At 41.1% G+C, this 144,179-nt stretch overlaps 2 long non-coding RNA genes across 2 annotated transcripts; one reads left to right on the top strand and one right to left on the bottom strand.

Annotated features, from left to right (window-relative positions):
* The first annotated feature begins 35,294 nt into the window (after window positions 1-35,294).
* On the top strand, window positions 35,295-94,734 carry LOC144587858 (uncharacterized). Its single transcript, XR_013543043.1, has 3 exons — window positions 35,295-35,673; window positions 90,927-91,077; window positions 93,456-94,734. It is a non-coding gene; the product is annotated as an uncharacterized LOC144587858 (long non-coding RNA).
* Window positions 53,600-61,194, bottom strand: LOC144588113 (uncharacterized). Its single transcript, XR_013543462.1, has 2 exons — window positions 57,751-61,194; window positions 53,600-55,157 (listed from the first exon to the last, which is right to left on the bottom strand). It is a non-coding gene; the product is annotated as an uncharacterized LOC144588113 (long non-coding RNA).
* Window positions 94,735-144,179: the final 49,445 nt, after the last annotated feature.

Raw genomic sequence — 144,179 nt, 5'->3', positions numbered from 1 at the left:
CTTATAATATGATCTAATTTGTTTTAAAAAACATATGGTACTTATACAAGAAATAAAATGCAAAAAACTGTTTTGGGTCAATTAATTATATTACACTCACAGATACATGCTCTGATACAGATACATGTTAATCTCTTATCCAGCTTCATTAAAACAAAAGCTGGTGACCAAAGGCCTCCCTTTAAATGTGGTGGGCTAAATCTGTGTCTGCTGGTAGCAGAATGAGTTGCACATTCATCTGTGTTGGGTATCAATCTGATCTCTTGGATCTCCTACAAATCTGATGTCTATGGTTTCCTATGATGGTGACATACAAAACTCTAACTCCAAATGTGACATGTTTTAATTCCATTTTCATGATTAGTGACCCTCAATGTGTAAAACAGATAGGAATTCTGTAGTAGGGATTTCTAGGTTGGAACTAATGCTTTCGCCTGTAGGGCCTCTGAACTCCCTTATGGTGATGGACCAGACTGTTGCTCCATCCAATCTACTGATGTTTTCTTTGGTGGGTAGCAACTCTCTGTGGTTTTAAGCAGATATCCTTTTTAGTATCTATGATTTCAAATGCTTATGCCAAAGATGCATGGGGACGGACAACAACAACAACAACAACCATCTTAGAACTGCAGAGCTGGAAGGGACCCTATGGATCATCAGCCCCTGTCAAGGAGGCACAGTCAGGAACTGAACTCCCAACCTCTGGCTCTCAAGCCAGAGACCTAAACCATTGAGCTATCCTTAGAAGAAGCACTTTTTGTGGCATACTCCAACTCCCTGAATCCTCCAACCAGGTGGGCAGTCAAAGTCTCCAGAAATAACTTTTCCAAGTTCTGCTGAGAACTGAACCTGGCGCCTTTTGCATGCAAAGCATACACTCCACTTTATCTTTGCCCATATATATCTACCTATTTCCCAAACACCATCACACATTTGTCAAAATCGGCTTCACCTCAAGAAGGTTGTGCCACAATTCACAAGCTTCTGTCAATGGCGTCGCCAGCCACTTTCCCGCTTTGCAATTGATGGGAAGACCTTGACACAGACACAGCCTGAGCATAAAGCCTGTGGCGCCTTGCTGAAGCAGGACAGAAGAAAGAAGGCACACACATTTTTTAAAAAGAGAAAAAAAAAACCTACAGTGTGATCTTTTCATTATTTTTCCCATCTAAAGGAGTAACCATGAGTGCCTGTTTCAGCTAAAATCAGCAAAGAATCTTGTAGCATCTTAAAGCCTGACAAGTTTTATTATACCAATTGATCACCAGGTACATTAGCTGAACTCATTCCTGCTTGTAATTCTTTGGAAAGGAGCATTGTGCTTCTTCAGTGGGAGGGAAAAAAGGTAAAGATGGTTTGAAAAGATAGGATTATGCCTTTGTCTTACTCTTAAACATTGATTAGTACATGGCACTAATCATCAATGAGCCAGCAAGACTGTAGATGAAGCACCATAAAAAGTGGGTCAGTCTTGTAAACTTGTGAATTTAAAAGAAACTCTTGGGTAAAGGTGCATGAAATGATGTTACTAACTATTCTAGCTTGAAGTAGAAGGAATTCAGGGCTGGCTGAATGACACCTGGCTGTTGGTTTTGTACTGTCATTCTTAAGCAGAATGCTCTCATTCCATTCCTTAGATGACTTTCTGTCTTTTCATAGCCCCAAATACAGAGGAAATTGTGACGATTGTCTTTGAGACTGTGGCGTGCTGCTATTGACCATGCTGCCCCCCTTACTACAATCTTAATCCTCATTAGCACACCTCAGTCCTAGTGAGAAAAAAAATGAAATGAATGAATAGAAAGGTAATGTGATGGAAAGAGAAGAGTCAAAGTGAGCACACGCATTGAGAATTAACACCACAGAGTCAGAAACTGCTTAGAACAATGGTTCCCAACCTTGGATCCCAAATATTGTTGAACTTTAACTATAGCCAGTAGTTAAGGATTCTGGAAGACCCAGCTGTTTCCCTGGTTTATGAAGTTATATTCTCTGAAGAAAAAGAAGATAATCAGGCAAGATATGGGAGATGACATCATGAAGACACCCTGTAAAAAGTGGGTGAGTAATTTTGCTCCCTGCTTCCTGTATACACACCTTAATGTGGTGAAAGGGTTTGAGAGTGGAGCTGAGAGGAATGCCATCAGGAGGCCAGACTCTATTATGAGCCTGAGATCCAACAGGGTCACCTATGGCAGAATGGTCATAGCTGAGACACTAGACTAAAATGCACCCACCCTATTCAGTGCAGCTACAGGGCAGCAACAGTTGCTGAAGGTGATATTGATGGAGTAGGCACTCAAGCTAATTTTTATTAGTACTACACAGAGGTGGCAGTTGTAAACCCTTGCTGAACTTTCCTTCCCCATGAAAACTCTATAATGAGACAGTCTAGAATGAAACAAAAGATAATGCTGGAAGATGAGACTCCCAAGTCAGAAAGTACTCAGTCAGCTACTGGGGAAAAGCAAAGCACAAATATGAATAGCTCTGTCACTAATGATGCAACTAGATTAAAGCTAAAATGACTTATAGTGCTGATGTGCACAGAAGTGAAAGGAAAGTTTGATGCTGCACAACACATACAACTGGAATATGGAACATTAAAAATATGAATCTAGGTAGATGGGAAACTAAAAGCAAGACATGGAATATATAAACATTGCCGTGTTTGGTGTATATTACCAGATAATCAATATAGAAATTAAATAGACTATGTAATTGGAAGCAGGAGATGGAGAAGCTATATCCTTTCTGCCAAAACAAGACCAGGAATGGATTGTGGTACGGATCATGAACTGTTAATATACAATGTTAGAGTAACCGTGAACAAGAACACAAAAAGAAATGCCTGTTGTTTAAGCTGAATTTCAAAAAGGAAGAGACACTCAAGATTATATTACAAATAGACACTGACTATTAGAGAGGACCAAAGACTTTCAGAAAAAGATCAGTCTATGCTTTATAGACTACAACAAAGCCTTGACTGTGTAGATCATGAAAAACTATGACTTGTTCTGAAAGAGATGGGTGTGCCTCGGCACTTGATTGTTCTGATGCGTAACTTGTACTGTGGACAAGCTACTTTTAGGATAGAATTTGGAGATAGAATAGTTTCCAATAGGCAAAAATGTCAGACAGTGGTGCATTTTATGTCCTATATGTTCAATTTATCTGCAGGACATATCATATGGAAAGGTGGACTAGAAGAAATACCAGTAGTCAAAAATATGCAGATGACAGCATCTTACTCACAGAAAGCAGGAATGACTTAAAACAACTGTTGGTGAACGTGAAAGAAGAAACTGCCAAAGCAGGATTGCAGTTGAACATTAAGAAGACCAAAATCATGATTATGGAATAACTACACAACTTTAAAAGTTTACAATGAAGGAAGTGAAACTATTAAAGAATTTGTATATCTTGGTTGAGTCATCAGTATAAATGATGACAACATCCAAGAAATCAGAAAACTGAGACTCAGAAGGGCAGCAATGAAGAAACTAGAAAAGATCAACAAATGCAAGGAGGTGTCACTGGAGACCAAGACCTAGATCATCAATACTCCTATATCTCTGATCACCATGTATGGGTGAGAAAGCTGGAGAGTAAAGAATGCTGAGAGGGGAAAAATTGGTTCAGTTAAAATTTGTTGCTGGAGGAAAGCTTTGCAATTACCCTAGACTGCCAGAAAGACAAAAAAAGTGGGTTCTAGATCAAATGAAGCCTGAACTATCTCTAGAGGTAAAAGGGATGAAACTGAAGCTGCCCTACTTTGGGCACATCATGAGAAGACAGGATTCTCTGGAAGACAATAATGATGGGAAATGTGGAAGGCAGCTGGAAAAGAGGAAGATCAAAGATGAGATGGATTGACTTCCTTAAGGAACGACAAGCTTGAAGAGTTGAGCAGGGTAGCTGAGGACAGGACATCTTGGAGATTCCTCATTTATAGGTTTGTAATAAGTTGGAGGTGACTTTATGGCATCTAACAACAGCATTGATTGATTGATTGATTTTATTTAATTTAAAATATTTCTACTCTGCCTTTATCCATAAAAGGATGGCTTATAACAATTAAAAGACAATATTTAAAAGCTAAAAACAGTGAGTATACAAATATTTAAAAATAAAATAAAAGTATAAATAAAGAAAGAAACAAAGTATTATACAAATGGTCAATAAAATCAATACTAAAAAAAACACATTTAAAAGCAACACAGCACAATAATCCATTCAAACAACAACAACAACAACAAACTTCTTAGGCTGCCAGTTACTGAGGAAAAGCCTGCCTAAAGAGAAAGGTCTTTGACTGCTTGTGGAAGGCTAGCAAAATGGGGCCAGCCTAGCTTCTGGTGGAGGGAAGTTCCGATGTCCGGGAGCAGCAACAGAGAAAGCTAACTAGTGGGGTATATTGTAGAAGTGGCAGAGGTTACGATAATGCTGGGGGAAAATAATATGTTCTAAATGAACAGAGATTAGGAGAATGTAAACTGGCAAAAAGCTGGGGGATAATAAAAGAAGATGTAAGAGCTTAGAAGCCGAGAGGATATCTAGTTATACCAAAGTAAACAATGACATTTTAAACAAAGGGTAAGAGTTAGTAGGAACTGACACCACAGAGATGCATAGTAACTGAGCATCAGAAAATGGCATTCAGACTTCAATCTGAATGTGGATTTTCAATGATACAATGTACTTACTGAGGTCAAACTTAATTGAGATTCAGCTTATTGTGCATGCTGCAAGCAGTACTGAGACATGAGAGCAATGTGCTAGATGATTATTAGGGGGGAAAATCCAACAAAAATATCAACAACAACAAAAAAAACAACCCCAGTACACTTGCTAAAATATAAAGAGAACAACAATTGAGACATGCATCATTACCACAGCATATCATACTCTCAATATGAGAGCATCCTATTTTGATGGCTTCTGGCATAGCTTTTTGGCAGGGCTAGAGTGGGTTAGTGAGGAAGCCATCATCATGTTCATTCGTTCTCTTCCTTGACTGTGCCAACAGAGTAATGCCAGAGTGGGTAGATGTTTTTCTTCTTTGTTTAATAGTGTGGTCTTGCTGCTGATGTACCCCACATGATTGGATGCTCTGCAAGTGATCAGGAGTGACTGAGGGCCGAGGACATCCTGTAGTGGTCTGGAACTTTCAAAACTGTATCTTCCCCTAATGTAATCTTATTTGTTCCCATATTAGGACTGACCTGTAGTTTTGTGGCTTCTCTCTCTCTCTCTCTCTCTCTCTCTCTCTCTCTCTCTCTCTCTCAGTGTTTTTTTTAAACTGCAACATATCACCATGTATTAGCAACTTTGTAGAAGTAGCTATTTTTACAGTGTTCTTGACTTGCTTGTAAAGAAAGCTGGCTTTTAAAAACTGGTTTTTAAAAGCTGTCTGAAATTTGTTGCTGTTGTATATTGCTTTGGCACCTCTCACTGGGCTGATAAATAAATAATTTTATAACTAAATACCTGATTTAAGCTGTAATGCAGTCAATGAGATTTATTTACCACTAACTTTGTCTGGGCTGGAACTATGATGTTACTTAATTTGGGGCTAGAATATTCTGAGGATATGTTCTTGTGCCCACAAAGTTTGAGAGGGCCTGGAAATGGAAATGTTCACTGTTTCGGACCTCTTTAAATGCAATTTTAAAGATTTGCCATTTAAAACAAATTTGGCAAATCAGAGAGTATAAAAGAATGCAGGATGTTCCATCTGATACAATAATTTATATTTTATTTGTTTTTAAAGAGATTATGGACAGTACCATGATGTTAGCCCCAAGTTGAGTTGGCCTATTCAATCAATACTCTAAAGTAAAACTGTAGAGTCATACCAGTTAGCCTTTGTACATGATGGGGAGAAGGCAGAAACATTTTCCCCTCAGGCAGCAAAAATCTGGCACCCACCCTGTTGATTATTTATCGACACAGTTCTACCTTCTATAATTTGCATGAAAAAAAATTACTTAAATTAATATTAGATAGATCTGAAATTCTACAACTTTAAATTCCATAGTCTCTTTGCCTCAGTAAAATTATTATTTAGGCAGATATATTATATACATATCACTTAATGAGGCCCTCTCAAAAAAATGTTTTTTAAAGGAGAAAGACCTGCCCTCAGATCTGTTAACCTGTTTTGAAAATCAATAATCAATGAGCATCTAATTTGTTGTCCTGACATTTGTGTGGATTTCATCCAGATGAATCAATTGGTGCCACAACCAGGACTCAGAGATCAGGGTGGGAGGGTTTCTGCAGCTAGATACATTTTGACCTCTGTTGTGAAAACATTTTGATGAGGTTAAGCCTCAAATCTTACAGATCGAAGAAGCAATGTCTGCTCTGACATATCTGATTGGCTCACTGAATACATTATTTCTGGCCTGGAGATGAGTATCTATCTCAAGACCACACTCTTGGTCAAGGGACTGCCTGAGGAAGGAGAAAGCACAGTAAATGCTGTACTGTGCAGGAGGACAAGATTGCAAAACAGAGAAAACAGCTATATTTTGGATCTTCTCCTGTTGTCTGAAGGTTTCCCTCTGCCTTAATCTACACAGCTGCAGCTTGTGCAGGAGTCCTGCACTCTGTTAATTGAAGTGCAGCTGGATCAAGGCTTTGTCAGTGCAAAGTGCAGCTTCCCTTTATGAGGCACCATCTCAAATGCACCTAGTTTTGATTCCAGGGCTTGATAACAAGGCAGTGAAAAGAGGAGAAAAGAAATATTATCAAGGTATGGCGCAAAGGTACAACACTCCCTTTAATTGCTTCTGGAACTCTTCACCTGGTGGGCCTTATCAATGGGACTAATTCTCTAAGAAAGGAGAACAGGGAACTTTTGATTGGGAAAATGCGCTCAATTCATTTTCCACAAGAGATAATTGGGATGTGTGTTTTCTCTTATTATTAAGATTGATAATAGCAAATGAGCAAAGCTCGGGCTTCCACTTAGCCATCTCCTCCATCTTTCAGCTTAGAAAAGGCCTGATAACAAGAAGAATGCCTGAGGCCACACTGTGCTTGGAAAATGTGGAGATTTCTGAAAATGGCAACAGCTGAGCTCACCACTTGTTGGTTATTGCATCCGTTGTAACCTTCTTTGTTCCTTTGGATCCATTATTCTGGATGATGGCTAGACTAGTAGAAAATAGGCATCAATGAGCAAAAAGGGATGGAGATCTAAGAACAATAACATTAGCTGCTTATTGAATTTTACAATAATTGTGAAAATGTTATGATTTACAGTGAGAGAAGAATAGCTTATTTTTAGAAATGGGTCAAAGTTTCAATAAAAATGGTGAAAAATGCCTATAGCTCTGTATTTCACAAATGTCTCCAAAAGATTTTTAACCTTTTTGGTCCAACATGTTCTTACATTTAAATCTTGGGACCAAGAGGTGGAGTGGTACCAAAGATAGGAAAACAGAAAAGAACCTTTCCTGGACTACTTAGAAATATCTCTACAGAGGCTGAGCCCAGTGTGTTTCAAATATAGTTCTATGGTGGTGCTGATCACAGTCCCTTTCTGTTTGCTGACTCTGTTGCAAACTGATTCTAGAACGTGCAGACTAAAGATGGAAATATGTTTCGCTTTCAAATGTACCTAAAGAAAAACTTGACAAAAAAGTAACTGAATATACAGCTCTGTATACTTCCTTCTTTTCCTAACTCCTGATTTTTAATGTGAAATGTTCACAATTGGAAAAAATTGATGATTTTTCTTATTGTCATGTGACCATAACCTTGTTAATGCAATGAATGTCTGTATAAACATAAAGTTCTAGGGTATCACCTCTGTATCCCTTTGTTTTCTTTCTCAATAAAATCAGAGATCACTGTTCACGTCTATTGAACAACGTACTAGGCAGAGCCAATAGATAGGTAGGGGTGAGACAACAGCAAACATCTTTTACCTTTAAGACCAGGACTGTGCCTGGACAGATGTACATGGATCAGGGACTATAACACTGGCCTCTTATTCACAAGATATTTTTCTCATAGTTTATTTTCTAATAAAAACTTTTGACCAGAGGTTGAAGTCATGCTTCTTGGTACCCTCTTGTATCAGCCTCTGGATATGCTAAAGCTACACTCTGGAGAAGAACATAGATTAGACACATTGCGGTACATCACAATATATTTTAAAGTTGTTAGCAATCATATTTAAAAATTTATGCGTGATAGCCATTTTTGTTATTGGTCTCTTCTTGCTTACTTGCATAACATAAGAAAACAAGATGTCAGTGGTGATCAAGTATAGTATGCAACAATCATATTATGATTATGTAATCTTTGATAATACCTCTTAATGCACCTGCTATCTTCTCCTCTGCTTGCTGGCCTTTAGCCTTTCTGTGCATGTACAGTGATATGAACAAATGTCATGATGTTAATATACAGACGTTGACAGTGCTGTTTGCATACACAGATATTTCAGTACTAGCAGTAGCTCATCTTTCCTCGGGAGCTCCTAGTATGTAAATGCCACTTAGATCTGATTAGATTTTCTCAAACCATGCCAGTGTAGGAAGCAGTGAATTAATGGGTTCAATGTCACATTGTCCAATGTGACCCTGAATAATATAAAATTGCATCCTGGTTTTCGGATTGTTCCATCTCCTGCCTTCTTTGCTTATTATTTATATTGCTCAATTCCCAGATGAACATGAGTCCAAGGAGACACTCGCCCAGTCTGTTCCTCTTGATCGCAAAATTGGGTGGTGAGTGCCAGGTGGATTAAACCCAAAATAAGTAAAGGACAGATAGAGAAGGGAAAGCGGAGATGTCAGTCTGCCTGGACGAGCCATAAGGTTTATAAATCCTCCAAAGAACATTTTTTTCTAAATCCACCCCACCTAATAAGCAAATTACCCCATGACTAACCCAATGAAGACAATAGTTGCTCAGTGGCCATGATGTATTTGATATATTGAATGTGAATTGCAGAAGAAAACTAGGGTAGGTGGAACACTCTGCTGGAAAGAAGATATGCTGCAGTTTTCTAGTGGTGCTCTGCCATATGCACAGGTTGGAGAAGTTACTTTTTTTGAATTGCAGTTGTCATACTTTTTTGGACCACAATTGACCATCCTATCTGAGGGATTTGGGGGGTGTGTGTCCTCAACTTCTGGTGAAAGGTGTTCTATAAGGAAAAATAAATGCTGAACAGAAGTTTTTTCTGAAAGATGAAAAACGCAGGGCCTAAATCTTAGGCAATGCTTTTGCTGGCCGAGTTAATGCCTTATGGGCCCCCGAGCACCATGCTTTCTAGATGGGGGAGTTAATTCTGATTTTAGATCGTCAAAGTCATACAGAAGTTGCTTCCCACCTAGAACAAGGGACTGATGAGAATAGTAATAACAATCTACTTTATAGGATTGTTTCAAGTGTTACTGAGCGAATGTGAAGTCCTTAGAAAACTTCCAAACTCTGCCATGCGAGAACAAGATCTACACTGCTTCAATAACATGCATGCAGGTCTGGAACTGATGAGCTGTGTCTACATTAGGACACAATGCAGCTGAAGCCCATGCTTTCAGGAAATGTATATGTCTGGATCCAAAATGTGGGGAAATCATTTTTTGGTGGATAGCAGAGGAGTGAGGGGGAAGTTCACAAGAGGCATTTGTGTAACCCTAAACTATAGTTCAGTGTTATGTCTGAAGGCATCTAGTGCAGTGCATGGAACAAATAATTCAGGTGATATATTCGCGAAGGCTTTCACGGCCGGGATCTAATGGTTGTTCTGGGTTTTTCGGGCTCTTTGGCCGTGTTCTGAAGGTTGTTCTTCCTGACGTTTTGCCAGTCTCTGTGGCCAGCATCTTCAGAGCACAGGTTGCATCTTCAGAGCACAGGCCAAAGAGCCCGAAAAACCCAGAACAACCAATTCAGGTGATGTTGATGGGACCAACCGAGATGTTGGTAGGTTGGTGGTCCAATGTTACAGCAGTGGATTGAGAACTTTGATATTGGCAGTAAATCAACAACAGTGAAAGATTTCAGTCATCACCATGATCATTATAAAAAAATCAAGGAAAGAATCCAAAATAGAGTAGAAGTGAAAAACAGCTTCAAAAGGTTTGTGAATCCACTGAAGAAAACTGACTTGTAGTTCCAGATAGCAGTTAATAAACTATATGTGGGAAGGCACTGATAAAAATCTAGAAAACGTATTTGCTGAGGAATTACTTGTAATTTGTTTATAAAGGTTGTACCTTTTCTGAGCCACTGTTTTTGAAAAGTTTGTATCTGCTTAGTGGCAGCCAAGAAGAGTAAGAAAAATACCACCACATGAAGATCATCTCATTGCTGATTTATGGCATCTCCTCACAGAAACACAGGAAGGGCAAGACCTGGATTAGCCTGGCTGCCAGATCGCTGTCCATGCTAAGAAGTCAATTTCTCAAACTGACGCAGCATTCTTGCCCATTTTCTCAATACACTGGAATCACTTACTTAATAGTCACTAGGGCTCTCAGATTATTTCACAGGAAGAGCTTGACGAAGTTCTTTTGTGGACCACTGCCTAGGAAGAATGCATAGCCAAATGGGCTCTGGTCATTTTGTCTGGATGATTGTGGAAGCTAACCTACAACTTTTCCCAGCTCTGCCTGGAATTTACCCTAAAGATTCCTTTCCAAGCACTTTAAAAAATAGCCTCAGATTTGGTAACCTGAGACTCTTAGCCACCCATGCTTCTAGAAGCATCCTTTGCATCTTCTTGGGACACATGCATAATTTGTTCTTCAGGTATGCCTCCCCAATCAGTTGAGATCAAAAGCATAACAGGTTGTGATTACAGCAAGCCTGGGCTAGCATGGGTCAGTGGAGGAAACCTCACAGACTCACCTTTCCTTATTGATAAACTCATATCATCAGATCACTCTTTCAGTCTAAGATGATCCTGCATAGGGCAGGGAGCAAATATATTTGTAAAACCCAAATGGGGCTGTTGCATTATTCCACTATTTCTCTCCCCCCCCCCCCCTTCTGTGCTTGGCTCTGTAATGTTCTCCCCTTACAAATTTCATCTTGCTACACTGTGCATCCAAACGATTCCGTGATGGAGCGCACAGGGAAAAAAATTATAATGCCATTAAAAGTTATCATAAATTTCAGATCAGCATCACTTCTAATCCGATACACAATTTTACTGCCTCTATAAAGCAGGTGATTTGCAGTGGTCTGAGGCGTCTCCAGGAGCGTTTTACTTCTTTTTAAATTAAACACACCAACTTTGTGCTGAATTCAGAGTGTGGACATAAAAAAGGGGGTAAAAAGGAGAGGGAAGGGACATCAGATGGGAATTGCAATTGAATCTTTATATATGCCATCTTGGCACTGTGGTACTAAATATAGTGCCAGGTAAATAGATGTGCTGAAATATTCAGAATAAAAAACAAATGTTCCAATAGCAGAAGTATGGAGACATGGAAATGCTTCTCAGAGTCTTAACGCTTTAAAGGACAAGATCCAGTTAAATGTAGCAAATGCTTCGGGGATTGTTAGGTATGTGGCAATGTGCATCATGTGCATTAAATTATAATGTCACACTCAACTTAAGGGTTTATTTGGGCAGTGTATCATGATGCTTTTAAAACACGTGCACTAAATGAGTCATCAATAGAGGATATACAATTAGTGTGTAGAAACAGACATCATATAATATCTGCTATGACATTTTTACAATCGGACACATATAATAAACAACAGTTTATGAAGCCATATTTGAAATTCAAATATTAGGAACAGTGATTATGCAAATAATGTAACATGGAATGAAGTCTAACTTGCAACAGAGGCTCACCTAGATGTCAAAAGCAGAAGACCAATCAAGAACATCTCATCTGATCTTCTGCACACTACACATTCCAGGAGAATATACCAGTTGCCCCAGTCTGAGAAAGGAAATCTGTGTGAAGAAACCTCTTTTCCAGGACATATTATTTGTATATTTAACTAAAGATGTTTTGTTCAGGGAAAAAGAAACACACCTCTGAATAACAGGCTCTTTTTCATACACTGCATGTGTAGCACTATTGAGTCCTGGATATATATTTTTGAAAGCTCTTGGGTGAGCAGCCCAAAAAAGTTGACAGCAGTGCAAACAATTTCTCTGATGTGTTGTGGGAGGGAGAGAGGGAATTTTTGATTTCAAAAGCATATGTGAAGGTTCCTGATATATGCAAGGACACTTACATTGCAATCCATATTTTTCAACAGTAAACAAGACCATCAAAACATTAACACCCTGAAGGTTTATGACTGCTTTGTTTCTAATAATGTCCTCCTGACTGTTTTTGTGGTGGAGGGGAATGGGGGGGGGTGAGAGGATGGGGACCTTGGAACTGAGTCAAAGTGGGAATGAAGGAAACTAGGCTTCCTTTGGGAGACATCTGTTTTTGTTCAAAACATTTGCATTCTATCGTTCCCAAAACTATTTTTAAATTAAAGTTATCACTTCTAAGTCACCAATAAACCACTATAAACATTAGAACAACAGAAATCACTAATGGTAAAAGTAGGATCTGACACACCTACATGAAAATAGAGCCCAAGATGGTTAAAATCAGTCAAACAATTGATGGCAACTTCAAGACCTCTAAGAACCTCTCCCTTCTTACTTATGGAGCTTTATCTCTGGACTGTATGATTTTCAAACACAGAGGACTGTTTTCTGATGATTCTGCAAAGAGAGGACTGTCCTTTGTAAAGGAGGACACACAACCACCCTACTTCATGTGCAAAGGCACCACACCTTGACACCCATCTATCTCAAACTCACTTTTGTTTCTGCTATGCTATGATTTCCAAAGGAAATCTCACTTTCAGACGTTTGCACTGTGTTATGCCTTGCTGGAGGGCTGACTATATCAGATAGTTTCTCCTTGCAGGTATCTATCAAATGCAGCTGAGAATTCTGCTGAAAAGGAATAGAACAGAAGCTTTTCAGATCTTTCTGCTAACACACTGCCAACTGAGATACTTCAGGTATTTCTGTTCATTGTTTTTGGTAATTCAATTAAGAAATGAATGGTAAGTGATGGCTTCTTCACTGTTTTGCTCTGAATTTATCAGGCAGAATAGAAATCCTCCCTTCAAGGATGTCAGTTAGACTCTAGGAGTGTTAAATTCAGAGGTGTTTCGCAATAAAGCATTCATTGTGCAACTGCCCTGCCTTCTATTTCTGCCTGTAGGCCTGAACTATACAAGAGGTTAATTTCACCTTTGAACAACTGCGCTCTGCAATTTTGCAGAAGACCTGCAGTTTAGTAACACTGCAAAGCCAGAGGACTTCACAGAGGACAGGGAAATGGAGGCAATTTGCCCCAAGCCCCTGGAAAGCAAGGGGCCTCTTTTCTCAGTTCCTGTGTGTATCATTGGCTCCTGCCTTGATCCCATCACACTGCTCAACAGAATTCTTAACAGAGCTTTAAAAATGGTAGGGCAGCTAAGGCTTTGCCCCAAAGCACCAAAATCTCGAAGGCACCAAAGTTATAGGTGAACTGTTGGCTGGATACTTCAGTGCTTTTGGTATCTGATTGTGGCGCCAGAGGTAGGGAGTTCAATTCTTCTCTGTTAGTGATGGGGGTATTCATATTCAAATATCCCCGCACAGGTCGAAATAACGAGGGTCCAGCCCTGTGGAGCCAGATTTTCCACTCATGATTTTGCCACTGCCGCCAGCTCTGTGGAGTCTTCCTATCACGCCTTTCTCCACAATGGATTAGCCACTCTCCATCTTACAGAGAGGCTTGTCATCCCGCCTCTTGCCAGGACTGTATAATCAATTGTGGACAACAGCATGATAGGAAGGTCCAACAAGCTCATGTCAGTGGCAAAATTGTGAGTGGACAGTCTGGCCCCATGTTATTCCCACCCTCATTATTTCCACCTGTGCAGGGATATTCATGTTCGTATACGAATACCCCCATCTCTGTTCTCTCTGCTTCCTGAAAATAGAGCCAGCCTATGTGGCCTTGGGCAAGTTTCAGAATCCCAGGATGCCCCAAGAAGAAGGAAATGGCAAGCACTTCTGAGTATTCTCTACCTGGAAAATCCTGACGAGGGTTGCCATATGTCAGAACTGACTTGAAAGCACATGATTAGTTATTGTTATTGACCAGATCATATCAAGAGAATAAACAAGGTGTTCTCAGAGTTGCTCACTTTCAGGGGAGTTCCCTGGAGGGCTTTGCTGTTCTGCTAATTGAAGAAGGAAACAAAATGATTCTGTCCTAACATTGTGCTACTGGAGCATCACCCCAATGAAAGGAAAGGTCCATACTTCCAAAGCAAGAAAAGAAGACATCATGGCACCATGTCAGTCTCTTGCCCTACAAGACAATGGTAAGGACTAGCACAACTGTGCTGAACAAACCCTGCATTCCATCTCCAAGGGGGAGATGACGACTGAAGCACCAGGGGTGTTGTGGGATTGGAAGTGGAGCCTCAAGACTGAGTGGAGGAGATGCCTCAAGATAGGAGTCAATGCTGCACCAAAATGGCTAAATACAACTCGGATTCTTAATATTTTATTTTGCGCTTTCATTTAAAAAGGAAATTGTATATTAAATAATAATATATAAAAGAGGTATATAACACTGAACCTTAATATGTAACTTGGATATAAGGATACTTTTGGTTGGTCATGATAAACTAAATACTTAATTGTGTGTGAAGCAGAATAGATATTAATCTGAAGCATACATGATTGTTTAAAGCACTGGTTCTTAACCTTGGGTTACTCAGGAGTTTTGGACTGCAACTCCCAGAAGCCTTCACCACCAGCTGTCCTGACTGGGGTTTCTGGGAGTTGCAGTTCAGAAGCATCCGAGTAACAAAGGTTAAGAACCACTGGTTTAAAGCATTGGTGTGCATCCATCCTTGTAAAAAATAGGCTAAATGATTCTGCCCTAGAGATGGGCATGAACCACTTGTGTGGTGGATTGTGCCGGTTTCTGCTTTGGATGAACAGGTGTTCAGCACTTCCCAGCCACACTGAGTACCTGAAGTATCTTTATTATCTCCAAATTGAACTCTATATTGTATATTATGGTAAATGTGTACATCCCACCCTGGAACTACGATTGCAATAATATTTGGGAAGGTCTTTTAGACTACTTATTTGATTTGATGACCCAATTCCCTGAAGGACATTTAATTATAATGGGTGACTTTAATCACCTGTATTGGTGCAAACTGGGAATCATTCTAACAAACAACACATCTTATTCTGGAAGGATTCTCACAAATGAAAGATGGGTGATCTAGGGTCCCTGTTACAAATAAGGGAATCTTTTTACTCAAATGATTTTGTAGACTGATCTCTTTATTTTGAATAGTTCCCAGAGGAAAGATTTAACAATTTTAGATTTATTTTCATCAATCATGTGAGTACCAATGTAGTCTCCTCATTCATGGTTAAGCTAATTATCTTATGAGTAGACTCATATCCAACTGGTGATCATCAGCCTCTAACCTTTCAGGTGGGATAGGTTTAGAAAATACTAGGAATTCTGAGCCTAAATACATAAGAAGTTACATATTGCTACAATTGAACAAAGATGGATTTTAAGGATTTGATATGCTTATGGCAAATCTGAGAATGTATGTGTTTTGAGGGATACCTTGATGACCTTAAAGGATACAAAAGGAATACTAGATTGCCATGCTCAAATCACAAAAGTATTCCTTTCTTTTTGTCCTTCTAAAAAGCCTGTTTAGACCAGGGGGAAGTGAAACCAATATGGAGAATATATCAGGGGTCTCCGACCAACTCTCCTCAGACTGGAGAAGCTACTTGGATGAGTAGCGAAATATTTCAACCTAGTAATCAAGAAGTCCAGTTGCCATGACTGAGCTTCCAGATAACCTCATCGGCATGACTAAGAATCTTCACAGAGGGAGACGGGATGTTTTAAGCCACATCAAGTGTCCTGGAACTCACCCAAGCACTTATCCTCACACTACCCACAGCTGTGACCTATTCAACTTGACATTAACTATCATTTCACACTTTATTTATTTAATTTCATCAAGCAACACCCCAAGAGCAAGAATGGGATGGGTGAAAACTTACCTGCTCCTCAGCACATGGTAATCAGTGAAGCAGGCCAAAAATTCCCATCTGGCCAACCAGGCTATATGGCAACTCTAACTTAGTTTCAAGATGGAGAGTACATGCTTGAGAAATGGTCAGTGCAGGTATCATATTGGATCTGGCAACTGTCTTTCCTCTAAGCATCCCACCCCTCTGTTAGAGCCACGGCTAAAACCAGTTCATGCCACTTCTTTTCCTCTGTCCCCTTGTCCCTGTTCAATGCTACAGCACCTGTGCTTTTCTCTCGCCTCAGAACCCTCTTTACTTTTCCTTTCAGAAGGAGGAAAGAACTCCCACAGCACCTGGCCCGAAGGCGCAACCAGTGACAGGCGGTAAAGTGCAAGGCCATGGCGGAGTCCATTATCTGTTTAACCTCTAGACCAAAGACATTTTTGTGGCACTCCAGACTGAATGACAAACCAGTCCAGCTTAAATTGAATTCCTACCCTCTTTATTGAATTCCTATGAAGTACACTATGAAGTACATAAAAGATAGCAAATAATCACAACAAATGTTTCTAAAATAGGCTGCTCTTTCACAATTTAACCTTGAATGTATCCAGGAATTGGCTTTGGGCTCTGTTGAGTTTTGTCACCATCTTCCCACATCTTTAAATGATTAGCCATCCACAATGACAGTCTGGTTATGTTTCTATGAAAAACAGTGAGCTGAACATAAGCGCTTGTGCAATCTTTCACCCACCAGTTCCCCAATCTCAGCAAAACTTTTTTTTAAAATATCTTTTTATATTCTCATATGGACTCTCTTACTAGGCTTATGAGTGGATGATTCAACAGTGTTATGCAGGCAGGGCCTCAATGCCTGGACAAGATCCACTGCTGCTGCACATCCCTGGACCTCCCTGAAAATGTTTCCCTGTGCTCTTATCATTGGGTTGGGGACCTGCCATGTAAATTTCCCACAATGATATCAGGGACATTGTGGGAAATTAAAACAGCCTCTTCTAGCTTCTTGCTGCTGATCTATCGCTAAGGCCAGCCCAATTTTGATACTTCAGTGGGGTCAGCAAATTGTGCCCTTGCCCTGCCTAAGACAAGGCATGTAGTAAATAAAGTCAGCAGTGCCTTTATATACCTGTTTTGTCCTGGAGAAGCTCTCCGGACAGGGCCACATGCTTCTGAGATCAGCTCTGTAGTCACTTGGAGCATACATAGTATTTCGCATAGTGGCACCAACTACGTATGTGAAATAACTTTTCTCCTGTTATTGTTCCAGCAATTCGTAATTCTAGATGAAGTCTGAAAACATACCCGTTTTTGCAAACCTCTCTTGTATCAACCACTTCATGGACAATGTTAATGTTCTGTTTTGTGTTTATTGGATTTGCTTTTTAAGAATTGCTGTACACTACACAAAAATTTCCAGTTCTGAGTGGTTTATAAATATTTGTGCAATATTTATTTATACTCTGGACAAGAGGCTACCATAAGTCAAAATATAGACAAAAGAATGGTTTCCCATTAGCAAAGGTGTTGGACAAGTGTACCTTTTGTCTCTATACCTGTTAAATCTATATACAGACTATAGCACGCAAAAAGCTGAATTAGATTCAGATGGAGGAGAATATTGGCAGAAGAAACCTCAATATTATAAGATATGCAAATGACACTACATTACTGCCAGACAATCACAGTGATTTGAAATAGGAGTTAAAGGTGCAAAAGCAAGCTTTCAATTTAATATTAAGAAGCTGAAAATTATGACTAGAGAAGAATTACAGAACATTAATGTCAACAATGAAGAAAAATTGTTGAAGATTTTCTATATATTAGTTCAATCATCTGTCCATATGGAGACTGCAGCCACTAAAACAGAAGACTGAGACTTGGAAGGGCTGCTCTGGAGGAAATAAAAGAGATCCTTAAGTACAAGGATGTGTCACTAGAGATTTAAGGCCGAAATTATCCATACAATTGAGTAGAGATGCGAAAGCTGGCCAATGAAGAAAGCTGACAGGGGGAAAAATCATCCACAACTTGATATTAGAGGACAGCTTTATGGTTACCATGGATCTCAATAAAGACAAATAAGTGGATTCTGGATCAAAACAATACTGAACTCTCACTAATAACTGAAATTACTAAGCTGACAGAGTTGAGAAGACAACACCCATTGGACAATGAGACTGGGAGGACTGGAAGCCAGTAGAAGGCCTAACATGGATTGGGTCAATAAAGGAAGCCACAGTGTTGGGTTTGCAAGACATGGCAGTAAAATTACAATAATAAATTAAATACTCTATAATTTATGGATCTTTCATGACATCTGACTTCTGCTGCATCTGCTGATCCATTTTGCTCTGTCTAGGAGGAGGTCCTGATCAGGGCTTGCCTTTGTAGATGACACTGTATGATCTCAGAAAGGACTCATTTAGAATACTTTGTGGAGAGCCCCCCTCCAACTTTGAGCCAGTCTTGTTCTTTTGGCTTGTGTGGCTCTGTGGTTGAACATAGAGTGCTTGAAACTGCCTTTTCTTCCCCAAACAATTTTGTCATTTGGTATCCAATAGCTTTTTCAGGCTTTTAACAAAAAGCCCTGCACTGCCTGACATTTGGTTTACAAACTGAGATCTGTACTTAGTTCATTCCAGCTCATCTGTCCATAACTTTCTGTTATCGTAGGAAACACATAAGCTAGAACTGTTGGATAGCTCAGTAATTTTGTTATCTGGTGGCAGAGCTAGAAGTTAGAGGAGTTCGATTCCCCACTGTACCTTCTTGACAGGGGCTGGACTTGATGATCCATAGGGTCCCTTCCAGCTCTGAAGAGTTCTAAGGTGGTGGTGGTGATGGTGGTGATGATGAAGAATGTGAAAGTGTGTACTGGTTCTGGGGGAATGGGGGAGGAAGGTTTCTGGATGAAGGTTTCCTTAATGGCCTCTCCTGGCATAGACATTGTGGGACACAAAAGTGAAATTTCACTCATGTTGCTTCCGATTTTGTGAGGGCCCCATGCAAACTGTGAATAGAGGCATTGGTGGGGCATTGTCTCCCTGTGAAACTGCTAACCTTGCCTCCTCAAATTGCCAGCTTTGCACATAACAGACAAAACACCAACACTGCAGTTCTGAAGCACAATGTGGTTAATGAGGAACTGAACAACAGTTTTTGGCTTTGAACTGCGTCTTTGAAGGAAGAGAAGGTTTAATCAAGATCCTTATTGGAGCACATATTTTTTGGGTAGTGGTATCAGCAGTGGTGGTTTAGCTTCTCTCTTAACAGGAAAAAATGATCAAAAATAAGAAAACAATCAGTGTTTGAAAGTGAAAGAAGGGCGCCATCCCCCCCTTCCCCCAGTCCTTTTTCCTACTTTGACATCTCAGTGTTTTTTTTCTCTTTTAGCTGCCGTTTCTGGGATAGGTGATAACTGCCAGTAATAGGATTAGCATTGATTTCTTTAGCAAGAACAGAGATGTGGCAGTTCCAGCCATTTACTGAACTGCCAGCTTTGAAATATCAAAAAAGAAAAAAAAGAAAAAAAAAGAAAGAAAAGAAAGAAAAGAAAAGAAAGAAAAAGAAGTCTGTAGAAAAAAGAGCTTCTTGCTGCATTTTAAAGAAAGGAAAGCTTGCGTGAATTAAAATACACATACTCACTCATACAGAGAACCTATATAAATGCACATATACAGGCACACATGCACACATTTGTATGTATGTATGTGTGTGTGTGTCTCTCTCTCTCTCTCTGTGTGTGTACATATGTACACACAAACACATTTTAACAATTTGGTGCTCTTTTTGTTATGGTGAGATAAAAGATCAAAAGGACTGTCTGTATTCTAAGCTTCAAGAAAGCCTTTCTAAAATCATTTGGCTTTCTTTAGCTTTCACTTGCTAACATATTTTAAGAGCTAATCTTACATATTTACTATTGTATCCTGACTTTTTTTTAACCTTGAAATGCAAGCAAAGGCAATCCTGGAAATAAGCAGGAAAAAAACAGAGATCAGAGGAGGAGATGGCACCGTCAGAGGTTGGTTATATCTTTGGCATTGGCACATGTTGGCATAGAATTCAGTACTTGCCTTATCACCTACTGGTTTTCCACACATTTCTCTTGTCTTCTTCTCCCTGCCTAGCCAAGAGAGAGAGAGAGAGAGAGAGAGAGAGAGAGAGAGAGAGAGAGAGAGAGAGAGGTGAATATACTAAATCAGTGCATACCAGTAGAGGATTCGTTCAATGGTCACTCTACACCCTCATTGATAACATTCCCAGCTTGTTTATTTTGTTTTGGGGGAGTTGTAAAATACTTTAAATTTAAAGAAATTTGGCTCATTACAAGAGAAGCTGGAAGTGGTAGGCCTGCATGACATTGTGTGGAAAATGCATGCACAAATATCTACACAAAGATGGCACTAAGACAAGTGTTTTGTCTTTTGTAAAGTCTTTCTTTTTTCATGTCAGAAGTATCACAATAAATATAGCATATTCTTTTCACTCAATAAGGTGCAACATCAAGAGCTTTTGGAACAGCTAACATCAAATCTTCTATAGTACATAGTGAGAGACATAGAGTACACTGACATAGGCATGAAAAGTTGCCTGTTCTTCTTCACACTCACAAAGGACAGTGTCTGTGCAAACCTCCCCATGTTTTCTTAGGTTCACTCTGGTTCTACCCATTCTAGTCCGTAGCCTATTAAGTATGCAGACAGCCTTGCAAGACACTGAACCTATTATTGCTGATACTGCTTTATTACTATTTTTTGTGCAGACATCGCCTGACACCTGTGGGCTTAGAAGTGCTATCCATTTCTTATGTTATTGTATGACTGAAGAACTTTTTAGAAAAGTATGTCAGTGTGGAGGGATGAGCTTGGACACACAAGAAGGGTCTAGAGTGGCCTTTTAGGCCAGATGGGTGGGGTATAAATCAAATAAATAAATCAAATAAATCAAATAAATCAATCAAACAAACAAACAAACAAATAAATAAGTACCTCCATGCCTATTGGCCTTCCATGGGTCCTTACCAAGGATATATGGTGTGTGCAGGGTGGTTCCCTTCCCCCGGTTATTGCTCAGATGTGACCACCTACTTTGAATGAAACATCAGGATGGATCTGAAGAGTTTTCCTGCCAAGAGAAGGATAAAAAGGAGGCAAAGGAGGAAATTGGGTCTGTTGGTGGGAAGAGGTTAAGGAAAGTGATATAAAAGACTTGGCCAGTGCTCTGAAGTGGTGAGGAAGAGGTTGACCCCACAGTATATATAGGATATGCAATGCCCCAAAGCATTCTCCTTTAGTCCCCATACTCCCCTATTCTCTGATAAAAGGACTGATCCTGATGGACTCTAGGGAATCTTAGAGAGCTGAGCCCAGACCAAGGGTCACAACTTGAAAGCAGGAAGAAGGAGCCTGATAGAGTGACTGAACCAACCCTGATTCAGCTATATTGCTTTCATGGAGAAAATCTTAGAACTGCAGAGCTGGAAGGGACTCTAGGGATCCTTGAGTCCAGCCCCTATCAAGGAGGTACAGTGGAGAAGCCTAAGGCAATGTCCTGACCCAGGAGGACAATGGAACAGTCTGAGACCCAGAGCTGACGAAAAAACCTGGCCATTCCTTAGATGGTAGATGTGTCCGAAAAGCTCAAAAGGATTTTTGGTAAACACCACATACCCATGCACTTCAAACCCACAAACACACCAAGGCAGAGACTCATCCACCCAAAAGACCAGACACCAAAACACAACAGGAGCAATATACATAGTATACATGGTCCAATGCAAAGAGGAGTGTTTGGAGCTCTACAGTGGAGAAACCAAACAGCCACTAAACAGGAGAATAGCTGAGCACAGGAGGGGCAACGGCTCAGGACCACAATCAGCAGTGATTCTTCATTTGAAGGACAAAGGACACTCATCTGGTGACCAAAATGTACTCATTTTGGAGCAAGAAGATAGGCAGTGTGAGAGAGGAGGCAGGGAGGCTATACATATGCATATAGAAAATCTATCACTGAATATCACTGAATAGATCTTTGGGTAGTGTGGGCGGCATATAAATAAATAAATAAATAAATAAATAAATAAATAAATAAATAAATAAATAAATAAATAAATAAATAAATAAATAATAATAATAATAATAATAATAATAATAATAATAATAATAATAATAATAATAATAATAATAATAATAATAATAATAATAATAATAATAATAATAATAATAATAATAATAATAGGGGCGGAGGCCTTAGATACAATCTGCTTCCTATTTATCATGCCGCCCTTTCATATGTTCCCAGAAAGATTAGGATCACACACACCAGAAAGACCACTGTTAACTACCATCAACAACCCATGACAATGGGTGGAGAAGGACTGCAGAAATGTGATTATCCGTCACCCCCAGTCCTTTGTCCTAAGGAGCTTATTCAGACCAGGGGGAAGTGAAACCAATGTGGTGGCTATATCAGGGATCTCCTAGGAACTCTCTTCAGACCGAAGAAGTTACTTGGATGAATAGTGAAACGTTTCAATCTAACAGGAAAGGAGTCCAGTTGCCATGACTCAACTTCCAGATAACCTCACCTGGATAACTGAGAATCTTCACAGATATTTTGGGAGGAGTTATGGGACCCAATTGATCCCTGGATTCCTCCAGCTTGCCTGTCACTACCTTAAGCTTATGTTTCCCCTACAATAATCCATTGGGCACTGAGAAACCAAGTGGCTAGAATCATACTGGCAGTTTATGCATTTGAAAGTAAAATTGTAAGTGAAACTGTAGTTGCATTCCTGGTCACATGCCTGGTTACATGGCAAGAATACAAGCAGGAACATGACCAGCATCTTGTTATTAGGAGTGATTTGTTGCTGCGACTGGCATCATTTCATTTACAAACATGTAACTTGCCAGCAGGATTCTGGGCCTTAAAATTGTATATAAAATGTACTAAAAATACAGGTAGGCACCATTTTTAGCAATAGTACTGGTATTTTTTTTACCTTCTCCTGACAATGGTTTGGGTCTTGAGACCAATCTATTAACAGCAACATTGAGATCTCTGGTGTTATGTCCTTTTATAATTCTTTATTTTTACTCTTGATTCAGACTGGAAAACCCTTCAAATACAAGCCACCTTCAAAAAGAGTACTGCCCTCTGTAAAATCAGACATACAGTATATCTTGGAGGCTTCAGGGGTTGTCGAGGAAGTGCTCTAAAGTGGAGGAGGGGACAAAACCTGCATGTAAGTGAACTTTCTTCTGTTCAAGGAACTCAGATGCCAGCAATTGTTGGTTTTAAGCCTGAGTAAAATCTTAAAAGATGCTGCTGTTAAGGTGATACATTCAATATGTCAGCAAGTTTGGAAAACTCAACAGTGGCCAGAGGATTGGAAAAGATCAGTCTACATCCCAATCCCAAAGAAAGGCGGTGCCAAAGAATGCTCCAACTACCGTACAATTGCCCTCATTTCCCACACTAGCAAGGTTATGCTCAAAATCCTACAAGGTAGGCTTCAGCAGTATGTGGACCGAGATTTTGAAGGGGCAGAGGAACTAGAGACCAAATTGCTAACATGCGCTGGATTATGGAGAAAGCCAGAGAGTTCCAGAAAAATATCTACTTCTGCTTCATTGACTATGGAAAAGCCTTTGTGTGGACCACAGCAAACTATGGCAAGTCCTTAAAGAAATGGGAGTGCCTGACCACCTTATCTACCTCCTGAGAAACCTATATGTGGGACAGGAAGCAACAGTTAGAACTGGATATGGAACAACTGATTGGTTCAAAATTGGGAAAGAACTACAACAAGGCTGTATATTGTCCCCCAGCTCGTTTAACTTATATGCAGAATACATCATGTGGAAGGCTGGACTGGAGGAATCCCATGCCGGAATTAAGTTTACCAGAAGAAATATCAACAACCTCCGATATGCAGATGATACCACTCTGATGACAGAAAGTGAGGAGAAATTAAAGAACCTTGTAATGAGGGTGAAAGAGAGGAGTGCAAAAAAGGGCCTGAAACTCAATATCAAAAAAACTAAGATCATGACCACTGGTCCCATCACCTCCTGGCAAATAGAAGGGGAAGATATGGAGGCAGTGACAGATTTTATTTTCTTGGGCTCTATGATCACTGCAGATGGAGACAGCAGCCATGAAATTAAAAGACGCCTGCTTCTTGGGAGGAAAGCAATGACAAAACTTGACAGCATCTTAAAAAGCAGAGACATCACCTTGCCAACAAAAGTCCGAATAGTCAAAGCTATGGTTTTTCCTGTCGTAATGTATAGAAGTGAGAGCTGGACCATAAAGAAAGCAGACCACCAAAGAATTGATGCCTTTGTATTATGGTGCTGGAGGAGGCTCTTAGAGTCCCCTGGACTGCAAGGAGAACAAACCTATCAATTCTAAAGGAAATCAACCCTGAGTGTTCACTGGAAGGACAGATCCTGAAGCTGAGGCTCCAGTACTTTGGCCATCTCATGAGAAGAGAAGACTCCTTGGAAAAGACCTTGATGTTAGGAAAGTGTGATGGCAAGAGGAGAAGGGGACGACAGAGGATGAGATGGCTGGACAGTGTCTGCGAAGCAATCAACATGAATTTGACACAACTATGGGAAGCAGTGGAAGATAGGAGGGCCTGGCGTACTCTGGTCCATGGGTCACGAAGAGTCGGACATGACTAAATGACTAAACAGCAACAACAAAAAAGAGAAAGGAAGCCAGATGAGCATCAATGAGCTCCCCAGGCATAACTGGGCTACTATTGTTACCTGCCTTTATGATTTGCTAATGCCTTCCTCGGTGTTACTCCTAGTGAATAAACAGGCTTTTAAAGATTAGTGTAGTCGACCTGTCTTCAAGGCCTGGCCAGATTGTATTCTACAGTTTTTCTAAACAAGAAATTGTTAGTAAATTTAACAGGTGGTTAGTAGAGATGGTCACAAATCAGAAAAATGATGATTTTTTTTTTGATTCATGATGTGTCAAAGTCAACAAATCATGAATTATCAATTTACATTTTTTTCTGATGAATCGATGAATCAGTTTGTCAATTCCCATTTTTTACTTTAAAACCCTAAAAGACACCCCCTCAAGCACTTAGAGACACTAATTACGCAGAGAAGCTTCCCGCGACTTTCCTTTGCAAGTCCTGCAAGTTTGTTAGAGTATATTTGAGTTATACACCTACAAGGACGGCCCTTCAGAGAAGTTCCCTTCAGGCAACTAGAGACATCAAAATCACAGAGAAGCTTCCACAGACCCTCCTCTACAACCCCTCCAAATTGGTGAAGATTAAACTCCAGACATCCAAGTTATATACCCATAAAATGGGTCCCACCAGGAAAGTGCCCTTTAGTAGCTGGCTTGGGAAAACCCAATCTTCACCAAATTTGGAGGGATTGTATAGGAGAGTCAGCATAAGCTTTTCTGTGATTCTGGTGTCTCTAGGAGGCTGTTTTATCACCAAACCAAGCAACAAATTAAAAAAAAAACCAAAATTTCATTGATTTGTATTCATTGGGGGCATGGATTCGTATGAATATGAATGGATAAATTAGTGATTTTTGAATGAATTTGATGATTCATTTTTTTAATTTGTGCCTATCTCTATTGATTAGCAACTAATACCATGTTCTTTTCCTCATCTCTCCATTCTCTGAAAGCAAGAAAGAAAACCTTTCAGTTGTCACCAATGTTCCCTCAAATTTTCAGCCCCATTGGGTGAGGCTCTGCCCCTTGCATGTGTGACTCCACTCTAGCACAGGGTGGCTCCGCCCCCTCAGGCAGGGTTTTGTTGTGACCAGAACCAAACAGGCTGAAAACAATCACTCTGTGTGTGTGAAGGAGGATGAGGAGCCCTGAGAGGAGGGGGCAGAATTGCACATGTGCAGGCATTCACCTTATATGGAACCCTGGTAGCCACTGTGTGACCAGGCCACTGGTCGGATCCATTAGGGCTCTTTGGTCTGAAGCACCAAGTCATTCTCTATTCTTCTGTATCAGTTATGTGAGGTCTTTTGTTCAGGAGAACATGCAGGGGTAACTGACTTTTTATATAACACAATGTAGTGGGACATAAAGTAGTTCATATATATATAAACTGTATTGTACAGTTTTCGCTTTTTCAAGTTTCACATTAGGGCAACATAACTCTTTTGCTTAATCATCTTTGACATCCCACTGTTTATAATACCCCAGAGTTGGAAATGGGGCAATGTTAGATTATTTGCATACAATCTCTCTCTCTCTCTCTCTCTCTCTGTATACATTTATTTCTGGAGCTGGAGTACCGCACTTCAAATGATCCTTTCTCCCCCCACCCACCTACCACCTTAGCCATGATTCTTAGGGGTTGTTTGGAGGTGATTTACACCACCGAAATGTTTTGGAAACTACATACTGTGAACAAAGGCAATACAACAAAGGAGATAAAAAGAGAGAAAGGACTCTGTTGCATTTGGAAAACTATTTTAATGCTTTTTGTCATGCTTTGTCTTACTGAAAGGAAATCCTTGAAGTTTTGAAACATCAGAGGGTGAAGGGAACATTTTTGAGATACAGAAAAAAGGGAGGAGTAGCTGATCTGGAAGTGGAAAGGAAGGGACAGAAAAGTGAAAGATGAGCCCAAGGCTGTCGAACTATGAGACAGGGAAACAATAGCCAAAAAAATAGAAATGGGCATGAACCCGGGGGTTTGTGACAGTTTGTGGTTAACCACAACCCATGACGACCCAACTGGAAAACCAAACAGGTTTGTGAGTTGTTTTTTGGTTCATGGCCAGTGTTTTTATTTGGGGGGGGGAACTACCTGCTCCTATTGTGCCACTGCTGCCACGCTGCTGCCGCCACACTACCAGCTCACAGGTAGATGCATGTGCAGAGGCAGCAAGCCTGGCTTCCCTGCCAGGAGCTGGCCACTGCCTCTGCACGTGCATCCACCTATCAGCACATGCTCAGAGGCACTGAGTCTGGATCCCAGTAGGGAAGCCAGGCTTGCTGCCTCTGAGGATGGCAATTGCAGAGGAGGTGATGGTGGCAGTGGGAAGGAAGCAGACGGACATCCCATTTTGCTGAAGCAAAATGAATCATTGAGGGAGAAAAAAAGATCGGTGTTTCATTTTGCTTCAGCAAACTGGGATCCCCAAACTGGATCACTAACCAAACTACGAGTCAGCCCGGTTCATTGTTTTTTTCTGGTTTGCGGTTCGGTTTGTGCCCGTCTCTAGAATCAAATGGTTGCTACTGTGCTTAAGAAAAAAATGAAAACAACTGTACACATTGTTGTCCTTCATATGCCCTGCTCTCTAGCTCTCTCTTGTATGTACATATTTATTTTATTTATACTCCACCTGATTGCCAAAAAAAAGTCCTCAAGGGAATAACTGTTCAACAGTATAAATGACCTTAAGGTGGCAAAAAATCTGCTTTGTCTCATTTGTAAAAGGGACAGCCAACATGCTTCTAAACAAAAGAGAGGGTTCTTAAATGGAAGAATGGAAAGCATTGCATTAAAGCAGGACCAGACTATAGAAGCTGTACACGAAAGCTGCTGGGTTGCAGCCATTTTGGCTGCAGTCATTTTAAAAATTCATGAGCCATTTTAATTTTATTTAATTTTATTCTCGCATCACTTTTCCTATGAGAGGGACTCATGGTAGTTCACACATGAATTTAAAAATATATGCAAATAAAACTCAATAAATCACATTATATTTTAAAAATTAAACATAATAATATTTAAAGAACTAATAATTTTTAAAGTGTTAAAAAGCAGGTTAAAAACTCAAGATAAAAACAACAATATATAGCGTCCCACCTTTTCCCTTCCAACTGAATTGCAAAATCGGTAATCTTAAAACCAGGGTCTTCTTTACCTGTTATTGGAAAGAGGGCCTGTCAAGGAGGCCATTCTGAAGCCTGGGAGCACCATGTCTTGCATCCACACCAAACTGCCTATGAAGTTCAAGGAATCAAGGAAGAGCCCCCCCCCCAAGAGATCTTAAAACCCAGAATGTCTTCTCCAGGGATGTACAGTCTTTCAGGCAGCCTGAGTTAACTACCTGGGATCAGGTAGGCCAGCAGTTTTTTGAGGCACTGCCTAAGCTCTCAAGCAGAGTTTCTTATATGTTTGTGCTACAGAAGTATATTGGCAGTGGCCAATTGGCTCTTTACCGAACAGTGGTTCCCAACCTTGGGTTTTCTAATGGTTTTAGAGATTATAACTTTCAGAAGCTCAGAGAAACACTATAGGTCTGTAAGTGTTTTATCTAAGGTTTCTCGATGTTGTAGCACAATTGCATTTCTGTTCTCAGTCCTAGGCTATGTATTATAGACCAGATTTCTAAAGGAGATATAGGTTCCGCCCCCCACCTTTTTGGGCAGGGGTAGTGTGAGTGACATGTGCCCTCTATAAAAAGTCAATTGAATTAACATTTACCTTGGTGTGTTAGTAACACCAATTTACAAGTTAAACATGGAAAACTTAAAGTTGAATGGACTGTTTATGCTACTACAAGAGTGGCAAGTGAACATGAAAAGGTTTCATTGAACTCACCCTGGTGAGTCCCACCAGCCACCCCTCTTGGTGATCCATTGCCTGATAATTCCCCTGGCAAAAATTCCATGGGTTCTAGCCTGGTTTGGTCACTCTCAACAGCTTTTATTAAAGGCACAGAATCACAGCTGCTACTGCCCCCTTCCCCGACATTCCCAGGAGGCTGGGTTTCCAGCTCTAACCCCCAGGGCACACTCAGTCTGATCGGACCCCCAGTTGACTTCATTGGGCTCCCAAAAGTCCACGTCTGGAGAAGCCGACAGAAAGTATGGGTTCCGATCCAAGGGAAAGTCCTTCCAGGGAAGGTTGATGAAGCAGGTGATGGGAACTGGGCTCTGTGGTGCTGCTGCTCTTGGAGTCCCCTTTCCTGCACCTGTTGCTGTTTGTATCTCCAGCACCAAAGTAGGATTGGCATAGGCTCTTTAGCTCCCATCCAGTGGCAAGGATGCCATGGCTGAAGTGATGCTAGATCAGCTGGGGGCTGTGTTGCCAGAGCATCAGATCCCCAACCACTACCATGGCCAAACAAGCTGGACAGGAGTAGGTGGCTCCCTTTGTCTTCTATCTCTGTTTGCACCTCTGTGGAGACTCAGAAGATGGGATCTGATGTTAGCAATTTAGTCCCTATGTCCCTTCAAAATCCAGTCAGTTCTAGAAGGTGTTGTAAATCTTCATAGAATTGGTCAGTTTCAGCCTCTTCAGCATTGGTGATTGGTGCATAAACTTGGATTACTGTGATTGTGAAAGGTCTGCTTTGGATTCCTATTGAAATCATTCTATCATTTTTGAGATTGTATCCCATTACAGCTTTTTCCACTCTTTTGTTGACTATGAGGGCTACTCAATTTCTTCTATGGGATTCTTGCCCACAATAGTTAGTTAGGCATCCTTCAGTCTCGAAAGACTATGGTAACGTGCTCTGTATAGAGGATTTGGAACAGGGTCACAATAGTAGATACAATAATCTTCTGAATTGAATTCGCCAATTCCCGTCCATTTTAGTTCACTGACGCCCAGGCTGTCAATGTTTATTCTTGCCATCTTCTGTTTGACCACATCCAGCTTACCAAGGTTCATAGATCGTACATTCCAGATTCCTATGCGGTATATTTCTTTGCAGCATTGGACTTTCCTTTCACTTCCAGGTACACCCGCAGCTGAGCATCCTTTCGGCTATGGCCCAACCACTTCATTAGCTCTGGAGCTACTTGTACTTGTCCTCCGCTCTTCCTCAGTTGGATGCCTTCTGACCTGAGGGGCTTCTCTGAGTTACTCAAGCCCCTTCACCACGGCAAGGTAGCAATCCGTGCCTATGTTTCTACCCTGTAGGACCCATCAAACCAAACAACCAGCCGGCTAACCCATCAGTATGAGCAAGAGCTTGCCTTTTGCATTTCTTGCCCATTCTACTATACCTATGTTTACTATTAATTATCTATTGGTCAGGTATGGGGGCAATGGAAAGCTTACGGGTGGGAAAGAAAGATGGGAAAGTGGTGCTGAATGGGTCTAAGCTATAAGGAAGAAGGAGCAGAGTTATTTATAAGGGATGGGAGTTGCCATAGGAAATAGTGAAATGACAGTGGATAAATTAGCTGATACTTAGCTCCTCCCACTACTTGAGATGACAGTGATCTGGGGTATTTTCTTCCCTTTTTATCATCATGGGCATGTGGAGAGAGGCAAGAAGCTTAGACAAAGCATTCTTAGTTGTTGGACACTTGTGATTTTGTGAAGGAATTACACTTTTTCACATTCTTTCTGTGTCACACTCACCTGCATGCACACATACAGAGGAAAGAGAGAAGTGGAACACATCAACAGTGCCTCAAATCAATCACTTTGTTCCGCTGATGACAAGCTTGCTTTCAATGTACATGAACTGGGGAAAGGTTATTGATAATTATTCTGGATATGCATAAGACAAGTGCAGCCTGCAAAGATTGCATGGTAGAACTGAAGGGTCAGAGGAACAGAAACGGAATGTTCAGACTACCTAATTTGTACATCAAGGAAATATCTGTGCAGGGACTCCCCTCTTACTTTTCCTTACTGTCTTTTGAACAAGATGGGGGGGGGGGGGGGTTAGTAGCTCCTGTGCAAAAAAAAAAAAAAAAAAAAAAAGTTATATCACCTGAACATACTTGATCAAAATTGACAGAAATCATATAAAACGGAGTAAGTTTTTGGTAGAGGAATCAGTATGAAATACACTGTTGCTTTTTTTTAAAAAAGCTGACATATAGGATTAAAGTTACTTGCCCAGAAATACATTTTGCCCAGGTATGCCCTTCTCATTTCCCCCCCCCCCTTTGCCACCAATGGTTTGCAGGCCCTACTGAATAACATTGCGCCATCCGTGAATAGACACATCAAGGGAGATGAAAGGCTCCACCTTCCTGGTGATGAACAAGAGTTATAATTTATCACCAAAGAGGAGGCAGGGCTACTTTTCTTGCTAAAGTCATATGTTGGGTTCCTGTTTCCATCCCTATTTAATTCTCGAAAGAAAGCTTTTTTTCCTTGAGAAGTGTATACTGTGGGATGAATTTCAGCCTTTGAGATTACCAGACAGCTTCAGGCATTTATAGTTGTTGAGAAAGAATAATCTGTAAAAGCATAATGAGTCACTAGTAAGGGAGCTTGCCATATATAATACAGCATATCCCAGGATCCAGTTTTTTTAACCAGCCTACCAAAACATGGTAGCTGCTCCCCATTTCACATGGCAGTGAAATCTGACACATGGCATGATAAATAAACACTAATGACGGGTTCCCAGATACAATAATATGAAGCTGGAGGGGGGGGGGGAAGCATGAGTGAAATATCTGCTTCCACTTGGTTGTGTCAATGCAGAAAAAAAACTATATTTCCTTTTTATTTGTTCCATTTGTTTATTTTGCTGGACCACCCCATGAACCTGCAAGAAACATGCGAGAGAAAAAAAAATTATAGCAACACCAACTATTCTGGGAGATACACGAGCCCCTCCATGTTTATCAGGTTGAGGGCACTGTATTTTGATGTCAATAAGCAATTTTTCCAGCCCGGTCTCCTGCCCGACCCTTTTAATCCATCAATATATTATTAGAGATAAAGTTGGTGGATGCCTGCTGCAGTTAGAAGATAAATGACATCTCTGAAGTCAGGCATTAAAGACTAGATTAAGGCCTTGTGACACCGTTTTCAGTGCTCATCTCTGCACTTCTGTTCAACCTATCACACTGAGTGACAAGAAAGAAAAATAATGAACTGGGCCAAGGAAAGAAGAAGGAAAAAAGGCAGAAAGAGAGAGAGATTTCGCCTCCCCCCCCATAGACAAACTACATCAGTTCACACTCGGGATTAGACTGTATTTAAAGAAAGAAGAAAGAGGAAGGGGGGGAGTGGGGAGTCCGCGGATGGACGTTGCAGTAAGGATTAAAATAGGGAATGGAAAAATAAAATGGAGTGTTCTGTGATTGTTTTTGGCTTGAGTTATTTTATTGTCCCTGACGTTATTTACCTTGAAGGAATGACCAAACCGGGTTTCCTGGACATTGATGTGGAGGTTTGGGCTGTTCTTGCTGTTGTTTTGTTTCTCGGCCTAAATCAAATTCCATTTGGATGTCAGGAAGCAGCTATAAATCAGTGAGAATAAATCAGTCCTTACCAATGAAATTAAAATCTCATTGAATTAGGAGTTTCCTGTCTTTCCCCGTGTGGCACTGGGATTTGTCTTCCTTGACTGGTTGCATTTTGCTTGTTTTGTGGCTCAAGCAAAGTCACTGGTTGCAAAGGCATAAATGTCACCTTGCCCTCTCTTTATAATAGATGGTGTGAGTAGCATCTTACACAGGGGAGGTACAGGGCACCCGTAATAACTTATTGCTATCCTTACCTGCAGCCCCCTAGCTGCCCTTCAGGGTGAAAACAGCTCCTCCCAACAGACAGGTGCTAACATTGAACAAAAATGGCTAATATGCCATAGAGGGTAGTGCTTTTTTTTTTTTTTTTGCTCATGCTGGTAATATTTGGTGTTTGCCTTGCAGCAGGATGATATGTGAGGCTAAGCAATGAATGGCAGTAATGTAGCCTACCATCTGATCTCTAACAAGGTTATGTTCATCCTATGACCATGGTGAGTAGCATATCATCTAAAACTGACCCTCAGCAATTAGTACTCACTGGGTTTCTTTTGGTTGCACTTCCCATGAGAACCCTCCTCACTGCCTGCGACAAAAAGCAGGAGAGGGACAGGAAGTGTGTCTCTTCCAGGATGGCTGCCCTCCCACTCCTCTCCTACTGTCAGGGAAGGACCTTTTTGTTAGGGAAAATATTCAGAAACGGCCTGCCTGCCAAGGAAGAAGATTTAATGGGGGATGCTGTATTTTTTAACCTTTCTAAACCTGTTCTAAAACAGTGTTTTTATTCATTGGTTTTACTATGGTAAAATAAGGTAATAGGGTAATTTATCTTGTTTTTAGTTTTATTCATCTTTTACATATTTGTAAGCTGCCTTTGTTCATCTTTTACATATTTGTAAACAGCGTTCCGTGTCTAAATCGCACTGGCCATGTGACCACGGAAGATTGTCTTCGGACAAAACGCTGGTTCTATGGCTTGGAAACGGGGATGAGCACCGCCCCCTAGAGTCGAACACGACTGGACACCTTTACCTTTACCTTTAAGCTGCCTTCAGTTCCCTTGAGTCTCGTCTGAGCATGGAGTTTAATGCTATTGGGCTTTCTGTTTGTCATGAGCACCTCTTCTTTGGAAGCTTTCAATTATCCAATTATCTTTTAATGTAAAATATTGATGTAAGACTGGTGGAAGTGCTCAAAGTAGGTGGATGCCCCTGAAGGAAAGTGTATTGAGCTGCCAACCAGTGCTATACCACCTAAAGTATGATATAAAACAATCTGGATGCAAACACGCTTCCACTCCGCATGCTTTGGGCATCACGCAACAGAAAGAGTGGCGGAACCAGGTAAAAAGAGTGGAGGCCCGGTGGGGAATCGAACTCCCAGACCTAAGCCACTGAGCTATCGAAACAAATTTAGTATGGCATAAGTTTTTGTGCCCTTAAATCAACATCATCATTCTAATCTACAAGAACATATGCCACAAAAGCTGTGTTCCCTTTTAAGGTGTTCTAGGCCTGAGTTGTTTCTTCTGCATTGAAGATGTTTCTATTTATTTGTTTGTTTGAAGATGGCCAAACCAGAGCACAGTGAGATGACATGCAAATCTGACTTATAGCAGTGCTTTTCCTGTTAACCAGCATTATTTCAAACTGAATTGCAGTGCATCTCATTCAAGGGGGGTGGATGGTGGCCAGTGATCTACAGGTTTACTGAATCTGTTATCCAGGTGCTGTTAATTGTAGATGGGCATAATTGAAGTTCCTGATGTTTAAATCAGAGTGTGACCACACAGACATTTGTCTTGGGCTGATGCAAACTTCTCTAAACTGCACCCTGGCATTTAAATCACTGCTGTGGTTCACACAGACATGTTTAATTATCTCAGGAAGGTGCGCTTCAAGTGTCCACACACCACACAGCTTCCCTTCTTCCCTATTCTTCAATGCCATCATCACCTCTCTCTTACCAACTCATTTTGCTGGCATTCACATCCCTTTAAATTAATAATGAGCAAGTGAAATAACACTGAACTGATAAGACATAGTAAGCATTTGGATTAGTGCTGTATTAGTTTAGTGCTATAGCACTGAGGTATAATGCAAAACTAGGAGGAAAAAAAAGTTTTAAAAAATTAGTTTACAATTTGCATTGCAATTGTAGTCCTCACCAGTATGAACAGAATGCAAATTTACTCCTACACCGTATCTCAAACTGTGCATTATCAGGCATGTCATTTGAGCAAGCCCAACATTTGCCATAAGGAACCAATATAGATGGTCACATAAGTCAAAAGCAAGACAAAATAGTTTAAGCGGAAATACTATCAAAAAACAAAAACCAAGCTTTGATGGGTAAGGAAAATATGTCACACAATCATGCCAAAATATCAGATCTACTCACAATGTGCAAATGTCTTATAATCCAACAGAAGAAATACCTGTCAAGTCACTGCCTCAGGTTTGGATCAGACAGGTCTTCAAATGGAGGACAGCTTGAAAAGGAGAATTTTCCTCCATCAAACTGATGACTGCCTCTTTTATAAATGGGCATGAATTTTTAGAAATGGGCATGAATTGCTGTTCCATGATTTGGTGGTTTGACCCCGCGGCTGCTTTGGTGGGAGCCCCGGCTTCCCAGTCCCGGTCTGGTGGGCGCCCACTCAGATGCAGCACCTGGAAATGGCAGGGCTGGGAAGCCATGTCTCTTCCTCCAGGTGGGTGCCAGCTGGAGGAGGCAGGGCTCGAAAGCTATAGCATCCACAGCAGAACCTGTGGCCAAACCAAGCCAAATCGCAGAATCATGACCATCTTTAAAAGGGACACATGGCCATCCTAATCTTCAGTTAGTAGGACTTTCAGTTTCCACCACACGGTCATATAAAACATGTACTGTGACAATAACTTGAGCTATATAAATATAAAGGTCAACCAAATGATGTTTGGTTACTGAGAAAAAGTGATTAGAGACTAACAGCAGATGATAGCAGCAGAACTGGGAGAAAGATCTAGTCCAACTATTGAACTGCCTACCTAGATGATAACCGTTAACAAAATATCATTTAAGTGGAGTTCCCTTAAGTGGAAAAGGACTATTTGCTAACTCTAAAATGAGCTTGCCTCAGTCTATGGATGTGCATGCCTGACTTCTCACCCGCTAGCACTGACGAATCAGATGCCCGGAAGAAAAATCTTGTAAGAAATGCATGTTTCTCCTATCTCCCAGGTGTAAGCTGACCCCAAAATTCAACAAAAGGAACTGGACTTCTGGCCAAGTCACCTAGTAGTGGAGATCTGCGTGCTGATCCTCAAATTCCAAGAAACAGCCTGGCCTTGTATATCCACAGGCCAAATATTTCAGGTTCATTCCACACTTTCCAGGTACTTCTGACGAGCAATTCTAATAGATGTGGGTGTATCCATGAGTCTTGTTCACTTGCTGTATTTACAGGTGTATATTTAAAAGCATCTTAAGCATACACATGACAAAAAGTGAGTGGAGTAACACATGAAGCAACCCAGAAGTACAGATAGTTCTTCAGTTTGCATCTTCATGATGAAAGTGAGGACAGCGATAAAATGGTGTGAAGCCTAGCTCAGAGCTTAATGTTTGAATGGGCCTTTCTCTGTTTCTGTCTCTTTTTTGCTTACATCCTTCCTGTCCTTTCCTTTTGAAGATTTTCAAACTCCCTTTAAAAATTACTTTGTCACAATAATTCAGCAAAGGGTTTCTGTGCCTGTAGAAAATATTAATAGACCATTATGAGGTCCTACAACTAATTTTTCCACACATATCATCTGTCTTTGCATGGTTATTAAGCGCCAACAATATTTCATGCAATGCTTCCTTGCTAAATTAATTTGGTTTCTTCTTCTCCTGCTTCATTTTTTTCTCCTTCTGCAACCTTTAAAATTAAATTGAATCTTCATAATTATGGCTTTTTGTTGTCCCTCATATCTTTTGCTTTTCAATTTCCCTATCAAAGTGGCTATAGAGTTTAATAAAGATGTAAAGAAACAGCACTGCTGAGTATAAGAGGCAGGAATGATCTGGGTTTGGTTGGAATTTGAGCTCAGAGTGTTGTGCGCTGAAAGAGAACGAGCTCAAGAACAAGCCTCCACAGCATTCAAAAACAAGGGCTGATTGATTTCATAAGGTGCTGGCCACGGCAGTTAGGAAAGAATTGATCCTATGGGAAGAGTTAACTGCTTTAAATGTTTCCTGCAGAATTTTCTCCCTGTTCTTTCTGGATGGGCATCAAGCTCAGACACATTTTATCAATCCAAAGTCTTAAGGCTAGTTGGTCCTACCTCTTGCTATCAAAGCTGAGTGCTATGCTAAGTTTAGGCATAAGACAAGTACAATAGTATAGGGCTTCACAACAACAACACAATTGTGCACCTATGATTCTGACTTAACAATGACTCTTCCAAGGTTTTTCCTAGGTGTGAGGTTTTTGTTGTTGTTTAGTCATTCAATCGTGTCCTACTCTTCTTGACCCCATGGACCAGAGCACACCAGGCCCTCCTGTCTTCCACTGCCTCCCGGAGTTGCGTCAAATTCATGTTGGTAGCTTCGACAACACTGTCCAACCATCTCGTCCTCTGTCGTCTCCTTCTCCTTTTGCCTTCACACTTTCCCAACATCAGGGTCTTTTCCAGGGAGTCTTCTCTTGTCATGGGATGGCCAAAGTATTCAACTTCAGGATCTGTCCTTCCAGTGAGCAGGCAGGGTTGATTTCCTTCAGAACGGGTAGGTTTGTTCTCCTTGCAGTCCAGGGGACTTTCAAGAGTCTCCTCCAGCACCACAATTCAAAAGCATCAGTTCTTCAGCGGTCAGCCTTCTTTATGGTCCAGCTCTCCCTTCCATACATCACTACAGGAAAAACCATAGCTTTGACTATGCGGACCTTTGTTGGCAAGGTGACATCTCTGCTTTTTAAGATGTTGTCTAGGTTTGTCATCGCTTTCCTCCCAAGAAGCAGGTGTCTTTTAATTTCATGGCTGCTGTCACCATCTGCAGTGACCAGGGAGCCCAAGAAAGTAAAATTTGCCACTGCCTCCATATCTTCCCCTTCTATTTGCCAGGAGGTGATGGGACCAGTGGCCATGATCTTATTTTTTTAATGTTGCACTTCAGACCATTTTTTGCACTCTCCTCTTTCACCCTCATTAAGAGGTTTTTTTAATTCCTCCTCACTTTCTGCCATCAGAGTGGTATCATCTGCATATCTGAGGTTGTTGATATTTCTTCCGGCAATCTTAATTCTGGTTTGGGGGTCCTCCAGTCCGGCCTTCCACATGATGTATTCTGCATATAAGTTAAATAAGCAGGGGGACAATATGCAGCCTTGTCGTACTCCTTTCCCAATTTTGAACCAATCAGTTATTCCATATCCAGTTCTAACTGTTGTTCCTGTCTCACATGTAGATTTCTCAGGAGATAGACAAAGTGGTCAGGCACTCTCATTTCTTTAAGGACTTGCCATAGTTTGTTGTGGTCCACACAGTCAAATGTTTTTGCATAGATAATGAAGCAGAAGTAGATGGTTTTCTGGAACTCTAGTTCCAGAATTTGGTCTCTAGTTCCTCTGCCCCTTCGAAATCAAGCTTGTACTTCTGGGAGTTCTTGGTCCACACACTGCTGAAACCTACCTTGTAGGATTTTGAGCATAACCTTGCTAGGGTGTGAGATGAGTGCAATTGTACGGTAGTTGGAGCATTCTTTGGGACTGCCCTTCTTTGGGATTGGGATGTAGACTGATCTTTTCCAGTCCTCCGGCCACTGCTGAGTTTTCCAAACTTGCTAGCATATTGAGTGTAGTACCTTAACAGTGTCATCTTTTAAGATTTTAAATAGTTCCACTGGAATGCCATTACCTCCACTGGCCTTGTTGTTAGCTATGCTTTCTAAGGCCCACTTGACTTCGCTCTCCAGGATGTCTGGCTCAAGGTCAGCAACCGCACTATCGGGTTGTCCGGGACATCGAAATCTTCCTGGTATCATTCCTCTGTGTATTCTTGCCACCTCTTCTTTATGTCTTCTGCTTCTGTTAGGTCCCTATCATTTTTGTCCTTTATCATGTCCATTTTTGCACAAAAATTTCCTTTAATACCTCCAATTTTCTTGAACAGATCTCTGTTTTTCCCCTTTATATTATTTTCCTCTACAGTGGTGCCTCGCTTAACGATGATAATTGGTTCCCAAAAAATTGCCGTCCTTAAGTGAAAATCGCCATAGGAAACATTGCTAAGCGAAACACGGTTCCCCAACTGAAATGCATTGAAACCTATTCAATGCATCTCAATGGGGGGGAAATTACAACAAATTTAAAAAGAGTGGGAAGAAAGTCTAATTAGTTTAATAAAGGGTTTATTAAGTGTACTTATGATTTCAAGCATTCTAAACATTTTTTAAACATTTTTAAACATTTAAAAAACAGCCAACATGAGGCTGTCAAAACCATCGTTAAGCGAAACAGGAGGACCCAAACTGTCATCGCTATGCGAAGCATGGTCCCAATCATCGCTATGTGAAAATTGCCCATAGGAACCATCGTTAAACGGAGCGCAAGATCGCTCCAAAAAAGTAATCGCTAAGCGATTTCATCGTTAAACGAAGCAATCGCTAAGCGAGGCACCACTGTATTTCTTTGCACTGTTCATTTAAGAAGGCCCTCTTGTTTCTCCTTGCTATTCTTTGGAAGTCTGCATTCAATTTTCTGTAACTTTCCCTATCTTCCTTGCATGTTGTTTCCCTTCTCTTCTCTGCTATTTGTAAGGCCTCGTTGGATAGCCACTTTGCTTTCTTGCCTTTCCTTTTCTTTGGGATGGTTTTTGTTGCTGCCTCTTGTACAATGTTACGAGCCTCCATCCATAATTCTTCAGGCACTCTGTCCACCAAATCTAGTTCCTTAAATCTGTTCTTCCACTGCGTATTCATAAGGGATTTGGTTTAGAGTATACCTGACAAGCCCAGTGGTTTTTCCTACTTTCTTCAGTTTAAGCTTGAGTTTTGCTATAAGAAGCTGATGATCAGAGCCACAATCGGCTTCAGGTCTTGTTTCTGCTGACTGTATAGAGCTTCTCCATCTTTGGCTGCAGAGAATATAATCAATCTGATTTCGGTATTGCCCATCTGGTGATGTCCATGTGTAGAGTCACCTCTTGTGTTGTTGGAAAAGAGTGTTTGTGATGACCAGCTTGTTCTCTTGACAAAACTCTATTAACCTTTGCCCTGCTTCATCTGGAACTCCAGACCAAACTTTCCTGTTGTTCCTTTTATCTCTTGACTCCCTACTTTAGCATTCCTATCCCCAATAATGAGAAGAACATCTTTCTTTGGTATTAGTTCTAGAAGGTGTTGTAAGTCTTCATAGAATTGGTCAATTTCAGCCTCCTCAGGATCCGTGGTTGGTGCATAAACTTAAAACAACTTCTTTTTCCCAAGTATAGCAGCATGGTAAGGGTATATACACCTGTTTATCTGGGCACAATATATCTATCAATAAGTGTCATCCAAACAGTCATAATATGGTTCTCACACTTTCAGAAATCAGAGCATGGTTAGATTTAAATACTCTGTCTAAGAATATTACGGTAACCACAAGAGTTTGTGTTGCTGCTGATGAACACTATTTAAAACAGGATATGGGATCAGGGATATTATAGTATTACTGGATTCAGTGTGTGTTGCCTGTTCAGTAATAAACTTCTGAGTGACCAATGGAAAAGATGTGTAAGTTGAAAAGTGTTGCTTTGATGGCTTTGATTAAACGGCCCAAATCCTGTTGTTTAGCATAGTAAATCACAGTAGGCCCACTGAATCAGTGGAGATTTGATGAGTCAACTTCTCCATAAGTTCCACTGATTCAAATTGGTGTAGTCTAATTGCCACTTTTTTTAGTGTAGTAAGACACAGTTAGAGTAGGCCCATTTGAATCAATGGAATTTATGGTGATGAATCACTAAATCCCATTGATTAAATGGGCCTACTCTAGTGCAATTTACTACACTAAACAAAAGGATTTTAGCTAATGACTGAAATCATACAATATTCATCAAACACATGGATTTAGAGGCTTTCAATTGCCTGGTTGCATGGCACATTAAAGATCTTGGCATTATGAATGAATTTGATGGCTTTTCTTAGGAAAGAAAAGTTGCAACATGATCTGTATTTGACAACTGGGGCCTAAAATCCAATTGCCAGTCCTGACTAGGATGGACTGATTGGAATCAGTGGAATGTACAAAAACTAACTTCACTGTTTTCACATAGTTGAAATGCATCTAATTTTGTTGGGGTTGGTAATAGGATTCAGGACCAGGTATATTTTACTGTTATGCTTGAAACCTGAAAAGAGCAAAAAGAGGTAGGGGTGCAGGGACACATAAAAGTCTCACCTTCACATTCCACTCAGAAATCTTTTAGAGATACACACGTTTAATGTGAAGGTCTGTCATGATGCCTGTAAACATATTCAGTTGACTGCATTTATAGTGTTTTCATGATCAAGAAGAGTATAATCTATCTATCTATCTATCTATCTATCTATCTATCTATCTATCTATCTATCTATCTATCTATCTATCTATCTATCTATCTATCTATCTATCTATCTATCTATCTATCTATCTGTCTGTCTGTCTGTCTGTCTGTCCGTCCGTCCGTCCGTCCGTCCGTCCGTCCGTCCGTCCGTCCGTCCGTCCGTCCGTCCGTCCGTCCGTCCGTCCGTCCGTCCGTCCGTCCGTCTATCTTACTAACTAGCAACTGATCACAAGAGCAATATAACCAAATTCACTCTGTATTAGACCTTCATCTTAAACATACAAAGGTCTGAGAGATTTCTATACTAAGTGGAAATATTGGGTGTGGGGATCATATGTATCTCCATCTCTACTATTCACAGGCATTATGCCCTGAATGGGGCTATAGTCAGTGCCACATCATGCCAGTTCAAGGGAATTGAAACTGGTAAAGAGAATGATCATGGAGATTCCAATCATTCTATCCAATTCAAACAAGATTGTCCAAATGTTTCTTCTGAGGACAACTGTTAAAAAGAAGACCAACCAATCATAACAGGCTGATACCTCTGAAAGCAGCCCAGTCTTGTTAAGGCCTCTTTCCTGGGCTTCTCTCTATTTGAGGTAAGCAGGTTATCATGAGGAAGTGATGCTCAATCTTGCCAGATGGACAGAAAGAGAAGACCAAACTTACACATAAAAGACCCTATTATTGGCGCAGCACATGTGCAGATCCATAGCTAGCGGCTTAAAGTATAATCCTGCTACTGTCACTATTTACCTATCGCCGTAAGTCAGACACACCAATGCATGAGAAGATTAAAGCTAGAAAGCTTTGAATGGAGGTTTCCCCCACTCTCTTGACCTCCCCCTTCAGCACCGAGCAAGAGCTGAGACAGCTAAGGAAGGGCTCCGTTCTGGAGGAAAGCCAGACAGCACCTTCTATTCTAAAAGTCACTGCAAGGCCATAAGATGCTGCCCAGCAGGTAGGTCAGGCAGTCTCTATGGCAAGGTTAAGGCCCCAGGAGATCACAGCACAGTCAAATAGTTCATGCAGACAGAACACAATCTATGCAGCCTGGACAGAGCTATACAGGAAAGTAAACAAAAGCCAGGGGATATTGTCAGATGCCACAACCCATGGGAAGGAATAGATTAGGTACTGATTATATAAATGGGTGAGGAAATATTAAAAATAGGAAAAGTTGCTATAAATCAGTGGCTTTTATGGAAAGCGAAAAACTAATGTAGTAGTTGGCTCCTTTTTTGAACATGTTGGATTGTATTTTTATAGCCCTGATTTCTGATTCTGTGATTTTGAATGTTTTTTTTCCCCTATGGTTTGTGCTTCTATGAGGATGGGCAGAGCACAAATCACTTCAAACCAATCAATGAATATCAAGTTCAGAAGCTTTGTTTAGAGGCTGATGTTTCCTCTGGCAGATACTGTACACAGTTTCATGAGAACAGAGCTTTTCAACAGTGCTCAATTAACTTCTGGCGTTTTCTGTTGACACTCTTGCTGGGCTTTGATTTCTGGAAAGGCCGAGAACAATATTATTCAGCTTCTGTTTACATTTCTGAAACCCACAATAGATCCCTGCAATTAAAATTGCATTCTAAGAAACCTTCATTTTATAATTGTTCCTGCAGCAGGTTCTGTTTGCACCACTTTTAGACAACTGGGTATGGCTTAATTTTTAAAAAACACCTTAACGCTGCAATGATTCACTTGTGATTTTATTTCAGTAGATTATATTCATGAGTCATGCATTTAGGATTGAGAACTTCTAATCTGCACTGAGGTAGATAAATGTTAGTTTAATTCCCAAAACAAAATACTTGCATACCAATATCTGGTAATAATTCTTCAGTGGTGTGGTCAACCCTTAAAATGCCAAATCTTGTCAGCTGTTCTCATTCCCTATGAATTTAGTTTCAATTCTAGGTTATTTTCTCATTAAGAAAGAAATACATGAATATTTGAGCCATTATTTGATTTGAAGCTTATTTGTTTAATCTGTTGAAGTTATATCCTTTGGATGTTTATGTAAAAATAAGAATGCAGGAATTCATATGTTCATTAGGAAAACTGGATTTTACATCAATAGAAAAGGAAGAATTTGAATTGCATTTGGTGACATAAGCTGTAACTAGTGATAGTCACAATGAATGTGTTAGTTGTTAAATTCATGGGATTCTTTGGGTGTTTCCAGAAGAAGTTTTCATTGTGCAATCACCCTGCTTTACAACATGGAATTTGTCTTCAGGGGTGGGAGTCCCATACCATCATCTTCCATTTGTAACTCCCCTTTGTTTTATTGCTGCTGTTTCTGTCTTTCATCTTAACAAAGAAAATCTATTAAGGAGAGAAAGCTAGAATAGTTGTACGGTGACAATATCCTTGTAGACCATCTTGACTGCTGACATGGGTGTTGTCAACATTTAGGCTGCTCTCTGCTATATAATTTTTTAAATCTTTTTTTTCCTGCTGGCAACATGGGCATGATATTGTCCAGCAATATTGGGTCATTTCCTGATATTTTATATTGTGGCTACAGAAGCCTAATATCCCACTTTTAGAAAAGAATTGAATATTATTGTGCTCTACCCAATAATACTTAAAAAAAACCACAGTTTATGCACACTGTACATTAACACAGCACCACCCTGGCTTTTCTCTCTTGATCTGTACACATCACTTGCTGTTCCCTCCTATAAGAATCCCCACCAAGCCCTCAGCAGTGTCACCAGACAGCAACAGCTTGTGCATTTATCATCTTTAAGGTCAGTCATGCTAGGGCATCAAGGCTTGGCAGATGGATTTATGGGTAGTCTTGGACGTAGTGATATTTTATAATGCATGTCAAAGGTGCCTAGAACCATGGATAGGCATCTTTCAGATTTGATTGTATGCACTGGGATAAATAAATAAAGCAGTGGCTTCAGGGAGAATTTTGCAGGTGACAAGTCTGTCGATATGGGATTTGAAAGTCTGCCAGGCAAGACCATAAGATTAGGTTTACTTTTTCCTGTTCACCATTTGTTTGATGCTTGATTCCCTGTCTTGATCTCTCGCCTGTTCTATGGGAAAGTAACGTGGAGAGAACATAGTTCTCACATTTCAAGTTGGCCAAAAGCTTAAGGACCAATGAAATAGTTACCTTATCCTGGTGTGTTTTGTTTAATTCAAGGGAAGGTTTAAATGGTTGAGAATTCTTATGCTGTTATTTCTCTACAATTGTAACATATCGAAGGAAATGTGGAAATTGCTAATGAATGACCTGACAGGAATATTTAGAGCTGCTTTAAATTGAGCCAGATCATGAATCCATCTAGTAGCATATTGTTTACACTGACTGATGGCAATTCTCCTGGATTCAGGCAAGACTCTCTTTCAGAGTTTGTAGCAGGGATTGTACAAATTTCCTTTGCATGAAATTCATCTGCTCTGCCCCTGAGCTGCTGCTGTTCCCATTTTAATCAACCTGTGTAGTCACAGGAATCTTCACAAAATATTCCAAACTCATGTCTGTTTTTATGCAGTGATGAGTAAGCAGGACAACACTATCCTTAGTTTAAGGTTTTGAGAGTAAAACAAAATAGAGATGAGGATTGACAGCCTTTAAAACAAACATCTAGAAGTTGCACACTATTGGGAGCTGGGCCAATGCTATGGCCTCCTTTTCTTTAGGGTCAAGATTATTTCGTGTAATTTCCACATGCCAGTGTCTTCTCTCTCACACACACCCCAGATATACACAGGAACATTTCTAGTGCGGTAACAGACAATACATGGCCAAGAAGTTGTATGAAGCTCTTTCTCACCCAGTTTTGACTTCTTCCTCCTGGACTTTTGGTGGCAAGACCTGCATACAAATCCCATGATTTATCTCTAAAACAGGTTGCATGAGGACCACCAGATTGTTTTCAAGCTGAACAGGGCTTCTAGAATCTCCTGAACTTCAGTGAAGCTTGAAAATAAATGTCACACTCCATGTTTGTTTGTTTGTTTGTTTGTTTGTTTGTTTGTTTGTTTGTTTGTTTGTTTGTTTGTTTGTTTTTATTTATTTATTTATTTATTTATTTATTTATTTATTTATTTATTTATTTAACTTATATGCCGCCCACACTACCTGAAGGTCTCTGGGTGGCTTACAGCATTTAATGTTCACCTTGTCTTAAAGGTAAATTGTAATTTTTCTGTTACTATCATTTGATATCAGCAACATAGTAGGATGGAGCTCCCAGCAGCTCTTGGGGAGGTCTTATGTGCCCCAAAATTGTCCTGTTTTATTGCTCTGAGACAATGGTTCTATGGCATTCCACTCTCATATTGCTTTATAGCTCTCAAAATTGTTTTCTTTTGACATGCTTTTCTCACCTCACCAGGAAAAGGTGGCATTAAAAACAAAACAAATTAATAATAACAGATTAAATACTAAAAGAACAGTACTGATAGTGTAACCCTGTACAGTATATACTTACCTGGGAAATAGAAGCCACCAATAAGGACCAATAGGATCAGACTGTGCAGAAGTGGCTACATAGTGAGAACAGCTAATTGTCTGGCTAAAAACGGAAAATCAGCTCCTACCTTGGGTGTCCAGCTTGTAGTATCCGATAGTAACTGGGGGCAACCTGTGGTGTCTCAAGAACACATTTCTCCTTATCCCATATTTTACTGCTATTGCGTGTGCTGGCAGTCGATATTTGCAGAATATATATGTATAAATAATCTTAGAGAGAGGGATAAAAACTGAGGAAAATCCACCTTAGGAAGCCTTTTATTCCAACTGGAAAATTGCCCTGCAAATGTACTCAACACAATGCTCCATATGTCATATGGAAGTGACAGGTGCAGCTGTTAAAGCAGCTACGTTATCTCATCTCTGAAGACAAATTCCAGGCTGTATTTCACCGCTGCTGCTCTGTAATGTGTGGGGTTACACAGCCTAACAGCGGCTCTGCCTTGCTATATAGAGTTCAGGCATAGTTCTGCACTTACCAGGGAAAGCATTCAATGAACAAATACATGTGGTACTTTCAAAGCCAAGCCAACTTGTAGAACAGGAGGTGCAATGACAGTAAAGGATCACAACGGATATTTGTGATTAGCTTTTTGGCTTAGGGATAGGCTAGTGGTCTACTCAGGGACATCCCTGTCCATGACTGTGATTTCCAGTGTCCATGGCTGCCTCCAGCATAACTGCAGCCATATAACTGTATTCCTCACCAACTACTAACATAGTCCAAATGATACTGTGCTGCAGAGCCAATCAACATTCTACAAGGCAGTTCTAAAAAAGGGGGCAGCTCAAATAAAAAGATAGAAACTTAGAAATTGGGCTTTGGACCAGCAGTAAATTTGACACAGTTATAGAAAACAGTCTTCTCTTGCTCTGTGCCACATTTGGGAAGTTTGGACAAAGAGATTTTGTGTTATGATTTTTTTTATAGTGAAATTGTTTTAATTTTTTTCTGACATGTTTATGCATGATGCAGGCTTGCCAGCAAGAGCTTAAAATTATATATATTCATAGGCAAAACAAATTCAGAAGCTCATTTGTTTAAGCTGTGAAATTACTGTGGTTTGTTGTTGTTGTTGTTGTTCTTGTTGTTGTTTTGGTTTTGCCTTGTAGTTGGGAATAGTTTTACTTGATGTTAGCAGAGCCTTCGTGCTTATATCCCATCATAGTCTCTAGTTGGTACCTCAGCCATTTCACCCATCTTAGGTAAAGGTAAAGGTTCCCCTTGACAATTTTTGTCCAGTTGTGTTCGACTCTAGGGGGCGGTGCTCATCCCCGTTTCCAAGCCATAGAGCCAGCGTTTGTCCGAAGACAATCTTCCGTGGTCACATGGCCAGTGCGACTTAGACACGGAATGCTGTTACCTTCCCACCGAGGTGGTCCCTATTTATCTACTTGCATTTGCATGCTTTCGAACCGCTAGGTTGGTGGGAGCTGGGATAAGTGACGGGCGCTTACTCCGTCGCATGGATTCGATCTTACGACTGCTTGGTCTTCTGACCATGCAGTACAGGCTTCTGTGGTATAGCCCACAGCGCCACCACATCACCCATCTTGCCAGGGAATTTTTTTTTTTAAACCCTCCAAAGATGTTACATATATGCTATCAAGTCATTTCTAATGAGTGGTGACTATATGAGTTAATGACCTCCAACATGTCACATCATTACAGCTCTGCTCAGGTCTTGCAAACCAACAACATCTCATGTTAGTTCTCTCTTCCTGCTGCCTCTGCTCTTAGCCATACCTTGCAAACTAACAGCGGAGGCTTCCTTTATTGAGTCAATCCATCTAGTGATGAAAAAAAAGCAGTAAGGTTCTGGATTTTCTCCTGCTTGTTGTCTCTTTGTCAGTGGTTGTGAGTGAGCACAAGAGGGTATCCTGCAGGCCAGTAGTTCCCAACCTTGGGTAACCCAGGTGTTTTTGGACTGTAGCTCCCAGAAACCCTGGGCAGCACAGCTGATGGTGAAGGTTTTTTGGGAATTGCAGTCCAAGAACACCTTAGTTACCCAAGCTTGGGGTACCCAAGCTTGCGATAGACCAGCTTGTCTGCTGAGAGTAAGTGTTGTCAAAGGCTACCCTTTGCTTTGTAAAGTTTGGTATCCTTTTTCCTGCTGACAATGTAGACACAACATTATGCAACAAAGTCAGGCCATTTCCTGTTGTTTTGAATCATGGATACAGAGAAGCACAATATCCCACATACATAAACTGGGGACTTGTTTTTTTAAAGAAGTAAATTATCTTCATTCTGGTAGGTAAGGATAGTTCAGGAGCAGGCTTCTCATTGAGTTGGTTCGGTTGCCAGACAGCATAGCTTAATAGTATAGCTGCTCCTGCCCACCTCTGATCAATCAGAATGAAGGTAAGGCTCCATCTCCGGCTCTGCCTTTGCCTACTGTTCTGACTGTCTATGGCCAAAAATGTACCTTTCTCTAATATATCCACTTCTAATTGTTTAGTGCCTATTCCTGTTCTAGCGTCCTTTGGAGGCATGGCTTGCTGTCTTGCTTTGAGGTATGGGAAGATATCACACATCAGTTGATGTTGTGCTACGATCCCAACTTCCCATATCCCATGGATTTTCTTAACAAGTAGGAATGGATAGAGATCAGTTGGTAAGTGGGTTAACCAATGTGTGGATCCCAAGTGCTAAAGGGCAATAACATGCAATATCATCTAAACAATCTGATGGAGTTTTTGCAGTCACACACGCTGCCTTTAGTAGATTTGGCTGGGAGGCACCTTTCTTAGTGGGGTGACTATCAAACTATCCAGCAGTAACCAATCATTCCTTCCCTGCATCTGACCTCTCTGCTCAGAGCCTTTCTCCCTTCTCATCTGTTTGTTGGAAGCAGTGAGTCTATTGAGGCCTTTTGTTACAAGCAGTCATGTTTTGCCAGTTTTCTGTTTGATCTGTTCAACTGTAAGTAAAGAAAATGTTTTCCCCCCTCTTATTAATGCCTCAGAAGAGTTATTCTGACTGTAAGTACCAGCTGGTGAGTAAAAAGGGGTAGACTAATCTGGGGGAACTTGAAGCTATTCTGCTTTACTTTCAACAAACCTGACTGAAACAATTCCCCTCTGCACAGACAGCAGGGGTGGGAGATTGCTTAAGTCAGGCTTCCCCCATTTTTCTGTGCTCCAGTGGGCATATGAAGAGAAGCAAAGTGGGGCCCAAACAATCCCCCACCCCTGCTGTCTTTGCGAAGACAATAGAGGTGGGGGATCACTTCTGTCAGCCTTCTCTCCGCTTCCTAGAAAGACAAGGGAAGTGGGACCAAAGCAATCCCCCACCCCCACTTTCTTTGCAAGGACAGCAGGGACAATCCCCTTGGTTAAGCTTGCCCTGTCTATTCCACAGATGCATAGAAAGACAGGGGATGTCTAAGCAAAGCGATCCCCCCATCTTTATAAACTGGGGGTGGGATTTCCTTTGGGCAGGCTTTAGCAAGCTGCCCAAAGGGAAAACCCATCTCTGCCAATGCCCCCAAGGAACGGTTGATCCGCGGGGGCATAAGCAGATAGGGATAGATGGACGAATATAAAAGGGTTATATTCATTGCTTCATATTCGTTGGGGTCTCTGGACCTCAAGAATACGAAGCAATGTATATCGATGAATCAGCAATATTCATTGAATATCGCCATTCATTTTTATATTTGTCCCCATGTCTAGACCAGACCTTGTGCACCCCATGGATTAACCTGCACCACAAAGCCAGATTTCTTCACATGACAAATCTGAGAAAAGGTGTGTCCCAATGAACAAACAAGTCTGGGTTTATGCCTGGAATGACTGGCCACTATTTATAAGGAAGATTGTCAGTATCCAAATAGCCATGTTAAAGGAATTTTCTTCCGGCCACACTCTGTGCCAGCTCTGTGCTGTCCCTTGAAAACACTCATTCCTTCAATGCAAATGGGATAAAACTTCAGGCAGGCCTTTGAATAAAGCTATATAAAGCCCGAGTCCCATTTTTATCTGGCTAATTTTCTTTCCCGAAATTAATTGTGTGAAAGGAAGAGAATAGAGCAACCTGCTGGAACAGGAAGGAAGAAAAACCTTGGACAGAATGGCTTTGCCTCCCAGGCCCTGAAATTTAAGATCTTTATAAATGATCTGTTAAAACTATAGTGACGATAAGCTTATGAATCATGATCTATATTAATCAGGGCTGCTGATACAGAAAGATTAATTGAAATGTGCAGTTCTACACAAATGATAAAGTGGTAACAATTTAATATCAGACAAGAAGAGTGAAGAAATTACACTCCAAGCTTCATGCATCATTACTATGGATATTAATATTTTACGCAGTGCAACAGCATCGGGAATCATAATGAAAATCCATAACTAGTGCACAGACATGATTAAATACAACAGTCTTTAGGTGCTGTTTGGTGATGGGGGTTTAGCCATATTTCACTCCTGCTGTGGGTGATTCGAGTGATAGAGTCTAGACGAGAGTGATTAAAAAGTGTTCCTCCTAAAGGCTGTTAACCTTTTACTACTGAAATGAATTTCTTTGATTTTAAAATTATGCCGCTTACCCTGGTGTTTTTCCTCCCCCCCAAGTGAAAACCTTGCACAGAATATAGATTGAATGGGTTCCCTAAGCTTCTGGGGGGGGGGGAGGTGTTTTAAAGCAGCACATGATATTCATCCTGAAGTATGATTTGCTTGTACATGCGCTTGTGAACAAGAGATATGTTAAGACAGGGCTTCCATTCTCTTGTGTTTTTCCTCCCAGTGGGGCAAGCTGAGGGTAGAGCAGTTTTCTTTAGCTAAGGGTTACGAGATACAAGCCCCACCAGATGTTGTCAAAGTGCAGTCTCCTTCATCCCTCACCATTGGTTATGCTGGCTAGGAATTTACAGGCTAACCTCAGTTGCTGGGACATATCTCTCATCACTACTTTGATGGGAGATATATCCTAATTCCTGTATCTTTTCTGTAGGACACCTAGTGGGAATAATAGCCAAGCTTTTGGTTATCCTGAACCCACTCCCTTCCTCTACTGCACACACTCAGAATAATTACACCCATTTGGGCATTATTGACTCTGTATCCACTCAGTCCTATGTTTAAGCAGATGCACTCTCTCAAACTCTCTGGTAATTGTTGAGACTGACCAGTTTGGGAAATTATAGACATGTTTTCTGATACAGAGAAGCTTGGTATTGATGATCCTGGGGTAAAATTATGTGATTCTATTATTCTGATCAGATTTAAAATATGCTAATCATAAAGCATTACATATATGAGAGGAAAAGTTTACAGTTGGTAAAACAAAGATATGGTCATTTCTTAGTTCATGCCGGTGCTGCAACTTGGGCTGAATCTTAGTACCAAGGTCTTGGGCCTCTCCCACGTGGGAGAGGGGAGATATATTACCCTACAGAGAAGCAGATAATGGGGGGCAATGGGAGAACAGTCCCTCTACTACATCTTGCCTGGCACTTACGGGTGGGCTTATTGGGACTGATACAACTCACTGCTGCGTTTTTTATTTCACACTATGTTTAAGTGGAAAAACCCAATTTATAGTCAGGTTGGCTGGTCAGACATCCACATGGTTACAGATGCTCATTTTATTATTTTTACTCAAAACATATATTATCCCTTTCTACCACACAGTGGTGCTTATCCTCAAACAAATGTGTTTAGTATTAGTGCAGCAGAAGGAAACGTTTATTTCTACAATCGTGATGGTGTTGTAATTTAAGTGAGTTTCAAATATGAAATTGCACATGCTCGGAGTGTTTTGTTTTGTAAAAAATCAGGGTTGGCAAACAAGAGGTCTTTTGGGGATGGGGGACTTGATCCTAACATCTCAAGCATATAGAATCATTTCTGCAGCATGGAATGGCATAGGTGAATAAGAAGAAGAGAAATGCCTTGTGCTTTATATGGTCATCCAAAGAGGCCCCCATAAAAACAGGAAACCTTGGATTTAATTTTTTCTACTGCACCTCTGATTAACTAGGATAATAATAGGTATAATACCACTGTGGCAGAAAACTTGAAGCAGACTTGCTTTGCTTGGCAACTTAAAAGAAACACAGATTTACTGCACATGGGTAGTAGATAGAGATGGGCACAAACTAAAAAACAAATGAGGGACTTCATTAAAAATCACTGGTTTGTTGGTTTGGGTTGGTTCGGGTTCATCAAAACCAATGAACCTTAACCAACCTGAACAATGAACTATATATTTTTTTACAGTTTAACAAACTTCCTGGTTTGTCCCACCTGCCCCAACAACCTGCCCTCCACCCCTTTCCCACTGCCCCTGTTGCTTCCCTATCTGGTCCTGTTGCCTCCTCCTCTTTGTCCTCCGCCATCTTGAGACACAGCAGGCCTGGCTTCTGTTCTGGGAGCTGGGCCTGCAGTCTCTCTGCTTGCCCCCACCTATCAGCTGCATGCACACTCTTGTTTGTGTCTTATATTTAAGGGCAAGAATAATGGGTGTAAAAAGGCAGCTTACATCATTATTAAAACACAATATTAAAGCTGGTTACATGGTAACATGAAACAATAAGTATACAAACATTTAAAAGGAACAAACAAAGTACTACTGTGAGAGATGGTAAACACAAGTAGAAAGAGTCAATCAGAACACTAATGCAGTAACAATCCATCTGAAAGTCACTCTCGTGTAGCCATTCACTGAGGGAAAGCTTGTATGAAGAGGAAGTTCTTTGCCTGCTTTCACAAGGACAGCAAAGATGGGGTCAGCCTAGCTTCCAGTGGGAGGGAGTTCCAAAGTCTAGAAGGAGCAACAGAGAACTCCCTTTCCTATGTCCCCATCAGATGCACCTGTGAAGGTGGCAGGGCTGAGAGAAAGGCCCCTCCTGATGATCTTAACACCCAAGCTGGCTCATAATGGGAGACATGATCTTTGAGGTAGTTTAGATCCAGGCCATTTAGGGCTTTATAGGTTAAACCAGCACTTCAAATTGTGCCTGGAAACTGATCTGCAGCCCATGGAACTGCTGCAGCTGGGTGTGTGTGTGTGGGTGTGGTGTTATGTGATCCCTGTAACCAACCCCAGTCAGTAATCTGGCTGCTGCATTTTGGACCCACTGAAGTTTCTTTACACTTTCTATTGGCAGCTCCACATAGATTGTGTTACAGTAATCTAGTTGGAAAGTAACTAGGGCGTGTCTCAAGTGGCCAGGAATCCACTAGTGTTTTGATAGCCTTTAAGAAATACAAACTGCTACAGTTAAAATAGAAACTTGATCTGCTGTCAGTTCTGGAATTATTAACTATAGTAAAAAGAACTGTACATCACATTTCATATAACAGGTATTTCTATTAGCATATTCCCTCCAGCAAGTTTGTGCTTCCCAAGAAGAGCATAGCACGTATATAATTAAACCCTGTTTGAGAAGCTGGGAGGAAAAGTTGTCAATCACCAATCACTCAAAGCAATTATTTTTGATCTCCTCCCCAAAAGCACAATCAAATTAAAACAATAGGTAGGATTTCCACTAAAAACAGCACAACATCCGTTTGCTGTAAATATCTCCATGCCCTGGTGCTTCCATGCAATATTATCACCCATTTTACTTGGGGAAACCCATTTTTCTTTTTCTGCTTCCCCCATCAGCTACTGCAAACATAGGCATTCCATAGGCAACCTACTCACCACCAGTGTTTGGCATGAATTTTAATTTCTCCTATCATTTTGTGTCCCTCTGCCAAACCAACAATTCTAACTTCCTTGTAGGCAGCATATTTAAACAGATGACCAAAGGAAAAAATGCTACTGCCTTGGACCGTTCACTCCCTGTAACTCATATAAATAGACCGGTGATCTTGTTGGCATCTTTAAAGATCAGCCCAGTAGGTATTAAAGAAGCATAATCTGAGACCACAGTGTGGTGATGTGGTCTTGTGTATGAGGAACATGCTGAAATTAATTCATGCAGAAAAATTTTGAACAGGTAATTCTATTGTTGCATCCAAAAGGACAGGATGCCATCTCCTCTCAGTTCCACATAGAGGTGCCACCTTGATTAGTGACTTAATTTTACTTCAATACTGGTTGCTAGACCAGATCTTAGAAGTTACAGGTTAGATAGTTTCTTGTAGCTCATTACTTTTAGGATACTGAGAACACAACAAACTTGTACTTTGAAAGTGATGTAAGGAGGGAGAACAGTATTATTATTATTATTATTATTATTATTATTATTATTATTATTATTATTATTATTATTATTATTATTATTATTATTATTATTATTATTATTATTATTATTTGCCTTTTGATTGCCCTAATCCAATCTATTACTGATGGTATATACTGAGGTAGAACAGGGATAGCTTTATTTGACTTAGATGGAAAAGAGAGATTGACTTGAGTGTCATCTGTGCATAGGTGACACCTGAGTCGAAAACTACAGAAAACTTTTTTTCAGCAGTTTCATATATATGTTAAGTAACACTAAAGATAGAACAGAACCCCAAAAGATGTTGCATGCCCATGGCGTCCTGAGATCACCTCTCCGGTAAGGATACCATGGTTGATGGTATTGAAAGCCATCAAGAGGTCCAGAAGATCCAGTAGGGACACATTAACTGTATTCAGTTATTGGTGTACGTTATCCAACAAGTCAACCACAGTTGTCTCGGTCCCATAACCAAGTTCGAAATCAGATTGAAATAGATCAAAGACAATCAATCTCATCCAAGAACCACTGGAGCTGAGAAGCCACCACACAGTCTAATACCTTGCCCAAGAATGGAACATTGGAGACAGGGTGATAATTCTCTAGAATAGAGGGGATCAATTCAGGATCTTTCAACAGTGGTCTCACTAGTGCCTCCTTAGGAATGCTGGAACCCTACCTTGCCGCAAGGAGGCATTTATCACTCCTTTTAATCACTCATCCAGTCCCCTTCTGGCTGCTTTTATAAGCCAGAAAGAGCAGGGACTCAGCACACACATGGTGGCCTTAACCTCTCCAAGGATCCTGTACACTGGACTGGGTGTACCGTCTTAGCAGGTGTGAGGCAGCTTCCTGAAAGTTCTCCTACAAATGTCACTGCTTTCTTTCTGAAAGCCGGTTCCTATCCATGTGGGATAACTGGAGAACCCTTTAGTTTTCGAATACTTCACTTGCTCCAAATGGTGGCTACTGTGTAAGACTCACAACATAACACCTTTTAGAAGCAGACAGAAGTGTACCACCGTGCAGGAAAAGCAGCAAAAAGCAGAAGCGTTCAGTCACTGAAGTAGAAGCTGGGCTCTTTTCAAGGTATTCAAAATATGTGGTCAGGCAGGAACTTCGTCTGCAGTGTCAATGGGATTAAAAACAATGCTGAGAGAGCAGTTAATAACAAACCTATCCTGTTAATTAATAGAAGGTTTCCAGAAAGATACAAGTGTCACCCAGTAATGAAGAGCAGATACCACCCTGGGAAACTGGCACAGCTGTCGAAATTGCTTCTCAGTTACTCTTGAGATTTGGCTCTAGATTCAAAGAATAGCCAGGGAGGGAGGGCGCTTGCAAGAAGAGGGAAAGGAGGGAGGGAGGGAGGAGTTGGCTGATGTTCTACTGTGACCCAGTTCCATACAAAGCATTTTGTAACAAAACACGTCTCTATCTACAAAGTACAAGCAATCTTTGTTTTCAGTACAATACTTATCTGCATTTAAACCAACAACAGCACTGGTTGGCATGTTTTCATGGCTCCTGTTATCCTTTTTATCCCTCTGTCTCTGTCTTTTCACTGTGTGCTTGGCTTGTTTCTCTTTCCCTCCATCCCTCTGTCTTTATATTTCCATGCAGGCCTGAAAGACAGCAGGTATAGGAGGTTCCTAACTGTGAACCAAACTGAGAACATTGAAAGAAAGAAGGGCTTATGGTGATATAATTAAATACCAGAAAAATGAAAGGTTAAGAATATAAACTTGCCACTTAACATGATGCAAATGTGCACACATGCAAACATGATTCAATGGCTGTTGTGGGCTTTTCGGGCTCTTTGGCCGTGTTCTGAAGGTTGTTCTTCCTAACGTTTCGCCAGTCTCTGTGGCCGGCATCGTCAGAGGATAGCACTCTGTGCTCTGGTGAAACATGATTCACATTGAAACATTAAATGAGGTTTCATTTTATAGGCATGAGCCTTGGGTTTATTTGCCCCATCTCCCACTTCTCTGGCATAGTCACAAGGAGGAGACAGAAGGTTCTGCTTCCATTTTTTGTTAGCTGCAGTTAACTGGTCTCAGATTGTAAACTTGTTTCATTTAATTTATATGCAAGATTAACTATGACTTCCCTGATTTCTGGTGTACAATAAAGTGCGATTAGTTAAAAAGTGAAGTGGATGCTAAATGAGGACAGGGGAATCAGAACCCTGTTCATGTAATGCCAAACCATAGTTGAGTGTTATGTTTGAATGAGATTACTCTCTACTTGAAGCACTTTCCATCTGAAGTCCACTTTAATGATAAAGAATCATATGCAGGAAGAACAAGGACCATGAAGTTGTTCATTGGCATTAACATTTGAACAGAAGAGTCAGCAAGCATATGGGCCTTTTGTCCCAGGCATCTCATTATGGTTTTTATTATTCTATTTCTCCAAATACATTAACCTATGGAGAGCTGTATGAAAACTTTTGCCCTCTTTCACTATGGTACTAAGGAAATAGCCATTCCAATGAAGATATTTTTTTAATATGGGGCTGTGCATTATACAGAATGATTAGGATTGTTCCACATATGATTTGACAAGATTATGGGGAACTAGATTGAGGTATGTTCTGGAGGTGATGCATGCAAGATCTTTTTATCCATAAAGTATTGATAGAGCAATGCATTGTACTCGAAACAAGGAAATATTAGCACTTTTGATACCTAGATGTGTCTAGTGTGCATCAGGTCAGTCTTGTACACCTAGTGTTGCACCCTGAGTTCAATTTTAAGCACATATTTGCTATCCTATGTTGCACGCTAGCAAAGGTAGGGGTGTACACTGGTGGGCATAAAATGTCAACGTTCTTGGAGTTACCATGACTGGCTTTCCTTTATAGCTACCACATACTGAATAGATATTGACCTCCATGGTTATACAGTACTTTGGGGACGGGGGAGATTTCTACTCAGTATGCTTGATTTTAATTTAGAATAATTTAGTTTTACTTAAATTATGTTTAAAGTAAAAATTTCCTGTTCTGAATGTTCAGGTAGGGTTAAAATTAACCTCTACACATAAATAAAAGTGCTATTTTTATGGATTAGAGCAAACTTTTGGACAAAATATATCTTGGAGCTGAAACTCTAATATGTACACATTAAGAAAAAAAAAGAGATTGCATAATCAGCCTAGATCAGCTAATTTAACTTGAAAGTTAAATTGGTTTGCATCAATATGCCTGATCTATCAGTTAAAAGAATTAATTTAGATCAAGAAGGATCCCAGTGTGGACAAGGCCTTAGGTCTCTAAAATCACAAATATGACCTCTAGATGTGAATTGAGTGCAGAACTTGGGAAAAAAGTGGTCACATTGACTGAGGTTGTAGCTGCTAAAGTACCAACTACAAACTCTGACAATGTCTTGGAAAACATCAGTTTCAAGATGGAGAGAACAGTAACTCAGCAGTACAGCACAGGCCAATGATCCCTGGTTTAATCCTTGGCATCACTAATAAAAAGAGTTAGTAGAAGGTGATAAGAAAGAAGGAAAGCTGGGTTAGATATCGAAAGGAATGTTTATTCTCTGAGGACTACCTCAGAGATATGTGCCTCAACACTTAGATTTACATATGAAGCTCCTATTTATCCTTCATGACCAATCACAAGCAAAGCATGATAGATGCAAGACAAATGGCTGAGGAAAATCACATGCTATGACAAGTAGATATCTTTCACCACTTGAGGGAGCATCTCTTCTAAAAATGTGGTAAGCATATATCTGAAATCCTGAATTCTCAAATCCTAGAGGGCCAGTCCAAGTCAAAACAGAAAATATTGTGCCATCAGTACAATGGCCAGCCCAAGGGAAAAAATAAAATGGGACACAAATCCCATTCCACATGCAGAAATGAACCAAGTCAGGCAGCTGCTTTGGCACAGGTCATATGGTATAGGAATACAGGAAGCTGATTTATATGGTCTGTATTTTAGTCCATCTAGTCTAAAGAGTTGACAGTCTACTGTGGATGGAGCCCCTGATCTGGATATTTCCCAGAAGTCCCACTGTATGGAGAGATCTCATCTATAGCAGAAGTTTTCCATCTGTGAAAACATCAATAGATGTGGGTGGGGTGGGGTGAGAATTCTATCTCTGCTCCTGCTTTCAAACTAACCCTTTAAAAAAATATATGAATGGCACTAACTTCACTTTATGAATAAGGCAACATGGGTATTCCATTCCTTACCTGGAAGCATCCTTGCTATGGGGCAGATTCCTCTTTTCCTAAATGCATAGAAATGCTTAGACAGGCCACAGATTCAGAATCGAGTGAGCCCTGCAGTTCCCTATGTAGGGCAAAGAGCCATACTGGATAAAATGAGGGAAATCTGTTACTGGTAAAACATCTTGTTCACTTGGGGAGCTCATAATCAAGAGGGAGCGTCTCACCTCCAGACTTGTAGCTTTCCATGAATAGAAAGCAACATTTGAGAGGGGAGGGGCTAGGCATTCCCATCTAAGTGTTGTAAGCTCTAAGTAGAGTATGGAATAACTGAATATTGCTACAGAATATACCTTACAGAACCTTTCCTCAAATGTCACAGCATGCTTGGGATGGTAGATGCATATTCTATGCATTCTAAGTATGTACAATATTTCACGCAAAAACAAAGCAAAAAATAAAAAAATAAAGAAGACAAAAATGTTGTGGCACCTTAAAGACTATTTTCTATATTTTAATGTGAGCTTTCATGGACAAGTCTACTTCTTGTGCCTTAACTGTTCTTTTTCAGAGTCAGTTTAATATTTGAAGAGGTCCTTGACATAGTCTATCTCAGGAACCATCCTATGTCTCTGCTGGACTTATTCTGTGCAACCTTGGTTGGTGCAAGATGGCCACCATTTAACTATCTCACCTTACCCTTGAGCCTAGAGATGCTACATCAGGGTTATCCGGGAGTTATTTTACTAGCTGGAGTTGAGTGCCAGATTTTTTTTGGAAAGGCAATGCTAAGAGGATGCTTAGTGACAGGCCCCAAGGGTTGCCCAGTTGCAGGGATGCACCACTGTCTGAAATCACTTGGGAGAAATCACCAAAAGTTTTTCCATAATCATAAGCGTAAAGAACAAAGTTGCATATGTCAGCAACAGCAAGACTTAATTACCACTGATATTGTATTTCGGATTACTCACAGCAAATGACATCCAATGTGCTGATTCTGTTCTAGTATATATTGGTGGCACCGTATAAATACATAAATAAATAATAATAACTCTCTAATAGCAACTTTTAATCCTTCCATATCCTAACAGCACAAAACTCCACGATATGTTATAGGCAACACAGAAGTCTTTGAACTTTGTACCAGGAAAGCTGGGAGCAAACAATGCTAATGAAAAAGGGAAGCTGTATAATTTAATAGTAACAGAGGATGTGTGAATTAGAACTTCCTTGCTTCTTTTACAGACATTAGGGTAAACTCACCTTTTAGCCCCAGAAAGAATAGACCCTATGGATGAAAGGGAACTGATATGTCCTCACTGATGGAAGTCCCACTGATTTAGTGGGTTTACTCTAATCTAATAGGAGCTAACAATGAGATTTAGTCCATTGTTCTGTTCAAAAGCAGTACTCATCACCAGCAATTGCATACTTTCATGCGTACATAATACATTATATACATAACTATACGCAAACACAATAAAAATTAAAAATCCTCTTTTCATGGAGTTAAAGACTTAATTTTGTCTTGTGTTTGCACGTCCTGTACCAAAGCCAAAACTGTACTGAAGACTTCCCACTTTTTCAAGACAGTACATGGACACATTTGAATGGTGAGAGTGTTGTGACCACAACCACAAAACTGGCTGTCAGAGGCCAACAAGGGGAGGGTTATATACATCTTTGTAATATATGCATGACATTCGTGAGTACTTTATTTGCAGAGTGAAAAGTCTGTTTGCTGGAATGCCCGGGGTTGGAATGGAAAGGGACATGAAAGATCAAAATCAAAGGGTGTTGCTGCAGCCCAGTATGTTCTAAATTTAATGCCATAATGGTCAGGTCATTACTGTGTTTAGGGCTTTTTTTTTTTTTAATTTGAAAAACGGTAGCAATATTTTTTTTGCATCCTGTGTGATGAGAGGAGGTTAACCAGCATGTGCGTATATATATGACTAATCTTGATTTTAAGGTGTAAAATTACACACAATAGATTCCTGCACGGGCTGAAAAGCAATCAACAAAATATTTCACAATCTTTTTCTTTAGAACATCAAGATTTCCCCCCCTAAGAGAACAACTCCAAAGAGAGGGGATAATGTTTTACTGGCCTCTTTGAAAACAGCTCCCTTATTAACATGAATAAACTTCATGTTAATTATTAATGTAACAAGCACCTTAATAATCTATTTGGAACTGGTGACAAAACGGTCATGATTACTGGTAGAACAAGCACAACCTAGAATACTTCCAAAATAGCAAAGGCCACCTGCGTTGTTGCCCATTAAATGAATAAAAAGATAATGGAGCAGACAATAAAGGATCAAGAGACAGAAGAAATAATTAATAACTTAAAAGTGGGGAAGACATCAGGAATGAATGCACTGGGACTGCAGGGCTAATTTTTATTAAGGAAAATGTGGTACTTTAAGTCCCCTTTAAATAAAATAATGGAGGCAGAAGAGATACCATATCCCTTGTCTTACTGGGCTGAGAAGGAGTTTGTTTGGGGAGGTCTGGCCGAGGTGGCAGTGGGAGTGCTATCTTGCCCACCAATTCCTGCCCAGTGAGAGAGTGTTCCCTCAGGTAGGGGACATTGTCAGTCTACACGGCTCACACTCAGAACCTGGAGTGGCTTATTTTTCTTAAGGTCAACCTCCAACTACTGTAGAAGTCCCAATTAAGTAAGAGAGAATGGCACACCCTGCTCACAGTGCTCGGTACACTGTGTTTCAGTCTGCCATCCCCTCCTTCTGCTTCTTTCATTCTTTGAACTATTAGTCCAGGATTGTGCTCTTGAGAAAAAAAAAATTCATGATTATATGGTATTCATATTGACTGTAGCAGAGTTCCAGATATCTGGAAGTTTCAAATTTTTCTGATTCTGAATCTGAATTATGCTAGTGCTTATCACTACAAAAGAGCTAATAAATGGTAGAGCTAATGGTAAATATTGTTTCCAGAGACTTTTTATGCCTATGAATGAGGCTTATAAAATGTGATTCCTGGACCCGATTCATGCTTCAGTTGCAGACAGCTTGCAAAGGCGCCTTTGAATGAAGAGCACCCTTCCTCCAAAATGCCCTCTGCACTCAGGCATTCCATGTAGCTACCAGCCTCACCCATGCTTTTATCCTTCAACACTCTTTGGATTGGGAAAGAAACCTGCCTCATCCTTAAATTGCAGGACAGACCTTCATCCATCTTGGCCTGCCCTTATTACTGAGCCAGGATCCAAGAGAACTGCCAGTTCTTGAAGCTAGTGTCGACTGGCATAGGGATCCTCACTGGAAGGGTCACATGATAAAAAAACCCACCTGTATCTACTCCAACTTGAATCCATCATTAATTTAGGTCCAGTAAATGTTCCTTTAGCCTTGAGATGTCAAATTATTGTTTTAGCCATTTGTATACCCTGAGGCTATGAAGAGGAGACCTGGAGAAGGTTTTTTAATAAAAAAATACTCCCTGTACCCCACCTTATTAGACAAGGTTCAACCTGTTTCCAGTGTTATATTTTGGACAAAGGCTTGGAACATGTGATGGTCTTTCAGTTCCCCTGGAAGAGGCAGGTTATGTATATCCATTTTAATCTGGCTTCAGTACTGGTTATGTGGGAAACCTCTGCTTAAAGGCTGTAGCTGCATTCTGCTTCAGTGACGTGCATACACTCCTGGCAGGATGTGGCAGCTGCCAACGGGTGGGGTAACCCCATATTTTGCCCTCTCGCTTAGAGGTAGAGCATAAGATCAAAGGGTTATTTTAGCCAATCCTAGTTATGATTAGGTCAGTGGTCTGTGGACCATTGGGGGGGCAAGCGCCGTGCGTGGACCGGTTGACAGGTGGGGCACCCCTGCGCTCATGGGTGGGTGTGTCCCAATCCTGCTACCATTCCTCTAGCGCCCCTTCCCTGCAGGGAAGCTGTTGTGGGCAACCTGCCCGGGAAGTGCCAATGGCCAGTCACCGTGCTCGGCGCCACCCCACCCAGGGCGAGCAGCCAATCTTGCTGCTTCCTGCCTGGCCGCGGCCGCCTCTTCCTGGGTGGGAAAGGTGGGCTGGGCCGGGCTGCATGGGGCGCTGCTCCTCCTCCGTGGAAGAGGTTCCAGGGGGGCGGCTTCCCCTCCGCCGCCGCCCTGAGTGGGGCTCGCCTTCTGGGGCCTCCCATCAGAGCCTCGCTCCTGCCCTTGCAGCAGCGGCTCCATCGCTTCTGGCGGCCCTGCCCGGGAGCCCTCGTCTCGTCCTTTTCTCGCAGCAGAAGCATCCCCCACTGCCAGAGCCCCACTTCCCTCGCCGATGGAAAGTGCTCAGCAGGGAGGGAGGGAGGGGGATGCGCCAACCTTAGCTCCAAGCCTGGGTGGCTGCACACCTTCCATCGGCAAGGGAAGTGGGACTCTGGCAGTGGGAGATGCTTATGCTGCCAGATAAAGAGGAGGCCAGGGCTGCCAGGCAGGGCTACCATGAGCGACGGAGCCGGCGCTGCAAAGGGCAGGAGCGAGGTCCATCGGCGAGGGAAGTGGGGCCTCATTTCCACCCTTGCAGCGCTGGCTCCCTTTGTTCTGACTCTTTGTTAATTTTTGGTGAATTTTTTTCTCCCCCATTGGAATGCATTGAACTGCAGGTTTGACAGCTGTCAAAACTGCAGTTCAATGCATTCCAATGGGGGAGAAAAAAATTCACCAAAAATTTACAAAGAGTCAGAACAAGGCCAAATTATGTTTGCAAAGGTTTTACAAGGTGCACTAACGTTTCCAAGCATTTAAAACAGATTTCAAACATTTTAAGACACTTTAAAAATAGCGAAAACGGAGATCGCAAAACCATTGGAATGCATTGAATAGGTTCAATGCATTCCAATGGGGGAAACATTGTTAGCGATGTTTCCTATGGTGATTTTCGCTTAAGGACGGTAATCCGTTCCCATTGGAACAGATTAACCAGTTTTCAATGCATTCCTATGGGAAATGGTGTTTTGCTTAGCGATGTTTTCCCATAGCGATTTTTTTTGGAACCAATTAACATTGTTAAGCAAGGCACCACTGTACCCCTGTTTTCACCATCAAAAAGAAATCTGGGAAGTGGTGTTTGCTACACGATCTTCAGGAAGTTAACAAGCACATTCAACCTATGAGCCCTTTATAATGCGGCTTCCCTAATCCAAATCTGATACTCCATTCCCTACTCGTGTTAGAAGAACAAGGGACAGATGTTTAAAGGCTGTTCCTTGTTCTGAGATGGAGACCAACCTCCAGTGCCGAGGTAGTCAGACCAGCCAACCCTCTACTCTACGCCTGGTGTTGTTGAACGCCAGGTCTGTATCTAACAAAACCCAGCTAATTTATGATCTTATTCTGGAGGAAGATGCAGACCTGGCCTGCATAACCGAAACATGGATTGGCGGAGAGGGGGGTCCCCCTCTAGCTCTCATCTGCCCGCCCGGTTATGCTGTCCAACACCAGGGCAGACTAGAGGGTCGGGGGGGGAGTTGCCATCGTTTATAAATCCAACCTGGAAGTAATTAGGCGCTCCTCGGTGGTAAAACCAGGTCTTGAGGCTCTATACGTGTGGATCGGGGCCAGGGACGGTATTGGGATCTTGCTGGGTTACCGTGCTCCCCGCGACCCAGCCAATTCCCTACCGGAGCTGGTGGACTTTGTCTCTGCGGCACTGCTGGGCTCCCCGAGATTATTGGTCTTGGGGGACTTCAACGTGCATGCGGGGGCAGAGCCCGCTGGACCAGCTCTTGAGTTCTTGGAGACCATGGCCTTCTTGAACATGTCCCAACATGTCAACGGCCCTACGCACGTGGGCGGCCATACATTAGATTTGGTTTTTTCCACCAATGGGAGTGAAAGTGGACCGATGGTGACTGACCTTGAGTCGGTCCCCTTGTCATGGTCGGATCACCACCTAATAAAATGCTTCCTCAAGTTGGCCCTCCCCCCTCGCAGGGAGCAGGGATCTATTGTCATGGTCCGCCCTCGAAGGCTACTGGATCCGATTGGATTCCAGGATGCCATGAGAGGGGTTACGGCTGACCTGGCTGGCACTCCTGTCGAGGCCCTGGTTGACGGCTGGCTCACCGCCGCAACTAGTGCCGTTGACACGATCGCACCTAAACGCCCTCTCCGCCGCAGCGATCGCCTGGCGCCCTGGTTTAACCAGGATCTTCGGGTGTCGAAGCGGGTCAGGAGACGGCTGGAGCGCAAATGGAGAAAGGACCCGACGGCTTTCAATCGTATAGCTGTTAAGGTCGCAACTAACCTTTACCAGTCTAAGGTAAAGGCTGCCAGTAGAACTTACCTCGCTAACCGGATAAGTGAGGCATCCAACCAGCAGGCGGAACTATTCCGTATAGTACGTGACCTATCCGGACTTGACCCGGGAGATAGGCCTCCCCCTAGTCTTACCCCGGACCAATTTGCAGCATTTTTAAAATCCAAAGTGGAGGCCATCCGCCGGGATCTCGCTCCTTTTTTGAATACAGTGAGTCGAGTTGAGATGTCCAGCGCTCCGTCTTGCCCGGTGTCTTTTGACTCTTTTCAGCCCGTATTGCCCGACACTGTGACCAGGACGCTTGATAGCTGTCGTGCCACCACCTCCTCTTTGGACCCCTGCCCGGCCTGGCTAATCAAGGCAGCCAGGCCCTCAACAACGGAATGGGCTACTGTAATAATTAATGGGTCTTTCCTTGAGGGTAGATTTCCCTCTGCCCTCAAGGAAACACTCATTAGGCCCATAAGAAAGAAACCCAGTTTGGCGGCGGACGAAATTGGCAACTATAGGCCCATCGCCAATGTTTCTTTCTTAAGCAAGGTAGTCGAGAGGGTGGTGGCCGATCAGCTCCAGGCGTTCCTGGATGAAACAGATGCCCTGGATCCATTCCAGTCGGGCTTCAGGCCGCGCCATGGGACAGAAACGGCATTGGTCGCCCTGTGTGATGACTTATTGAGGGAGGCCGACAGGGGCAAAGTGTCTCTGTTGGTCCTCCTCGATATCTCAGCGGCCTTTGATACCATTGACCATGGTATCCTCCTGGGGAGGCTCGCCGAGTTGGGGATAGGTGGCCGGGCTTTTGCTTGGCTCCGTTCCTTCTTGGAGGACCGTCCCCAGAGAGTACAGCTTGGGGAGAATGTTTCGGCCCCGTGGTGCCTTAATTGTGGGGTCCCACAGGGGTCGATCATCTCCCCAATGCTGTTTAATATCTACATGAGGCCGCTGGGAGGGGTCATCAGGAGGTGTGGAGCGCAGTGCCATCAATATGCGGATGACACACAGCTCTACATCTCCTTTTTTCCAACTGCAGGAGATGCCGTTCTGTCCCTTCGGCGTTGCCTGGAGGCTGTACAGGAATGGATGCAGGAGAACGGGCTGAGGCTGAACCCGGACAAGACGGAGGTACTGAGGGTGGGCTCCCCCACACCTGGGGACAAGGGAAACTCCCTCATTTTTGGGGGGGTGACCCTGCCCGCCAAGGATGGGGTCCGTAGCTTGGGTGTCCATCTTGACCCGGCGCTCACCATGGAGACCCAGGTGGCGTCCGTGGTCCGTTCCGCTTTTTTCCATCTCAGGCGGATAGCCCAGCTGCGGCCCTACCTTGATGTGGGGTCTCTCACCACTCTGGTGCATGCGCTTGTAGTCTCGAGATTAGACCACTGTAATGCGCTCTACGTGGGGCTACGTTTGAGATTGCTGCGGAAACTACAGGTGGTGCAGAATGCGGCGGCCAGACTACTCAGTGGGCTGAGAAGATACCAACATATCTCCCCCACTCTGGCCGCATTGCATTGGCTGCCCATCCGATTCCGCATTGATTTCAAAGTGTTAACGCTTACTTACAAAGCCCTAAACGGTTTAGGACCTCGATACTTGGCGGAACGCCTTCTCCCACCTAGATCTACCCGTGTCACTCGCGCGAGCCAGGAGATAAGGCTGAGGAGCCTAACGCCGAGAGAGGCCCGAAAGGAAAAGACCAGAAACCGGGCCTTCTCGGCGGTGGCTCCTCGCCTTTGGAACAACTTGCCCCCTGAGATTCGCGCGGCTCCCTCGCTGGGCATTTTTAAGAAACAACTAAAAACATTGATGTATAGGCGGGCCTTCCCAACAGAAAACACTTGACGATCTTTTTTTTTCTTATTCTGTTCTTTATTTTTTTATTTACGTTTCTGCTGTAAAGTCTTAAAATTACATTGTTGTTTTTACTGTAAGCCGCCTAGAGTGGTCTAATATGATCAGATAGGCGGGATAGAAATAAAATAAATAAATGAATAAATAAATAAACTATGAGTTAATGATAATAGATCTCAAGGACTGTTTCTTCACTATTCCTTTAGCACCACAAGACAGGGAAAATTTGCCTTCACAGTCCCTGTGTACAACAATTCCCAACCTAGTAAAATATATCAGTGCAAAGTCTTGCCTCAGGGAATGTTGAATTCCCTGACTTTATGTCAACATTTTGTGGATCTAGCCCTACAGCAATTTTGCTTGGAACATCCTGAATTGCTTGTATAGCATTACATGGATGACATTTTGGTGGCTGGGCAATCCCTCCCCACTATTGTCGATGATTCTCTAGCTAACTGCTTAGAGAAAAAAGACCTTCACATAGCTCCAGAAAAGATACAAACCACACCTCCATATCTTTATCTAGGGCACAAGCTGTTGCAAGCTACATCTTCTCTGTTCTTCCAGAACTAAAAACTCCATCTCAGTTTACATTAGTGCAGTTGCAACAGTTCCTCAGGCACTTAAATTGGGCTCGTCCTTTTTTGTGCCTTCCTACTCATGAATTGCAATCTTTGTTTAACGCACTCCGGGGACACCAGTCTCCTGCTGACTCCATACCCATCACCAAGGCTCTGAAACATGCCATACATCAAATTAATGTACCCTTGCGACGTATCATGGCTGACCACACTCCTTCTCTTGGTCTCTTGCAGCTGGTTATCTTAAACACTCCCCAATTGCCTACTGGGTTGTTGTGTAGCCTGAAGTCTGACAAAGCCATTTCTGTAGCAGAATGGCTTTATTTACCTAACACTTCTCCCTGAAATGTTTACTCCACTCTAAATGCAAGGGCGCCATTGCACCAAACAACTCACAGGTTGGGATCTTCTGTGTTGTTACTTACCTATTTCCAAAGCTGACCATGATCATATAATGTCTACGTCAATAACATATCAAATTGCTTCTGCAGACTATATTGGCGACATGCATTTTAATCCACCTAAAGACACTCACTTAACATTCATTCAGCAAGTACCCCATCACTTTCACTTTCTTTTCAGTGCTACTCCTCTCCCTGATGCACTAACTATTTTTACGGATGGCGTGCCTACCAGAGGTGTGATTACCTTTCAGCAACCTCCCAGAACCTGGAAAACCTGTTTTACTTCTATTCAGACCTCTGCCCAGCGTGCAGAACTTGCTGCTGTCATCCTTGCCTTTCAAATGTTTCAAGATCAACCTTTAAATCTTATTGTAGACACTCAATATATATTTAACCTTCTCACTCACCTGTCACATGCCTGTCTTTCTCCTGCTCTTGACTTTTCCTTACTTTCCCTGTTTTTCACTTTTAAAAACCTCACTACCAGGCCATAACCTTTTTTTGCACTTCACATCTGATCTCATACTGGACTTCAAGATGCTCTCTCAGAGGGAAATCATCGTGCAAACTCTGCTCTTTGTTCCTTGTGTCCCCTCTTTTCCAAATCTATTGACAGCCATTCCTTTTTGCATCAGAGTGCTAAACAACTCCATAATCAATTTTCTATTCCGCTTTCTCAAGTTCGGGACATTGTCTCCTCCTGCTCTTCCTGTTCTATGTCTCCTATTTCCTTTCCTTTTGATGCTGTTAACCCATGAGGAACAGATGCCAATCAGTTTTGTCAAATGGATGTCACTCATGTTCCTACCCTTGCTCCTCTTTCTTATGTTCATCTAACTATTGATGCTTATTCAGGATACATCTGGGCTACCCCTCTTCGCGGTGAGACCTCTCGCCATGTCATACAACATTGTTTACATACGTTTGCAATTATGGGCTGTCCTCAAGCCTTAAAGACAGACAATGGCCCTGCCTATACCTCTCACACCTTTACCACTTTCTGCAATGAATGGGACGTTCGACTTTCCCATGGTATTCCTTATAACTACATCTGGAACATCTTGGGGCTTAATCCTTCTTTTTTTGTTTGTTTGTTTTGAAAGGAGAAATTTTAACCAGGCTGCTTTTACAAAGTCACCCACTTGGCAATTACTCTAAGGCAATTAGCTTTCCTTTGTTCCATGATCACCCACATGGTTATCAACAGGTAGTGCTTTGGTTATATTAGTGGGCAATCTAAACCAGGAACAGGCTGAAGCAGGAAAATACTTTTGTTCTGTTGGACCTCCAAGTGGCTTTCAATCCCACAAATGATGGTACCCTTTTGAGTCACCTGACTGGGATGGAAGTTGGAGGTGCTATATTTCATTGGTGCTGTTCTTTCTATGACATCTGAGTCTAGATAAGATAATGCTGGAGGAACAACTATTCTCAAGTTCTGAAACTCCTAGGCAAGTGAAGCTGGGCTGCCTTTTTATTTTGTCCCTCTTTTGGCAGGCATTTTGATTCAAACTTTCCTTTAGCATTTAAGTTGGATAGCTGCTGAAGGGGGGTTAACTGGTCAGGTGTTATTCTGTTGCTTAATGTTTTGTTAGCCACCTTGAGTACCATTTTGGCAGAAAGGCAAGATATAAATTTAATAAAGAAACTAATAAAGAAAGAAGTGAAATGGAAAAAAACAATAAGCCAAATATTCCAGATGCATTATGTGCAAACCATTCTGTTTGCACACTCACAATTTTCCATGGCATTCTGTATTTATGGTGCGTGCTTTATGGCTACATATATAGAGAGTCTGCAGTGAGGATTTCCTCCCATTTAAGCCTACTTAAGACTTCCATCAGCACGTATCATCCTTTTATCATATTTACAGTAATTATCTAATATTATAAGCATTATTAATATGACTATAATGTCATTAAAAAGAAGATTCACAGACCTATGTGTTTATTTATTTATTGTAAGAGCTCCAAGTCATCTATCTTTGAATCCTCAGCCTGAGTGTTTCACCTTGAAAAAAAAATCAAGGGCATGTTCCAACCTAGCTAAATATTTTTAGAATCCCAATTATTCAAATGCATGAAAATGGCATTTCTACTCATTTCCATAGATCCTTCTCAAAAACATTGAATCAAATGGTTTCCTTAGAAATCAATGGAGATTAATAATGACAACCACTGATTTATGTACTCAGAAAGAGGTCCCTTTGAATTAAACAGGTCTTACTCTTCTGTCCCTGCTTGTCTGAGAGTAAATCCTACTGAACTCAGTGAGGCATTCTTTGCAACATAGATGCAAAAGATCATCATATAAATGTGGTTCACTTTGGCTATGCTCCTCCACAATAAATGGCCAACAAAATATGGGGAGGGACAAAAAATGCAGACATAATTTTGAGGATTTGAAGATCCTACTGTTTATACCAGAACTGCACCATCTTATGAATAGCAGAATATGGAGCGTGTGGTGTGGGCCCAAGAAGAACATCAGAAGTTGCCCTGTCAACTACATACTGGTCCAACTAACTCACTAGTTTTTCAAGCACCAGCAGTGAATCATAAGGGTTTCAGACAGGAGTGTTTCCCTGCTGTGTCACTGAGTTGTGACCTTTCCTTTCCCTTGAAACAGAGGTGGTGATCTCAGTGGATTTGGAGATAAAATTTAAAGGCCCACAGACCTACCAAAAGCTTCACAGGGCCATGAACTCTCATTCTGGAAAAAAGAAAAGGAAAGAAAGAAGTACAGTGGTGCCTTGCTTAACGGGTGCCCCGTTTAACGATGAAATAGCATACCGACGAACTTTTTGTGATCGCTTTTGTGATCGCATTTCAATGTTTTAAATAGGGAAAAATTGCTTTGCGATGATCGGTACCCTGTTTCTCTTACCGATCATCGCAAAGCGATGATTTTTTAACAGCTGATCGGTGGTTCCAAAATGGCCGCCAGGTAAAAAAAATGGCTGCCCACTGTTTTCTGGGATGGATTCCTTGCTTACCGGGCAGTGAAAATGAGGAACCCTGCCAAGGCCCTTAAGCTAAAAAACAGTTTTTCTGCAGGCCTCCAAGAGCAAAAATAAGCCTTTTGGGGCCATTTTTAAATTTGGAGGCAGGGGCACTGGATAAGACAATCCACCTCATGGGCTAAAGGTAGACTATAGGCTACAAAATGTCCACCTTTGTTTTGTAAGAAAACAGAACACAGCTGTTGGAGCTTGTTAAGAGCTAGATATGTTTTAAACATATATTATGAGTTGATTTTTCTGCTGGTGTTGATTTAGATGAAAATGTCACTGATTAAGTTTAGGCTCTGAGCCCCCAGATAAACTATATGTGGTTGATTATAGGCCAAAAGCTTGCCATGACAAGAGACAATTGAGAAATTCCACTGGGGCTTCCACAACCTTTATGACACCATCACTTTGAGCCTAGGCCTGTCTTTGCAACAGTTTCACTTTCTCGAAACAATTGTCCACAGTGTTATACTGGACATATAAACACCACTTTATATGCCCATTAAATCCAGCAAATATAGTTGCGTGCCTCTACTCCAAGCACATGACAAGATTGCTTGCCTGCAGTAGAGCCGTACCACACAATTAATCTATTCTACAGTTTGGAACACCTGACTCTGTTAGATTGCAAGTTTCAGAATGTATCATAGTGGCTGGGGGATTATGGGAGATATAGTCCAAAATTTAGCTTTTCCAGGCTCTGATCTATTTTGCATAACCAACAGACACATAAAGGATTTGATTTCCATTAGGCATTTCTTTAACAGAATTACCTGCCCTGTGAATTTAAAAAGCAAATAAGAAGCTGTCGACTGGTGCTTAGCAATTATCTACGGCAGAAGACCCCCCCCAATGACAAAATACCAGCAGTTGTCACCTTTAGCTTGCAGACAAAACCATTGTGATAGATTTTCAACAACTTGCACCCGTCCTGGACAATGATACTTTCTTCTCACAGGCTTTGGGCAACAGGTCTGCCTCACTAACCTCAAATATCTATTAATTAACTAGTAACAACAGGCTACATAACAGATCCATTCATGGAGGGGACAGGGGTCATGCGACAAATCTGGATGACAGTTTTATCTTTGTATCTTCAAGCAACGCTTTTACAGGACCTTATAGTGTCATCCACAATACTTTAGAAAGACTACAGTATGAAGCTGCAAAAAGTTCAATTATATGCTCAGTAATTTGAATAGAGATACTAGTGCTCTTCAGTCATGACACCTGAAACTAATCTTAGCCCCATTCCCATGGCCTCTCTCCATCCAGAAGTCACTGAGACATTTCCATGTGGAATGTGTACGTCCGAAGCGTGTTTGACTCAACAAGCTTGCAGTATTTCTGTGACTGTAACTCCTAAATAAAATTGCTTGTTTTCACCACAAAATACGTGTTAATTAGCTTACCAAAGCAAGGTTGTTCATGTTATCACTTGCATTGTTTTGTGAATGGCCACAGCTATGCAGCTAACGTAATTGTTGCTATCAGTTTTCCTCTAACTTCTTTATTTACAATTTTTCTTCTTCAGCCAATATCACCACCACCACCACCACCACCACCTTCATCCTTCTGAAATTCAGAATAACACTCATCTGAGGAATTAAAGAACCTTGTAATGAGAGTGAAAGAGGAGAGTGCAAAAAACGGTCTGAAACTCAACATCAAAAAAACTAAGATCATGGCCACTGGTCCCATCACCTCCTGGGAAATAGAAGGGGAAGATATGGAGGCAGTGTCAAATTTTATCTTCCTGGGCTCCATGATCACTGCAGATGGAGACAGCAGCCCTGAAATTAAAAGACGCCTTCTTCTTGGGAGGAAAGCGATGACAAATCTTGACAGCATCTTGAAAAGCAGAGACATCACCTTGCCAACAAAAGTCCGAATAGTCAAAGCTATGGTTTTTCCTGTCGTGATGTATGGAAGTGAGAGCTGGACCATAAAGAAAGCTGACCGCCGAAGAATTGATGCCTTTGAATTGTGGTGCTGGAGGAGGCTCTTGAGAATCCCCTGGACTGCAAGGAGAACAAACCTATCAGTTCTAAAGGAAATCAACCCTGAGTGCTCACTGGAAGGACAGATCCTGAAGCTGAGGCTCCAGTACTTTGGCCATCTCATGAGAAGAAAAGAGTCCTTGGAAAAAACCTTGATGTTAGGAAGGTGTGATGGCAAGAGGAGAAGGGGACGACCGAGGATGAGATGGCTGGACAGTGTCTGCGAAGCAACCAACATGAACCTGACACAACTCCGGGAGGCAGTAGAAGACAGGAGGGCCTGGCGTGCTCTGGTCCATGGGGTCACGAAGAGTCGGACACGACTAAACAACTAAACACAAACACTATTTATTTATCAACACATCCGGTGACATTACTTCCAGTCCACAAAAGCCTATGCCATAATATATTTCCTATGCGCTGTCCAGGTGTTATTCTACCTGACACTGTAACCCAGAGACCTCTGGGTAGTGTGGGTGGCATATAAATTAAATAAATAAAATAAATAAAATAAACCATGCTAAGAGAAGATCTTCTAGCTTCCTCTGTCTCTTGTTATGTTCTGCACAGTTTGAGCACTGGGTTTGAAGAAGGGTTCTGTTCACATGTAAATCTGCACATATGTAGAGGCTACATATGAGCAGCAGTATTTTCTCCTGAGACTGACTGCTTGAGGTGTGGGGGAAAAGCAACAGAGGGGCTTAAGGCTAGGCATTCCCCTTGAAATGTGGTCACAGGGCAGAGTATAACAATGCCCAAATAGGGCTTTAATCTTTTACATACTACAAAAACCTTTTGTTCTTTTGCTGCAGCAGACAAATATGGTTAGCCCTCTGGAAATAACACATTGTTTGTTTGTAGACTGCATTCAGAATTTGCTTAATATGGTTTAACATTCTGTGTCCAGTTCTAACCAAAATTGTGGACTAGATGTCTCCCAAAGACAGCTTTTTTATGACATCATTATTTAGCTGATTTTTTCCCCTGCCTAAAAGTTTTACCTAAGCAGAGTTTGCTGGCTGAAAACGGTGCTAGCTTGGAATAGCCCACTGGGGGTAAGGAAAAGCATATTTTTCCACATTTAAAAAGCTTTCCTTAACCTCCATTTCTCCTTTCATCATTTCTCCTCTCATATAGAATTTACTGTCATAACAGGCAAGGTGGCATCCTATATTGTGGAATGGAAGAAAATTTGGATCTGTGAGTGGAGCAGCCCCTTGTAAATGAGGGCCAGTGAAGAGCAACATCCGTAAGAATGTGTGCATGATTAGCTTACTGGTGCCTTGCCTTGCTGCTGATAGGATAGGCGCATGAGACACACCATTGTAGGACTTTGAAAGAAGCGGAAACAGAAATGAAACTGTGGGATCTTTCAGATTCCTAGTGGGGAACAGAGGAGCAACAAGTACACGTGTGAATTACTGAAAACTTCAAAGTTTTATCCAAAGAGACTTTCTTATCTCACTGCCTACACAATGCACGCAATACTTTTATTAGCATCTTCCACAGTAATCCCAGCAAAACTGAAGGGGGAAGTAAAAGTGTCAGATCAAAAGGGGGAGTTTGAAAGAAGGCGGTTAAGCAGGTTGCTAGGATTCTAATGATTGCTTCCTTCATTCTCTGGATGTCACATGCAACATCTCTAAGCCCGACGAGAGCATAAGCCACACAAATAGCCATATTTGTTAACATTCATATGACTCTTTCGTCTGAGCTGTATTTCCTTGAGTACATCACAATGAAGAGTTTCTTTTAATGGGGATCAACAGGGAAAAAACAACTGTGAGGGACTTTTCTCTCTCTCTCTCTCTCTCTCTCTCTTTTTCTCTCTCTCTTACTCACTCTCCCTCTCTAACTCTAAACCTTTTACACTGCAGTTGAACAAGCCTCTGGATAAAGACTTTATCCAAAAAACCCCTCTTTAAAGTTATTTCAAATTTCTCTGCAAGGCTTTCAGAAATCTGTTTGTTTGAGGGCAGAATTAGATGTGACCGGCGTTTTATTGTGACATAAAACCATATTTCTTCCCCGGAAGATTAAAAAATAAAATCGGTTAATAAGAAAAGCTGTCAGCAACAGAAAATGGCTGACATAATCCGTTTATCCTCCGAGCAATAAAGATATTGGTCCTTGGGAGTCTATCCTCTCTCTCATGTTATTTCGCCCAAAACATTATCTTCCCAGCATTCTGATGGATTAAGAAGTCATATGGGAGATAGCAGGGAAATGACAGATACAAAAAAATAATATCCTTTCATTTCCCCTCCTCCCTACTCTCTCTCTTTCTCTCTCCAACCCCTCCTTCCTCTCACCTCTCTTTCTTCCTCTCTTTCTATGTCCCCTTGGAAAAGTGGTGGATCTGTTTATTCCCAGAATTCCAAAGCCCTGTCATAATTCCTATAGTTTAAAGCCAAAGAGGTGGTGCTAAGTACCCCAGCAACTGTGTGCTTTATGCAGAGCCACAGAAAGACCCATACAGTACAGACAAAAATCTATACTACTTCTGTAAACATGTGCATTGTTAAAGACTGCATATTTTAGCATTTCATTTCATACAAAGTGCTGATTACATGAACATATATAGCCCTCTACGAGACCACCACATTAGTATCTAAAAATAGGGCCATATATAATATATTTCTCTTTTAAACTTCATTTTCTTCCCAGATAGAAGAAGCTGTCATTTGAATAGCATGGGCAGCTTGTTCAATATTATATTTATGGGTGCTTGTGAATAGTATTCAGGGGAAAAGCTTATTTTGAAGGGGGAAGTTTTATCTTTTGTTCTGAGAACAGTAGGTTTATTGTATGTTATTTGTGGAGATGATTTATTGTGTTCATGCTTGGTTCATAGAAATTATTGTGTTAACAAGCCTCCTCAGCTCTATTATGTTTTAGCTCTTGGAGGAGGTTATGTCTTTGAAGAAAGATCTCCCTTTTAAAAACTCAGTTTAATCCTTTCAGGGCCTTACTTTTTATTAAACTAACAGGATGAACATCCTAAAATAGGAATATACAGGCAATGTAACCACCAAAGAAGAAAAATGAGTGGTGGGTGGATATCGCTGTAGCAGCAGGCATTTATGTATCATCACTCTGCTCCCACATTATCATCAACATCATCCCCACTCATTCTATATTAAAGGGAATGGTTTAAAATTTCCAAGTACAAAATTAGAAAATAAAATAAAATAAAATAATGTGGTCCCATAAAGACAAACAGATTGTTTCTCATTGTGACATTTCATTGATTACAATCCACTTCTTGGGGTATATGGAGCATAATCGTCAGGTCACAGGTGATATACACAGGCTTACATATACATTGCAGGACTAGGTGACATGAGAAAAAGAAGGTGATAATTACACTGGTAATGAGCTTTCAAAATAATGACATTGTTAATGTCTGGTTATCTCCAAACAGATTGTTTTCAAGGGTTGCTAGAATTAAGTCAAATAAAAGAACTTCTTCTAGTTGTACCTGCACTCAAGGCCACAGATGAATATACAAGGAACATGCAGTAGCACGAACATTTCGATTCAGATTTTGGAATTTGGGTTTGGAATTACAGCTCTTCAGAATCAGAATTTTAAAAATTTAGAATTTCTGCTACAATGAAGATGAGTACTATATAGTCATAAATTTTCCCTTTAAAAAAACGCACAAAAGATTTTTAAAGGATTTCCCTGTGTCCTCCGACACCTTCCCAGTGATTGTGCCAAACATAAAGATTGCACACCAACAGCAAGCAATATCTTGGTGTTAGGAAATGACTGCCATGGACATACTGATTGAATCCTGAACAATGCGAATGCCAGCAAGAAATGCCAGGAGCATTGCGGATGCAGAGGAAAGGTCACATTGGGGGAGTGGGCGAACACACTGGACCAGCACATACAGTAGCTTGTGCCAACAGCATGGGGCACAGCACCGTTGAATGAGTGAGCACAATTTTGGAGTAGGAGTTGAAAGAATGAAAGCAGCACCCCTTTCCTCTTCCCAGGCTGCAGTGCTGCCACCATGTTCATCCCATTGTCTATCACAAACAGATTTTGCCTTTCTGTAGCTAGCCTCCATTGCTGTAGCATGTTCCTCAGAGCCTCTCGAATGTTGTGAGCTATGTGGCTGCCCCAGTGTCACAGACACATTCAAGCAAGTTTACCTGTATCCTACCCTTGTGTGTTCCTCTATACCTGATGCCTCCACCTCTCACCAGTGTCTTGTCAGGGAGAGACAGGCATATTTTGCACCCTTGCTGCTGCAGATGTCATGTGCAAAATGTACCACCTGTGCCATGGCCAATCACTGCTGTACCAGTTGTCTGACAGCCCAATATAAATCTGGTGCCACCCTGGGCTACAGGTCATTCTGGATGGCAGTTGGTAATGCAGTGTCAGTTCTGCCACAAACCTATGGAAACTACCATTCTCCACCAGAGAGAATGGCTGGTCATCCAAGGCTTTCCTTTCCTCTGGGCAACAAGTAATCTTGGCATTTTTATGTTTTCAGAAGCCTTTCATGCACCCTTCCAAGTTCCTCCAGGCGAGCCTGGAACTTATGCTTGAGATGAGAGTCTGGCATTTGCTGCCTCTTACATCTTGCTATTTGCTCATCTAACTCCCTGCTTCCATGGGCTGATGGATCAACCTCTGCCCTCTGATGACTCTTATTTTTCACAAGAAGGAACCCACTTGTCCCCCACAGTACCCACTTCATCTGCCAGCAGCAGTGCCCTGTGCAGAGTCCTCAGGTAGCTGAGCACACTACTATTGGAGAGGTGGCCTAGGTCCTGCTCATGCCTGATCACCTTCTTGTAGTGCATGCACTCAAATATGCAAGCATCTGTTGCACAATGTTGAAAATGCTTCCAGATTCATACCTTTTGAGAGAAGAGCACTTCAACACTGCAGACATTCAAGAGAAAATTGGACAGCCATCTATCAGATATGCTTTGACTTGGATCCTTGCACAGAGCAGCGGGTTGGAAGCAATAGCCTTATAGTCCCCTTTCAACTCAATTATTCTAAGATCCTACGGGATCCAGTTTTTTACTAAATGTTCTTAACAGTGATTGCTAATATGTCATCACTACTACTAGTAATTGCAACTGGTGGGGCAAATGCAGCTGGAAGGGCAGGGATTGTTTCAGTAAAGCGTGCTGCTTATACAGTATATTGCCCCATAGTGTTTCAAGCACTCTCTGGGTGGTCTACAAGTTAATTATGCAGGCTACAACATTGTCCCCCAGTGAGCTGGGTACTCATTTTACCAACCTCAGAAGGATAGAAGGCTGAGTCAACCTTGAGCCGGCTATCTGGGATTGAACCCCGGGTTGTGAGCACAGTTTTGGCTGCAGTACATACAACAGTTTAACCACTGCGCCATGAGGCTCTGTCTTTCAGTGTCACATGCTTCTGAAATAGTGCCCACTTTAGTTGCCTCAGTCTCCTCCCCCCCCATGTCAGATGTATATGTACTTGGAGGTGAATTCCCAGCAACCACAATGCTGCTTTGCACAGACAAGATTTGCTGGGCACTGGGGCTGGGGAGTAAGCCCTTCCTTAAATATGATGGAGCTGGATGGTATAGACATGGAAGGCAATGTCTGGTGCCCTTCATGAATCTCTTTCCCAACCACAAACCTTTGGTCTCTGCCATGACAGACTCTCGTTTGTGCCTGAACTGGATTATACCTAAATCTCTCTGTGGTTGCTCCTTGGATTGCTTGGTAGCTCTTTGGTTCAGCACAATACTGGTCAACATCTCAAACATATGAGATTTCATTGCGATTACAAAATCTTGCATCCTATTTTACAATAAGTAGCTATATGACCATTGAAGAAGAGCTAGAAGAAAAGATTTCCATTGCTTTGAATCAGGCAAAGAATGCCAGTGCTGGGAACTATAATAACTCATCATCTATGGAGAGGTGACTGCAGCAGCTCCCGTCCCCCCAAGAGGCATCTCATTATGGAGCAGGAGCTCCCAACAATGCTGATGCAAAAGGAAAGCAAAGGGAAGAGATGGCACTGCTCTATTCATTCTAGTGCCCCTGTAAAAACAGAAAATATATTAATACTTCTTTTCCAATGTGGAAAAGAAAAATCAATAGGGAAAGAAATATTATTTTTAATCTTCTAAGTTTTTTTTACAAACAACAGAGGGAAAAAGTGGAAAACCATGAAAAAAAAAACAGACTTGCCGGTGTCCTTTTAACCTTTATTTATTATCACTCAGTCCATATCAACCCATGACTGCATGATAATTTCTCCGGGATTTCATTTTAATTTCAGTGTATCATATAATTCAACACAGCTTTTCACAATCTTTTTTTTTCATTGTAAACTTTAAAAATCTCTTTAAAGGAAATGCATCAAGGAGAAAGCCTCCATCACCCTTCTGTTGCCATTACTTAATTTATAACATGAAAAGGGTTTGTGCTAAAATATGATAAAAATAAAATCAAAACACTTCAAAAAGGAACTATTCAGTAATAAAGCATTTAAATTTGAAGGGTAGCTGCTTCTGTGCTTCTTAGAGAGTTTGCCGGAGCCAGACATAACATTGCTTGTTCTTATGTTAGCTGCTGCCTTGATCCCACATGTGCCATCCATGTGCCTACACAGATTACTGAATGGAAATGGCCCAGCTGCATTCCTCCCTGCAGAAGTGGGAGGCTGCTACAGCCAAATGGACATCCATAAAGGACCCAAAGAGGTGCTCCCCTTCCTTTGCTGAACAAATATATATATGTATATCAGAGTACAGTAGTGTGGCCATATATCCTACTTTAGAGGATGGTCTTCTGTTTGAAAGGTCATCAGAGGTAGGGTTGGAAAAATCTCTGTGTCCATTGAATTTTTCACAGCCTTGCCCACATTACATTCTTCTCCTCATTTCACATTGGGTTGTGAAATTTCTATATTGTTTTTCATTTTGGTTCATTTTTTCATTCCCATGTTGTTTTTCATCTCTGCTTTTAACCCATTTTAATGCATTTTTCCAGATGTAATTCACAGTGGCAAATTGCTGCTAATTAATAAGTCCCCACTTGGATTCCTGGTGGCCACTGTTGTTCTCTGTTCTCTGCATTCATTTGTTGGTGATGGTCTTCCTGACAGGACAGTGTTCATCACTGCTAGGGATCTAAAATTAGAGTGACCACTTTAAAAAGAGACATCTGCCACCAAAATAAGAAGGCCAAAGAGGTCATCGGTTTGCATAAACTTGTACATGCTATATGTACACATGCAAAGTTAGAAAAGACATTTGTAATTTACATGTAATTCCAGTGCTTGTTATTTGACTGCACCAAGATGGCCTGTGTGCCTGCTGAACCTACAATCCAGGTATTCACTGTGAGTGGGCAATTTCAAGGTGCCTGATCTCTTTCTTTATGTTTCTTCATTATAAAAACAGAAATGCACAGGACAGGCCTTTAAATGGAGGACTCGTTCAAGGATTGTCCTCTAACATTGGCTCAAGTGGAAGACCGTCCTCTGTGAAAGAAGGCCTGTGGCCACCCTGTCCACAAATCTAATCACATTCTTTCAACAATACTAGGAATCGCTATTGCCAGAGGAAGTTCATATTGTTCCTCTTTTTGATGACATATCCTCACATGCAATTGTGTGTTCAGCAGTCAAGATCTCTGGTGAATTAGGGTCCACCTCAAAAAATATAAGATCAGCAAACTGAGGACTAATTGAACAAATGTTGTCTTTACCCCACAAAGGAAAGAAGTGGCATGCCATTAAAAGCCTGAGGAAAAGTGACTGGTGGTTAAATTATATTTGGGGAAGGCAGCCTTTTAAGGCCTCAGTTGCCTTTTAAAGACATACAGTGGTGCCTTGCTAGACGATGATAATCCGTTCCACTGAAATCGCTGTTTAGCGAAATCATTGTCTAGCGAAAAGCATTTCCCTATTGGAATGCACTGAAACCTGTTTAATGCGTTCCAATGGGGAAGAATCGTTGTTGTCCAGTGAAGATCGGCCATAGGAAAGACGCTTTGTGAACCGCCGATCAGCTGTTTAAATAGCTGTCTTGTGAAGCATAGGTCCCGAAAACACCTGTTCTGCAAGCGCGGAGGGAGCTGTCAAAATCGTTGTCTAGCAAAAATCGGTTTGCGAAGCAGGGACCAAACACTGTCCAGTGAAATTCCCCCATAGGAATCACTGTTTTGCGAATCGCTATAGTGATTGCAAAAAGTCAATGTCTAGCGAAAAACTGTCATGCGGGGTAACTATCTAGCAAGGCACCACTGTATAATACAATGCTTTTGCAGTTTTTTTAAAAGCGAAGGCATCTCAAAATAAAATTTATACCGTCAACTATGTTCCCTGAGACCTCTGGAGGCTCAATTAGTCATTTTCAACCCCCCACCCCACACATTCAAGGCCATGAGGTTCAACTGTTACTTGACAAGATCCTGGGGAGGTAAAAAAAATACTGCCCTCCCATAGATAATGAAGTTGTCTATCCCTGCCAAATAAGCACAGCCACCTGCCCACAGCAGACCTGGTGCCTGTCGTATCTTGGCTGCCCTTCTGCACTTCATCTAGGAAAAGAGCAAGGAATTCAATCATCCCACAAATACCTGCTTATGAAAAGGAACATCGCACCGCATGGATACTGTTCCTTTACTAAAAGTGGAGAGAGGGAAAACTTGCTGCTCTGAACAGCCGAGTGATATATGGCTGGGATGCCACCTGATTGCCACCATTTTTCTTGCCAACTCTTACTGAATGGAAAATGAATTCCTTGTTTACTTTCCACGATTATTATTGACACACACACACAAATTCCCCAACATTCATTTGCCTAATAGCACCCTGCTGCAGATGGCACATTTTGCCCAGCATGTTGGCACTGGTTGAGGACATAAGGAGCTTCATCCATTTAAGTCAGCATTCATCCCTAGCCCTGTTTATCAGAGGGCTCCTGAAATACCCAACACAATAAGAGTTGTTTATTTTGAATTACCCATCATTCCAGAGGGCCACAGAGACAGAGTTTCTATGCTGACAGCCATAGGCAGCGTCAGACCAAATTGAAGATGATACAGGCCATGCAGAGGGTAGAGAGAATTTCAGTTTTGGCTTTTGAATGGTCATCTTTAAAAGGAGACAACTAACATTTCTTCCCTGACAGGGTTGATGCTTGTGGAAAAAGTATCCAGTAGTAAATTTTGGATAAAAGGCAAAATACATTTTTTTCCTCTTGTTTTGCAATTTGGATGGATAATTGCAGCAATAGTACCAGCTATGGAACTTTGACACCAGGATTCCCAGATAGCTGTCCTTATCATTAAACAGAGCGAGGCAAATGCCTCAGGCAACAGATTTGTGGAGAGAAGCAGCTCCCTGGTCATTCACCTTTCTTGGATGACAAGAGCCGTGTGTTACTCATATACTGTTATGCACAACAATACTAGTCTACTATTCTTGGATGTAGTAGAATATGATCCAGTTCTTTTAAAAAAAGCTCCAGTTTATGAATATGGGAAATTGCTTCCTGTATCTCTGATTCAAAATGCCAGGAAATGACTGCATTGCAGCAGGAAAAAGGATGCCAAGCTTCACACAGCAAAGGACATCCTGAATGCCAACAATGGCAGCAGTCAAGATGGCCTATAGGATACCCTCTTCTCCTCACTGCTATTCACAAAGTGACACCAAGCTAGGGAAAATCCCAGAAAGTGATTCCTTTTTCATCAGTTAACCACTTTGCACCCAAACACAAAGCAATTATCAGAGCTGTTTTTGACAAGTGTGGCCTTTCATTGCCCTCCAAATGTCTCCCTTCCCAGCCCACAAAGCTGCAACAATGTATCTACTTTGCAACACTTGCTGATAAGCATGTTCCACACATGCTCAGTCTTATAACAAAGTGGTTGTTTTTCCCCTTTTGAAAGGCCTTTTTGTCAATTAATATTTCAGCCTCTGCAACCTGGATTCCTTCCTTTTTTCTCAATGTGAGTGGAGTCAACCACTCAACCACTCAACCACTTTCAAGAAAAGCAAGGCTTATTTTTTCCCCAATTTCTTTTCTGCACGGTTGGGGGCAGATTTACATTTAAAAAACATAACTTGAAAGCCATTTGCCAAAACTTCCCCAGATTTGGCCCAGAGCTGGCTGCTGCATCTGTATCAGATCATCAATTTTGTGTTGATCTGAAGTCAAGTTTCTAAATTGTACTTGTTTATAAAAAAGAAAGTTCATAAAAATGTAATTTAAATCTGTAACTCATCTGATAGATTACACCAGTGTAACTCTATTGGCATACATTTCAACTAGGTATTGCTGCAAATTAAGAAACCAGTGTAGGCATTTGCTGTCATGTGCTGAGTCATGTGACTGGTGTTGGACTATAAGGGCCTATGCTGAGCTTCTATGGTATGGCAATTCACCACCAAGATATACACTGATTCTGGCAGGCACAGGTAATAGGGTTCTGGACAATGTCCCACTCACTTACCAAAATAATGTGTTATTTTCCTACTTGTTACCACCATGTTATTTTAATATTATGCTAAAACAGCAAAAAAGCCAAATATGCTTAGAAATGACACTCTCAAAAGAACTTCCCTGCACTGAGCAGAGATTGGATTTAATGGCTTTCGAGCTTCCTTCCTACTTCATTATTTTATGATTCTATTAACTTTGGGAAGGAAGGTAAGCATTATTTACTACTAAAATTTGTAACATTCACTCATGTTATCACACTAAAATGATTGTATTGCAGCTTAATTGGAAACAAATAATCACATGAATAATGAGTACCTTGTTACTTTTAAGCTCTTGTTTCCAAGCTTTGACCCTGAAATCCAAATTGCTTATGTGGGGGGCTGAATAGGAGTAGCCAGGAAGAGCAGAAATAGCCCTTGGATAAAAGTAATGGCCCAAGCTGTTCCTAGTTGAAATTCAAGCAACTGTTGCTGAACTTTCTAATCAGCCACCCACTTGGTCGTGCTCCTGCTGTGCAATTACTCAGACCAGATGGCATTCATTACTTCTGAGGAGTATGCCTAATACTGTAATTGAATATAGTGTAAGTAAGGAAAGCCTGTGAAACAGAGCATACTCTGTCCTGGCTTGCTTAGGATAGGTGAATTTCTGTCATACTCTATTCCAAACTGACATCTTCCAGATGATTTGGACTACAGCTCCCATAATCTCATCCACTGTGGTAAATAACCATGGATTATAGGACTTGTCATGCAGCCAGATATGGAAAGTCATTCTACCAGCCGCCTCCGCAAATCAGCTGGTAGCAAAGGAAACTGAAGACTGCATGTAATTTCTTTATTTTCTCTACAGTGCAGACAGTGTCAGAGGAAGCGGGCTGTAATCCATGAAAGTTCACACTGAAATAAATCTGCAAGGCTAAAATTCTATTAATTACTCCTGCTGACCTAATACAGTTGGCATAAATCTTATTGGCTAATTGCTGCAAGTTAAGAAGCTGTTGTTGGTGTTTGCAGTTTGCTAGCATGCAATATCAAACGCCGATAATAAATCCATAACTTGCAGCAACTGGCCAATGAGATTTATGCTAACTTCAATATGTGAGAATAAAAATGCAAGAGGAGTTTGGCCTTTGTTAAAAGACCCTAGCTTCTAAAATGCCAGAATACCTCTGTTTTAACTTTATATACTGTACATATTGTTTTTGATTTTTTCTTCCAGTATAGACAAACAATAATTTTAATGTCAGAGAACTTGATGGAAGGTCAAGCTTAATGACATATTACTTTCTGAGGTGAAATATAAAACAATTCTCCTGCCCCCACTCTACCTCATATACTAAAACTGACTCGATTAGTATCTGACCATTGCTTTAAGATGATGAGAGGACTAGTGCTCCAGGTAATCTGAGGGAACACAGGGCTGGGTAAATAGTACACACAGCAATGTATTCCAGTGATTCATCACAGCACTCCACCGCCCTAGACTTTACTTAACAATAGGGCTGGCCCTGCTTCTCGGTTATCAGCAGAGCTCATTGCTAATGGTAAGAGTCAGGGGGGCCACCAGCAAGAACATTGCTGGTGGTGTTTCTTCCCAAAGGTGGGCTGGCACTGATCCATGTCAACCTGCAGATACATAACAGTAATCAATGGAAGAAGCTTGACTCCCAAGGAGAGGTTGGATAAAAGCTAGCTGATTCCAAAGGAATTATCCTCAAGAGAAAGGCAGAGGGCAAATGATCATAAGTTCCTTTTCCCTACTAAGGATCCTTACATGTCCATGCGCAAATGAGCACAATGATGTGTGTTACATCATTCTGAGTCAGCATGGACACTGCAAGCCAGTGCTCAGGAAGCTACTTTTAAAAGTGGTTAATTAAGTTAATGGAGATAAAAGATGGTTAATGGAGAGATTAGTAACTAGAAATTCTGGGAAAAAGTGCTAAATAGTTTTTTGTGACCTTCCATTTTAGCATAATTGTGTAAGTGGATGTAAAAATACGCTTTCACTCTCTGAAATCTTACCTTTTCCCCACCTGTACCAAGTTCTCCCTTCCCCCCCATACCCCTATTCCAAATCCTATTCCTATTGAAAATGGGTAAAAATTAAAAATAAACAAAAGTGGTTAAGATTATAATTTCAAGCATCTCAAGGTAGTTCGTTACCACTATACCTATACCTGTAACTACTATTTTTAAAACCTCTATAACGATTTTAAATCATCTATAATAATCATTATCATGTGTCACCAAGACAATCCTAAGAACCCTTTTCAGGCTTTTTGAAGTAAAAAATATTCAGAAATGGTTTACCATTCCCTTCCTCTGGGGGAGCCCCGGGACAGTTCAGCCATGCCCAAGGCCACACAGGTGGCTCTTCTCTCTGAGAATACAGAAGGGAATCAAACTCCCAACCTCTGGCTCTGAAGCCAGATACCTAACACATAGTTTCCTATTTCTCCCAAGTAAGTAAAATAGTTACTTGTTGGCTGCTTTAAAAGACATCTGAATCCTGCAAGCTGTAAAACACTTGCCCATCTCCTTGTCATTTTAACACTCACAATAGCACACAATGCAGGCAGCAAAACACACAGTACAAGCCAGCACTTGAGCCATGACTGAGTAGGCTCATATCCCATAACTGGATGTGTACAGCTACTCTGCAAAAGGAATGAAGTTATCCCTTTGTTATGTTATATAATGGGATATAGTTGTACCTTCATTAGGGGGAGAAAGGAGCTAATTACAAGTCATATCTAACCAGTTACTGCCATTAAATAATTGTAATTAGTTCCTTTTCCCAGTAATGAAGATAAAACTATATTACATTATGACAAGAACTTTATGCAGGGATAACTTCCTTTCTTTGCAAAGTAACTGTAAGTAGTTACTTTTATTTAGAGAGCCAACATGGTATAATGGATTAAACAACAGTCAGGGACTCGGAAGACCTCGATTTGGGTCTCCAGTTTGCCCTGGAAACTTACTGGGAAGTTTGGCAAGGATAAAAAACCTCACATACCTTGGAAATCCTACTAGAGTTGCTATAAGTTAGCTCTGACTTGATTGGTAAACAACAATTATTACTTGCCCTCCCAGGCCCCGAAATGAAGATGAAAGGCAGTGGTATGGATTAAAATATGGGCCACACTTTATTAATTCACCTCTGATTATAGATATCATTATTATCATAAAATGAGGGGGGCTGCGGTAGTGCGGAGAAAGAAATGCAGGGCATCCACGATACCCTAATCAGACAATGGGCGAGTCCCAGGCCCCAGGTTCCAGCTGTCTTGACAACATCAGGAACCTTGGCAGCCTATATTAAACACCCCAGACCTCAAGCCATCTTTATTTGATGACTGTCGGTCCGAAAGTGGCCCAGCGCATCTCCCGCCGCCAGCCCTGTAATTGCACGATCCGCAGAGCCAGGAGGTCTGATGCGCTGTTGGCTTAGCATAATTATCAAAGGGACACACCGAGACGAACACTTTTTTCCTGCACTACCCACCAGTGTGACCAAGAATATCACCAATCAAGTGCCAACAACCCTTCTCCAGTGTGGGATAGGCAAAAAATTCCTCCATCCATTAGCCATTCAGGATAGAGGTAAAAAAAATTCCTATCCAGCCCCATAAGGAGACCCAAAAGCACACTAGAAAGAGGGCGGGCGGGCAGGTGGGTACCCAAAAGAGAAAGACAATGATTTGTGGCTAGTGTCTCACTTAAGTAAACGCTATCCACCAGCACCCTTAACACGTGGCCTGGGCTGTCTTGCGACTTCTCGGCGCCATGGAGGGCAACGGCCGGATCTGCAGCTCAAGGTCGTTATCTCGCCCTTCCTGCGTCCGGATACTTCTAAGTATATTTTAAAATATATTGGATTTATTTGAAGCTGCATTCAGCTTTGATTGCTTGAACGCAAAGTCGTCATATATTCAACATATTTCATAGGCTTGGTGTTTAATTTTTGAATATATGGAGATGTAACTCAGGCAAGCAGGCATATATAGCATTGCTGTGATGCAGATTGCAAAAGAATACCCAAATGTATGTGTCCTTTTAAACCAAACTAAGAGGGCATAGAATAAATATTAAGCACAAGACTCCCTGCAAAGATAGAATTTGCTTTCTCATCTGCAGTCTGGTCTGCTGGTTGCTACCCATGATGCTCAGGGCCCAAAATGTAAGCTTGGGCAAGCTGTATTGATTCAATTATAGGTCATTTGACTCCTCATGAGATAGCCAGGAGTCTTAAATTTCAAGTCATTAAAAAACTGAAATGGCAAAAGAAGAAACAGATTTGAATTACAAAATCCTTTATCTTCTGTTCCATCCTGGTCATAGAGTCCCCTTGTAATGTATGTAATAGATAAATGAAAACAACAGAAACCATTGTTTAAGAAATAGTAAAACTTATTCAACCACTAGCAGTGACTCTGTTGTTACCATATTGGTTATACTGAAAGAGAAATATGGAATAAATATAATAAGATGGAGTGGAATATATCTACTGGCTAAAGTGTTTCATGGCTATAGTTGCTTGCTATACTTTTGAACAATCCCTTTATGCAGTAAAAAAACCCTCAGTTCATTTACTCAGCAACACACAATTTAAACACCCTGGCCACTTTTTCTACTCTCTCTCATTTTATGAGATCATCATCACTCCAAATATCCTATTTTGGAGGGAAAATATTCCACAAGACCAAAGCACCGAGAACACTCATGCAGCCAGAATAATTATTGTTTCAGTTATATTGTGTTTCTGATTATGATGTGAATGGACTCATGACAGGAGTTCTGAAGTTGTCCAGCTTTATCAAGCATGATTTTTCTGTGATCAGAATGTTTTTACATTCAGTCTTGCAACATTTGCCCCCCCCTTTTTTTGCCACCTAGTTGTTCTAATCACTATGATGTAGCGACATCCATGAAACCTATTTTGCAGCATCCAAAGAAGGCTGAGATACATCATTGTTGGATCAACCAAAGAATAAAAGTTGAAGGTCATTAATTATTGTCATTAATACATTCATTAATACATACAATAAATCCAATTATTATCATTAATACACCCAATTAATGCATTGGGTGGAGACACAGGAGAGGGCCTTCTCTGATGCTGCTCCCAGACTTGGGAGGCCACGCTGCCCACCCATCTTTGCTGTTGTTCCTCAAGCAGCTAAAACAAAGAATCTTTGGTTTTGAATGGCAACCATTTTTTGTTAGACCATGATATTTGGTAGAGATTTTTGAGTAGTAAATGAAGGTGGATGGTATCACATGCCATTGTAAGGTCAGCAAATGCTGCTCCATTTTTAAAACCATCTATGTGCTGGGTTAGATTTAAGATTTTGAGTTGTATAACTTTTGTTAGGGCTAAAGCCTGACTGTCCTAGAATTAGACAAGGTTCAATTTTAGGTTTTAACATCATTTGTTCAAACACTTTGTATACAGTAAGTGGCAAAGTAGGGACTCTTGAGAGTCCCCTGGACTGCAAGGAGAACAAACCTATCCATTCTGAAGGAAATCAACCCTGAGTGCTCACTGGAAGGACAGACCCTGAAGCGGAGGCTCCAATACTTTGGACATCTGATGAGAAGAGGAGACTCCTTGGAAAAGACCTTGATGTTAGGAAAGTGTGAGGGCAAGAGGAGAAGGGGACGACCGAGGATGAGATGGCTGGACAGTGTCTGCGAAGCAACCAACATGAAATTGACACAACTACAGGAAGCAGTGGAAGATAGGAGGGCCTGGCGTGCTCTGGTCCATGGGGTCACAAAGAGTCGGACACGACTAAACAAACGAACAGCAAAGTAGGCAGTTTGGCATGTAGCTTTCAGGACCTGATGGTTCTTGCTTGGTTGCAAGTATACTGCTTAATTTTGTCTTCTGCCATATTTCTGGAATTTGTTTGCTTGTCCAGCAATTATTAAAGGGTTGAAGGAGCCATTCCTTTATGTTTTGCCTAAAATGTTTAATTTGCTTGCTCTGGATATCATCTAGTCCTGCCACTTTACCATTCCAACATTTTCTTAAGGCTTCCACAAATAGAAAAGTTTATTGGATTCATTCTGAATATCCCTTTGATGTTTTTATTATGTGTTGTTTGGTCCCTGATAGGAGCAGTTGGTGTGCTGTTATATCTCCGTATGGTATCCTTTTCTTTGGATCATTGTTCAGTCTTTTTGGTAATCTCTAGACATGGGAGATTTGACTACGTTTCCCAAGGGAGATGAAGATGAATCTTGCTGGCACAGGTGGCCAGTCCGATTAATGCCTGCTCCCAGAACCCACCAGTCCACTTATCGCTCAGCTCAGTGTGCGTGGACAGCATCATTGGCAGCACGCCAACCACAGAAATAGCCCAGCTGGCACTGCAATGCCTCCCTGCCTGGCTGGCAACTCAGTGGCTGAGTGGGGAGACTCATCATCCCACCCCCTCACCAGAGTGGCTGGCAAAGCAGGGAGGCAGTGCAGCACCAGCCAAGCTACTGCCTATTTTATAATGGCTTCATTTTCATTATTTTTTCATAGGTCCAAATTTTGCTACGGCTGTTGAAATCTCCAATTAGAAAGTTAGTAGTTTATAAACTGATGTTACAATCTTGCAGAAACTGTCAGGAATGTTATGTTGTCCTCTTCAGTATAGTCCATTGAGAGGGCTATACTACCTGGTATTACAAAATTGGCACTTCTACATCATTTATGGGGCCTCCTGGCCACTAAAGACATTCCAGGAACTTTTGGTTGATGTTGATCATTTCCTCTGTGAGTTTCTTGGACACAGAAGGCATCACATTGCTGTTCATGGCAAAGTGAAGCTAAGAGTTTCTCTTTAGATGACGAGATGCCCTCTATATTGATAAAAACGATTGTCACTTGGGGTCCTAAAAAGGCCTGCTGGATCATTTTGCTCATCAGCAAATTTACAATGCAATGGTTCTGGAAGTGAAAAATTGGATAGTTGTGTGCTGTTGCCCAGGTGTAACCCAAGTGTACTTGCTTTCCACTCTTTTGGGAGGCTCCTTCAGTGTCCCTCAGGGCTGGATTTAAACATGCTGAGGCCCTAAAGTATGCTAGACCTAAGAGGCCCCACAATATTGTATGCATGTTATGTACTGCCAAGTTACATCTGACTTATGGTAACCCTAATAAGGTTTCTAAGGTATGTGAGATATTTAAGGAATGGTTTGACTCCCTAGTTGACTTCCATGGGTGAGTGGAAATTTGAGCCCATGTCTTGTAAGTACTAGTCCAGGAATGGCAAACCTTTGGCACTCCAGAGGCTTGGGATTGCAATTCCACAGGCTTTTATCACTGGCAGTGCAAGCTAGGAATCCTGGGAGCTGTAGTCCAAAAACCTGGAATGCTAAGGGTTTGCCAACTGCCCTAGTCCATCATTCTAACCAATACACCACACTGTCTTTCCTCAGAACAGTATCAAATTATTATTAGTTCTCTTATAAATTGATGTTTTCAAGTGTACCTTTTTTTAGGTTGTGTGAAAATCCACTTTTGTCCTATTACCTCAAGGCTTGAACCTGCTGGTTAAATGTCTCTGCTTCATCCAGCCAGTTGATTCATGTGATAGACCAGCCATTCTTAAACCTCTTTTTAGCCATAGCCATAAATACAATATGAAAGAAATATAGGCCAAATCAGGATTGTATAACTTTGCACAACAAATTTGATAAGGTGGTGTCTGAAGATTTGTTTCCAGTCCATGGCCCCCTTCATATGTATCAGGGCCTCCCAGAGGGCCATATGATCCCTGGTGAGAATGGCTGTGATAGAAGCTATGTCAGGAAGTAATTTGTGACTGCTCTTCTCCACATATCTTTAATATGTGTCTGCATACTTCCTCATATTTGGTCTTGACCACAAGCTCTATTGTATGTGATGGCAGATCATGTCATAAAAAGGGTGGTGGCAGCAGCACTGTGCTACATAGTATGGTAGATCTGACAGGAGAGCTTTGTGTCAAATGAATAGGGGGTGGTTGTATTATATACATTCCCTTGCTCCAAGCACCAGATGATAGAAATCCTATAATCCCACCCTGCTTTAATACTGGATTAATGTGGATTTGTTAATAAAAATGCTGGTGAAAATGAGAATAAATTGTAATTAACTCAAACTTCTACTCTTCACATGATTTCTGAATATTTTTAAATAAAGAAGGAGGGTGGGCTTTCAATGCTCTACGCACTGGCTGTAAGCAAAATCTCTGCCATAGGGATGAGACTGGTTGGAATTGATGTCTGTTCAGCTGCGCTGGCTTCAGCAATAGCAGCAGCAATTGCTCCATAAGGATACGAATGGAATAATGGCCATGCTGCCTTTTAGGGGCTTTGAGAAGTGCTCTTTGATATTAGTAGAGCATAATCCCAAATGGATATGGCAGTTTATTTCAAAGAGCATGTACCAACAGGCGAAGTATTGTCACAGGCAAATATAATGAGAACAATATGAAAACTACTTATCATACTCACTACAGTAGGTTTAGAATTACAGCATTAATGTTGCTACCTGCTCAACGGCATTAAGAGATCATGCTTTGCATACATGGGATTTCTTATGAGATACTCCTCTGATCTAAAGTCTTTATAGGCACAGAGACATGCTGAGCACAATACTGTGCTATCCAACTCAACATCCTGCCTAATCCTAGTGCAACTGCATGGAACTCACACAAGAAGGAAAGGGAAGGCAACACAACCAATCACAGTGCCTGAATGAGGTCATGAAGGAGGTAAGTACATTTTTTTTTTAAAAAATCCACCCATCTCCTCCAGATCAGTGTCTAAGAATGGTCTTCTAATCCGTGGGAAATTCGCCAGCAGGACATGGAGGAGGAGCATTGTCCTTCAATGTTACTTTTTTCCTAGCATCTGCTAATCAGGAATATACTTCTTCTGTATACTGAAGTTCAATTGTTTAGCTTCAGCTGTCTGATATTAATTGCTTTATTTAGTTGTCATTGTTTTCAATTCTCTCTTCTCAAGCACATATTTGTAGAGACTGATAGGGATGAAAATAATGCTTGCCAAGCTTCTTGTTCTTATTGGTAAGACAAGACCCTTCAATGAGGTATTTTCAAGTCCCACAAGATTTTTCACCTCCAGTATGAGAGCAAGCCAACAAATGCACTTTTCACTCACAACAATATCTTGCAATTAATTAATTAATTAATGATCGTACTAGCTTTTTTAAAAAAGCATGCAAAAAACCCATCCAGTGCTTCAGATTTTGAAAAGTCTGCACAACAGAGCAATTGTTGCAGTTTTGTGCAACTTGCACAAGGTACACAATATCTGTAATACCATTCAGTTCCAGTTCCAGGAAATATATCACTTTCTACAAGGAGAGAAAACTTGTAGTTCTTTGTTCTTTTCTGTAAGGATGAGACAAAGAAAAATTTGAATTCCTAGTCACTTGCTGATTGATAACTACATGGCTGAGTCAGTAACAGTACAAGCTTATGCATATCTGCTTTTTTAAAAAGCCCCATTTGTTTCATTGGGACTGAGAGGCCAGGAACCTACAGAGCACTGGTGAAACAGAAAGCTGGGCCTGCACACATAAGATGATTTATTTTTGATTGCAGAGGCTGTCGTAGGTTCTAGCAGCAGTCAGAACAGGGAGAAACTGTTCCGGCATTTTCAAAGCTATCCAGGAACCTATGGCACTGAGAATTATTTGATGTGGAAGTTACTCCATCCACTCTGATCATTTTAGTTGCCCTTTCTGAGGCTGAGTTACCAAAACCATATATTTCAAATGTGGATGAATTATTATGCAATGGTTGTTGTTTTACTTTAGAATATTTCTCTATAAATTCCTAATCTTAACTGTGTCTTTTGATTCATTGCTGCGGCACATGGAGCTGACATTTTAATGCACTTTCTACTAGAATCCAAGACATCTTTCATTGGGTAGCTGTAATTAGTTTAAGATAAAGGTTTTTTTAACCCAAATACTTGTAACTCCTCATATCTCAATCTGATGCCCTAAAATATGCTTGATTACAAAGTCCCTTGTCCTCAGCAAACATGGAAGTAGCTGGAATGATGGAAACCACTGTTCAACATCTGGAAGACATGAGATAGGGGCAAACTGGTGTTTGAGGAGAATACCAGCATGGGGCAACCTTTTCAGTGGCATCTCCCATGGTGATCATAATAACCAATCTAGATCTAACAGATGTTCAGTTCGATTTATTCAGAGTAGTGGTAGGAAACCAATGGCTGCCACCTTCTTAGGCATCCTTCAGTCTCTCGAGACTATGGTAACGTGCTCTGTATCGAGGACTTGAACAGCATCTAGTGTGGCTGAAAAGGCCAATTCGAGAGTGACAATCTCTTCCACACTGAAGACAAATCCAATCTGCCCCCTGTCCAGCTCCCTGATTTTGCTGCTTCCGGGACTGCCTCTTTGCCTCGGCCTGCTGGACAAGGGTCTCTTGAAATTGGGAGAGGCTGTGATGCACCGCCTGCCTCCAGGCTGAACGGTTAGATGTCAAGGTTTCCCATCTGTTGAGGTCCATTTCTATTGCCTTCAGATCCTGCTTGCAGATATCCTTGTATCGCAGCTGTGGGTGCCACCAGTCATTACTATAAGACATGACAGATGTGGATAATGGCAGTTGGAGCCCAGTGATATCTGGAAGGCCAGAGATTCCACAACTCCTGGTCTAAAAGACAATAAACATAAGTATATATATAAGCCCCTCAAGGACTAGGAGTTTCTCTATAAGGAACATATTTGCAAAGGACATACAGTACTCCTTTCCCACAGTCCAGACATGGAAAGTTCTTTCATCCCTCCAGATGTTTCTGAACTATTTTGCCCATCATACCTTATCACAGGCCAGGTTGACTAGGATTGGTTAATAACATCTATAGAGTCACAAATTCTCCAGACCTGCTGTAGATCTACCATCTAAGAAGATATAGTCATAAGAAAATTTAAAGGGACATAAATGGACAATCAGTCAAAAGCAAAATTTCAGCAATTGCCTAGAAGCACCAGCATGCTACTAATTTAGACAAGTATTATCTATTACTAAGAGTAACAAGTAGTATCTAGTTTGATGTATAGCGGGGTATTAAAATGCAATTTGCTTTTCAGGAATATGGACTGGGAGTGCTGCACTGTTAATGATCAAGAAACAAGGAGCAAGGAGTTCTAATCAGCATCTTGGCAATGGGGAAAGCTAATGTCAAATCCTTGCAGGGAAAATGCCACAGCTTTTTTTTAAAAGCAAAACAGAATTCTATGTGGGGAGGGAAGAAAAATATCATTTTGACAGGAAGGCAGACAAATCCATCTATCCTGAGTGACGCATATCAACAACATCCCAAATAAAACCATCCCATAGAGTAAAGTAGGCACGGGCAAATCTGTCAAACTCGATTCCATTCAGGTCCTCATTCTTCCATTCTTATGTTCAGTTTCTCCCATTTCCACAATGGATTTCTCTTTTACTCCTGCTCTGCATGTAAACCAATATTGATTTTCATACACAATCTTAAAAAGTAAATGCATTCTTAAATGAATTTGTGTGTATTCTTTTCAGACATATGCATCTTCGTACGGCTTGTGTTCATCCAAAAAAGCACTGTTGTATGCCTTTTTCAAAATGTCTGTTGTATATATTCTTTCAAAGGAATGCAGTAAAGATTTCTACAGCTACATCACAAACTTTGGTAAAGTATGGGTTTTGTAGTCTAAACAAATTACAAATTATATTTCAGTTTGGGAAGTGTACTGGAATTTGCACACTGAGACAATGCCATGCGGTATTGAAACTGACAAACTTAATCAGCTGTATGTGAATCTCAGTTTCCTGTCACCCTCCTCTTATTTATTTGTCTCTGCCTGTCTTCAAAAACTATTTACGGTGTGACTAGATTATGGGACTATCCTGGCCTGGATTGTTCTAGATCAGGGCTTCCTAAACTTTTTCCGACTTGCAACCTCTTTTTGCCCGAGAAATTTTTATGTGACCCCAGGTCACAAGGGCAGGTCTGTGCTGAACACTGTAATCAATGGCAAGAAGAGGGCAAGGGAGGTGAAGAAGGCTAGCTGTGCAAACCCAGGTCTCAGGCGAGTGCTGGCCCTTGCTGTGGACATGCTGGTGGCAAGTCTGAACAGAGACCAGGATGCCCAGCCTCTGCCCCCCCATTGGAGGGAGAAGGGTGGCTAAGCATTGTGCTGCCTTCACTGACACTGTTCTCTCTCCCTCTCCAAGTCTAGCTCACTCCCTCAAGAACAGGTTGGGTGGTAGAGCTATGACTGCTGTGGCTGCTTGCAAGCTGATGGTTGGAGGAACAGATTTTTCATGACTCCCCCATTCAGTTACATGACCCCATATGGGATTGAGACCCACAGTTTAAGATGTTTTGGTCTATTTGGGTTGCTCTGAAGAGCATTTGGGGCAATCATTGCATCCACATACAAGGACAGACCACACTATACCTCTAAGTGACCCTGTTTAACATGATCAAGACTTTTTTCCCTTTAAAGAGAAAGTTTCCTATTTATCAATATCAAAATAATTATACAGCTTAGGCAAAGGGAAACTTGTTTGTTTGTTTGTTTGTTTGTTTGTTTAATTTCTATGCCACCCACAATACCCAAAGGTCTCTGGGCGGCTTACAACATTTAAAATACAATAAAAAGTCAAACAATTAAAATTCAATTAAAATATAAACTCTAAATATTGCCATCAGACCCACAGCTGATATTATTTCAATTAAAAGCCTTCTGGAACAGGAAGGTTTTGACCTGGCACCGAAATGTCATCAGCGTCGGCACCAGACAAATGTCAGTTGGGATGGCATTCCATAGTCTGGGGGGCAGCTGCCAAAAAGGCCCTTTGTCTACAAGCCGGCCCTCTTACCTCCTTCAGGGATGGCTCTTTCAAAAGGGCCCCCTGGCTAGATCTTAACTGCCGGGTAGGCTCATATGGAAGGAGGCGGTCCTTCAGGTATCCAGGGCCCAAGCTGTTAACTATTTCTTAATTACTAAACTTACTATTTCTGAAGATCGTTAAGTAGCTTTGACAAAGGGACAGACAGATACCCACTTTGGTTCAATCCCGGTGATCACATACACTGGAACCCAACCAAAATGGAGTGATGCAACCAGCACCTAAAAAAAGAGTAGCCCCTGACACAGAGTAAAAAAAAGAGGGGGTAAGAAATCTCTGGGGATTAGCTGATTCACACTAGCAATTACATTGTGTGGCTACTAGGCAAAGGAATCAATCAGCCCATCCCCAGAGCAGACCCATGTAGTCGCACCCTCCCTCACACCGGGATCCTGAAACCATACCAAAAGTCATCTAATAGGTAACTAGCATCCTCCCCACAGGGGTAGTTGCACGGCCATGCTTCTAGAACTGTTATCTTAATTGAGCTTGGGCCCTTTTCCAGGGTTACCCCACAACCACTAGTGGGCTTTTTTCCTCCTCCTGTGCCCTTATTTTGCTGCTGAGCCCCTGCCCTGAAGCAAGATGAATTGGGGTGTTGTCCCCCACATGCTGAACACTCATGCCGGAAGCGACATGGTTTCCTGGTGCAAGTGCCCTTTGCATTGTACTCCCAGCAGAGCAGGTGGGGTTGAACCACCTGCCCCACTCCAACATGGGGATTTTGATTCATGGGTGACTTTCTGTTTAGATGTCCACTATCGAACCTGTATCCAAGATTTGGCCTGGCCGGTATCATGAACTGCAGCCAAAGACCCAGCAGGGGCCCATCCCATCTAAGAGTCAGATGATTCGCACTCTGCATATGGAATGATTCATCATAATTAAGCCACACCTGCCCAGCGAAATCTACATATGCCTTGTTGATTATATCCAAATATTGAAAAAGAGATTGCACCTGCCATGGTTGTGCCTTTACAACCACCCTAGCGTAAATCAAAAACCCAGGTAGCCAACTGGACCATGACCTGTCTGGCTTTTTCCTCCTACATCTCTCCTTTTCTTTATTGTCCTCCTTGTCTAAAAACTTCTTCTCCACATCTCTATTCAACAATTTGAATAAATCAACATACTTTTCCTCTCAATTTTTTTCTGGGTTGCCGGAGTGAGATGATCACCCAAGGGCATTGTGTAGTTGCCGAATTACAAAACTCGTAAGGGCACGGTATTGTACCCCATGTCAGGCACTGACAGGTACGGCCAAACCCCCACACCAGCCACAGTGTTTAATGGTGCTGGAAATGCAGCCTGGAGATATGGTGTTGCCCATCCTCCAAATTGCATACTAAAACAACTTTCTGACTAAAGAGTGTTTGGGGCTCTGAAACTTTGTGTGTCATATGGCATATAAAAGGGTGGAGGAAATTGTCCGGTGCCAGCAGGGATCAGTGAAAGAGTGCCCAATGCAACGGCCGCCTGACCTGACAAAGACATTACCATACTTGACTCATCCCTGCTATAAGGCCATTCAGGGCTGTCCTTGACATCAATGCCCTGCCTGTCAGGAACCTCAGCTACTGACCCGGTGGCCACCGGGGCAGAAGACTGTCTACCTTTCACAGTAGTCTTGACCTTGGTGTTGCAGTTGCATCATCTGTGTCACATCTGTGTGTCTCAAACAGTTGTCACTCAGCTTCAAGAATAGCAAACCTGGACATTAGGTCATCTGCTATGGCTTTAAGCTTGGCCCTATGATGGCTCTTTGCCTCCTTAACCAAGCAGCATGGCTGCACCTGGACAGGCTGAAGAGCCTGCCTCTCCAGCCATTCCACCTCCAGCGCAGACATTTTCTCCTGCAGTTGCTGCCATACAGGCCAGGATTCCTCATCCGAGGAAGACTGAGGCAGAGACACTTGGGGAACTGGCTGTTTCCTGGCTAGTTGTTTCCCTTTCTTATTGCCCTGACCTTTACGTGATGCCATTATTAATCTAGCACTCCCAACAGTCACAGAGCACTGCGTGGCTCGCCCTCTATGATGCCAAGTCAGATGACAGTCCCACACTACGTTGACTGTAAGTGGACCAGTTTATAGCTCTCAGTTATGACCTGCTGTTTAGCAATGCACTCTTACCCTTGTGTGGAGAAGCGCTTAACAGATCAATTTAATCATTATCAATTGTTAAATTAACTAATAAATTTTAATTACTTATATTCTGATTACAATAAGCTTGATACCTTGATTAAATCCCTGTTATTAAACTTATTCAGTCAAACAATATTATTAATTGAGTCAATGCACTGAATGAGTTTTAATTAAACAGTTCCTACCTTCGGCACCATTTTATGTATGTACAATTAATTTTAAACAGCAAACTAAAAGTCTAACATGAGGGGCTGCTGGCCCTACTTAATAAATGAATACCATATCTATGTACGCATAGATATTTTGTTTAATTTTTATTTATTTGTTTGTTTGTTTGTTTGTTTGTTTGTTTGTTTGTTTGTTTATTTATTTATTTATTTTAATTTTATTCTCTTTTATATTCCCTGAATCAGCTAGGCCAGTGAAAAATGTAACTCCAATTTAAATTCAACCCTGTTATGTGACTGTTGTTAGACTGTTTTCCCTAACCTCCAACAGGTAGCACTATTGGAACAAAGGCGCTTCAAAGATGTTTTAAAATGTCAACCCTTGGGGGGGGAGGATGTGGAGGGAAAGAACAGAGTGTGAATGGCCGGGAAACTGGGCAGCTGCACCCCAAGCGCCCAACAGCTAGGAACCAAAGCGGCCTCACTGCACTCAGCTGCCTTCTGCTGGCCTGACCCCCAAGGATACAAAGGGGCCACACTGTTGGATAAACCGAGTGGCCTCACTGTGCCTCAGCTGCTTCCTGCCTGCTCAGTCCTCGCACAAGGTAAAACGTTGGGCTATCCCACTAAAGCGGCGGTCCCTTGCCCCGGTGCTTCTATCTTGGCAAGCTCTTTTTTTAAAGAACTAAATTCTATTATAACCCCTGCTCCAGTCACGCTGAAGCATGAGCTGTGCAAGCCGTGCAGTCACAACCCCCCCTTGCTGCAACAATTTCCAGGCAACAATATAACTACTATAAATATAAACAGATTCCAGCAATAGTAATTTAACTTAAACGAAGGAAAAGAAGTCAACTATTGTTAACAATAACACAATTGAAACAATCGGTAATCAAACCACAGGAGAGAGCAGATGCTACCCCTCCCAACTCCTTAGCGTTGTTCTTAGGCCTCAGACCAATGATGCAGCTCACAATAGCACTAAGCAGCAGAACTTTGTCCTTCTCTGACGCCAGGAAAGGAAGAGGGTGGTGCGAGGGGGGGAATACCCCTTAAATAACCTAACATTCCCCCCTCTCCTCCCACGCCTTTCTCGAGGGACTAGAAGTTTTGTGCTATCCAGGGAGGGAGGCAAAGGCAAGCCACGTTGCTGAAGTTCGCCTCAGCAGCGCCTGGAGCATTGCTGTCTTTCAAAACGTAAGTGACAAGAGCCACCTGTATGTGTTCTGTTCAAAGCTAATAGCCAATTGTTGCATTTGGTAAACTTGCTAAAGAGAGAGGAACTTACATCCATTCTTACTGGAGTATTGAAGGAATGTACTCAGCCTTTACAATGAAAATAGAATTTTAAATGACTTCCCTTCCTAGTGTGACACCTAAATGAGCTCTGTTTTGCCTCCCAAATTCTTCTTCTCTCTCCCAGGCATAACATCCTGTCTTCTACAGATTGGAAAGATGTATTGATTTGAAAGAAGCAGAAATTGGATGCGTGACATATAGTTATACCAGAAAATGAGTTGCCAAGGACAATCCTTTCTTAGCAGAAAGTACACTTTATACATTTGTTTATTTAGCATACTGTTTAGTGGTAGGTGCTATATGGACCTTAGATGGCAACAGTGCTGGTTATCCTGAAAATTCTTTGTTTTTGTGGTTCCTCGGTGTAATATGCAGACACATGTTTGATTGTTGCTTTCACTTAGCACAACTAGGAACACTGAAAAGCTCCTTAGCACCCTTAGTTCAGGAAGTGCTAAATGGGTGGGTGGGGAATGCATTCCAGACACATAGCAGCAAGATGCAAGTATACTTTAGTGCCACCTAGCTTGCTATCTGTGTAATTATACATCTCTCTCTATTTTTGACTAAAACATCTAATACTGTACTCTGCTTTTGGTGCAACTGCTGTCAGTTTGACTGAATGATTGTTTTCCAGAAATACTTCACCTATTTTTACACTGTACGTTTTGAGGGCTTTAAAACTAGGGACATTTTGAGGGCTTTAAAACTAGGGATGTGCACTAACATGAAAATTCAGATTCAGAATCTGTATTTGGAGTTCAGACTTACAGCCCTTCACTTAAAGAATTTGGAATTTCTGGATATCTGGATCTCCACCACAATCAATATAGAGATTACATGGTTTAACCCCCTTTAAAAACAAACAAACAAAAAACCACAAACAGTCAAAATATCTGTGAAGATTCTCAGTGATCCAGGTGAGGTTATGTGGAAGTTGAGTCATGGCAACTGGACTTCTTTCTTATTAAGTTGAAATGTTTCGCTACTCATCCAAGTAGCTTCTTCAGTCTGAGGAGAATTGGCAGGAGACCCCTGATATATATAGTCTATTTTGGTTTCACTTCCCCCTGAATAGGCTCCTTAGATGAACAAAGGACGGTGATGTGTGAGTGGAAATCCCACGTCTGCAGTCCCTCTCCACCCATTGTCATGGATCGCTTACAGTTGTTAACAGTGGTCTCTCTGGTATGTGGTCCTGATCTTTGGATGCTAGGGCAGCATGATAAACAGGGATCAGATTGTATCTAAGGCCTTCACTCCTGTTGAGTGAGAGATTTTCTATAAGCACATGTATGGCCTCCCTGAGCCCCCTCTCAAACCACCTATTGTCTTGGTCCAAAATGACAGTCAAAATATTTTAAAAAGATTTTCCTGTGCCCTCTGACTCTTTCTCAATGATCGTGCTAAACACAAAGAATGCACATCAACAAGGAGCAGTGCCTTGGTGTTAGGAAATGGCTGTCATGGGCATACTGATTGAAGCCTGAACAGTGGGAATGCCAACAGGAAATCCCAGGAGCATTGGGGAAGCAGAGGTTGTTGGCTGACATTGCCTCCTCTTGTTACTGTTTAATATCCATTACCCACCATTTAATCCAGACATTCAAGAGGGTTATAAGAGTGAACTGCCTTCTTCCATAAGGAGACAAGCCTACAGTGGAGCAGGTCCTCTCTTTATGACATCCCTCATCCACCTAGACTGTCCCCTCATTAAGCTCTCCATTATGCCAACCAAGTCCTGGAACACTGGGATCACCTGACCAAGGATGGCTGTCTCCCCACTCAGCACCTGTATTGCACTCTCAAAGCTTCAGAGAACATATACCATGTGACCCAAAATGTCCCACTCTTCTTGACCTGGAGGAGCAACCTTTTGATTATATTATTTATTTATTTATTTATTTGATTTGTATCCCGCCCATCTGGTAGGTCAGTACCACTCTGAGCGGCTAATATTAGGCATGCATGTGTCATTTACCCTGCAAAGCACCACAAACAACTAGGTTGAGAGTGTGGGTCATACACCGCACCCCTCTCCTCTTCCCAGGCTGCAGTGCTGCCACCATGTTTGCCCCATTGTCTATGAGAAACAGACTTTGCCTTCTGTAGCAAAGACTCCATTGCTGCAGCATGTTTCTCAATGCATCTTGAATGTTCTGAGCTGTGTAGCTGCTCTCTATCCTCTGATGACTTACTTCTCACAATAAGGAAGTCACTTGCACCAACAGGTTCATCTTCCTTTGCCAGTAGCAAACCCCTGTGCTGAGTCTTCAGGTGCCTGAGCATGCTAATGCTGGAGAGATGGCGCAAGTCCTGCCCATATTTCAGCACCTTCTTGTAGTGGGGGGACTCAGCCTGCAAGTATCTGTTGCACATTTGCTTCCAGATTCCTGGCTTCTTGGTATCTCCAGTTTTTTTTTTAACTGCATATTCCTAACATAGATTGTTTCCTTGTCATACCACTAGTTACAGCAACTGGTGGGGTTAGTGCAGATGGAGGGGCATGGGTGATTTCAATGTCACATCTTCTGAAACAGTGCACACCTGAGTCCCCTCCTTCTTCCCCACATCAGATGTATCTGTACCTGAAGAGGAGTTCCCACCAACCACAATGCTTCTTTGCACAGGAGAGATTTGCTGAGTATGGGGGTAAACACTTCCCTGAATATGATGAATTTGCATGGTATAGATTTGAAAGGCAACTCCTGGTGCTCTCATAAATCTCTTTCCCAACCATGAAAGTGGCAGCACTTCTGCTCCCCAAGCTGACTGTTTGTGCTGATGCCATCCTTGTCTTTCTCTGGCACACTGGATTTTGGGGAGAAAAGTGCCTTTTTCGTCATCTTTGTTGGGTCCTTGCCCTGGTTGGATTGCACAAAGACATCAGTGGAACATGTCTGAAGTCCACTCATATCTGCCCCATCTTGAACCAGTGGCTTTTCTTCCATCTCCTTGGCAGATACACACCAACCCTGTACTGCTGCCTGCTGCTCTTTCATAGTACTGAACAAAGTAGCTGGGTGACAGGTTTTGCTTGAGGGGGTCATAATAGCAGTTGTAAGCTGTCTTTTCCCTTTCTCTCTCCCACTCTTCTCAGTAGAATCTGCTGCAGTAGGTGCAGGTAGCATTTCCACCGCCTTCTCCAAGTGGCTAATATTTTTGTCACACCCATATTTCACACTTAATGAAGACTCTACCCAAAAAAGAATAACATCCGACTCTGTGGTAGCAGAACACAAACCCTTCCAATGAAAATCACACACAAAAACACCCCTCCAGAGAGAGAGAGAGAGAGAGAGAGAGAGAGAGAGAGAGAGGAGAATCTATTAATCTATTAACTATATATAACAAAATCTTATTTATCTGCCTGATATACCACAAAGGCATCTAAATCTAATAGAATATTTCCCTGTTAATTTATTAATCAATGTTTCTTCTAATCCTAAATCTTATTCTTAACTATATTAAATCAACAATGTACAATGAGATATAGCAAAAGTAAAGGCAAGTTGAGGATTCAGAAAAGCACACAGAGAAAACTGCTGCAGTGCAGGCTTGCATTAGAGTATATCCTAACAGCAAATGCTCATGGGATTAATAAACAGCTATGCCCTCTTTTCAATTTTAAATAAAAAATGTGAAAAAAACATTCTAATGTTTGTGCCTGCTTCTAGATGTCAATGGTAGAGACTGACATCATTTATAGGTTTTGTTCTCATACAAGCCTCCTCCCTTGGAAAATCTATGGCAACCCTAACCAGGAGACACTGAGTTGTTTGCCCTCACTATCCTTGGTGAGAGAATGTCGTTTAAGTTTCATTTCTCATAAATCACTCCAGATTGCCAGACAAATGGATTTCACTTTCACTTTTTCAGGAAGCCAGACTTTTACTTTTTAATCTATAGGAGTAAATGCAACTCCAAATATTAAGAATTATTATTACACTTGGGAACCATTAAATTAAGATTATGATATATTCAGAACTATATGAATATGGCATTATTTAATAAATTCTGAATATTTCTGAGTTTACTTCTCATTCGGCATTTGTAGAACTACACCTTTAATGTCTGAACTCTCCTACTTGCCATTTAGGGTGGGATGTCTATTAAACCTTAGGGCTTGTTCCATGAAAAAAGCATATGTATATTTTGGGCAGGGGGTGACTTTTAAGTCATTACTTTTTTTTTTCAAAAAATAAATCTAATGGGTTGAATGGAATTGTATACTGTGGCTATAGATTTTTTAGAGTGTTGTTCCAATAATTGCTATTTCTTCAGTGATGTGTTTAACTATACTTAACATGATGAATAAAACAAACTGCTGAAGGAACAATCCAGCCACTATGTAAAACTGTGTGCTTTTCAGTAGATATTCAACTTCTTCGCATTATAACAACAGTTCCCCCTGAGTGGTAAAGGATGGCACCATTTTTTAAAAATTGGCAGTAGACATGTTGAATTTCCTCAAATTCAAAAACCACAGAAGGAAATTTCCAGGGAATCCAAATTGTTCTGCCAGTCTCCCCATCAGAAAATAAATAAATAAGTTGTTACCACATCCTAAAATACTGGTTAAAACAAAACCTAACAAACAGAAAAACGATTTCTGAGAAAAGTAAAATGACTGAGAACTGGTCCTAATTAGTTTATTATCCTTACTGGAACAGCCTTCGTGGAGCGCTTTCCTCACAATAATTTTCTGAGTTTGGTAGATGTTGACAATTGAAGAATGAGGGAACATCCAAATAAAATTTGTGATAAGGCAACATTAAAATTAAAAAAGAGGAAACACTGCTATTAAAAATGGTGTAGTGCCTCATCACCACTTCCTGTTTTATCTGACTCCCATTGATAATGAAGAGTCGGAAACAGTTGCTGACATATAGTATAGTCATGTGAAAAACTAGACAGGCATACTTTGCCTTCAAGAACTGTGTATATTTCAGCAAGTAATAGATTGTCATGAAAGGAAATGTTCTGTTCTGCCTTAGCAAGGCTATTTCATCAGGTATAGTTGTTGATCTAAGATGGATCAAGAAAGAAATTTGGGCTCCTTTGTTATAATAATACTATATTACTGTGATGTGATAATAATATTTTTATTCTTATCCTGTTCTTTTATATAAAATTGGTTTCTCAATATACTTGGTGTAGCTTAGTTGTGTATAATGAACCCGAACAGAAAGATGATCAGTGTAATTTCCTTCTGAAGGCCAGACAGACTAGATGCTTTTAGAATCTATTTAGCTTTGGAATATGCCTAGAATTTGCCTTTATTTATTTAAAATATTTTTACCCTGCCTTTCTCCTTTAAAAAGGACGCAAGGCAGCTTAGAAGATTGAAAGACAATATTTAAAGCTGAGAACGATGAGCATACAAATATTAAAAAGGAAAAAACCCACAAATGCCACTCTGAGAAATGGAGAATACAGAAATGGAAAGTGTCAGTAGTATTAAAACCCCGAAGTACTAATGCATAACATTCCATCTAAAAATCACATACAGGTAGCTAGTTACTGAAGGAAGGCTTGCCTGAAGAGAAAGGTCTTTGCCTTCTTGTGGAAGGACAGTAAAGATGAGGCCAGTCTGACCTTTTGTGGATGGGAGTTGCAAAATCTGGGAGCAACAACAGGGGCCCTTTCCTGTGTACCCATCAGACCCACTTGTGAAAGTGGTGGGACTGAGAGAAACTTTTGAGTCTGAGAAACTGTTGATCTTTGTTGAACAAAATGGAATTGCTTGTCGGTATATGAATAGCAACTTTGGAAGAGCAGTTGTTTTTTTTTTTTTTTTAGATCAAAGCACTCGGTGATTGGGACTACAAGTTGTTCATACTCACAGTTTGAATAAGGGCACATGTCAGATAGAACACCACATTTAATGTTATGTGTATTTTGACCCTTAGCTGTGATTGGTAATCCTGCCAAAAGATGAAATTACTTCAGTCTGTAATTATAATCTGGCATTTTTATGATTCTTGAATCTGCAATGAATAGATTCAACAAATGTTATATTTCCTCCTGGAATTCAAATGTTTTTCCTGCTTTGTCTGCTCTGCATCATAGAGGTGGAGAGAAGCGAGGTCCTTCGTAAACTCACAATAGCCCAAAATGGTCTCAGGGTTTTTAGCCATCCTGTTTCTTGGGTCCTTTAACTTCTTAAAACCCCTCTAGTGTCAACAAATACCAAAATGCCTCTTTCTATTACCTAGTGATCTGAGCCAGCCCTATCATCTCAGGAAACTCTCTTGCAGAAATGTAAAGCTGCCTAAAATTAGTTTGGGTATTAATTTAAATGAAAGGTGACTTAATGCTGGATAATCTAAGGCAATATCCGGCCTTTGCAAGGTGGTTATACAGGTAGTAGAGAGGCTATTACTACTTCTCCCTCTCTTTGCATTGGAAATGAGAACTTCAAATCAAAGCACAGTATGATGTAGCCAAATCATCTAAGGTTCCTGTGGTCACATTTCCAAATGCAGTGCCTGTTTCCCCATCAGCACATAGGCACATGGAGGCACTAATGCACCGGTGCCCTTGCTGACGCAGCCACACAACAGGCTTGCTCGCAGCAACCTCGAAAAGCAATTTTTCCTCGGCATCAGAAAAGTTCCCCTTTCCACTTAAATGCTTTTCTGATTCATTTTACTTTATTTTTATTTATTTATTTATTTCTCTGCGGTATCCTTTTCAATCTGGAAAGTGACTTGGCCTCTTCTCCCGCCATCTATTTTCTTCCTGCCACTATTCAGTTTAGGCATGAAACACAGAACTAGATTGAAAGCATTCAATGGCCATTCAATCGGAGAAGAAAAGAGCCCCTCAGAGCTTTATTAGATATGAAGATCCACAATAAAAATCAATTTCTGCCTCTTTATGCAGTTTAAATGACAAAGCATCCACCCATTCTGCAGCCATTGTGCCTCGGAAATGTAATTCAGTGGTGGAGCAGAGACCAGAGCACCATGGACTCCCTGACCTGCACTGACAGATTCCAATATGATACAGACCTTCTCAGATAATGACAGCCACTTCATCTCACAGTAGGGGAAAAAAAGTTATCTGATATCTTTGAGGGTTAAAAGGCTATGTGGGCAGCATTTTTAATAGTGCTCTAAATCAGCATTCTAAAAAATATTCCCCTTTCCTTTCCTGGATCTTGTTTGCCCCGCCAAATCTCACTTGTTCAATTTCCCTGGCCTCTTTTTGTCTCATATTCACTGATAACAGGACTAGCAACTAAGCCTGGTGCTGTTGGGCTGCTGCTGAAGCCCACACCGCAGGAGCGGGCCTACTGTCATGACCCAGCCCACCTCTAATTACTGCTCCTTCTTTCTGTGCTGCTGCTGCCTGCTTACCTCCTCCCTCTGTGGAGGAAAGCAAAGACAGGAGCAAGACAAAGCAACAGCAGCCTTGTCTCATGTTGGTTTCTCCCTGCAGGTGGTTACATAGAGTGGGCCCCAAGGGAGAGAGGATAAGCAAAGGGCTAGGACCACTGGTGGCATCATGTCCAAGGAGGTACCAAAACGGTATCAAATAGGATAAGCAGTGCAACACCTTTCCTACCTGAAAGGTAGGAAAGGAGGCTAGGATAGAATGTGGCCAGCTAGGATAGTATGTGGCTGGCATCTTCAGAGGACAGAGTGCTGTCCTCTGAAGATGCCGGCTACAGAGACTGGCGAAATGTTAGGAAGAACAACCTTCAGAACATGGCCAAAGAGCCCGAAAAACCCACAACAACCAGAGGCTAGGATACCTCATAGGTATACATATTCCCCATGCTTGTTCCCAAGGGCAGAGCAATCTCTCCAGTTCAATTCTATTCTGCTTTTCTTATATTAACCCTTTCTGTCAATTTGTTTCTTTCTTATTTTTTGAGGTAAATATAAATATTTGTGTTTTATCATGTTGTTTTATACAAATGTGCATATTTCTGGACATGGTTTTCCAAATAAACACACTTTGGCATTCGATTTTTTAAATATACACACTTTTCAAGTGAATTTTTTTTTGTAAATATTAACAAAACATATATATTGCCTTTCTTTCACAACTAAGCATCTCTCAGCTGTCTTGTATGTTTAACTCCAAGAAGCATTGACGTTGAAGCAAATAACTCAGCCATCAGATAGCTGTGGAACCTGGAGTTCATTTTGTATCGCCTCCATAGTGTTACATATCTTGACCTTGTCGGTCGTTTTTGCTTTTGTCACCAATATTCATGGTTATCTTCTCTTCAAACACCCTGGGCTTCTCAGACACTGGTCAGCTTTTTGTTCAACATTCCTATGCACAAGGTGTTTTCTTTTGTGAAATAGTGTAGATTCTCTACACTTACAATGACAACCAAACTCTCAGAATGAAGGGATGAGACAAAGCCCCACCAGGGAAGTTGTTGGTATGTTTCCCTTACATCTTAAATTTTTGGGTGAGTTTCTTTGGCTTCTGCTCCTAGCTTCTCAAGTCACTACTATGCAGAGGGAATTCTCTCACCACTTCCTCAGTCTTGAGCTTTTAAAGGGTGACAAGGACAGGTCTCAGGTGGAATTCCAGTCTCAACTATTCATGACACTCATGAATAGTTCCAAGGATGCTTCCTTCACCTTCTTTTGCAGGCTTCCCTTCTCTTAAAGAAGAGAATCTCCATGTGGCTATGTTCATTTCCCTCTGTTTCAAAAATAAGGTGTATGCAAGAGGGACTATATGTTCTGATGATCGTATGAACAGCTATTGCTTAAAGGTTAGCCATGCCAGAACATAGCTGTTATTTTTCACCAATCCAAAGATATACATGTGGAGAATTCTATCAGCAAGATCTTCAGTGGCTTTAAATCATACTCATTCAACCTTTTTTTTTTGATCAATGTTATATTCACTGGCTGAGGATTTATTCCTTGGTTTCTGTTCTAAAATAGCACATGAATATCTGCTCAGCTTTTATGGTGTCTCTGTTAGAAATAGACAAGCACATGAAACTTGATAGTGCATGCATTTTTGTTCCCACCCAGACCTAGTTTTAAAGAAAAATCTTTAATATAATCTTTATGTCCATAACCTATAACTTGTTGTGCTGTCTCATTAAGTCAGCAATCTCTATGTTTTGTGCTATTATCCTGCAAGAAGAGGTGAAGAGGGCCCAGAAAATCAAAGCATCAAATTGAAGAGATCTGTCAGGTTTTGCCCCATGGAATAAGAAGGGTTCATGCAGCACTGATTCCATGTTACTGATAATATATGTGCAGGGGACATCCCAGGGAACCCACTAGGGTCAACCAAGTCCCATATGACCAGGACAGCATGAAGGAAGGTCATACTAAATCATACAATTGCAAGGGTGTGCTTATTTATTGTTCTGGGAGCTAACAGGAAAAAAAAATCACGTCTCTTTTGAAGATCATGTGGAGTTTGCTCAGGTTTTAAGCTGGAAAAATAGATACCTAATTTACAATCCAATAACACAATCATTTCATAGAGTGCAGTGTTTTACGCTATTCCAGACAATGTTGATCTGCCACCATTTCAGGAATTTTTAACACAGAGAAAAGTTACTTTAAAGACGAATTCAGATAGCAACATCCTGAAGCCATTCATTGTTGACCAATGGTTGGATGATGCGGTAGGATTCAGAGCATCCTCCCCCCCAATGCTATCATCTTTAAAAGTAAGTTTCCAAGCTCTGCACTTATGGGGTTCCAGTTGCACATACCATAATTATATGCCTCCACAACTAATTACAGCAGGGATGCAAACATGGTTCACATCATAATGGAATTCCAGTTCTCTAGTGCAGTCAGCTAGTCATTTTGCTTGCTTTAAGGTACCAATCCAAAATCCCAAGTGCTGACAAACCCAGCAGACTTTGAAATCATGCTACTTAGGATGAAGAACCATCCTGTGTTCTGTCCTCTTAAATGAGTTCTTAAATTTTCTTCTTCCGACTTCTTCCAAAAATTTGGAGGGAGCTTTGATCTATTTGAGAGATGAGCAAAGTGCACCCCTGAGGCTGTTTGGCATGTTCTAAGGATGTTTTTTTCTGCCCCATTGTTCAACCTTTGGTCTTCTTTTCAAAGAAAGAAAGAAAGAAAGAAAGAAAGAAAGAAAGAAAGAAAGAAAGAAAGAAAGAAAGAAAGAAAGAAAGAAAGAAAGAAAGAAAGAAAGAAAGAAAGAAAGAAAGAAAGAATCTGGCTCATGGAAGACTCCAGGGGTGGTTATTTGCTTTTTAAATAGGTCACGGCCTACATAAGAAAAAAAACAACAGGAGAATTGGACTTCTAGCTTTTTGCTATTTGATTTTCTTTGCTGGAAGGGCCATATATATATCCTGCAGGGCAGAAGACTGCCTTTGGAGCTGCTTAAATTCCCCATGCCTGGCCTATTTAGTCTGTTCCATTGGGCAATCAGTACCAGCCTGGTAGATGGATTTCCATAGGACTTTATCTGGGGCCTTTCTTTTGTACAATGAACTGTGGGCTCTGTTTGTTTCTCTAATTAAATTTGAGCATGTGTTTTTGTGTACAGTGAAGAAAATGGATAGGGCAGCAAAGTTTAAAAAAAATTAAAAATAACTTTTAAAAGTACATAATGTGAATGAGGTTTACTCTTTTGCCTTAAAGTAAAATGGCTTTTATCTCCCTCCCCCTCCCTTACAACAGCCTTCTCTACCTAGATAATGCATTTGGTTAGATTTATTTGCTCAGCCCAGAAAACTTGACACTAAGGGGATTATTTAGTTTTAGATTCGCTGTAGTCCATAGTAATAGCCAACAGGGAAAGGAATGAAGCAGCGATATTAGCAGGGAGATGGGAGGGGAGGGGGGGATGAAGAAGAGGGTGGCATAGACTGCAGCTAAGCAAAACTGCTTGCATAAACACCATTAAGAAGATTTAGACATTGCTTTCCTTATCATCAGCACTCCTGGAAGAAATAAAAAAAGAGAAAGGGAGAGGGAGAGAGAGTGGGGGGAAAGAACGCAAAGGGAAAAGGGACGGGCCCCGACTTGCTGTGTATGCGTTTCCATCAAGATTCAATAGAAAATAAAAGTAGCCCAGGGTCCAGCAATGGCATTTCTGCCAGCCTCTCATGGTCCAAAGGAAACATTTGTTCCACATGACAGAGGATGGAGAAGTCAGCGCAATTGGGGAAAATGTGTGGTTGCAGAGGAACATGCTGGAGGAGATAAAATTAGGTCACATCAGAATGACCAAAAAGCACATTTTACATTTCAGCCCTTGTGTAAATGTTCTTTAGCCTGTGGCTTCCTTTTGTGTTTTATTACATAACAATGAGTTCTTTTTGGAAACAGTGTAGAATACTGATCAGCACCAGATAGCATATCTCATTGGGGGCCTCAATGGGCAGACCATGTTGAATGCCACTGGTTTGGATCCTGAGTTTCTTGAGTAAGCAGAGAAAGGCTCAGGGAAACTACAAAAACACCAACAAAAGACCAACAAACCAAACCGAACCAAATCATCAACAAAAAAAGTCTAGGAAAATTAAAAATGTGTTCTATTATTTTTTTAAAAAAAGAGATTTGAAAACCGTTACAAAGAATGTAAAGAAGAAACTGGGCAAAGAAATTAAGCCTCAGCCTGTGCCACAAAGCTAAATCACAAACAATCCTGGTTTGACCAGTGATGTTTTGTCTAAGCAAAATGGTTCATGTGATGGAAGTAGGCTATTGAAAGACTGTAATACAGTTTAATACATTTTACAATAGACCAGGTTTATAACTCTTCTCTCAGAAGACAGCACGGGAATGAGATGAATCCGGTCAGGCACCTTTTCTTGTGTCCCCCCCCCCCCATTTGTCACAATGAAATGCTTTGTTGGGTCCACACCTATTTTCTTCTCTCATTAGCAGCAGCCTGCTGAGCTCAAGTTGTGTGTACATACAGATTGTGGCAAACCCCTCCTGAAATCACAGTTTGGGATGTTACACGGGGATGTGACGGTAGAATATATGCAAAGCTCTGCAAAATAGCCAGCAGTATAAGAAACGGAATGAGAAGGCAATGGAAAAATAAGTGCAGGTATGCACACAATTGCATTCAAAATAAATAAGATGAAAACATCCATAAATGAACAGGAAATGATGGATACGGTGGTCAAGAGAAGAGATCATCAGGATCAGTCTATTGAATTGGTTAACCACATGAGAGATGGTATTTCAGCCCAAGACATTTGTTGCCTGGAGCAAAAGACAGGATGGCACCTCCTCCCTCAGTTCCATGTACAGGAGTTGAAGCTGTATCTTAATTCAGTATTGGCAATGGGATTGGTGACTCTACACCAAACCTCAAGGCAGTAGGGTAACTTTGGAGGCAGGCCATGGGAGACACTTGGCTCAGTCGTCTACAACTCATTCCTATTATAACATCAACCTCACAAAGAAGTTAGTTTTCTCTGTCTAATAGTAGGGCTGCCCTGCTATGGCAGCAAAGCAAATATTGTTTCCTCCACATTAAAAAATTGCAGATATTGTTCTTTTGTTGTTGTTGCTTTGTTCTCTTTTCAGCAACTTTTTAATTATAGCTATTATTTACTGATACTACAGTTCTTCCTCTCAGTCCTGCCACCTTCTGGAAGACTTTGTTTCTTACTTGTGCCTTTTACCCAATGGAACAATGTATAGCAGCAATTATGGGGTCAGAAATGTGGTTTTTCTAGCCCCCAGGGGTGACTAGCTGCTGTAAGAAACTTCTGATCCAGGAATGTGTTTCCCGGGGAACACTCTGAGCAGCACACCAATGCTCTGTGGAAGGCAGATGTGTTAGTAACAACTTGTCTTTACGAGATAAATTTAAATAGGAATGTCTTCTCTTTTGTGAGTGAGTGTGATTTCTACATTCAACACCATAACCATCCTTTAATAGTAGGGGGAATAACCCCCTTTAGTTTAAAATAGAGACGTAGTGATTGTTGACCATTCTAGAGATTTAGGGAAGGAAGGGACTAGGAATAACACCCTGCAGTTCGAGAACCAAATGTCCACTCTCTGGATCCTAGCCAGCAACACAGACATGTGATTTGAATGGACGAGGTGTGGGAAAGTCTCCAAATAGCTCCAGCAACCATGGCTACTATAATCTCCAAGAATACTTTTCACAAGCTGAGACAGACAATGACTGCGTTCATTGTTGTGTTAGCTATGATTGTTTTAGAAAGACAAAAATAAAGTTTCAAACAAGTCAAGATTATACAGAATATGCACAGATGATGTTCTTTGGAATAATTCTCCAGTAAACCCATTCTTTAAAATATGCATTAATTGATCCTTGAGTTGTCATTGTCTCTAGATTCCCCTCTTGAATGGTTAATCTAGCATTTTGTTGGTTGACTTATCCAGCACCTCTTGCCATGTGTGTCATGCGTGACTTTGATGGTGAGAAAAACATGATTTTGGAATGTGTATCTTCAATCAATGGTTCTTTCCCTTTGATCTGTGCAGTCTCTGAATCAGAGGCTCTCCATGGGGGTTTGGAGGTGTCGTGATGCATCTAAACCTGTGAAAAGAATGAGGATCCACTGGAATCCATGCTTCCCCCTTCAGCAAGCCATGGCACTTCACGTGAAGCTGATAAGTGTGGAGGCATGGCTTTGTCAAAGAAAAGCAAAACTCCTCCCTGAGTGCTTGGGGGGGGGAATATTGTTAGCAATGGGGAACAAGGATGTCCTGAAAGCCCCCTAATGTTTTGCAAGTACAGGAAGGAAGCTTGGATTTATATTGTGGATCCAACAATAAGGCCAAGTCTAAAGGCAAGAGGGAGGGAGGGAGAGGCAAAGAAATCAAAGCAGACCATTAGGAAGAATGGTTATCTAGGAAGTTTGCCTTAGGCAGAGAGTTAATCCAGGCCTGGGAAGAGAGACCATTGGTAGTTAAAGCCCTTTAATGGCCTAAACCCTATGATAATTAGTCCTGCCCTGGAGGTAGCTAATAGTGCGCCTCTCTAGCTTGAAACGGGAAGCTTGATCCACTGCTGCGGCCCTAATCCGCTCTACACAATGGAAGCTGAACTAATTCACTGAGTAAACACTTTCTCCAGTTACTTACAAGCTGTCTTTTTTCAGCCCTGTACCAAACAGATTCACTTTCAAGGCTCAGAAAGAAAACCACATTTTCTCCCTTTCTTTCTTTTCTCTCTCTCTCTCCAAACCCCCTTCCCTCCACCAAAAAGATACTGACTGATTTCACTTGATCTGTACTTGGTATGCTTAAGATTCCTGAGTAGAATCTGGATACATTTCCTCTAGAACCAACAGTAGCCTTTTGAAAGATCCATTTTTAAAAAAACATCTGTCCACTTGAATGGCCTTGGGTTTTCATTGTTCTCTTATCTGACGACCCCCTCGACAAGAATGTTCAAGTGTTTAACCCTTTTGAAATTGTCTGTTTTTAACTTGCCTGGCTTTAGACCTGTGTTTGGAAGTGCATTCTCCAAATCTCAGGTTTTGGATGAAAAATCTCAAGGAATGAGAAGATGCCATTCTGCCAACCCTAGATTTCAGGGTTCATTCTCATGGTTTAAGCACATGCTATTTAGACATGCCCGGAAGCACCATCTTAAGCTCCTTACACTGTATATCTGACACCGAGAGACCATTCTCATGTGTAGCGAAAAGGTCTTATTTCTTAGACATCACAAGAATCCATCACCTGTGACATCACAAGGGCCTCTCTCTAGGTCTCACACATCTATGACGAACTCTTTAGAATTGAGATTCTGCTAACAGATAGATAACTCTACATAGAGAGTTGTGCAATTAGTTAGTTCTGTACTCTAGACATGATGGTCCTATGAAGAGGGAGGCTGTCTTCTATCGAAAATAATATGTTACTACCTCATAACAGAGTAAGCCACCAAGGCATCATTTGAGAACCCTCCAGACCATTATAATGAGTGGTGTTCTGGATTTCTGGGCCAAAGACTTACTCTTATGCACATAATTAGGGTGACCAGATCATGGTACAGAGATGGTGGCTGTATTTGTCAGTGCTCTATAACTCTGAAAGAGGATGCAGCCACTGAACGTTGCGGATGGCTCGTTCATGGGTTGCCTCACACACTTTCATTTCCCACTTGCTGTGGGCAACAGACTTTTAGTTGTCTCTTGATCAATATCATGAGAGAGAGACAGAACAAGGGGTTGATGGGGGGAATTTTGGATTAGAGAAACATTGTGGGATTTCGGTTTCTATGGATGACTCCTACTTTGGTGCTTTGTTCATACATGGAGCTCATGAACATGATTTTCTTTCTTTTTAGCCTCCGATTTGGGCTGGATTTTTCTAGTAGTAGCTGCATGGTATAAAATTTCAAGCCATTGCAAAGTTTACTGTGCTTGCAGGGCTCATTTGGAAAACAGACCCACAGAACCAAGACCTAGAGCTGCAGCCCAGCAGGGCACTCGCTGTCGAGTCCCAAGAGTCTACCCCACTTCCTTGCTGTTGCTCCTTATTACCTACCTTTCCATGCTGACAATACTCACGTCCCCTCATGGGATTCCAGACAAAGGCTTGAACTAAGTTACAGTAAATGACAATGGATATTTTAGATGCATCTTAGCCATGGATGAACACAATTGTAGGTGGAGATGGAGCCAATGGTAGGTGGAGCCAGGATGAAGAAATTCTAGTTTTCCCCATTGAGCAATCCTGGTTGTGTTTTGCATCTCCAGTGGATGCTTTAATGAACCCCACCTAAGACTTACTTGCATTCTTTGAGTTGCTCCTCCTGCCTCATTTGGAGGCACAAAGGGCTTCTAGATCTGAAGCTGACAATATTCACATTCTCCAATGAAATTCCAGATGCCTATTCAGTACAAAATGGAGTGGGCAATCATGATCTATCAGTTCTTGATAGACTGCAGCTGTCACTAGCCTTACCTACTGCAGGTGATGGGGAGGGAGTCTCGGAGGTGCAGCCCAAAGGTGTCTGGAGAGCCATGTATCCCTCATGCCTATTGTCAAACATCAGCCCAATACTAAGCACTTTTGGTCCCAACTAAGTCTCATAAGGACAAAATATTCCTCCTTTATAAATTTTGGCACAGATGTGTACTTGCATATTATTGCTTTGGACATTTTTAAAATGATCATGCGAAGGATGGAGGGAAGGAGAAGGAGGGAGAAAAGTCTGTTTTCTACCTGTTCTGAGACTGCTAAGGAAGAGAGGACCCTCCTGGAGGCACCCTCCTGCTATCAAACATGTTGGCAAGCACTATTAGTGCAGTAGCTCGGAGCAAGAAAAAGAATCATTTTTGAAGAGTGTGTGCGCGCGTATATTCTTATGCAAGGAAAATGGAAAAGAAATGGGAGAGAGAAAGAGAGAGAATATCCCTGCTTGCATTAGCAGCTGCTTCTGTCTCCAGGCACTTTGGAAATGATACCTCATCCCATCCATTCAGCAACCCATTATCATTTCCCTTCTTCCCATTATTCCCCTTCAACCTTATCAGATGCAAGTATCGCCTCAGACACTCCAACTGGAGCCTTGTAATTGTCCCCCGGTTGGTGCTCGATAGCACCTTGAACCGCCAGAGCAATCTCTGCTTAAAAAATAGACCTCCGAAAGAAGGCGAGGAGAAAATTTGCCTGTGGCTATGTGGGATCCTTAATAGCTAACTCTCTCTCTCTCTCTCTCTCTCTCTCTCTCTCTCTCTCTCTCTCTCTCTCTCTCTCTCTCTCACACACACACACACACACACACACACACACACACACACACACACACACACACAGAGAGAGATTAAAATGGAAAGGATTTTTATTTCCAACCAGTCTTTTGTGTGTGTGTCTTTATGTGTGCTGTGTGTGTTTTAATTTGGATGGCGTAACTATGTGTGTGCTCTGTTATTTGGTTTTAAATAATTTTTTGAATTAAAATTCTATCCTGTGACCACCAATGTATGGTGGGTGAATAAAGCAAAATGTATACCTCTCTTCATGTTTAAGGAGTGACTGATCTGTATGCATTGCTCTTTGACATGCATTCTTACTTAAGAACTTCAGGAGATCTTGGAGTATCAGTCAAAGGCAGCCCTCACTGACTAGCATTCTGTGTGAAGAATCTCAAGAACCAGCAGCCACAGGATACAGTATTCAGTCTACTTGTGACTTAGAATCTATCTTCTGCTGCAGGCCCAGCCGTATACTGTAATAATGTAGCTGATCTTGGGCACAATGAGGCAGCAGCTGATTGTTTAATATAATGTATTATCGATATATTTTTACTGCTGTACAGGCGGATACATCCTTGTAGGATGTTCTACCTCAGGGGCCAAAGGCTTGTCTTTGATATGATATGTCTTTGCTTGGAGAATGGAAGAAATCTCCATTTGCCTCAGACAACAAAATACTGTGGGCCAGTTGTGCTTCTGTTGTTCCATTTGTTCTTTTAGTCTTTCAGTGATTAGATGCCCCTTTCTTAAAATGACTCAGGATGTCTTATGGCATATATAATTATTAATAGCTCTGTAGCAGAGATACAACAAATTCTCCCAAAATTACTTGTTTGTACAAGGAAGCTTATCTCCTGAAAAATGAGGAATTTTGCAAGAATTCACATCCTCAGTATATACACAGACATAAATACATACATAATATATATTTAGACCGAGAGATTACTGAACTGTTGTGAGATTTCTCATCTCCAGCATAAGAATGACACAAGGAACACTTTTAAAAATAGATATAGGAACGTGTGCAGAATTCCTCCACATAAAACTAAAGCAAACCACAAAAACATACACTTTAAGTATAGAAGTACTGATTGGTGGCTGGAAAAGGTTCAAACAAACCATCTAATGCTTCTGGCTTTTCATATTCAGAGTTTCATGCAATATCATGGTAATCACTGTAATTTTGTGCAGTTGCTCAATTTAGGCAAAAAAGTATTCTTACACGTGTAAGAGGCCTTGTGGATAATAGCCAAGGAGAAAAAAAATTCTCATACACAATAATTAGGCAAGCAAGGATTCACGTACATATATAGTACATATATAGACATATCTATATATTTTTAACTTCCAAATATGTTTTTGGAAAGGAGAAGTATCTTCCATAAAGAGAGAATAAAGACAGACAAATATTGAGAGAGGAAAGACAGTTGAGGGATACTTAGAAAAAGACACAGGTTCAACCTTTCTTCTTCCTTCTTGTGCCACCCATGAAGGAAAATGAAGTAGGAACAGAAATTAAAATCCCCATTAGCTTCTCTATGATCCACTGGTGGCTGCAGAGTAATAGGCTTCAGGAACACACAGCTCCATGGGAAGTCTACAGCTTAAATTAACAGTCAGCTACTCTATAGGTGTACCTCCCAGGCCAGAATCATCCCCTTGAGGGGCTGGGATTCCTTCTGCTTTTGGTACTGTGTCAATGTGTGTATGAATATATATTACTCTTCATCCCCCAAATTTCAATTCATCTGATAATATAAATAATGTTATTTAAATTGTTCGGAATAGATTTATTTTCCAGAATTCATTCTGCTTGCAAAATTAATATTAATATTTAAATTAATATTTTGACAGGCTTCTGTTGTGTTAGGAGTATTCTGTTTTGTTATGTCTGCAAATTGTCTGCAAAGTGATACACTGTCATGATTAATGGAATCAATCAATCGGTCATTTTATTTGTGTACTTCCTTTCCATAAACAATAGGTTCAAAGCAAGACTGAACATTAGCAATGCATTATTGAAGAAAAATCAGAAAAGATTCATAGCAAGTAAACAAGACATCATTAATAAACAAGAAGTACCTATCACATAATATGTTTGTGTAAAGCATCAATAAGAAAACAAAACAGTTAATAAATAATCTCATTGCCAGCTTAAAGCAAAGTCAGCAAGACACGTCCTTTGAATCTGGCCTTGTTGAAGCAGGAAAAGAGAATGGAGACAAATAGCAGCAGCAAAAGTGTTTTAAAGTAAGGAAAGAAGAGGGTGAAAACACCCTGTGGATTAGACAGTATGCAGCAGAGCTGTCTTCTCTGGTAATGCTATCAGTTTTCTGCCAAATAGGCTTTATACCTGTGATAAGTCCTTCTGGGGAGAAGAAGCAACCATTCATTCTTCCATAAAAGAATGATGACATATTCTCTTGTTTGATCTTTGCCGGCTCACTCACACATACATGCTGTCACTTGATGAACATGGAATGTGTGAACCAGTCATGAACCGGATAATATAGTGGCTTGCCACTAGATACCTGGAATGAATGAATGAATGAATGAATGAATGAATGAATGAATAAATAAATAAATAAATAAATAAATAAATAAATAAATAAATAAATAAATAAATAAATATTCTACATACCGACATATTTCCTGATTTTACTACATATTTCGTTATCACTGGCAGAGCATACGCTAAAAGTAGTAACACCTGCAGTATAGCTATGCAATATATATGGTATAGCATATGATACATGTGGTAAAGGTGAAAAAGCCCATGCTAAGTAATGTATTTTTTTCTGGTTTCACAATGCTAATTTTAAAAAATTGTGGTTTATCATAAGGACAAACTAGATGTGACTTGGACTTCCCCCTTCATTCCTCTCCTACATAGGTTGGATATCATAATGAATTCAAGTCAGCTTCTAAAGTTATTCAGTTTATTCTACTTCCTTCCCTTCTTTCCCCTTTTATTTTACCTTGAATTATCAGCTGTAACAATGTATAAGTTTATGCACATTTTCTCTAGAGCTTCTATTTCTGTATGTTATCAGACCACCATAAATTTTTTGGCTTTCCTAATTTTTATTTAATTCTTATACAATTCTTCATATCTGATGTTATTTTTATTTTTTATTCGTTACAATATTTCTTCTATCATATACTCCTTTTTTGCATCTATATTTCTGTTTTTCAGGTTGTTGTTGGTCACATTTACTAAATACTCCTGTCAGTTTAGAGCAAATGGCATTTATATCTCAGCCTTTTGAGTGTGTGATTATATTGGCGCCTTCATGAAATCCTTCATTAACAATAATATATACAGGTAAACGGGAGGGACGTGGTGGCACTGCGGGCTAAATCGCAGAAGCTTGTGCTGCAGAGTCAGAAGACCAGCAGTCATAAGATCGAATCCACGCGACATAGTAAGCGCCCGTCGCTTGTCCCAGCTCCCGCCAACCTAGCGGTTCGAAAGCATGCAAATGCGAGTAGATCAATAGGGACCACCTCGGTGGGAAGCTAACAGCGTTCCGTGTCTAAGTCGCACTGGCCATGTGACCACAGAAGATTGTTTTCGGATAAAACACTGGCTCTATGGCTTGGAAACGGGGATGAGCACTGCCCCCTAGAGTCGAACACAACTGGACGAAAAAAATTGTCAAGGGGAATCTTAACTTTTACCTTTACACAGGTAAACAACAGCACTTGGTTATTTAATTTCTACAAATTGTTGTTCACAAAGTTATTAATTCTCTGCATTCATTTATAATCCACATTCATTTTCACTTTATGCCATGAGCCCAGTTCCCCTGTTTGTTTCTCCACACAACCCAGGTTCTCTTTTGGGACTGATATTTGTTTTTCAACCCTTTCCACTGCCACCAGAGGAGTCACTCCTCACTACATCAAGTATCAGTGTTATTTAATCAAACAATGTTTATTAAAGAGTTCATAAGTAAATCAAGTAAAGTAAATCATGGATGGTCTTATTTTATTCATGCAATCAACTGTGCTTTTATAACATTTATATGAGCTTGGATAAGATCAAGTTACTTCCAGTATTTATTCATTTCTTTTCTTATTCCCTATCTCTCTATTACTCTTCTCCAACTCAAGGCTGGTCCTAACTGCCTAAACTGATTTTCTCTAACACCAATCCCTAACTCATCCCTGACTCTAACTGAAATCCTCTCTAACTCCAAACTCAGACTCTAACTATTTGTTATTGTTGCATGCTAATGTTTTTATGATTTTTAAATTGTTTTGATATTCTGTAAGCTGCCCAGAGTGGTAGAATATACCAGATGGGTGGGATATAAATAAATAAATAAATAAATAAATAAATAAATAAATAAATAAATAAACAAATAAATAAATAAATAAATAAATAAATAAATAAATAAATAAATAAATATTCCTAGTCCATATTTTCTAGAAAATATTGACAAGCTTCTTCCTGTTTCTTAGTGTGTTAGTATTAAAACTGTCTGTTAATGAAATTTAACCTTTGCTATTTCATCTATCTTACAATACATTTGATATCTTTTTCCCCCTGTTTTTTCATCTTTATCAGCAGTTGGGGCATATATCAGTACAATACTGATGTCTATGGGATTTCCTTGTATAAACATTACTCGATCAGCATATGGAACAAAGTTTGGAGTGACTGCATGTATGTGCAGCTCTATAATGGTGCTATGTGTCTTCATTTCCGGAATGTCTGTATATGGCGGGATCTTTTCTCACTTCAAGGATCTTAATGTTAATCCATTCTTATTTCCTCGAATGCACTGCAATATTTTCTCCCAGATATATGTTTTATATATTATAGCTGCTCATGTGACTTTCACCTTGGAGATTCTTATCATTCTCAGGCCATCTAAAACCCACTGGGTACTAAGAGACTTTGTACATTTCTATCCAGCCATGACAAGTATACTTGGGATATATGATATAATGACTTTCTGTTGCCTTCCCTATCTCTTGGATTCTAATGGATACCATGTGATGGCTGATTATAGTGGTTCCTTTCATGTCCCCAGCTTCCTCTACCGAAATGTGACCAGCATACTTGGCCTTTGGTCTCTGCTTGATATTGACATCGATGATGCCCAAAGCCAAGTGGAGTTGGAAGGCAATTGAGCTCCTCAAGACTCCATACCCTTCCTTGTCAAGCTCCCTGCCCTGCAACCATCGGCTCCTCCAGGGCTGAGGATAGAATAGGGAGGATAGAATAGGGAGAAGGAGTTTAATTCTTTCTCCTCCTGGCAGAGTCCAAACAAACATTTCATCTCTAGCACCAGCAGATACTACCCTTAGAAATTAAAGAGTAGTTTCAGAGAGTTGGTGCTGTTGGGACCAGGGCAGGGGGAAGGAACATGTTATATTTCCCATTACCAGCTTTACCTCCATGTATTCAAGGTGTGCAGGATCACCATGTATACAGCAAAATAAATAAATAAAAATGTACACCTTTACAACATTTACAGATTACACAACATCTGTTTTGGTGCTTTTTCATGGTGGGGAAGTCAAATTATTGTCACCATTAGGATACTTGACAAAGTCATTCCCTAGACAGCTGCAAGAATATCACACATATCCTGGGGAGCTGGTTGTGCCTCCCATTGCATTATCAGTACTACAGCTGCCCCAAGACATTTTAGTGCCTAAAATAAAGAAAAGATGGTGCCTTCTCCTCTTCTGTGTAGCATATATTCTCTCTTCAGAATTGGCAATGAGAAGCATCTTTCATGATGTGGTTTGGGACAATGTCAACAAGAGGTAAGGCTAGTCAGGGCCTGTCCCACCATTAGGCAATGTGAGGTGGTTGTCTCAGGCAGTAGGTCATGACTCATGGCAGATGGCAGCAAGATGTAGAAGAAATTTGCTGTGGGCCATGGCCTATGAATTGTGCTCTTGAGCTGGCCTACTACACTGGAAGACAACCACCTCACTTTGCCTTATGGTCAGTCTTAACTGCTTGCTAACATAGTACCAAATCATATCATGAAACACAAATTAGACACAAAAAGATGACTACATAGCTCATTGGTAAATCAGAACATTAGTACATAGAGCAGGTGAAATCAGATACGGAAAATCCGATTAAGATTTATAGATCAGAATTTGGCGTTAAAATGTGAGTGCTGGATCTATAAAAGCCTGTCATAATAGTGACAGGGCTTCAGAGTTTCCCTGTGTAAATCAGTCTCTTGTGTTCCAAATGCAAAGAAGAGATTTGTAAATGAACACCACCTCGTTTATTTATTTATTTTGCTTAGAACTCAATGGCATGACTTGTGATTATGTTGCGGGATTTGTAAATCTGTTTTAGGATTTGTAAATCTATTTCCTTGACTCATAAGCCAATCGAATGTTTCAGAAGTCAGTCAGGTATTTAAATCTGACGCTAAAAGTCATGGCTTGTAAATCAAAATGTGGTGCTTAGCTTGTGTGTGTGTGTGTGTTTTAAAGGATTTATGAATCTAAACAGAGATATCTAAATCTGCTTTATTAAAAGGACTGATTTATAAATAAAGCCCCCCAAAGAATAGCTTGACACACAGCAGATGATGACTCGGGATGTGCAAAATGGCCATGACAAGGCAGTACGCTGCTGTCCATCAAAAAGAAAAGAAGCAGGAGGCAGGGGGAAAGGACTCCCCGTTTCGCTTCTGTACCCTGCAACTGCTTAAGCCTTCATTAAAAAGGAGAAGCTTTATGTCCTTGGATCATAACACTGCACAATCAGGAAGGGATAGGAGTCTAGTTTTTCTGGCTGACAATTGCTCCTCACCCATGGGAGCACCAGGCCCTCCCCTTATACAAACAGATGCCCATTAAAACTCCTTGATAACCTCTTGGCTTCAAATTTTCCATCGGGGCAATGGGAGAGCATTTGTGTCATACTTGCTGCTTCACAAGTTTTACATGATAAATGTGTCTCTTATGGGAAAAATATTTTTAAGTGGTGAAAAATCATATTTCTACAGTTCTAAAACTTTTTTTAAAGAAGCATTTAAATTTTAAGCCAGGGATTTATAAATGGGCTATTAAAGTTTTAAGAGTTTCATTATAGTTTTTAAATATATATTTTTTAAAAAATCATAATTACTTGAGGTGGGGGAGGAGGGCTAGGTCTACTTTATTCCTAGTGGAGACTATCCATATATATGTAGTATCTATATAAAAGCAGGAACTGAGCTTATATTAATACAGTTTAACTGATATTCAATAACTTCACCCTCCCCTTTTCCTATTGTCCATATTTAAATACTTCAAAAAGAATTCTAATCAAGTGGAAATTAATAGGGGAGGAAATACTGGGGCTAGCAGGAGAGGGCTCTAATCCCACTATCTCTTAATATTTCAAAGTCTCTTTTATTTTCGTAATAAAGAGAGAGAGAGAGAGAGAAAGGAAGGAAGGGAGAGGGAGAAAGTGGAATTAATCCAGTGCTCTGAACTGTCCTCTCGTCTTACTGCTTTAAATAAATGCTAAGAGCATATTGCTCACAAGAAGGCCATCCTTGGCTTGTCGCCAAGTTGGCCTGTCAATTTTCAACTTTTATTTTCTTCAGCAAGGGTGGAGGGGGTGGGGAGTGCAGGTGGGTAAGGGAGGCAGCCTGGTATGAGGTCCACTTTGTGTTATCCAGAGATAAGTGTGTGTTCTCTTTCCCATTGGAGTAGCTGCTAAAGGAGCCACAGGTCCTGTCTGCAGAGGAGAGTCCTCTCTCTGAGCGGCTGTCAGAGGACACCCGTCATTCTGAGAGGATCTGCCCTGTGAAAGGCTGTCAAAGGCATAGATAGGCCTCTCTCTGAACAAAGGTGCCCTCATTTTGAAAGGCTTTTCAGTCCATGTTGGCATAAGACTGAGAACTCTAATAAATAGGGTAGCCCCTGCATTTAGAGAGGACAGTCCTCCATTTGAAAAGCTGCCCACTTCTAGTCCAGTTTAAATAGAGAAAAAAGGAAAGAGAACAAGCAAGGACCTTTAAATTGCCCAGCCACTGCAGAGTGAGAGGTCACATTGATCACACGGTCTTTTGTACTTGAGAGGCACTAGAATTCTGTTTAAATTATACAAATTATACATTTTAATTTTTCATCTTTACCTATAAATTAGCACAGTGCCTTCTTTCATACTCCATTTTGTTTATGTTCTAGTGGCTGCTCTATGGAATAGGAGGAATAGGGGCCATGAAGTTACCCATCTGCAGGAAGCATCCAGGTGGGATACTGAGCAGTATGCGGGACCTGTGGTTACCTTCTTGCCTCCACCTCCGGTGAGGTGTGTTGCATTTCTCTTCAAATGATTGTAAAGATTTCCAATTTTGTATCTATATTACCAACAAACCAGCATCCTCTCCTCGGCCAATGCCTAAATGGCCACCCTGTAGTGATGTATGGAAGTGAGAGCTGGACCATAAAGAAAGCTGACCGCTAAAGAATTGATGCCTTTGAACTGTGGTGCTGGACTGCAAGGAGAACAAACCTATTCATTCTAAAGGAAATCATCTCTGACTGCTCACTGGAAGGACAGATCCTGAAGCTGAGGCCCCAGTACTTTGGCCATCTGATGAGAAGAGAAGACTCCTTGGAAAAGACCCTGATGTTGGGAAAGTGTGAAGACGAGGAGAAGGGGACGACAGAGGATGAGATTGTTGGACAGAGTCATCGAAGCAACCAATATGAATTTGACACAACTCCAGGAGGCAGTGGAAGATAGGAGGGCCTGGCGTGCTCTGGTCCATGGGGTCACGAAGAGTCGGACATGACTAAACGAACGAACGAGTGGCTCATCATCATGCTGATGAACTCATAACACTTCAGGGCATGCAAATCTTTTCTTTCCAGTTTCCTCTGGTGTTGGGGGCTCCCCCATCTATGGATGCTTCAACTGCATATGCAGAGTTGCCTGTCTACCAATGTTGCTGTGCAGAAAGGAAGCCCTTGAGCAACCAAAAGCACCTGCAGAACTGTATATTAATGGTGCAGCTTGTAGCTCTCTTCCTTGTTTTTTCTTTACTCTGATAAGTGTGTGGATTTATCCTGATGGGGATTGCTGTGTATGGGAAGTGGAGGTTTAATCTTCCCCTCCCCGTCATTTGTATGCAGATAATTTGCCTCTTCCTTGTGTCAGTTAAAGAAAGAACCAAAAACAAAACAAAACAAAAACGAGCTAGCTCCAAAATCTCCAGGGTATTGTTTTGCATTGCAGCTGGATATGATTGAACTTTCCCTTTGGAATCCAGTAACCTTCTTTGTATATTGTCCCCCGGCTTATTTAACTTATATGCAGAATACATCATGTGGAAGGCTGGACTGGAGGAATCCCAAGCCGGAATTAAGATTGCCGGAAGAAATATCAACAACCTCAGATATGCAGATGATACCACTCTGATGGCAGAAAGTGAGGAGGAATTAAAGAACCTTGTAATGAGGGTGAAAGACGAAAGTGCAAAAAACAGCCTGAAACTCAACATAAAAAAAACTAAGATCATGGCCACTGGTCCCATCACCTCCTGGCAAATAGAAGGGGAAGATATGGAGGCAGTGACAGATTTTACTTTCTTGGGCTCCATGATCACTGCAGGTGGAGACAGCAGCCACGAAATTAAAAGACGCCTGCTTCTTGGGATGAAAGCGATGACAAACCTCGACAGCATCTTAAAAAGCAGAGACATCACCTTGCCAACAAAAGTTCGAATAGTCAAAGCTATGGTTTTTCCTGTTGTGATGTATGGTAGTGAGAGCTGGACCATAAAGAAAGCAGACCACCAAAGAATTGATGCCTTTGAATTGTGGTGCTGGAGGAGGCTCTTGAGAGTCCCTTGGACTGCAAGGAGAACAAACCTATCAATTCTAAAGGAAATCAACCCTGAGTGCTCATTGGAGGGACAGATCCTGAAGCTGAAGCTCCAGTACTTTGGCCATCTGATGAGAAGAGAAGACTCCTTGGAAAAGACCTTGATGTTGGGAAAGTGTGACGGCAAGAGGAGAAGGGGATGACAGGGGATGAGATGGCTGGACAGTGTCTGCGAAGCAACCAACATGAAATTGACACAACTACAGGAAGCAGTGGAAGATAGGAGGGCCTGGCATGCTCTGGTTCATGGGGTCACGAAGAGTCGGACACAACTAAACAACTAAACGAATGAACCTTCTTTGCACTAGATCTGACTCCTTGTCCATCTATCCTAGCACTGTGAACTCTTCAGGATTTCTGCCAGAGGTCTTTTTCATCACCAGCTGCTCGATCATTTTAGCTGGAGATGTGGAGGTTTGAATCCAAGACCTTTAATGTGTCTGGCAGGTGTTGTATCACCAACCTATGCTTCCTTCCCAAACTTCATTTCATTTCTCTTTTCACTTTTAAACATTTTTAAATAAGAAGGGACATCCTCTGTAGCTATTCTAAGCATTTAAGGAAGTTGATAAGAAATTATAGGGATATATTTATTACAATGATTATTTGTTTATTATATGAAGTAAGTGTTCAGTGCTGAACAGAGATGGACATGAACTGAACTATGAACCAGAAAAACCATGAACTAGTTAAGAAATCAGCATGAGCACTACTTAAATTGTTTAACCTTCATGCAAATATATAGGATATTTTTGTCCCCTAGAAACAATTTCTGCTGCAAAATCATCACAGAACTGTACACACAGTATACATACTCTTTCTTTTCATGTGAAGTATATTGTTCTTGTTTTGTGAGGAATTTAAAAAGTGGGACAAGAACTGTTCCAAAAAAAGATATTGCATTTTGTTGATGGGTACTTGCCACGGTAAATTGGGAGAATGTCAAAATATACACACACACCATAATATCATTGAAAACAAATAGGAGGAACAAACCTATAAAAACTATTAAAACCAATAGATCTTCAAACAGTGAAGACCATCATAACAAATCGAATCTTAATCCTAATCAGTTTGCAAATCCATGCTATACAGAAGCATCAGTGGATCGGAAAATATACAGAAGTCACAGAATTTCTGTTTTTGTTTTGGCTGGGGGGAGGAACCTCCCAGAGGGCGAGGCTTAAAGTAGAGGATGTTATCTGACAAAGTAGATCTGGAGGGAGCACAGCAGCTAGTTCCCAATGTCCTTGGACTACAAGTCCCAGAAATACTGATCAGCACAGCTAGTACTAAAGTCTTCTGGAAGTTTTAGTCCAAGAATATCTGGGGACCCAAGATTATGAACCACTGATAAGTCAACAGTTATTGAAACAGTTTTGCATTCTTCAGCAGCATTTTATCTTTTAACTTCTGGGTTGCTAAGAGCAAATTTCTACCGAAAGGGGAAAAAGTGGGGTCTTGTACATGATGCAAAGCAAGGGGTGGTGGTACATTTATTAGACCATTACAAATTCACAAAAAGTGAGGACCTGGAAATATAAAAAGGACACATATAGGAGTTGGAAGGAAGGCCAAAATCTAAAGGAAGAATAGAGACAGGTAGCAGAAAACTGCAATGATGGCGTCAGGAAAGCAAAAAGTGAGAATAAGCTGAGATTAGCAAGAGATGCTAAAAGCAACAAAAAAACATTAATCAAGTATGTGCGTAACAAAAGAAGGAGAAAAGAAACAGAGGCTCAGCTACTCATTGGGGATGAGATGATAACAGACAACAAAGAAAAGGCAGAAGTGCTTAATTTGTACTTCAGTCTTCTCCCAAAAGACTCAACGATCTTCCAGGCAAATATGAAGTACAAGTTGAGAAGACAGGATTGCACCTTGAGATTGATAAAATAAATATAGTCAAGGAATATCTTATTTCTTTGAGCAAGTTCAGTTTTCCAGGGCTGAATGAACTGCATCCAAGATATTGGGGGGGACTAGCTGAAGAACTCTCAGAACCACTGAATTATTTTCTTGAAATCATGGAGGATGAGTGAAATACAGGATGATTGAATAGAGGAGGGCTAACATGGTCTCTGTCTTCAAAAAGGGCAAGAAGGAAGAATCTTGGAATGTCGAACACGTCAACCTGACATCAATCTCAGGAAAAATTCTGGAGCAGATTATAAAGTGGTCACTCTGCAAGCACCTTGAAAATAATGCAGTAGTAACTAGAAGCCAAAATGGATTTGTCAAGAACAAATCCTCCCAGACTAATCTTATCTCACTTTTTGATTGGTAACTTCCCTGGTAGATGGTGGGAATGCTGTAGACATAATGTATCTTGACTTCAGCTAAGCTGTTGACAAAGTGCCTTATGACAGTGATTCCTAATCTTTTCTTTTTCATGAACTCCTTTTAAATATCTTTTGTTGCCATGGATCACCAAGACTTAACTCAAGATTTAAAACCTTAAAGTGCATAAAATATTTATTTAAGATTTGGTTTCTGTGTTGGGTTCCACAGGCTGGGACAGATGGTCCCACAGCAGGGGTGTCAAGCCCATTCTCATTCTGTAGGTGTTGTTGGTTGATTGACTTGATCCCCTTCTTCCAAAGTCCCCCCCCCCTTTCAGGTACACATACACGGTCCATTCTAGTGGTTCTATTTCACCTAACTGCACCACTATCCCTTCCTTCATTTTTCTGTGTTTTCCCTCTCCCTCTTTTTTTCTTTACTGTTTTAAAATTTATTTTTTATTTTTAATAACTAGGGATAAGGTAAAGAATACAAAAGGTAGAGAGGGATGTAGGGAAAAAAAGAGAGAGGAGGAAGGAGTACATAAAATGTACTTCATCCAATCTGTTTGTTTACGTTGTGATATCAAGTCCACTTTTCGCCTTTTTACAATTTGGATGCCCTCCAGGTTTCAACTTACAGTTATATCTTAGTTTAATTCTATTTAAGCTTTATCTGGTGACTCAAGCCTTTTATATATATATAGAGTGGTCACAATGACCAGATAGGTGGGGTATAAATGGAATAAATAAATAAATAAATAAATAAATATAATAAATCCCATCGTTCAGTTGCCTTTTGTATCGGACAGTCTTTCAACACTTCTGATAGTGTACCCATTTCTGCCGCTTCCCATATCTTCTCAATGAGTCCCTTTTGTTTCGATATCTCCGATTTCTTCCAGTTCTTAGCATACAGAATTCTGGCTGCAGTGACTATATATATAAAACTAGGTAGTTCTTTGTCTTATCTCTATTGTCTGGTATAATGCTCAGTAGAAACAATTCTGGGGTTAATGGAACATTAAAAAGCAGTATTTTTTTTAACAGAGTACGTACTGCTATCCAATACTGTTTTGCTACTCTACAAGTCTACCATATATGGTAAAAGCTTCCGTCTTGTGCTTCACATTTCCAACAGACATTTGACACCTCTGTATAAATCTTTGACAATTTTTTGGAGTCATATGCCACCTATAAAACAACATATATGTTCTCCTTAAAATTTACCGATTTTGTGAGCTTTATGTTATTTTTCCATATTTGAAACCATTGATCAATATCAACATTATGTTCTATATTTTGTGCCCACCTAATCATACATTATTTTACCATCTCATCTTGCATTTTAGTTGCAAGCAAATAATCATACATTTTCTTAATTACTTTATCATTTGAACCCAGCAAAAGTTTATCAAATACCGTTTTTTTCTGTGTAAAAGCCCTCTATTTTATCTTTACTATATCTAGATTCCATTTGTGCTCTAGAACAATGGCTTCCAACCTTGGGCCTCCAGATGTTCTTGGACTTTAACTCCCAGAAATCCTGACCAGCAGAGGTGGGTGGTGAAGGTTTCTGGGAGTTGTAGTCCAAGAACATCTGGAGGCCCAAGGTTGGGGACCACTGCTCTAGACCACCAGTCTAGATATATGTTTTGTGTTTGTAACTCTTCTTTGGACCTTAACTCACAATTCTTTTTAAATAGATTTTGATATCTTAAAAGTTAGTTTGTGTAAAGGCCTCTGTTGATGATACCCAACCTGGTGTTTTTTGGTAAATCTGCTGTATGATCTTTTTCCAAGTCCCTAGTAAGGCTCTTATCATATACGAGTTGAAACTTTTCTGCTCTTTATCTTTTTTGTACCATAAAAAGCATACCAACCTAACTGTAAATCATCTCCTTCCAACTTGAGTCTTCTCCCACTTCTGATTGGCTGGTCTGATGATATTGCTGCCTCTTTCCTATTTCCTCAATAGGCAGTTTCATCTTAACTCTCTCTTGAGTCCACGGATCCTCCATTTCAAGCCATCCCTATCTTCCCATTCACCCTCTTTTCTTCTCTCCCGTACTACTTCCTCTTCTCAGTCCACCTCTCCTTTTATTCCTTCCTCCACCTCCATCACCAGGTATCCCTCTTCTATTGGGGCTTCCATCTCAACTGTTCCTTTTCAGCTCATTCCCTCCTTCTCTTTGCCAATCTTTTTGTCTTTTATCCCTAATTGGGTTGTTGTGAGTAGCACAGTATAGACAGTCTTGTAACCCTCTGTGGCAGTTGTCTGAGGGGATGGCTCACCCTCCTTCTTTCTGGTGGAGGAATTGCTCCCTCTCACAATCGCACCTTTTCTTCAAGCCTCCTGTGAGGACTTTGCAGCCCCTGTGGGGGTCTGTGGACCACATGTTATGAACTTAGGCCCTATGATATTCTGATTAGCAGACTAACTAGGCACGGGCTGGATAGAACAAGTGTCAGGTGAATACAGAGTTGGTTTCAGAAATGTATGCAGGGAGTGCTTATCAATGTCTGTTCCTCAAAATGGGAGGAGGTAACAAGTGGAGTTTGAGGAAAAGACATTGATAAGCACTCAGAAAATTAGACAACCATCTGTCAGGTATACTTTAATTTGGATCCCTACATTAAGCAGGGGGTTAGATTTGATGGCCTTATAGGCCCCTTCCAACTCCATTATTCTATGATTATATTATTTAAAGGGCAAAATAATATCTGTGCAAAATACAATATACCCAATACATTGTTAGAGGTATTCCAAGAATTACAGACATATTTCTGGGTCCCCCCGTCATCACCACCAAACAGATACTTGAATATGAATTGGGATTCCTATTTACTTAATTCTGCATCTACAGTATCTACCATTTCTGGCCTTTCTCAGCAGAAAATGGCCTACCTGATTGCCCTAGAAATTCTAAAATTATTTTAAATTGAAATGACTCACAGTAAGGACAGAAAGGCTAAAAATGCATGCATACATATATACAAATGGAAATGTGTATGTACACAGACCTTCATCCACAGAGACAAAAATGCCACCCTTTCTGAAAGCAAATCAACAGTTATCAGCTTCCATCACCAAGGGCAGTACCAGTCAGGCGCGATAAATCATCCATAGGGAATAGAAAAAGATTAGAAGCAGAGACTGAACACAATCAAATGAGATTTTGCTTGGAAAATTGCCATTGAGAACAGGAAGAAACAGTTCCCAAACACATGCATTGACTGTGAGATGGAAAACATTGGAAGATCTGATGCTGAAGGAGAGTCATGGATGACATCAGAAAATGCATGTATTGGCAATCTAATGCAGCTCCAATATAATTTTAGCTGCCTATGTAAATGGTTAATATAATGAAGCAAATCGTTGGTGATCTTTCTAACCTTTTGTGAAAACAGCAGGTTAGGAATAATGAGGGGAAATGAGCTGTGCTTTTGTTGATAATAGCTAAAACTTCTCAGAAAGGGGGATCTGATTATGAAAACCAATGGCATTTTTGTTTTAAAAGACAACAGAGCATGTTGTAGGGTTTCTCCTTGCTGCTTGCTTAAAAAGATCGAGGTATAATATGGGAACAGTTATATATAAAACTATCCAGCCCACAAGACAGAGTCTTCAAATAGCTATGTTTTGCCTCTAAACTAATTTTACAAATTGTTAATCTTACGTTCTGTGTTTATTTTTAAGGTAAAAAGGTAAAGGTAAAGGTTCCCCTTGACAATTTTGGTCCAGTCGTGTTCGACTCTAGGGCGGTGCTCATCCCTGTTTCCAAGCCATAGAGCCAGCATTTTGTACGAAGACAATCTTCCGTGGTCACATGGCCAGTGCGACTTAGACACGGAACACTGTTACCTTCCCACTGAGGTGGTCCCTGTTTATCTACTCGCATTTACATGCTTTCGAACCGCTAGGTTGGCGGGAGCTGGGACAAGCGATGGGCACTCACTCCGTTGCGTGGATTCGATCTTACGACTGCTGCTCTTCTAACCCTGCAGCACAGGCTTCTGTGGTTTAGCCCGCAGCGCCACCACGTCCAAAAGAAATTTGAAAATTAGGCAATTGTCACTAGGGATGCTATTTTTAGATTCCTTGGACTACAGATTCCATAATACTTCATCTGGGAGTTTTTACTTGATAGACAGGCACCTTACAGGCACCAAATTTGGCTCACCTGGAATAGAGGCTTCAACTGGAAGGCTTTGTGGCTTAACCAGACCTAGTTCCACCTAGCTTCTTGTTCAGAAAGAAAGCTCTGATAGAACAAGGGCAGGAATAGGAAGCTTGGACCCTAGCTGAGCCTCCAGAGCTTCCAATGGAGGCCTTTGCCCCAAATGGGCCACGGGTCTGTCTGTCAGATCATCTCCAAGAATGGGACTCTAAAAGTTCGATCCCCCACCTTGCATTTAAAATATTTACTAATCTGGCAATAGGTGCAGAAACATAGTACCAATTTGTGCAACACATTTATGTCAGATAAATAAAGACATAACCAGTGTTTGTGTTAAAGGAGGGCAAAGGCCTATACGGTTTACCCTCTTATTTCCTCATAATGACCAGATGCCTTTGAGAAGTCTGTACAGAGAAGATGAGAGCAGTAGCTGTCTTGTAGTTGTTCCCCAGCAACAAATAAAAAAGAGATGTGAACGGCCACTCTAAGACTTACCTAATTTAATAAAATTGGAATTTATATTTTGTCATACGTGATTACAGTAAAGTAACAATGAAGGTACAAGTAGCAGAGAAGAGAAGGGAAAAAATGCAAGGGAGATAGGGAAAGTTAAAGAAAATTGAATGCTGACTTCCAAAGAATAGCAAGGAGAGACAAGAGGGTCTTCTTAAATGAATAGTGCAAAGAAATAGAGGAAAATAATAGAAAGAGAAAAACCAGAGATCTGTTCAAGAAAACTGGAGATATTAAAGGAACCTTTTGTGCAAAGATGGACATGATAAGAGACAAAAATGGTAGGGACCTTACAGAAGCAGAAGACATCAAGAAGAGGTGGCAAGAATACACAGAGGAATTATACCAGAAAGATCTGGATGTCCCGGACAACCCAGATAGTGTGGTTGCTGACCTTGAGCCAGATACCCTGGAGAGTGAAGTCAAGTGGGCCTTAGAAAGCATGGCTAACAACAAGGCCACTGGAGGTGATGGCATTCCAGTCAAACTATTTAAAACTTTAAGAGATGACGCTGTTAAGGTGCTACACTTAATATGTCAGCGAGTCTGGAAAATTCAGCAGTGGCCAGAGGATTGGAAAAAATCAGTCTACATCCCAATCCCAAAGAATGCTCCAACTACAGTACAATTGCACTCATTTCACACGCTAGCAAGGTTATTCTCAAAATCCTACAAGGTAGGCTTCAGCAGTATGTGGACCGAGAACTCCCAGAAGTACAAGCTGGATGTCAAAGGGGCAGAGGAACTCGAGACCAGATTGCTAACATGCGCTGGATTATGGAGAAAGCCAGAGAGTTAACAGAGTGGTTAACAACCCTTTTTTGATGTTTTTAAATGGGGATATCTGCAGGTTGCAAAAGCAGTCATGAAGGAATGCATGTGGTCACATTTAGCCCTTCTCTTCTTTAGGAAAAAAAAAAATAGCTTTTAGACTGCATGCACCAGATCCTCAAACAGCACATACTGGATAGAGGATTCTGTCAGTTTTAGACCTATAAAGTTGCTTTCTGAAACTCTAGAAGAAATAATAAAGAATGCAGATCATTTTGCATACTGAAAATTCTTTGATTGTTTGTTATTGGGGTTTGAGGGTTGTAAGTTTGAATTTTGTAAACCATCCAGTGTAGTGCTTGCACTAATGGGGCAATCAATTGATCAATTGATCGATTAATCAATCAATAGGAATAAACAGAAAGCATGTACCTTTGGGAGCACCAAATTGTTGATTGAGACAAGTCTTTTTCTGAAAGTGGATTATGCAATCCTGCTTTATATGTAGCAAATGACTTATCTACTTCACATGTACATGTATGCATACATAGCCTCAGATACTCCCATTCCATGTGTTTCTGGTCACTGAAGTATGTATACCTAAAGAGAACTATTTGTACAGAAGTTGATTCAACACCCAGAGAAAAGGCTAGCTATGTTATTGAATGAGAAGAAGATAAAGCCAGGGAATACAATAACCTACAAGTCAGCAAATCATCCAGTTAGAATATAATTATTTGCTGGACAGAGGTTGTGGCTGGGGGTGGGGAGAAGAAAGCCTTTCTTCCAAAAGAAATGGTGGTTTAAAATTAAAATTCACTAAGGAGATCTAGCTGACACATTTTTGTATTCTTTGAGGAAGTATATCTGTTTAATTTAATGCACTGTCCAATTAAAAGGAAGTGGTCCCTTATTACAGATATGATTTATTCTCCGATAAACCCCTGATTTATGGCTCACTGGGGTATGTATTTAATACTGTCAAGGAAAAAAAAAATGAAAGGACACCCAAAACTATCTGCTGTGCCACAGCGCCTGAGTCTGAAAAGGATCTGAAGCAGCTAAGACCCCTGGGAGTAAAATGTAATCTTTGCCTGGGATAAAAGCCCGCAGAACTGCTGATCTTTACAAAAGGATCCATCTTTCCCACCCCCACCCCCCTCCTCTCTTGGCATGGCCCAGCTGGCCGCTACAAAGCAAGGAGTTGCACTTTAAATCTCTCTATCAATATTGTTATAAACACCTTTGTTTCATTCATGAAAGGATAAGGGACCTAACTGCAGATAACACTCACGCTCAGATCCAAAAACATGTGATGCAGAAATAAGCTGTGTTGAAGAAGATGGAAATTATATTTGTCTGCGGCACAGAGGTTGGTTATAAGGGTGACTTCCACCCTGCTTTTCCCATGCAAGGATTCATAAAACACACATGAAAGAAAGAGTATCTTTCAGCATGTGCAGAGTGCCAATGTCTTCCACATGAGAAACATCAATGAATGATGTGCCCATTGCTAAGGAGAAGAGTTTCGGCAGTGGCTTAATTTCAAAAGGGACCACTTCCTTTTAATTAAACATTTCATTAAATTAAACTAATATACTTCCTCTAAGAATACAAAGTATCTTTTAAATGAGCCAAAATTACCTGGTGAAAGTCTGTGAATCGATTCATTTTTAGGGAAACACAAACTTGTCCATTAGTCGAAACGAAGACAGCTAACATATTAGTTCTATTACTTGGAAATGGCAAAGACGACTTGCTCTTGTTTGCATATTCTTCTTTCAAAAATGCCAATCAGCCTCCCCAAACCTTATGCATTCCTTTCAGTACATTTGACACTACCAGTTATTTTACCCAACACAGATAATAATAAATAATAAATGGTTCATTTTAGTTATGAAATCTGTTGCAGCTGAATGCATTCATCCAGCAAAATGTACTGAAGTACTAAAATTTGATCAGAACTTAGAAATAGCAATTTTTGGACTATAGATCCAAGTATCCAAAAGTCCACATGGTTACTGTAGTCTAAAGAACCCTGAGAGTAAGACCCCTGGATACTTTTTGAACCACGATTTGGACTTGAGTCTTCCTATGCCCTAATCAACTGAATAGAATATCTTTGTCTCCATTACATCTTCTCTCTTTACAGTTTTGTGTCTTGATTTCTTTTCCTCTAGAACAATGGCTCCCAGCCTTGGGTAATCCAGGTGTGCTTGGACTGTGATCCCCAGAAGCCTTCACCACTAGCTATGGTGGCTGGGATTTCTGGGAATTGCTGTCCAAGAACACCTGGGTTACCTAAAGCTTGGAGCCACTAGTCTACAACTGTGGAGACATTTAGCGATGACTTTGGGCAGGAAAGTATGACCAAACTACAGGCAATTGGTTGTCATATATTTTCACTATTGCCTAGCATGCCAATCGATCTGCAGGTCAATCAGTGATCTACGATATTCTCTAGGTATGTTCTACAGACTAATTACAGAAGTCTACAAAATTAACCAGAATGACATACAAACTTCACATTATTCAGTTAAATTACTATTGACTCAAAAAGATTATCGATATGGATACCTCACTCTCAGTTTGCCTTTTATTCTAATAGTGGTATGTTATTTGTCCATCTGAAATTCAAATGGTACAAATGGATGCTAAAAATAATTTTTGCATACAGAAAGAAAAAAAGAGCTATGTAAAAATTCATTAAGTACATTATAGCTGTGGTTTAAAAAAGCCTGTAGAAACTAAACCAGTTTCCTTTATCTCTGTGTTATAGAGATAAGTTATACCCACTATTGTTCAAGATCTACATACTGTGCTGTATGTAGAGTTAAACCAATGTATTTATCATGTTTAAAGTCCAAATATCAATACAAGAATATACATGGGTTCATTTTAGTTCATCTTTTTTCTGATTTTTTTATGTGAAACATTCTAATTCATGCTTTTAGAATTAATGCATTTAATGAATAAGTTAGAAAAGTTAATTTTGGGATGTTAACTACCATGAATGCTGAAGTCACAGGCACAGATATGTGTGCACACACACACACACACACAAATTGGGGTGGCCAGTGGACAAACAGGGACAGCACCAGCTAAATTCTGAAAACATCTGTTGAAGTCTCAAAGCTGCTATGTTTTTTTTTTTAGATTTCCAGGAGGAGTCACAATCCCTTGGGTGATTCATACTTGTTGTTTAGTCGTTTAGTCGTGTCCGACTCTTCATGACCCCATGGACCAGAGCATGCCAGGCTCTCTTGTCTTCCACTGCCTCCTGGAGTTGGGTCAAATTCATGTTGGTAGCTTCGATGACACTGTCCAACCATCTCGTCCTCTGTCATCCCCTTCTTCTCTTGCCTTCACACTTTCCTAACATCAGGGTCTTTTCCAGGGAGTCTTCTCTTCTCATGAGATGGCCAATAATTAATGGATCACTCCAAGAGGGTAAGGTTCTCCTTGCATTCAAAGAGACACTCATTAGGCCATAAGGAAGAAACCATGTTTGGCGGTAGACAACATTGGCAATTATAGGCCCATCACCAATGTTTCTTTCCTCAGCAAAGTGGTAGAGAGGGTGGTGGCTGACCAGCTCCAGGTTCTTCTGGATGAAACCAATGCCCTGGATCCATTCCAGTCAGGCTTCAGGCCATGCCACGATACAGAAACGGCATTGGTTGCCCTGTTTGATGATCTGCTGAGGGAAATTGACAGGGGCAAAATGTCTTTGTTGGTCTTCCTCGATATCTTAGTCGCCTTTGATACCATCAACCATGGTATCCTCCTGGGGAAGCTCTCCGAGTTGGAATCAGTGGTCTGGTGCTTGCCTGGCTCCGATCCTTCTTGGAGGACCATCATCAGAAAGTACAGCTTGAGGAATGTGTTTCGGCCCTGTGGAGACTCAATTGTGGGGTTATGCAGGGCTTGATTATCTCCCCAATGCTGTTTAATATCTACATGAGGCCACTGGGTGGGGTCATCAGGGGGTGTAGGGCTTCATGCCATCAGTACGCTGATGACACCCAGCTCTACATCTCCTTTTCTCCAACTACAATGGATGCCGTTCCATCCCTTCAGCACTGCCTGGAGGCTGTACTGCAGTGGATGCAGGAGAATGGACTGAGGGTGAACCCGGACAAGACGGAGGTCCTGAGGGTGGGTGGCCCCTCCATCGGTGGTTTGGGAAACTCCCTCTCTTTTGGGGGAGTGACTCTCACCATGAAGAGTGAGGTTCACAGCTTGGGGGTTCCATATGCATCCAGTGCTCACCATAGAAACCCAGGTAGCGTCAGTGGTCCACTCTGACTATTTCCATCTGTGGCAGATTGCCCAGCTGTGTCCCTATCTTGATGTTGGGGCCCTCACCACTCTGGTCCATGCTCTTGCAATCTTGAGATTAGTCTACTGTAACACGCTCTATGTGGGGCTACCTTTGAGATTGATGCGGAAGCTTCAAATTGTGCAGAAAGCAGCAGCCAGATTTCTCAGTGGGATGAGAAAATATCAGCATATTTCCCCCACTCTGGCTGCCTTTGCATTGGCTGCCCGTTCATTTCCGCATTGATTTCAAAGTGTTAATGATTATATATAAAGCTCTAAATGGTTTAGGACCTCAATATCTAGCAGAATGCCTCCTCCCACCTAGATCCACCTGAATCACTCATTCTATACTGTATAATACTGACAGGAAGGGCGGCTGAGGGGCCTAATGTTGAGGTAGGCCCGGAGAGAAAGAACAAGAAACTGGGCCTTCTTGGCAGTGGCCCCTTGCCTTTGGAACAGTCTCCCTTCAGAGATCTGTCTGGCTCCCTCGCTGGGTTTTTAAAGAGCAAACTTAAGACCTGGCTCTTTAGGCAGGATTTCCCTCCTGTCATCACTTGATTATTTTTCCCTTCTTGACCTATATTATTACTGTTGTTTTTTATTTTATTATATTGTTTTTATTTTTTTGAATTATTTTGTTATCTGTTTTAGAATCCTAATCTTAGTAGTAATTCTATTTGTGCTTCTAATATTCATTTAAAAGTTAGATTCACAGAACCCAGGAGAGTGGAATAATGGCACAGAGTTTTGCCATGTGAGAAAAAGAACAAGCATCATATTGTAGAATAGCACTGTCACTTCCAACCTGATCTGTGCCCAAGTTAGAACAAAGTGGTTGGTATCCAGCCTGCCTTGTGTCCTTCTGGATATATTCCACCCTGATTCTTGTCCATGTCACTATTTGTATGTTTTTGGACCTCTCTCTATAATAAAAAAAAATCATGCCACAATTGCAGAATTGAAAATGGCTATTTCTTGAAAGAAATTACATAGTACAATCAGAATGGTTTGTGGTGGGACTACTGTACGGTATATGCCCAATTCCAGCCCAGATAACCCAAGAAAAAGAGAAGCAGGAGGCAGCTATCATGACCACTGGCAGTGACATGATCATGTGTGTGTTTAGTCGTTTAGTCGTGTCCGACTCTTCGTGACCCCATGGACCAGAGCACGCCAGGCCCTCCTGTCTTCTACTGCCTCCCGGAGTTGTGTCAGGTTCATGTTGGTTGCTTCGCAGACACTGTCCAGCCATCTCATCCTCGGTCGTCCCCTTCTCCTCTTGCCATCACACCTTCCTAACATCAAGGTTTTTTCCAAGGACTCTTTTCTTCTCATGAGATGGCCAAAGTACTGGAGCCTCAGCTTCAGGATCTGTCCTTCCAGTGAGCACTCAGGGTTGATTTCCTTTAGAACTGATAGGTTTGTTCTCCTTGCAGTCCAGGGGATTCTCAAGAGCCTCCTCCAGCACCACAATTCAAAGGCATCAATTCTTCGGCGGTCAGCTTTCTTTATGGTCCAGCTCTCACTTCCATACATCACGACAGGAAAAACCATAGCTTTGACTATTCGGACTTTTGTTGGCAAGGTGATGTCTCTGCTTTTCAAGATGCGGTCAAGATTTGTCATCGCTTTCCTCCCAAGAAGAAGGCGTCTTTTAATTTCAGGGCTGCTGTCTCCATCTGCAGTGATCATGGAGCCCAGGAAGATAAAATTTGACACTGCCTCCATATCTTCCCCTTCTATTTCCCAGGAGGTGATGGGGCCAGTGGCCATGATCTTAGTTTTTTTTATGTTGAGTTTCAGACCGTTTTTTGCACTCTCCTCTTTCACTCTCATTACAAGGTTCTTTAATTCCTCCTCACTTTCTGCCATCAGAGTGGTATCATCTGCATATCGGAGGTTGTTGATATTTCTTCCGGCAATCTTAATTCCGGCTTTCTTCCAGTCCAGCCTTCCGCATGATGTATTCTGCATATAAGTTAAATAAGCTGGGGGACAATATACAGCCTTGCCGTACTCCTTTCCCAATTTTGAACCACTCCGTTGTTCCATGACCAGTTCTAACTGTTGCTTCCTGTCCCGCATATAGGTTTCTCAGGAGACAGATAAAGTGGTCAGGCACTCCCATTTCTTTAAGAACTTGCCATAGTTTGCTGTGGTCCACACAGTCAAAGGCTTTCGCATAGTCAATGAAGCAGAAGTAGATATTTTTCTGGAACTCTCTGGCTTTCTCCATAATCCAGCGCAAGTTAGCAATTTGGATCATACCAACAAGAAAAGAGAAGTAAGAGAGGAAGAGAGACAGACCTGGATCTTTCAAAGTGATTTTCTGACCTAAGAGCAAGAATGCATACATTCCTCAGCACATATAACAGCAGATTTAGTCCTAATACTGTAACTACATTTTTAAAAAGAAAGAAAAAAGGGGAAGCCCAGGCTTTATCTTGTAGAAATAGAAGTCTTTCACTTAGCACTGCATCTTTTGAAAGCAACCCCAAACAAACAAACAAATAAAAGCTGCTACAGGCTGGTGACATCAGATACCCTTTTTATAGTCTCAGAGCATGCAGGAAAGATCTTGGCTTTCCAGGAAAGATCTTGGCTTTCATTGGTGGGTGAAATCAACAGTCCTCGTCTTCTTTGGTACCAGCTCAGTTTCTTTACCATTCCCCCCCCTTTAAATTTTTTTAACATTTTTAATTTCACAAATAAGATTATTATGATGGATCTGGGGGTGTCACAACTCCAACCAGTAAGTGCCCAGGCTCTTTGCTCCAACCCATGCTCACCAAACACACACATAAAATAGTCATGATGTGGTTAGTGTTTCAACATTCAGGCTGATATCGTGCATGCTCCTAACATAATACTTGCAATAAGTAAAAATGGAAATACTCTGGCTACAATTTCTTCAGTAGTTTCTTTGTTAGTTCCGTAATTCCTGGCCCTGTAGTTTTCAACTACATCTATGAGCTTACTTATCAGTATTATATATTTCTTTAATGTCTAGAGTTCTACTGGTGTTTGTGTGAGTGCCACATAACTTGTAATAGTTCATTGTGACTACTTGACCATATGCTGGGATATGTCTGAGCTGCACAATCAGGAATATGCTCAGGCATGCAACTGAGACATTCCCACCACCTCATCAATTAGTCACAATCTGCCACCACTATTTATATAAATCTTATGCAAACTCCAGAAGGTTTCTAGCCGATAAATGAGAAATTTTAAAGGTTTCTGCAACTTGCCATAATTGATAGTCAAAAAAAGGGTAGGTTGTCAGCAAAGAGAAAGGTACCCAAATTTCCCACCCTCACCTCAAGCAATGATCCTCATGATTTCATGAATCCAAAAGGACTTATTCCAGCTTAAACCCTTTTAATACTTCATGCCCCTGGTTAGCGGTTAAGTTTGTGTGGTGTGGATTCTGAGAAGAGGCACGGTGGCCTCCATAGCATAGTGACTGGATGTAAAAATGTCCTGCATGGAGCTGAAACATGTTAACTGGTTTTACAGATACCATCAACTATATTTAAACAAGCCTGATGCCTGAGTGCTCTTTGCAGCTGGTATGTTATACATAAAATATGTTGAGTCAGTGATAGCATCCTTATCTAAAGACAGAAGCCAGCAAAATTTCATCTAGCACACTTCGTCAGATTGTTCCCTGACACAGGCAGCGGGCAACTCGCTGTGACAAATGGGTGATTGCATCTGACTCTCGGGAGAGGGCTGTTTTCATTCTCCCTCACCCGCTGTCTCTGTTCCTGCATCCCCAGATATTGGCTGCTTAGAGGAGAGAGCAGAACAAATAGTTGGTGCAGCAAAGATGTTATTAGCCATGCCATCAAAAAGAGCCTGGGTGAAAAAAAATATATATTTGCATTTAAGACTTATCCATCTTCCTGGTTTAAAAGCAGGAGGTAGGGGAGGGGAGTAGTCTTCCTTATGCAAAAGAAAAGTAGATTCAAGAAGAAACAGAAAGATTTGCAGACTAAATTTGGGTGGAGAAGGTGGAGCTGTTCTGAATTTTATAGAGATTCATGGGTGTGAGAGATACAGATCTTTTAAATCAGAATGATGCAGGACAAATGTATGCTACAGATACTGTGCATCAATTCTGGGTAAATACTGAGTGCAGATATGCAGTAGGTAAGACTTTTAGCAGTACTTTGTGTATCAATATCTTGAGTTTTCCTAAGTGGAAGAAGAGTTTTTGCTTATACAGCATGAGGAAGGAAGGAAGGAAGTTCATCATGTATTTGCGAAGACTTTCACGGCCGGGATCTAATGGTTGTTGTGAGGTTTTTTGGGCTCTTTGGCCATGTTCTGAAGGTTGTGCTTCCTAACATTTTGCCAGTCTCTGTGGCTGGCATCTTCAGAGGACAGGAGTAGCACTCTGTGCTCTGGTGCAGTTTGTTTGGGAGGATCCAACAGCTATAAATACTCAACTCCCAAACAAACTGCACCAGAGCACAGAGTGCTACTCCTGTCCTCTGAAGATGCCAGCCACAGAGACTGGTGAAATGTTAGGAAAGAACAACCTTCAGAACACAGCCAAACAGCCTGAAAAACCCACAACAACCAGAAGTTCATCATCTTTCAAGCATCTTGGACAGCCTAACCCTTCAAATAGAGGACCATCCTCTGACCAATAGAATGCTTCAAATAGAGAACCAGACTCTTTCAAGCAGAGAGCCAACTTCAGTAATGTAGGACACCTGGTTACCCAAAGGGGTGATAAAGAAATGGAGACTCTTGCTGTTACCTTTGAGACCAGTAGCACTAGAGTGAAAAGACCTATTGTCACCAGGGGAAGTGAAGACAGACTGAAAGCAGGGGAATATGAGAGAGGATATCTGGGGGCAATATCAAGGGTAGGGAGTATGGGCAATATGTTGCATGTTAGTTTGAGAGAGCTCACTCTTTTCAAAATATAGCTACATCTATTCACTCTTAGCGTGCAATTCCCACCCTATTTGCTTGAACTAATATACAATAGAACTGTGCATTAATAGATGAATAGCTTAAAAGTTTATGTCATAGTCCCTATTTAAGTTAAAGTCCCTGATATACTGTCTATTAACCCACATTTTACATGCAAAATAACTGAAATAGAAAATCTATTTCTCACCTCCACCCCAATCACTCTGATTGTCTAGTTTGAGTCTTTAAGTCAGAAAAGGAGAAAAACCTTGTCATGCCTAATTGATGGCACTGATGTGGGGAAAGAAGAGATGTTGAACTTGCTAGATGTGTGTAATTTTTTTGGAGAAGTCCATAAAGAACAAGCCTCTTGGCTCACTTTTCCCAGTATATGTAAAAGATGACTTGAAAACAACCCAACTTTCTCTCTATTTCCTTCAGAATCATAGGAGAATCTGCATAAAACAGAATCCTTGGCTAGAAAACTCCATAAAGGACAGAGAACTTACTCTTCATCTCCTCTCTCTGTGTGTGTCTCTGTTTCCTCTCTCCCTCTTTCTCTCCCTCCCTCCATCTTCCACCTCAGAAAGTAATCTCATCCTTTCGTCACATATTATTGAAATCCCAGCTCTTTTTAAAAAGTCTCATTTTTGCCCAGACTGAGAGCATGTCATTTGGAAGTGATGTGCAAGGCAGGAGATAACCAGGTAGAACTCAGCGATTCGCCACAGAAAATGGCTCCATGTATGGCTGTAATGCTATCAGAGTCTGTCCCTCAATAGCTCTTTACCTCTCCTGAGCTCACAATCTGCTGATTCAAGAACTTTGTCTGGAGAAGGAGGAGGAGGGGAACCGGGAGTGGAGAGAGTTGTGGAGATAGATACAAATATACTGTTTGTGGTCCTGACTGAGCACAGACATTAATGCAAAGGCTTTCGGGTGGTGGGGAAGAGGGCTGTCACTTTCCCTCTCTCGTTCTGTGTCCTCATTTCATGCTTTAGTTGTGCTGATTGGGTGGGCTGAATCCCCTCAGCCAACTGCTTAGTACAAAACAGTTGCACTTCAGTCTAAAGTGGATAAGAGCTGGAGGCAAAATCAAACAGGAGCGGAGGATTTCATAAAAGCAAATGTGGTTCTCAGGATGGCCCAGAAACATCAGTGATTGGAATTGCCTGTCATAAAGAAAGTAGCAAAGACAAGACACCCCCGTTCTCCCAAATGTTTCTCATTTCACTAATTGCATATTCATTTATTTGCATGTAAAACAGGGAAGAGGCATTCTTGGCTCATCTTGGTGCTAACGTGTTGCCTTCCTCCACGGTAGGAGCGAGTAGAACCAAATTGAGAAGAGCTCCCTTGGTAGCTTGTTAATTGCACATTATCGTGAAGCATGTGACTATAAAGGCCCAGCAGGAGCATTTCAATCAGGATTCTTGCTTAAATTAAAATTCCCTTTTAACATCCACACTGAAGTAACAAGTTTTAAACCTGAGGAACTCTTTTTGTGCCTTGCCTTCTCCCGCCCCCTCTGCCACCCCTTAGAAAGAGTTGACAATTATTGCTGATACTGGGATGGGTGAGTCGGAGGGTTAATTGAGTTTAGTGTTTTTTAAGAATCAGGGGGGTGCATACATAATCCAGAGAAATTCTATTTTAAAGGGGACACCACAGGGTTGTTTTCAAGAGAAGAGGAGCAGAAGATTATTTAGGTGGAGGAACTGCATCTACACAGTGGCTGAAGCACTCTGAAGAG

The sequence above is a fragment of the Pogona vitticeps genome, chromosome 3, assembly GCF_051106095.1.
Source record: "Pogona vitticeps strain Pit_001003342236 chromosome 3, PviZW2.1, whole genome shotgun sequence".
In the NCBI taxonomy this organism is placed as follows: domain Eukaryota; kingdom Metazoa; phylum Chordata; class Lepidosauria; order Squamata; family Agamidae; genus Pogona; species Pogona vitticeps.
Note: the sequence above shows the minus strand (reverse complement) of the source record. Positions and strands in the feature narration are given on the sequence as shown.